This window comes from Tetrao urogallus (genome assembly GCF_951394365.1).
Source record: "Tetrao urogallus genome assembly, chromosome: 16".
Lineage (NCBI taxonomy): Eukaryota > Metazoa > Chordata > Aves > Galliformes > Phasianidae > Tetrao > Tetrao urogallus.
This window is the reverse complement of record NC_136829.1, coordinates 6,010,536-6,149,981: the sequence shown is the minus strand read 5'-3', so window position 1 is coordinate 6,149,981 and position 139,446 is coordinate 6,010,536. Positions and strand designations below refer to the sequence as shown.

The window sequence follows — 139,446 nt, the reverse complement described above, 5'->3', positions numbered from 1 at the left end:
GATGCATGTTGCTTGTCTTGGTATCTCCAAGTGAAAAGACTTCTCAGACACTGCTTATGTTGTTTTCCCTCTCTGTCAGACACTGCTTATGTTGTTTTCCCTCTCTGTTTCTCTTGCAGGAAGGAAGATGCCTCTACGTGATCCTACTGATGGCACTGTACTGGTGCACAGAGGCGCTGCCCCTGGCTGTGACAGCTCTGCTGCCCATCGTCCTCTTTCCCTTCCTGGGCATCCTCCCATCTAACAAAGTTTGCCCACAGTATTTTTTAGACACCAATTTCCTCTTCCTCAGTGGTTTGATCATGGCATCAGCCATCGAGGAGTGGAATTTACACCGCAGGATCGCACTCAGGGTGCTGATGTGTGTGGGAGTGCAGCCAGCCAGGTGACTGCTGGGGCAGGGGGTGTGCATGGGGGGCATGGGCTGCAGGAGCCGAGATGCAGCTCTGCACACAAGCTGCTCTTTCATTTAATTTTAAAATGTCCCTGCACATGAGCTTTTCTTCCCGCAGCCAGAATGTGTTAGAATCTGTCAAACTTCAATTCAGCTTTTTCTTTTTTTCTCTCTTTCAGACTAATTTTAGGGATGATGTTGACAACGTCTTTCCTGTCTATGTGGTTAAGTAACACTGCCTCCACTGCTATGATGCTTCCAATTGCAAATGCAATTTTGAAAAGCCTCTTTGGGGAGAAAGACACATCTAAGGATATGATCAGGGAAAATGAAGAAACACAAGGTAATTGAGACAGGGCAGAAGTATGAGCCAGCTGAGGTCTGCCCTTCTGCCATCAAACTTGGTCCCAGTTTAATATGTTCTTTGTTACTGTGATGGAAGGGTATTGACATACGGCTCCCTCTCATCCTTTCCCTTCCTCATGTCACACTAACAAGTTGGAAATATGTGGAAACACCACAAAGCAGTGATCCCCACTGCTCCCTGAACCCAGCACTGGCACAAGCAGAAGGCCAGCTCTGCATGCCCACTCGGATGCAGTGTGCTGATATCTGTAGGGTGCCACGTGCTTGTGCATAGGTTCTTTCTTCTATTTCTCCCCTCATAAAACGGGGGACTGAGAGAGAAGGCACAGATGAAGGGCAAGACAGCTGGCTGAAAGCCTAGTTAAAAGTGCTTTGTGATTTCCCCTCGTCCAGCCCTGTGTTGCTGCTTGGTGTTGGCAGTAAGCAGGTAGGTGGTGGATGGGCTTTGGCAGGGTTTTGCAGTCAGAGAAGGCCTTACTCCAGCCCTGCTTTCACAGGTCATTCCCTGAGAGCTTGGGATTCTGGCAGGCAGGGGTGAAAGACAGAAGTGAAGCAGTGAAGTCCCCTTTGTAACTCCTACTGGTAACTGGAGCAACAGCTGTAGGTTCTCTTTTTAGCACTAATTAGCTGCTCTACTTTCTCTACAACTTAAACACAATAGTGTTTTGGTTTCCACTGAGTCCTAAGGCAGGTTAATGAGTTCAGAGAACTGAAGTATGCATGCTCTAATAAAGATATAACTAATAATTCATTCTTCATGTCTAGCAATCATGAGATGTTTGCACTCCGTGTTGCTCTGTCACATTTGCTTTATGAATTTTTGACCATACACATCTATTAAAATCCACCCCACTGCCCTTCTTGCTGTGATTTCTCCTTCTGCAGAAGCATTGTTTTACGTGAACCTGTTTTTAACTTTCTTGACTCCATCCTCTAACATGATTTCAGTGTGTAGCTGGGACAGTGGAATTTGAGAACATGCAAAATCCAGAGTTCTGTTGTCCTAGACGTTGGCAAGCACAAAGTTAATGACCTTGGTTCAAAATGCTTAGGACTGTGAGAGAAACCAGCAAGGGGAGGGGCTGCAAGCAGATGAATGAATAAAATGACACTTTGCAACTATCATGTAACTGTGTGATGATGTATTTTTCTTCTGAGGTAGAAACTTACAGAAATAATAAATACAAGGGAAGGAGCAGTGATCTGCAAAATGTCCAAAAGGCAGATATTCTTGTAGACTTTTTATTTGAACTGCAGTACCTCAGGGTAGGCTCATCCTTTTCTGTAATCGTTCTGAATGGATGAGAAAAACATTGCTGGGAAGATGCCCTGAGCCTGAAGGCAGTCAAAACCAATGAGTCTGCTGTATACGTTGGAGAGGGGAGGTGAAGGTGAGCTTTGTGCAAGTCTTTCCTGTCCATCAGGTGTCGCCTGCAGTTAGGACTGGCTGCACCTCTTGGATGGGTTGTTGCCCTTTGTTGTTTGTAGATCTGACCTGCTTCAATGTAAGAAGATGGTATATTTATTTAGAAATCAGCTTGATCTTTGTGATCTAAAAGAGTTGTCATCTGAGGGCTGACACAGACAAGGAAGCTTTTATTGCAGTGTAGACTGTGTGTGGAAGTGAGCTGTTATGATTATGTATGATAGCATCGATCTGCATATTGGCTTGGATATGTTTTAATAACAAAGAAGGGGTGTGCAGGGGACTAAAAAAGAAAATAAAGATATATAGGAAAGAAACATACTGAAGAATGTATCTGTTACAGTGCCCATAAAGGCATTTGGCTCTCTGAAGGAATGTCAAGTGTATGAATCAGCGTGGTTGGTGCATTGCTTTGCTGACACGTCCCACTGGTCTCCTATCAATTGACCATATTTCCGTGCTGCTGAGAACCTCGAGGTTGCAATCAGCTGTGCCCATGCTCAACCATGTGGGCAAAATTTTGAAGATAAGCAAATATTTGCATGCATGAGTTGTTGAGAGCCAAAGCTTGGAGTCTTTTCTTGTGACTTTTGCACAGCTTGATAGAAGAAATCAGTTAGATGACTTGGTGTGTCTGAAATTCTGAGTTATAAGTTCTGTACAGCTCTGTCTGACATCTCCATTCCTATTGCCAAACCATGTGCTGGTTGTGTGCCAAACTGAAAACTGCTGTCACTGTGAGCCTGATTCTCCTGCTCTCTGCCCACTAACCCATCATTGCCAATATTTCACTTCTCTAAGCAAATTAAGTATTTCCAGATGCAAATAGTGATTATTTTAATTATCTGTATATTTTTAAATAATCTTCTTCCCTGCATAGAGGAGTCTGAATCTTCTGCAGATTCAGGATGAACTGCAGTCAGTGTTTGTGATGTTTCCTGAGGTCACAGACCTGGAAACAATGTCTCTATAGGGGCAGGTGGGAAATGTGCATTGTTGGTCATTGCTGCCACGGCGGTGTGGGCAGGATGTGGCCCAGCACTGCCACCTGCACCCCTCAGAGGGTGGCAATACTCTTCCTTGGCCCTTTTCAGTCTTTTAGGAGCTGTAGAAACATCATTAAGGCCAAAGTTCTCCAGGACAAGGTATATAAGGTATTGGGGTGAATTGGCCACTCAATCTCTCACACTGCTCTGTGCAAGGTGTGTACAGCCAGCACCCAGCTCAGTGTTTTTTGACTTCCTCTGGCATATGGACCTATAGAAATGTTCAGCCCCTTTTTCCAGGCTTCACAGGAGAAGATTGCTTTGCAGCAAGTCTGCCTTGCCTTTAACAGACCTTCCTTGAGAGGTAACTTACAGGTGTTCCTGGTGAGATGGGGTGGAGGTGGGGCTTAGCAGAGAAAAAAAATGGAAAAATGTGAAGAGGTGGAATGAAATATGTATCTTTGCAGAGCTGGCACTAGGCATCAATGCTAAGAGACCAGCTAAATCCAGTGGGAGACCAACAGTCAGCCACGGGTTAATGTTCTGCTAATTACATCCCTCCATCGCAGTACCCTTGAGATGAAAGCTCAGCATGTGTGCATCCAAGCCAATTAACTCAATTTCGGTTAATTAGCCACGTGTAAAACACGAGAGTGCAAGCTGTCTGGCTCACTGAGCTGGAACAAGCGGCTTGTCATTGGTGAGCTAGTCCAGAGACTTTGACCACTGGCTCCTTCCATACACTGCTTTCGGCTTCTGGTGCACAGGCAGAGCAACGAGGGTTGAGTTGAGGCCCGAGGAAGTTTGGGGGCTGCTGGGGTGACCGTGGTGGGAGGGGGCTGTGGGCCTCAGGTCAGACACGGCAGTGCCTGAGGGAAAGTGGCAGAGGCTGTGGTGACCTGGGCTGAAAGAGGTTAAAGGTCATCGAATCATAGAATATCCTGTGTTGGAAGGAACCCATAGGGATCGTCGAGTCCAAGCCCTGGCTCCACACAGGCTCCAGTCCTGTAGAGGGCATGGAAAATAGAGTTTATCAGCACATCCCTGCTCCCATCCTCAGGAGCTCAAGCCACAGTGAATGGTACAAACCTTAGTATGAGATATGGTTTAAGAAAACCTGCATGATTGTATTTCTGGTCTGTCCTGCAATCTCTGAGACCCGGTGCATATGCCCATAGATGTACGGTAGCATGGTGTGCAGCTCCCAGTTCACTGACCAAGAGAGATGGGTCATTGCGATCCAAACAGATCCTTTCCCTGTGCCCTGCTCACCTTTAGTGGGATGGGTGAGAAGCGCACTGAGGCAAAGCCTGTGTGAAATATGCAAGCATGTCCCCCAGGTGGCCCCAAACTGGTGTTGAGGTCCAGGCTTTGAGGGGTGTGCCCTGAGGATACAGCAGGCCCAGTAATTCTTGTTCCTGAGAGTGAGCTGTGGTTTACCCCCCCCAGGGCACAAAACCATCAGCAGAGAAGGGACACCCTCAAGCTCCCATCAATCTGCAATGTTCCAGAGTCTGAAGCAGTGACAGGAGGAGTGCCTGTGGGGGCTGGAGGAGAAGCTGGGTGCTGTGTTGTCACCAGGCTTGTTCGTCCCCTCTGACCCCATCACAGTGGTGTGAGCTTTCTCTTTCTTTGCACTGTCCTTTCTCTGTAAAGGGCAATTTGCCCTTCTTTTTGTGAGCAGTTCCACTGTTTGGTTCAAGGAGAATTTTTTAGATGCTTTGAACTGTTTTAAAGTCCTAATCTTTCTTTTTCAGCACCTTTACAGCAGAATAAACTTTACACTGTACCAACTGAGATGCAGTTTCTGGCAAGTACTGAGGAGTAAGTTAACCATAAAGTTTGTATTACAGCACTGAGACACAGAATTATCCCCTGAGCCGACCGAGTTTTAGGAATTTGAAATTCAGTCACTGAACTGTTTGATTACACTACAGCTCCCAATTGCTAGCAGACTGACCATGGAGCTGAACCCCTTCTCTGTCTCGCATTATTCTGCACGTCCAAATCATTGCAGGGATCCTCCAGTCTCTCTGGAGCAGTAACCAGAGGTGTCTCCTGCTGGGAAATTGTCCCTTGGCTTTCCCAGGAGCATGGAAAGTGGTGTAAAAACCACCAGGATTTACACAGCATTGGTGGTCCTGCTTTGATAACAACAGTGGGAATTAAACAGCTTTTCAGGAATAGGGTTTTGTTTCCTCTTGGTGCTATCAATTTTTTTTTCTGCTGGTCAGTCCTATGAACTCTATGCTGATTTTTGCAAGCCACTGAAGGGCCTCAGTGCACCTCAGACCCTGTGAGGGGGCACTTGGCTGAGTCCTGCAGAGCAGCATTAGCTTGGCTTTCTAAAATCTGGGAATGTTCCTTCTGTCAAGGCTCTGAATTGCTTGCGCTGTATTTAAACCAGGGCTTTCACCGGATTCTCTTTTGGACTGTTTTAAAGCAAAGATCTGGCGGAGGAGAAGGAAATTACCAGTGACACTCTCTCAGACTTAAAGAAGGAGGAAGAGTACAAAACAAATATATGGAAAGGCTTCCTCATCTCCATCCCGTATGCAGCCAGCATTGGGGGTACAGCAACGCTGACAGGAACCGCACCAAACCTCATCCTCCTGGGACAGCTGAAGAGGTATGGGAGGCTCTCCTGGAAAGCCCTGCCTGTCTGCCAGGGTAAATCCTGCACAGCCAAGAGATATTCTCCAACCCTGTGGGAAATTCCTTTCTGTGCCAAGAGCTAACTTGGAAAATTCATGCCCTTCCAGCATCTTTTGGGAAACTTTGGGAGTGGATGAAGGCTGAGAGCAGTTGTATCCCCAGCCTGATGTTGGGGAGCAGATTCCCAGCATAGCCAGCAGGCTGCCAGCCAATCCAGTGCGTGTGTGCTTCACCCTACTTCTGCTCTTAGCCCTGCTGACTGTAATGGAACCCGGCCACGTGCTTAAAACTAGCCTTGTAACTCCTGTGATGAAACAGGCTGGGTAGTGTTCTGTGGCCAACTGTACGTAGGGCTGTATGGTAGCAAAGGAAAATAAGGAATCTGCTACTTCTGGCTTGTTTTCTTGGGCATAAAAAAATACTTCCTATGTGCATAGGACTATGGCCTTGTGCCATGCCAAGTGCCTCCAGGTATTTCTTAACACTGGCTTCCATAAGCAGCATGTTAAGCCTCTCCCAGCTGCTAGTACAGAGGGGAAATGTTCCTAAGTGCACAAGTGGTGACTTTGTGGGATATTTTGCTACTGGTTTCAGATGTTTGCTTGCCCTTAAATTGGAGGGTGGTTTTCCCTTCTTGCATTAACTTGATTTTTTCCCATTTGCTTAGTTATTTTCCAGAATGTGATGTGGTGAACTTTGGTTCTTGGTTTATGTTTGCATTTCCTTTAATGCTGATTTTTCTTCTCATGGGATGGCTATGGATCTCCATCCTGTACGGAGGAATTGATCTGAGGTATGTTTATATTCACTCTATGCTCATTATCACAGCATTGTGAATACACCTTCATACAATTCTCATACTAAATCTACACATAACACCCAGAATCTTGACAGGGAGGGTTTCATAGCTAACTTCAGAATGTTCATCCTCTATTTCTAAGCAGCTGCCCATGTGTCATCTTCAGCTCAAGGCCCCAGTCCTGTAAATGTTTTCTGAACGTTGCTCCCATGATTGTCTTTTATCTTTCCTACTAAGAGCATCTGCTTTCTGCTTCCACCCTGCTCACTGCTGATAGCTGGCTGCTGCAGGAAGGGCTTGAGCTGATGGGGGCTGTGCAGAAAGGGGCCAGGGGTGATTCAGGCTTGTAAGGGATTAAAGGATCAGAAAACACTGAAGAAGCAAAAAAACTGTAATAATAGTAATAATAATAATAATAATAATAATAATAATAATAATAATAATAATAATAATATTGATCACTAGCATATTAACATCGCATACCAAAACCCCTTTTTGGAAATGTCTGTGCCTAAAGTTCATGCCACAGGCATGGATAACCCCACAGGCACAATCCACGAGTGGGCATTGCCATGTCACACCAAAACAGCTGTGTGATACACAATGACCCAGGATCTGCCCCCAGAGATCTGGCATTCGGGCAGATGCTTGCTATTAAAAGAGGCTTCCATGGATATATCAAAGTTAAGGTTGAATATTCCCTAAAAAGTCCCCATCCTTTTCTTTCTAGTTCCAAGCAGTTTTGAGCCTTTGGCTGCATGCAGTAAGCAGTTGCAGATATGCACCCGGGGAATTTTAAAGAACTCTCAGAGTTGCATACACTTTTCCTGACTGAAATACACACATGCAGGGAATGTGTTAACATATTAATTCACTGAAACATAATTTTTGTACATTGTATTACTGCCTGAGCTGCGCTGGGAGAAGTCAGTGGCAGAACTGCATTGGTAAAAGGGAAAGCAGGGTCAGACCTTGAAGGCCAGCATGAAATCTTGGTTGCCCTGGAATTAGTAGCAGAAATCTCCTGGAACACAACTGCTGAGATTTGCTCCTAATGCTGAAACTTGGATTTGGAAGAGAGTGCTTCATAGCAGGGCTTTGTTTTACAGCAACATGTTGATCTATAATTGAGAGTAATGTGTTTTACTGGTAAACCTTTGCTGGATACATACAGCCCTCAGTGCACGCTGCTTACAACAATGGCAGCAGTGCCACACTGGTTAATTTGGAGCCTTTTCCCTCCTGTAGACTCTCATATGTGATAGAAACGAACTCACAGCCATGCTTCCCCTAGGGACAATGCAGAATTTCTAATATTTAGAAAAGCCTTTAATTGTTATTTTGAGTTTAAAAAGCAGGGAGAAAAAAAAAAAGGGAGAGAGAGAGAGAGAACAGGTGTCCAAATATTTACATTTTCTCAGCAACAGGAAAAAAAAATCAATGGGAAAGTTACAACCCAGAAAATGACAAAGGCTGCTCCTTAAATCGCAGGCATGGGCTGGGGGATGCTCTGCCCTGTAGTCATGAGCCCAGAGCTGCCCCGTGCCGTGTCCCAATTCCTGTGTCCTGTGTGTAGGGCTGGGACATGGCCCTGGTGCCTGCTCAGCAGGTGAGGCAGGAGGGAGTTCTGCTCGCCAAAGCCCCCAGCAAAATGTCACATTGATACTTGGAGGACGTGATGCTTTTTGTTTGGTTTGGCTCATCTCTGTCCGTGTGAAGCCCAGCTTTATTGGGATAGCTGCAGAGCACTATTCCCCAGTGGCAAAGTGCCTCGGAAGGGACAGTGCAGAGCTGCACAAGCACAGCCGTGTTTCTGCAGCAGTTTCCTCGGCTGCTCTGGGCAGGAAAGCACAGACAGATGGACGCCTCGCCAAAAACAGGCTGGCACTGTTCGAATCTGAAATCTGTAGGCTGATTGAGTGAAGATAAAGCTGCCATTCGTAACACCCCAGAACTCAAAGGACCAGGTACATCTCTTTGAGATGCAGGATTTTCCGAATTGCCAACCATTTGCTTGTGCAGAAGACACAGCCAGGACTTCCCTTCGAAACAGACTGAACGAAGGGATCTGGTGGATGCACCTGAGGTAGAACCTTGCGTGTTGTAGGTTTAATCAAGGTCACAGGCAGAACATGATGGCAGAGAAAGCGTGAGGTGTGAATACGTCGTTGTGTGCGCGTACTACAAAGGAGCAAACAGCATGTCTGCCCAGTGAGCGCTCAGAGTTCAGAGGCTTAGCCAGGAGCACATTAACATTCCTGGCCATGCAGAAATTCTGTGCATTTGTCGATTCTTGACAGCATCCTGAGATTTTCCAGGAAATTGCAGGTGCCTTGAGAAGGGAAGGGACAGGTTCGTTTTGCACGTCAGCCACCTCCCAGTGTTTCACCCGAGTAATTATCTGTCAGAGATGAAACCCTGCAACATTGGGGTTTTCTTTTGGCAATCACAGCCCATGCTGGAATTGGTTTAGAATATAAATGAGGGAAAACTTCTGCCCTCTGTGGGGCCTTCTTTGTGTGAGAGCAGAGAGAAAGTGGATTTAAAAAGGGGCCTTGCTACCGTTTGGGACCAGACTATAACTATGGGTGTTCCCATACGCGGGGCTTTTCCACTGGTATTCAGTGCCATGCTCCTTCCTCCTGGGTTCAGACATTTAAAAGTGTAACTGTGTTTCTTGACAGGGGCTGGAGAACAAAAAAGTCAAATGTAAGAGTGGATGCAGAAGCCCGAGCCAGAGAAGTGATAAAGGAGGACTACCAGAAACTGGGCCCAACAAAGTGAGTCGTAAAGTTGGGATTGAGATGAAAAAGAAATCAAGTGGGGTGGAAATGTACTGTCCTGAGAGTGGTGGGCTGAGTTTAATATTTTTAGAAGAAAACGGAATAATGTTTCCACTCAGTATTTGTGACCTGCTGAAGTTTGCTTTTCTGCATGCTCCAACCTCTTCATCTTCGCCTACAGGAGTAACAGCAAATAGCAGCTTGCCCTCAGCTCTTACCAAGAACAAAGTTCATATTACAGTGTGGATTCATGTTAGGCTGCTTAATTACTGTTTGTAAATTTTTTGCTCCAAGAACCAAAGCTTTACATGTGCTTTATGTAACTGACACAGGCCAGATTTTGGAGATTTCTGCAGATCTGTAGCTGTTCTGCAAAGCAGAAGTGCTCACCGAGCAGACTGATGAATCGTGTTATGAATCATATGGATGGTGGATATACATTAAGAAATCTTGAGAGGTGCTCAAAGCAAATAGATAGGAAGAAGTTAAATTCATTTTGTGGAATCAACACTTTTAGTTGAAGTTTCTCAAAGGTTTTGTCTTCTGGAAGAGGTGTGCAAATTGATAGGGATCACATGTTGGAGAAAGAAATGTGAGAAATGTATGAGAAGTTCCAAAGTAGAGAGAAAAAGGAAAAGTTGAGTATCTACAAGAATCAAACCCCAGGTATGTCCAACCCGCCCCTGGCAACCAGGGCTAGTAGAGATTTTTGAAAGTGTAGGTCTTAACCTCAAAATGTCTGTGGTTCTCTGTCTTTAAAAGAATATACTCACAGTGGTGCTGTGAAGGTTCAGTGATGTCTGTGTTGTGCTACTGACATTGTAATTATTGCTCTTGTGTGGAAAATGGAGTGGCTCTTCAAAGACTGAGCCTGTGCTGTAAATGAAAGAAATTGGTTTAGCTGTTCCATCCAGAGCATTATGAAGCAGCCTGTAAAATGTCTCTGGAAGAATCAAAGTCTCTCTTTGAGGTCTACGAGCGAGAAAGTCCATTAAGCCATGCTCAACCAATTTGATTAGCAACCCTGTAACTTAAAATCAATGCAAGTGGTTTCTTCCCAACGGCTTGCCTGCCCTTCCTTGTGCTCTGAGAGGTTTCAAACAGTGTTTTGAGGCATTGCCTTGGTTAAATCTTGACCCCACTAGAATCAAGCCTAATACTTGGTGTATGATGCTCCTGTTCAAAGAACCCCCTGCTATTTGTCATATGTTTGAGGGACCCTGCTTAGGTTTTGATTTTGAAGATCATTCCTGCTGTCTCATGTATCATTTGAATCTTAGCTCTCCTTTTATGTTGCTTAAAATGGAGCGAAACCATTCTTAACTGGTCAGTATTAGCCCGATCTGTGCCCTAAGGACATCCCAGAGGGCAGTGACGAGAGGAATGGCCATGAGCAGCTCCTAGCCTTTCTCTGCCCCATCTGGATGGTCAGTTTTGCATGCATGTGTTTTGACATCTGCCCTGGGCCTTCATGGTGCTCATCTGGCCTGTCCTTCATGTCTTGCACTAAGATCCTTGCTTAATCTTGGATCTTAAGATCTTAAGATCTTCCACTTGATCATTGCTGCCAAATATCAGTATCTGCTCATAGATGTGCATCTTATTCCAGTGATTCACTGTAGTTGATTGGAGAGAAGCTGCCTCACTTTTCACCCAGCTGCTGCAGCCAGAGCTCAGTACTGCCTGTCTCAGCTCTGGCCCTTTAGCACAACATCATTTTAACTGCATTTCCTTTCATTTCAGGTTTGCGGAACAGGCAATTTTCTTCCTCTTCTGCATGTTTGCTATCATGCTTTTCTCCAGGGATCCCAAATTCATTCCAGGCTGGGCCAGCTTGTTTGCACCAGGGTGAGATTTTATTTTCATTCCATTCTCACATTTTTCAATGGCATTTCAAAGTCTTTGGGATTCCTGGGTTTCTGACTGTGTTGCTGAACATTGTTACTCAGGTTTCCTGGAATAAATTAAGCTTGAACTCCTAGAGTCAGCTTTATTGTTTCTGTGTCCCAAAGGATGTGCATGAAGCCCAGTGGGAACTGGCACTGCAGATTCTTACGTATGCCCATCTGAGGCCATCCCTGGAGTGCTGACTGTACTTACGTAGTGCATTTACAGTGACATGCTGAATTTCAGTGGAGGTCCAGAGAGTAAAGAGAGATGGTAGGAGTTGGCTTGCTGTGCTGTTCTGCCTGTTTTGTGAGTTTATCTCCCTTATGACATCCATTCATACCTTGGGAGGACAAACAAAGCAGTTGGAGAATGCTGAATCTCAGAGAGGATATTTCTAAACAGAACTCAAATCATACTTGACTTTTGGATTGTTTTAGTAGAGCTCTAGCTTAATTAATGACTCCTTAATAGAACAAAATAGTTATGAACCTTTTCCTCATCATTTAATGTCTTCTTATAATCAAATATAAAGTCTGCGTGTCACTGTACACTCTGAGCATTTTGTAAAGATCTCATGTGGGCTCTGCTCCTCCTGTAAGAGCTGGGGAAGTCTGTCCCCACAGCCCTTGTGGGGGAGGGGACAGTGGACTGAGCACAGTTCTTCAGGCAGAACATTGGAGCATCACTGCTGAGGAGGAATTCATTCATGCTTTCTTACATTTGCAGGGCCGTGGGGCAGTTTTTTAGGGGGTTCACAGCTTGATAGGAATTAAAAAGAACTGTGAACAACCGCTGTTGTTCAAACCTAGTGGAAACTTGTAATCTTCTTTGGTAAATCCCTGTTCTCATAAACTTTGTACAGGCTCATGCTTCTTACTAGTGTTTCTGCTGCTTTTGGGCAGGTTTGTCTCCGACGCGGTTACAGGAATCACCATTGTGATCATACTGTTCTTCTTCCCCTCACAAAAGCCTTCCCTTAGGTGGTGGTTTGACTTCAAAGGTGAGTAGTTGATCCCCCAAGGCCTCTTCCTCAGTGCCCAGAATGAAGTAGAAGTCAAACTCCTAAAGCCCAGGCTCTCCAGCAAGTTTTGGTGCCAGAAAGTCTTTTGAGGTCCTGGCTTTCTCCCTTTGAGTAGCAATGAGATAAAAGCTTCAATTCCTAAACCACTTATGATGAGAGACGGCCTTCATATGGAGATGCAGCTGGTGAGGCCCCTGGGACTGGCTTGCCACATCCCTGGCAGGATGGAGAAGCACCCACTGAGCTCTGTCACACGTGTTGGTTGTGCTGTCCAGACTCCTCTGGATAAGATGTGTGCCTTGGTTCCACAGAAAATTGCAGATCCATTAGCGCATCCTTTCATATGGCAGAAATCATTTTGTCATGTTCTGAGGGATGGGTTGTAGGGGGGATGCACTTTTTTTGCTTTAAAACTTAAATGCTGTAGTGGAAAATTACTAACATCTTCACAGTTCAGATGGTAGAAAACTTCCTCCTACCATGGACTCCCATCTACTGAGAGCAATGTTCACGTCTGTTACAGAGAGGGAATTAACTTGATGTTGGAAGTCTCCTCAAGGAAGCCTCAAAAAAAGCCTTAACTAGTAGAGTTTCTTTTCTTTTCATTGTGTTAAGACTCCATTTTTTATATTAAGTGAAATGATGAATTGTCTAGCTTGAGGGAATCCATGTGTATATTTTTATCATCAGCAACTCATGGTTGATGAGCTTCAGCAGTGACGTCAGGCTGATAATGTCATTCTGTCAGATGATGATGGATGTGCTCCTCTTTGGGTGGGTGCTTGATATGGGGATTTTCTCTTTTTCTAGCACCAAACACTGAGACACAGCCCTTGCTGACGTGGAGGAAGGCCCAGGAAACGGTGCCCTGGAACATCATCCTGCTGCTCGGAGGGGGCTTTGCCATGGCAAAGGGCTGTGAGGTGCGACCCGGTACAGCCGTGCTGTTTGGGGTTCTTGTTTGGCTCTGGAAATTTGCATCTGCAGGGTCACAGCACTAACAGGACATGTTTCTCTACTGAAGACATGTTTCACAACTCTCCTGAGACAGCAACACATAGCAGATAATTAAGGAGAGGTTAATAAATCTTGTAACTCCTCTCAAACTGCTTGCTGTTAAATACCCTGATGGCACTGCACATAGGTGGTTGTGTGGGTGGCTGAAGGTCGTATGCAGTTTGCAGAGCTATGACAGGATCAGCTCTTCTGCAGATATGCAGGAGCACCGCTCTCCAGCTTGTTTGCTCTCCCTTCCGCAGGAGTCTGGTCTGTCTGTCTGGATAGGAGGCCGCCTGCACCCCCTGGAGGGCGTACCCCCACCCGTGGCTGTCATCCTCATCACGATTGTCATCGCCTTATTCACAGAGTTTGCCAGCAATACGGCCACTATTATCATCTTCCTGCCTGTCCTGGCAGAGCTGGTAAGCAGCCAGTGCTCAGAGTTGCTCTGTGCAGGCAGGTGTGTGGTGCTAGGTCTGGAGCTGGCACCATTCAGTTCTCCTGCTCCTGGATCAGGGCTGTAGGCACTTTGAAATCCTTGGGAGCCATAAAGCAAGTGCCTGTAGCATAAATGAGCACTGATGAATAATACTCCTTCAAGCACTTGTTGGTGAGATGCGTGATTATCTGTCACAGAGTGTGGGATATGCCTCTGCGCAGTGCACTATCTGTATCCATCAATATATCTGCCTTTCCCTCCTAATCCCCAACATACAGTTTCTGTTCCTTTCTGTTTTTCAAGGCCATTCGTCTGAAAGTCAATCCACTCTATTTAATGATACCAGGAACAATAGGATGCTCCTACGCATTCATGCTGCCAGTCTCAACGCCTCCTAACTCGATTGCATTTTCTTCTGGACACTTGATGGTCAAGGATATGGTAAGTTGCTTTGGATATACAATATACTGAAAGCAATCAACTTCTGTAAGGTAGTGTTGGAAGGCACAGAGATACGGGAGAAGCCTGTATAACATCTGACCCTGTGAAATTTGGAGCTGCTGTGGCTCCAAGTGATGACAAAAGTGGTTTCAATTGTGCTCAGCATCTCTCAGATCCTGCTCCTGTTCCAGCCAGTGTCAGCTGCTCAACCTTCAGAGGTTTCTGGGTGAAGGAAATGTTCCCCAGCTCAGTGAAATACAGCTTATGAGCAAAATTAGGCTCAGTCCCAGTTTCTGCTCACATTCCTGAGGCTAAACAGGCACTAATGTTTTTGATGGATCAAAGCTTGGCAAAGCATTTGCGGAATGGTCTTTGTGGCTTAAGAAAGCCCTCTTAGAAAATTGCTGGTATTAATGGCAATTAAACCTTCCATTTTATAACATTTGTGTTCAGCTAACTTCATACTGTAGATGTCCAAGCTGAACTCAACAGTTGTCTTTGTGTTTCTTTTGTAGGTGAGAACTGGGTTGCTCATGAATCTTATGGGAGTTCTACTTCTTAGCTTGGCTATGAACACGTGGGCCAAGAGTATCTTCCAGCTGGGGACCTTCCCTGCATGGGCTAACATCCATGCAGAAAATGCCACATCGCTCTTGCCAGCTGTAGAAAATGTCACTTTAAGTGCACTAAATAAAATATGAACAAAGCTACCCCAGGGGAAGGACTCACTCACTTAGGACTCGGGCACTGGAATCGTCAGCATATGCACAGGAAGAAAGCCACATGGCTGCCCACACTATATGAGACCCTTGGGTTTAATTTTATTTTTAGAAATACTGGTCAGTGTTGCAACATCTATTGGTTATTTTCTCCGAAGGTCCTTTCCCCACCTTCCACAGGTACCTATCAGATACTCCCAGACAATTTCATCTGTCCATCATAGGTGGTTGTTACCTGGACAACCCCATAAGCATCGAGCATCTTTGGGGAGATGCCTCTCCCCCCATGAAAGCTAGCGAGCTTTGCTACTCCAGCTTCTGATACCCTTCCTCACTTTGGAGAGCAGCTCAGGATGGATTTATGTGCAACCCAATGTGAGTGAGTGTATCAGAATCTGGCCCAGGGAGAAGGCAACGTGGGCTTCTGGCAGGACCGTGGAGGCTGGAGGCTCTTTGTGGTCTCATGATTAATTCTCTCATGTAGGATGAAGACTATTTCTTCAGGCTTGTGCATGAAAGGATGATTCAGGGGATGTGTCAATAGGATTTGGTGTGTTACTCCATGCTTTGGAAACAGGAAGGCAACCGTTTGTTTCCAAACATGTCCAATGGTTTGAAAACCTGGTTTTCAGCTGCTGCCTGGTTCTCGGCACTGAGTGCACAGATGGAGGTTTGGGGCCAAATTTGTTTCTGACATAACTGTGTGGACATCAGTGGTGTTTCAACTTTGGTGAATGTGGCCAGTCTTAGGTTTGTGAGACTGACCCACTTGTGAGAGCCTGCTGAGGTCAGCGGGCAAGCTGCACTGCAGTATCATTGACATTGCTGAAAAGTAGGCGTTGATTCTTAACATCTTTGTATTTCTGATTGCTTGGATACTTTCAATGAAAGCATTGCAAATTGACTGTGATTTTAATCACCATTTTATCCTTTGTAAAAAAAAAAATTCTCTAAGAATCTAAAAGTATTTAAAGATCTGTCATTGACATAGATGGATGGAAAGATAAAGGATCTGATTCCTGATATAGGGCAGGTTGGTGACTGGATGGATACTGGGCTCTGCTGGGTCCCTTTGATGCTGTGACCTTTGGAGCTGGCACAGTGGGATCCAGCCCACCCCGCCTGCTCTTGTGCTGCTCATGAAGCCTGGGGCCAGTTGGGGTCCACCTTAAGGCTGCACTCAGGCAGGGTCTTGGGACTGAACAGAAACCACCAACACCAACTGAATGTAGAACTTTGATCAGTCATGTTCTGGAAAAAAAAAATCCTGAATGTTCAACAGAATCCTTACATCTAACAAAATCCTTAATGATCATGGAAAATGTACAATAAAGCACATTTGTTAGCACATCCCTTCGTCCTGTTTGCTCTGTAGAGCTGAGCCTCCTTCTCCCCTGCTTAACCCCACAGCTTTGGGTTTGTCCCCTGGAGGAGCAGGAGAGCTCCCTGCCAGCCCCCATGACTCAGGCACTCTGCATCGCTGGCCCATTGCTGTGCTAAAATTGACTGGAAGAAGTTTCTATTTTTACAGTAAGTCAACCTGGTTGTTGTTGAGGGTTCTGTGATACGACCAGAGATATGAAAAATCTCGGGAGAGGGCATTTCTAGTGCTGTATCAACCTTCTGTAACTTAAGCCCTGTTGTTTCAGAGGGCCTTTGCCTGCACACCATTTCTCTAAGAATGTCAACATTCAACAGCCGCCACCAAAGCCATTCACATTAGCATCCCGCCTGTGAATTTTAATTAAACAGGAAATGCCTCACTTGTGCATTGAAATTCAACATCCAGAATATCTCTGCTTCGCTCCTTTGATGTTCCCCATCCGATCTGGGATGAACATCCACATGTTCTCCTGAGACACTCGGAGGAAACTCGTTCTGGTTTATTTACAGTAGGGAAGTGTTATGTAGTGTCTTTTATCCCAGAAGCATTCGAGTGGCTTTGTGAACTGTTCACACAGAGGTCCTCCTCGGGGCCCCGCAGCGGTGAGGGGGCCATGCAGAGCCAGCTGCCCTCATAGAGTTGCAGCATCACTAAGGCTGGAAAACGCCTCTAAGACCACTTAGCCCAACCACCCACCTACCACCAATAGTGCCCACCGACTGCGTGCCTCGTGCTACACCTCCTTTTCCTTAACACCCCAGGGACGGTGACTCCCCCACTCCCCGGGCAGCCTGTGCCAATGCATCACCATTCTTTCAGAGAAGAAATTCCAACGTGAAGCACGATTTTCACGACTGACAACATCCCATTTCTCCTCCACTTCCTCTGCTTTCCATAAAAAGTCACCCATCCGCAGACATCCATCGTTTATGAGTTCGGACTCACGCAGACAGAAGCGCCGGAGCAGTGTGACCGCCAGGTGTCACAGTTGCTTCGCAAAGATGCCGGATGCTGCCTCGTCCTGCGCCCAGCCTGTGGGTAAACGCACATACTCCCTCACTTGCATACATCTTTATTTTATTTGTTTGTTCGCCTGGTTTTGAATTTTGTTTCTACACAAAGCGAGCCTGTTCACTGTGTCCTGAGAAACATCAGGCAGTGAAAATGGCTCACTGGCAAACTATCAGCACAGGCGGTGTATCCTTTTACCCCCACCCATATAGTCCAGCATATAGGGAACGCTGTGGAGCCTTGGGAAACATTCCAGCCAGGTTTGGCCGTACTTACAAGTACTCGGCGCTGCTCAGAATCACCGCTCAAATGCAGCATCCCCACAGACTCCAGCTCCCCTCTGCAGCAGACTCAGAGAACATGCTGCTCTGCTCCTTGTGTTTGTTAATCATTCGTGTATTTATTTGTTTTCTTAATGGTCTGTGATTTCTTTTTCGGTTCTTAACGGTCTATTGATAATTTCTTCCCACCTCAGAAAGCTACCTGCTCACTCTGAAAGGGGTCTCAAGTGCTATAATCAGCTAGCTCTGGGGTACAGTGAGAAAAATGAGTCTTGGGACAGCCACTATGAGCCTGATGAGTTTTGCCTTTTGGCACATTCCTTTATAAACTGCGAAGTGGTATCACCACCTAAGTAATGGCCAGGGCAAGCAAGTGCTGTTGATGCTCCAAACTAAAGCGCTTTTCCTGGTGCTTGCCTCTTGATAAGACAAGGGGAGCCGGTTTCAAACTACAGGAGGAGAGATTTAGATTGGGTATAAGAAAAAGCTCTTCACAATAAGAGCAGTGAGGCACTGGCACAGGTTGCCCAGAGAGGTGGTGGATGCCGTGAAGGCATCCAAGGTCAGGTTGGATAGGGCTCTGAACTCCTGATGGAGCTGTGAGTGTCCCTGTTTATTGCAGGGGGGATTGACCAGATGGCCTTTGAGGGTCCTTTCCAGCTCAAACCGTTCTATGCTCCTCTTGAAGGCTGCAGCCACTCAGAGTACCTCACTCAGCTCTCTGCACAGGTCCCTGGGCACTCCAAGAACACCTCAGCTGTGCCATGCAGGAGGGGATGAGGGAGCAGACAGAGATAGGCTCACGCTCAGCTTTGCTCATCCTCCAATGGCTGCACCACTGTGGGGACCGGCTACATCCCTGGGGAGGGAGCTGTGTCCCAGCTGAGCCCCAGCCCTTCGCCCTCTCTCGCTGTAGGGAGCATGGGAACTGGCTGGGAGCCCATGTTCCCACCGGCAGGAGGGCTGGAGGCAGCAGCATCACTTGGGGAGGCCCCAGCACAGGTTTGGTGATCTTCCCTGTGCTCTGTGAGTGGAGGAAGGCAGGATTTGTGCACAGTTCTTGTAGACAGTATCTTTGTTTTTCTGGCAGGAGGAGGGAGACACATCTTCCCCTCCATGCCTTGGAGCAGCCATCATGGCTGGTCCTTCCCTGAGGTTTGGAGGCTGGAACTTTAGGAATCCCAGCCTGCTGCAGGATTATTTATGGTGGATTTGTTGGCCACAGGGAAATGGGAAAGGAGTAGGTCTTCCTTTGCAAGAACCACAAGATATCCAGATCCAGTTATGCATGGCCAATGGCCGTGGCCCAAAAGATGCTCATCTACAGCTCCCACGAGGCTGCTGGTCTCAGCAAAAAGCTCGAGTCAAGCTTCCTAAATGCAAACTTCTTTGAGTTAGGTAGAATGAAGCAGCCAGATTCCACCAAGGAAGGGTACAGAAGTGAGAGTTGTTGAGGAGTCGCCCTTTAAGCACTGTGAGCCCAGCACATGAGTTCACAATTTCAGCAGAGAAATGCAGCCTGCCAGAACTGATCAACAGTGACCAGAGCATTTGTTGGAGCCTTCCATGCCCAGAAGTGCCTTTGGGCCATGACTGATGCCTGCCAGAGGAAAGCCCCTTTTCTCTAAGTGCTCAACATACTGCTGGGATGAGACAGCTGATTTCCCAATTCAGGACAGTGACACCCCATCTCCCATGTGATCCTTGTTCCCCCCAGTCTTTCCATATAGTACTGACTCATTCCATATGGAGCGGACTCATTTCTCTCAGCAGCGTGTCATCGCACCAAGCCTCTGCACTTCAGCAAGATCCAAGGGAGTCTGACAGCAGGGTTGCTCCTGGGCTCCACATACCAGCTTTGTCCACTCACAGCAGGAATATACAGCATCTGTTGACTCAAATTGCCTTATGAAGCCCATTTTTTGAGTCCTGGCTGCCTGGTGCTGACAGCTTTGGTGTCTTCCTGTGGGTGTCCCAGCAGCTGCCTCCAGCATCCACAGTGGGAGTAACAGGGCACCAGAACATGGGGAGCCTACAGACAGGACAGGGACACATCTCGTCATCCAGGTATGTAATACCTGCTTCAGTCTTTTTGTCCCAATAGCTTTGAACTGCCTATCCACTGGCAAACGTCTGGTAAATGGATTAGCCGGGCACAATTCCCACTCTGGGGTTACTGCTGCTGCTGCCAGGTTAGGACAGATGGGCTCTCCTGGCTGGTCTCGCCCTTGGGACAGGACTGAAAGCTGCAGTGGGATAATCCTTCTCCCCGCCAGGTTTTCTGCTCTCTGGAGAGTCATTCCACATCAGAGGCCTGAGAAATAGTACTTCTTCCCAAACATTTGTTTCCATTAGGCATTTAAATAGCTCCCTGGGACTTTTCATCCTGCCTGCAGTAGCCAAATTCTTAACTTTGGAGATTTCCTCTGTCACTAAGGCATCTGTGTGAAACAATGTTTTCTCTGATCAGTTCTGTATTTGTCACCCATAGATTTGCTGAGTCTCCTATTTGGATTTTCATCTCCTATTAAGAAGCAGGGAGGCAAAAGCTCCTGCTCCAGCTCCTCTGTTCCATTAAGCACCTTATTTTTGAGCTAACTAACAATTTCCAGAGCAGCTGGGAGTCCTTTTTTCCCTTCTCTCTCTTCTAAGAAGCCACCAAACCTGCTCTTAAACACAGCTAAAGAGTTCAGCCTACTCTGAATGACTTCTTTTTTATAGAGTAATATAATGTTTTTTTCTAATGATATTAGAGGAGGAGGAGTTGCTTACAACTGGTATCAGATCTTTCATAGAATCATGGAATCACTGAGGTTGGAAGAGACCTCACATCCCAAGACCAACCCCAGCCCACCCCACCATGCCCACTAGCTATGTCCTTCAGTGGCACATCTCCACATTTCTTGAACACCTCCAGGGACAGCGACCCCACCACCTCCCTGGGCAGCTGTGCCACTGCATCAGCACTCTTTCAGAGAATAAATGTTTCCTGATATTGAACCTGAACCTCCTCTCATGCAACTTAAAGCCACCGCCTCTCATCCTGTTGCTATGACTGGAGAGCAGAGGCTGACCCCCACTGGCCACAACCTCCTTTCAGGAGTTGTAGACAGCGATTTCAACAAATGCTATGAACTGTCCTGGCCTGCATGGTTGCAGGGAAGACCCCAGTGCCAGCAACTCAGGTATCAGAGAGGCAAAGAGCGAGATCAGAGAGGGATGTTACAAATTCCCCAGATTAGTGCATTTTTATATTTCCTTACTAACACCTTGGTGCTTATTCTTTGCACAGATTGCATGACAACGCCTATTGTGAAGACTCCCTGTTCCCAAAGTTGCAGAGGATCATGACAGAGCAATGGTCCATATACTCCAAACCAGTCCCAGCAGACAGCGGGGAGCTGTGGGCCCTATTTCTGCAGTGCTCCTGCATCACCGTGCTGCTTGGAGGCCTCTTCTACAACTGGCTCTTTGCATCCCTGGAGTACCCCAAGCACATCTCCATCGCGATGGCCATCACCTTCAGCCTGCTCCTCCTCCTTGCCCTGTTCTTGCTGCACCCTGTGCGCTGTGCCTTCAGCATCACCATGCCGACACTGGGCACCAAGCAGGGCCGGAAGCTCCTCTTGTCAGCCTGCATCATGATAGCAGTGGTTAACATCACCCCCAACATCATCAGCAACATCAAGACCTTACTGCAGGTCATCCTGTGCATCTCCAAGAATTCTTCTGAGAGCCTTTTGAACTCCACTGATCTGCTGGAGAACGCTTCCTGGAAGCTGGGGGATGAAATAAAAAATTACGCTATTTTGAAGCCCATGGATGGACATTTTCAGTTTTCACTGGTGAAGAACAACTCCTGGATTAACCAGGTGCACCTCGCTGGCGAGAAAGCCAGGAAGGATTTTTTGGCTGTCGAGGTGCTGGTCAAAGATTGTGTGCGAGGAGGCAACAAACTGGTCGCTGCCTTCTCCGTGCTCTACCTCTGCTTTGAGTCCATCTGGTACTTGAAGAATTACCTCACCAACCTCCGCTTCGACAACATTTACATCACCAAGAAGCTGCAGCGTTTGGCTGAGGATGGAGGAGCCTCCCACTTGCTGGTGGGCTCAGCCCAACGCCTCATCCGCCCCACGGGCCTCAGGCTGTCCCGTGAGGAGCTGATGCTGTGCCTGGCGCAGGCGCTGCGCCTCTCGGTGGCCCTGCTGCTGGTGCTGGTGGTGGTGGCCTTGGAGCACCTCGTCTTTGGCGTAGCGGACGTGGCAGTGAGGAGGATGGCTCAGCTGTCCACAGTGCCCATCACGCTCAGCATCAAATACCAGGTGAGTGCTGCTTGGGGCACACAGATGGGTTGGCTTCTCTAATGCGCTGCCCTGGGCTGTGATGCTGCTCAGTGTGCAGGAGATCCTTGGGGACAGCCCTGCCCGCTGCCTTTCTGTCACCCAGTATCCTGTTTCACAAAACTCCCCAGTTTCAATCTATTTTAATATCCTCTTAGATCCAGCTGACAACCAGTCATGAGTGGGGTTCCCCAGGGGCTGGTACTGGAGCCCTGTTTAATATCTTTATTGATAATCTGGGTGAGAGAATTGAGTGTATCTTCAGTAAAGAGGTGCTGGTGGCACCAAGGTGGGAGGAAATGGGACCTGAAGGCCCCACAGAGGGACCTGGGCAGGCTGCTCACTGGGCTGAGGCAATGGGATGAAGTTCAACGAGACCAAGCGTTGGGTTCTGCACTTTGGTCACAACAACCCCACACGTTGCTACAGGCTTGGGGCAGGGTGGCTGCAAAACCGTGTGGAAGAAATGGAGCTGGGGGTGTTGGTCGACGCTCGCTGAACGTGAGCCAGCAGTGTGCCAGGGTGGCCAAGAAGACCAACAGCATCCCGGTGTGCATCAGAAAGAGCGCAGCCAGCAGGACAGGGAGGTGATCATCGCTGTGCTCAGCTCTGGTGGGGCCGCACCTCGAGTGCTGTGCTCAGCTGTGGGCCCTCACTGCCACACAGACATCGGGGCCTGGAGCGCGTCCAGAGAGGGGCAACGGGGCTGTGAGGGGTCTGAGCACAGTGGGGACTTGTGGGGAGCAGCTGAGGGAACTGGGATGGTTCAGTCTGGAGAAAAGGAGGCTCAGGGGAGACCTTACTGCTGTCTGCAGCTCCCTGAAGGAGGTTGTGTGAGGTGGGGGTCAGCCTCTGCTCCCCAGATAGAATGGGAGGCAGTGGCTTTAAGTTGTGCAAGGAGAGGTTCAGGTTGGAAATAAGGAAGAATTGATTCTCAGAAAGAGAGGTGATGCAGTGGCACAGACTGCCCAGGAAAGTGGTGGGGTCACCACGCCTGGGCTGTTCAAAACCACAAGTATATGGCACTGATGGATGTTGTTTAGTGGGCAATTTTTATGGTAGGTGGACGGTTGAACTGGATGATCTTAGAGGCCTTTTCCAACATTGATGTTTCTATGATTCTGTGATTCTAATTCTCATTATGCTTTTTAATTCCCTATTTATCTTGCCATCCTCCTCCTGCCCCAGCCTGTGCACTTCCTAGCTCAGATAACTGCTTATAGTGAAGCAATAAGGGCTTAGAAACAAACCTTTCTGTTAAAACATGCAGCCCCTGCTGCTCTCTGTGCTCTGGCTCGGTGTGAATCCTGCAGCAGCAGATGACGATGCCAGACTGGATCCCACCACGCCAGGGTCTCAGCACCCACAACTCCTGCCTGAAGTATATTTGTGCTTCAGTACCCTCATCTCAACGCACTCAAACAAGCTATACCAGCAACCACACACCTCCAGGCTCATACCTCATTGAACCTCTTACTCTCTTTATTTCAGGCTGAAATAGACTTCTTGAAAATCTCACTTCCCGTGAAGGACGTTGATAGGAGCTACCACCACTCCCTGACCTTCAGCTCTGCCGGCTGCAGGATCAGCCCCCCGATACCTCCCAACCCCTCCGTGCTGCTGGTTGTGGGACTGCTCTTCTGCATTATCTACGCCACCGTGTTTCTGGAGACCTACGCACGCCGCCTGTGCCAGAAAATTTCTGCTTCCTTCTTTGAGAGCCGGGAGGACGAGCGGGCACGTTACCTCTATGGCAAGCTGTCCCGGCAGCACAGGAAACAACACAGCTGAGAAATGAAGGACAATTTTGGACATGCAGGGAATGACAGAGAGCTTGTGGCAATAACTGGATACGCAAAGGGATCACAGAATTCACTCTCTAGAGTCAGAGAAGTGGTTGGAGTCTGGGAGCAATATTTGCCAATTTAAGAGAGAAAAAGGCCAGAAGTGATATTTTGATTAATCTGAGAAAAAATGAGCTGCATTCACTTTCTTCTCTTAATTCAATCTAGAACTCATCCAGAAATGTTGGAAAAAGGAACCCAAGATAATTCCTATGACTGTGAGGGTGTTGGCAGCATTATGCAAGGCTAAGTGTGCGTGGGAGGTGGGTGGAGGAAGTGCTCCTTCACCTTCCCATGTCACTGCTGGAGGAAGTGCACCCTTCATTGATTCATACAATCTTTAGGTTGGAAAGACCTATGAGATCATCTCACCCAACCACTTCCTTTCTCCCTGAAGTGATCCCTACAGGAAGCAAGCAAAAAAACCCAAAACATTAGAGTTGATTAAAAATCAATTGTAGAATCACAGACTCATTAAGGTTGGAAAAGACCACAACAACCATGCAGTCCAACCATCAGCCCATGCCTCTGACTGCCCTAGACCATGTCACTCAGTGAGACATCTACACTTCTCTTGAAAATCTCCAGGAGCATTAATTAATTTATTATTATTTACTTATTATTTAGAATGCATATCATTTATGATATAAAGTGTTGTTTTAACCTGCTGAAAGAAATTGAAGACTGTGTGACACCGAGAAGCACCTCTTGGGCATGGGAGAGAGTAGGAATCAGTGCGTGAGGACTTGCTGAAATCTCTTCACCGGGGCTCTCCAGAGTAACAGATAGAGCAGCTGGAGGACTACAGAAGAGGAGGAAAGCAGCCAAAAAAAGGTCAGCTCAGGCCAATATCCAGGAGAATATAGAAGTGGTGGAGTGAAACCTGACATTGGAGCCAGAGCTCTGCAGGGAGCAGGATGGGGCAGGACGTGGAAGGCTGGGCTTTGCTAAAGCAATAGCTAGTTTTACGTGTTGGGTTGCTTCAAACTCAGAAATGGTGATATTGTAACTAATATGTAAAAATCCATCATTGAAGCATATCTTTTGAAAGAGGCACATCAGAACCTGGATAAGGACAAGAGCCAGGAGGAGAGGGAGCTAAACCAGTGCCAGCTTCAAAACAAAGCAACTTTGCAGCTTCATTTCTTCAAAGCACATCTATTATTTCCCTCTCTTTTCCCATTAGAGTCTTCATTAAGATAATTATTTGGTATAATGCACCTCAAAGAGATTAAATTACAGAAGTGAAGTGGCAGCTGCAGATGCACAAAGATCTATCAGCTTCTGAGAAGCTTGAAACAAAGTAGATCTGGATTATTTTTTGAGCATCAATCTAACAAAACCCCGGTATATTTATCTCCACAGGTTTCTTAATTCCCTGCTGTTAAGGTGATTAATACAAGTATCTTTCCCCCTCTGCGGCAGCTAGGCTGCTTTGCCAGAGAATTATAGAATTGTTGAGGTTGGAAAGACCTCTAAGGTCACCAAGTCCAACTCCAACCCATCCCGCCATGTCCACTGAGCACAGTGCCACATCCCCACAGTTCTTGAACACCTCCAGGGATGGTGACCTCACCACCTCCCTGGGCAGTTGTGCCATATGTGGTTTCTGCAGCTAATACTCTGTGATGTTCTGTTTGGGGAAAGCAAAAAGATTCCCATTTGCCAATTGAGTAGCCAAAATTACCTGGGGACAGGAGTTAAGGAGCTGTAAGGAGAGCAAGGAAACCTACAGCCACAAACCATTCCAGAAGCACAGTGCCATCCAGTGAGCACATCAAAAACAGCTTTCCTTGGAAAGACTCATCTGTTTGGCAAGAGATGTGTAGCAATCTTTTAATGCCCTGTAAGAAATTGTTAAAGTGTTGGCCAGTAGCATTTTGGGAATCTGGTGTCCAGGGCCTGTCCCAGCTGTCAGCCCATGGAGCAGCGAGGAGCCCTGCTGGGGCATGCAGAAGGAGATACGGGGAGATATGGGGTACGGGGGCAGATGAGGCTGGAAAAGTCAGGGCAGTGTTGGGTCGTCCCAATGGCTTTGCTCAGAGATGGGTCCCCCAGGTTCAGAGGAATTGGAGCAGAGAAGACCACAGATCTGGACTAAGAGGACTGAGTCCCACCCACAGGTTCCCGCTGCATCCTTCACACTGGCAGTGCCCCACTCCCAGGGCATTTGAGCAGCATGGGAGGAGCTTCTGAAATATCCATTTTCAACCCGAAAATTCCTCTTTGCTAGGACAAGCTAACCTCAGCCCAGAGTGGCTCTCTTTTCCAGTTTCCTTCAGCTCCTCCTAAATTTTAACTACTAAAGATTGATTATGGAAAGTTTGTACTTTTAAACACCAAAGTTCAGCATCGAAGAAACCTTGATTAGGGTAATTGCATCAGCTTGAAAGGATAATGATCAGTGTCAGGTACTGCCACTCTGCTTATGCCTCCAGCATCACAGCTGTCATAAACCTGTGCCTGAAGCATTGTGCTGCCATTGCCATTTTGCAGGTTGGTCTTCAGGGATGAAAAAGAGATTTGTATGAATTTTTTGCACACACGACACCAGTTTCTGTGGTTTCAGTGATGAGAGAAAGGGAAGAGTTTGGGCTTTGTAGAAACATTGGAGCGTAGGAGATCAGCGAGTTCTGTCGTGGCAATGCTGGGGTTGGTTCATGACGGAGGAAGCAATAAAGTTGACATGTTACACCATGGAGAATCATGAATTGTCATCGCATTGGTGCCAAAAGGGTTTTTATTGAATGTAGGAAGGAAAGTCATGATGATACCTGTCACCTATCATTCACTGCTGCAGGTGGAGGGTAGCCTTAACTACCTTGAAGAAGGGTCAGGCATTTTCAACTCCCCCATCACTCATTAACACCAACACCAACTCAAATCCTTGCTGATGCCAGACTAGGACATGTTTGTTTGTTTTCTCCCTTGCACTTGTGGAGGTTTGGAATTTCTTTCTAACCTAAATAAAAGTGTTAATTACACATAGAAAGGCCCATCGATTGCTCTTTCCTTCACCAGCTCAGTTGCAGCAGGGGGTGGGAGGTCCTCGGCCATGGGACAGGGAGTGCCCTGAAGCCCCTGGTTACCCTTGGGTTTTTGTGGTGAATTTTTGTGGATTTTTCACCCTGTACAAGGCAATTGTAAGTAAAATACATGCTAAATTTCTGCTTATGGCTGGCTGTCCAGGGGATGAATGGCCTTAATATGCTGAGGAGGAAATGTAAAAACTGTCCAGCCGAGGCAGTACACTGGGAAAGATTTCACTCAGAGCCACCAATCTACATCCACCAGAGCAGAGAATCACTCAACCACCTCTCCAGAAATACTTCCTGATTTTTAATCAAGCTCCGTTTTTATGTTACATTTTTATGTTATCCTATCTACAGCATTTGCAAAGTAAATGAAATGGAAAAGTAATGGCTATATACCCCAAGATTTAGAAAAGGGAATATGAATAAACATAAATGAAATCTATTCCATGCTATGGTACATGGCTGGACAGCCATGGAAAGCCTTGTGTTCTGGCTCTGCTCCCTTTCCCACCCTGCACAGGATGGTCCTCGACTACCAGGACCAGTAGCCAACGACCAGGCACAGCATCTGTTGCTCCTGCAGTGATCCCAGCTGCTGTCTATGAGTAACAGTCAGATGCACAGTGAATTGGGAACTGTCAGAAAACCATTCTTTTGGGCAAGAGCCTTTAGAGATTCCTCTCCTCCCCCCCCAGGAGGAACCAAAATGTACTGTAATGAGCTGAAGACATGAGACAGCTGCAGAGATTCCACAAGTGATTTGCAGTGCACCACGGTTTTCCTCATTTTGGTTCTTTCTAACTGAAGATTGTGTGACGTTTCACTCTGACTCAATGGAGAAAGCAGTGGCAGTCACTCCAGACAAATGCTCACAGCCAGGATGGCCCAGGGCTCACACTCTTTGTAGGTTTCTTTGCAGATAATCAACAGAGGAAATGAAGTCACTGCCAGAGATTATTTCAGTGTGCAAATGGAGTGTGGAAAAAGTATCACATCTGCATATGTTAACTAGTTATAGGTTGCTCCAATCTTCAGTTACTCCCCGCAGTTGGAATGGGTGGCAAGGTGCATTTCTGTGTCCACAAAATGGGGCTGGGAGTAAAACTAACTTCCCTGTTGTCATCTAGGGAAACACTGCTGCCATGTGACCACAATGCCACAGAGTTGGGGTCAGGGTTGTGCTTGGTGACACTACTGCAATGGTTTGGTTTTATGGCCACTAATTGGGTTCTGGCCATTGGTTGGGTTAGGGGCCATGGGTTGGGCTTTGAAGACCTCTGCAGTCTAAAATTCCATAGTCCAGCCCCAAACCCTCCCATTTGTGACCTTTTTATGCTGCATCTTTTCTACTTTCACCATCACTGAGTGCTGGTACAGCCTCAGTGGTGCAGTTTTATGGGTGTAATATGTACAGATTGTGAAGCACCAGAGAATGGAGAGGTATTTTCCACAAAGGTGGGTGAGAGGATCATTTTTTTCCCAGCAGTGTCTACAAAATATGTTAAATCTCAAAGGTCTCTCTGTGTGTTGGACCAGATGAGCCCACAGCAGCCAAAGGAAATTGTAGAAAGGCCAAGGTAGGTGAAAGCCACAGTGGGGTCAGGGAGCAACTTCAGAGAGAGATAATGTATGGCAGCTCTGCTAAAAGCAGCACGCAGAGCAGCCAGGATGCTGCAGTCAGAGCAGCCAGGCAGTGTTCCTGACAGAGGACAGCAATGTTGACTGATGAGCATGGCAGTACCTTCTGTCTGTCAGCTCCCCGGCATCACAGGAAGGTGTGTAATGGACACCATCAGATTGGCTGCAGCAGCGAGTGCTATCTGTGGGTGAAGAGCAGCTGCATGAGCTGCATCCTGCCTTTCTGTACATATCATACCAGCTCAGTAGGGGAATGCAGCATAAACACTGTCATGAAACAGTACCATGAAATATGAATCTATTAAAAAAGTGAGGAAAGGTAGCACAAAGTGCATCCTGAGGAGAGATGAGCATGGCAAGGATCTGCCACTGCATCCCCAGCCCAGGGCTGATCCAGAGAGCAAAGTCCTGGGGCAGGAGGCAGTGAGTCCAAAGGGAAGAAAAGGAAAGGGAAGAAGAGGGCATTTGCCCTTCACAACTGAGCCCAAGCTGAACAAAACGTCACAAAAGGGAGTGAAAAACTGCAGTGACTGCACCCTGTAAAGCCAACTGGGGGCATACCCAGAGAAAAGGGGGAAAGTCTTATTTGTCACTGCAAGGCAGAGCCTGGGGACAGAATGCTGTTTAGGCAGAAGAGCATGGGGCTGGGCAGGAGTTTTTTTTATCCACACTGGGATTGTAGCACCCACGCTTGGAAATGTGCCTTTGAAGCCCTACACTGGAATCTCTTAGCTTTGGAAATCCTTCACATTTTGGAGATGGGTGTCTGTGCCTGGGATTAATGGCATGGCTCTGCTTCTAATTGCAATGTAATCTAATTGAAAAGTGAGCTTTTCTCCTCGCCCTTTCCTCCACTCCACAGGTTGGGTATGATGAGCACTCTATCTTAGCAATCACAGTTGCTCTTTCCATCTGAAAATACATTTTCTGCAGAGACATCAGGAGCGAGCAAGAGCTGACAGCAGAGTCAGGCTGCTGCTGCATTAACCTGACTGGTGGGAAACACATCTCACAGCCTGGGATAGATACAGACAGCCCAGCCCGTCCAGCAGAGCTCCCAGCACAGGGTGGGTAAGACTTTCCCCAGTGGAGTGACACCACTGTTCCTTTGAGATGGGGTGACCATGGGACAGCTGATGGGAGGAGGTTTAAGACCCCCAGGGAAAGCACTGCTCTGCTCCAGCCCAAAGGAAATGGGGAAGGAATCACACTGGTCCCATCCTCCTGAGATGAGGAAGGAAGACAGGACCCCAGCTGGGCTCCTTCCTCTACCTCCTCCTGTGCCTCCTCCTCCTCTCCTTGGCTCAGCAGTGCACCAGGACCCAACAAGTGTAAGTGGGGAGCAGGTGCATGAGGGGGTGCGGAGGGATTCTGAGAGTCCTCAGGGGTGGGAAGGAGGTTGCAGGGGTTGGGGTTTTCTGAATGCTCCCCGCTCCTCCTAGCAGTGGTTCAGCGGGGGGGGAGGGGGTGGAGGGGGGTAGGAGGATGGAGAGGATTTGCAGGAGAGGTGGGTGGAGAAGAAAGGGAGGGGGAAATGGTTGGGAAGGAGGGGAGCTCATCAGTGCTTGCAGAATCGGTGCAGCATCCATGGAGAACGGTTCAGCCAGCCCAGGAGCCGTGCTGGGCAACCAAACCTTGGGCAGGATGCCCCGACAGCCCCTGGAGCTCCAGGTGGTCACCATCCTGCTGGTGCTGCTCGTCTGCGGGGTGGGCATAGCAGGCAATGCCATGGTGGTGCTGGTGGTGCTGCGCACCAAGCACATGGTGACCCCCACCAACTGCTACCTGGTGAGCCTGGCTGTGGCCGACCTGCTGGTACTGCTTGTGGCTGGGCTGCCCAACATCTCTGAAGTGGTGTCTTCCTGGGTGTACGGCTACGTCGGCTGCCTCTGCATCACCTACCTGCAGTACCTGGGCATCAACATCTCCGCCTGGTCCATCACCGCCTTTACAGTGGAGCGCTACATCGCAATCTGCCATGCCATCAAGGCACAGCTCCTGTGCACCGTGGCCCGCGCCAAGCGCATCATCTTCTCGCTGTGGATCTTCACCTCCCTCTATTGCCTCATGTGGTTCTTCTTAGTGGACACGTCCCAGGTCACGTTTTCAGATGGAGAACAGGTCAGCTGTGGCTACCGTGTCTCCAGAAGCCTTTACATGCCCATTTATTTCTTGGATTTTGCTGTCTTCTACGTCATACCATTGGGACTTGCAGCCGTCCTCTACGGCCTCATTGCCCGCATTCTATACATGAGCCCGCTGCCCACTGCCCCGCAGCATGCCCTGGGCTCAGCACATCGAGGTGGCTCCTTCCAGCAATCCTGCCTGGGCAGCAGGGGGATCCTGAGCTCCCGCAAGCAGGTACGGAACCCCGGTGGGCTGCAGGCTCTGTGCACAGGGGATTGGTGCTTTGGGTGGGGGGAGTGCTCCAATAGCTTGCTCCTGGAGGAGCCAGGAGGGACACTTTGCTGGAAAATGGGCTCCCTCTGCCTTGACTGAGCTCTGCAGAGCTGCCTGCGTTCACTGGGAGTGACTGAAGTGCAGGGGTTTGGGTGGATAATTAATACTCATTGCCTGCTAGGTCCTGGGATGAGTCAGTATCTGTGCATGGGTCTTTGCATGAAGGCTGTCCCATTCATATTTCAAGCTCTGAGACATGGTATGTATCAAAGTTAAGGGCTGAAGCTTGGAAACTAGCTGAAGACTCTGAAATCGCCACTCCTCTTGCCTTTGAGCAAGCAAGATTTTATTTCCAGCCAGCTTGCAGTAGGTTTCAGCCCCTCAAAGTTCTTATTTCCCCAACTTCTTGCTTGACTTGCACAGGGTCTTCTACTGACCAGGAGAAATGATTCAGAGTCACAGAAGCTGAATGAGCATCTCAGGAGTGCATATTTCTTTAAGAACTTACGGGCTGGTTGATGGCATTCCAATCCCTGGAAGCATTCTGTGCTCTTTTCTCTGGCAGTTTTCTTGAGATCTCCATTACCTTCTGCAGTATCTCAGCAGACAAAACCTCCCCTGGCTGGCTTACATCTCAGAGCTGGGGTCACAGGAGTAAAGATGCCACTGTGTTTAATGATTTCATAATCAATATTCTCACTGTATAGGGAGCTATGTGATGATTTGTACCATTACCAACAAATAGCCCAAACAAAAGCTCAGCTGAAGCCTCTGAGAAGCTGTTATGAGTCAGCTGCTCATCCAGAAGGGAAAGCTCTGTCACAGCCACACTGTAAATCTGTTTGATTCCCCAGTCCTGCCTTGCAGGCAGAGATAAGGGCTGTCCATGTGTTTCACTGTAACTATCATACTATTTGGGAGCGATTTGCTTCTGACTCGCTGGACTTTGGAAGATTTGGAGAGGTGTTGAATTCCTAATTGCAAAATGAGGACCCAGCTTGAACCAGATAATGAGCATGATAGTGATGGGCTGGAGATTGGACTAGATGACTGCAGAGCTCTTTTCCATCCTCAATGATTCTATGAGTCTATGAATTGATTCATTGCTGAGGGACTGGTTTACAAGAGAAACAAGTTATCTGTGCCCCACACAGGTACATCGATAAGGGTTTGGGGCAGGATGAGCAGCAGTGCAAAGCCGTGTCCTACAGAGCATCTTCCTTGGCTCTGCCTGAGATTGGCAGCTCACAGTGCGATGGGTGGAGGTGCAGGAGCTGCGGTGAGTCGTGATTCTGCATCTGTCTGCGGGGAGAAAAACAACGCCCTGAAGTCAGAGAGCCCCGCAGGGTCAGTGACACTTCCAAGAGAAACTGCGGTGGGAAGGCACAGGGGGCCGGAGGGGCAGAGCAGGACGGGGCAAAATTCCGATGGCGGGGATTCGGTCTGAGGCAGGAGCAGCAAACCCTGCCCGAGTGCGGCAGGGCTGTTATGATGAGCAGCTCCTAACTGGTTTTCTTGGCTCGTTAATTACCCGCGGCCGTGGTGGGAGGAAAGAGGCGGCGTGCCGGGTGATGGCACCTGTCTGTCACACTGCGGGGAAGTGCTGACAGCCCTTGAAAATGTCACCAGGAGCTGAAGGGTCCTGTCCTGAGCATCCGAAGTGAGGACACAGCGCCGGAAACGGCTCTAATAGGAAAGGCTCCAAACGCGAGGGTGTGAAGGAGGATCTGCCGGCCGGGGCGGGGGGGGAGGGTCGGTGTCCATCCTCTGCTGGAGCAAAGCATGGGCCGAGCTGCAGCCGCCTCCGTGCTCCGGTCCGCTGGAGGGATTCCTAACGACCTCTGCAGGTACTCTGCAGGTACTTAGGCACTGAGGCTGAAAAGCAGATGAATGACCGGTTCTGTACAACGCTTCACCGTGTTCGGTCTCAGAAAGGACTGCAACAAACACACCTCTCAACCCGGGGATGTGCTGTGTGCACCCTCCGGCTCTGTCACTGCTGCGCAGAGCTCAGCTCACACTTCACACTTCTCTCGTGCTCCTGAACAAGGAGAGAGACAGCAGCCAAAAAGTCAGAGCTGCATCAGCCTCAAAAGGAGCTCTGTCTCCACGGGATGGGCAAAGCGCAGAGCCTGCCGGGTCTCCCAGGAGGAGCACTGAACTGCTTGGTGCAGGGGGATTACGTCCTAAACAAATTGCTCTTAGAGTCACCTAACCAGAGGAGCTGCTTGCATTTCGCTGTAGAGTTCAGCTGTTATCGCATTTTTGTTCAAACTAACTTCACTCTCTGGATATAAACCTCAGACAGAAATATGACCAACCACCCCATAAGCTCTGAGGCCAGATTCTGGCACATCTTGTACCAACCCCTATCTTCCCCAGAGGCAGAGAGCACGCTGCAGTGTAAGCAACAGCCCAAGCACTCATGGTATTGCTGTGAGATCTCACTCTGGGAAGCATCCTCACATCCCCATTTAACCACATGCAGCAAAACACCTCTATTTTGGTCTCAGCTTGACAATTGCTCCTTTCTTGTAGGGAAAGTTCTGTTACCACCACGCACAGTTTCTACTCAAAGCATTACAGGAAGGCAACGCTGTTTGTAACTAAGTAAAAAAAACCAAACAACAGAACACTCCAACAAAAGCAGAAAGACTGAGTGTGATCCAAGTGCTCATTTCCTTATAGAGGGCTGGAGTCATTGCACAACGCCTTTCTGACATTTGAAACACCACTGCCTCAATATGCGTGCAGCATTGATGTTTACTCATACTTTCCTCCTCGGGGACGCACGTAATCTGTGACTGCTTGCTGGAGGATGATTGCCACCTACCAAAAAGAGCTGTTGAAGTTATTAAGATCATTGGAGTTTCAGTAGAGGAAAAAACAAAACATTTTCTTCAGCAATTTGAGTCAAGCTGAGGGTGATTACTGCTCCATTCTGAATTCTCAATATCTTATTGTTCCTAATATACAGATGGAGTGCTCCTCCACTGCTCTGTAAATTAAATTTACCCACACTGATGAGCTGAGCAACTCCCATATCAGCCAAGTCAGGAATTCATGCAGGACTCCAGGCAGTCTCACCTGTACCAGGAGCCCTGTCCCTGGGAGGGAGCAGCAAACCAGTATGCACCAGGCAGCTGAGATTTACCTTGGCACCCCCAAAACTCAGCATCACACTTTTGCACAGCTTCAGTTCCTCACTGATCTGTTGCTATTTTCTTTCTTTTTTTTTTTTTTTTTCCCTGCCACAGAAATTCCCATGATTATTTCTAACTCATTTCCAGACTGATGGCTGCTGGTCCTGAGGAACCACAGAACCATTAAGGTTGGAAAGACCACTAAAGTCACCAAGCCCAACCCCAGCCTACCCCACCATGCTCACTAACCAGTGTCACATCTCCACGTTTCTTGAGCATGTCCAGGGACAGCGATTCCCCCGCCTCCCTGGGCAGCTGTACCAGTGCCTTGGATGGAAGGCCGTGAGTGGTGGGTGAAAATCTATCAGTTAAAGGTTTTCCTTATGCAAGACTGCATCACGAACAAAACAGATTTAGAGAGGAGTAGAGAGTCTCATGGTTTGTGATTCTGTCTGCAACTGATAGGAGTGATATAATTACCTGTCTGCAGGAAGGCTCTGCTGGAGCTTTAGCTTCACCTGGCTCTTTCTCCTCTCCATCTCCCCACTCACCAGGTAACCAAGATGCTGGCTGTCGTGGTGGTCCTCTTTGCCCTTCTGTGGCTGCCGTACCGCACACTGGTGGTGGTGAACTCCTTTGTGGACCCCCCGTACCTCAACATCTGGTTCCTCCTCTTCTGCCGGATGTGCATCTACCTGAACAGTGCCATCAACCCCATCATCTACAGCCTGATGTCACAGAGATTCAGAGCTGCCTTCAGGAAGCTCTGCAGGTGCAGATGGAAGAGCACAGAGGTGCCCACACCACGCAGCATCCCGGTGCTCTATAGCAGAGCGAACGACGGCTCTCAGGGCAGCTTCGAGCATGGCACTCACCTGGATGACCTGAACTGTCCCCCTGCACCCGCGAGGAGAAGCAGGGCTGCCACACAGACACCAGGACCCTGACATAATGCAGGCAGCGGGAGCTGTACGACTGTGTGCATCATGCTGGGAAAGTGCCAACAGAAATTGCTTGGGCATTGCGGCAAGCTTAACTTAATAACTCTCCAGGGCATTTAACGGAACGGATTCTTAGAGACAAATTAATTTGCTTTTCCTTAATGCTAATTTATTCTTGTGCTGTTAGGCGCAGATCGATGTTCAGCATCTCCAAAGAATCTGTAGTTAAATACAGCACTGCAACACCATTCCTAGCTATGTGCAAGTGCAGCTGCTTGTTGAGTCAGGCCAGAGCATGGGAAGGAAATGCAGGAAGAGAAGGGCAGTCAAGGAAAATCCGCTGCCAGAGGGTCTAGAGGGTGAGCTTCCCCTACCCAAATGCAGGAAGCATCCAATATGAGCTGCTCCTCCAGGGGTCTATTGGAGTTAGTGGGACAATGTGGCACTTTCTCCTCTCATTCCAGGAAGAGATGAACACACTCCTCTCATGTGTTATTTCCTTCCACCAACACCAAAGGGACCAGTCTGCGTCTCGGATGGAGACTCATGCATTACACGTGGCTGAAGCTGGGTGCCATGAACCTCACCCTGTGCTGCTGGAAACATTGCTGTGCCAACCAGCCCAAGGACACTTGCCCCAGACTCACAAGCAACTCTCTGGACTGGGAGTAAAATGTAAGAGATTACACACAAGGCAGATGCCGAGGCTCCTGCCAAGTAAAACAAGAGGCAGCCACCAGTAACCCTGAAGTGACTGCACACCATTCTTCGAGCAGCCTGTTCAGCCTCAGCATCCACCATTGCTTCACAGCAAACCAGAGCATTTAATCAGATCCTTACCTCTGCTTTGCAAAAGGTCTGTGTGACATTTCGAAGAGGCCACAATTTAAAAAAAAACCTTTTTGTGTCTATGGAAAATAACTACCCTGGGCAAACAGACCTCACTTCATGCAGGGAAAGGCTCAGGGTCTATTTTGTTTCTGTGTGGGGTGGCTTTGCATGTGTGATTATTATATTGTGAATTATTAGATCATCTATTTTGGTCCAAAATAGCTGTAGGATGAGGAAAGAGAGCACTGGTTTTGCAGATATTTCGGAAACAGTGTTTACATGGAAATGGATTTTGGTTTATTTCTGAGTATTGGATCTCCCGGAGTGAAGTTCCTCACTATTCATAAGGAAGCCCAGCACAGAAATTTCAGAGCTGCTTCATGAAGAGAAGGGAAATCCCTTTGTTGTAGCGCAAGAGGAGCACGACCCTTAGCACAAGGAATGAGAAGTGAGCAATTTGCTGCTAATGGTCTTTTCTATTGCAGTGATGTCTTTTCCTTTAGTGCTGTAAATTGCTACCAGCCTGCAAGCACCATGGGGTCAGAGAGGAGAATTGAGCTGGGTTGTGTGCTCTGCGCAGAGAAGCAGGAAAGCCAGCCTTGTCCTGCAGTCACGGGGCAAGATTTCAGTGCCCGAGCTGCAGAGCCCTCCTATGAGCTGAGCCAGGCGCTGCTCGGCATGGGGTGTTGGCAGCCCGGACCTCTGCCAGCACAGCCCAGCACTGAAACATCTACACAAACTCATTTCTATCTCCCCATCACATTTCCAGGCTCTGAAATTTTTGTTCAGCAGACTTGAGTTTTAAGTAAAACCATTTCTCTTTTCCCCCTTCTGCCCTTATCTGCCCATGGACTGCATGACCCTTTGCTATTTCTTGAGAAGTAATTGGCAGATAAATTCCCCTGGCACCACGAGACATCTAGTAAATGCACCAGAGCGTTAAGCTGCAGATGAGCTAAGAGCTCCTGATCCTTCTCTTGCACATACACTGACACACTGGGACAGCTTGAGAGTGTTTTAGGTGGAACAGTGTTCAAATTTAGGTGAAAAACAGCATTTGGCTTGCCAAGAAGATGCTGCTGGAAAGGACGGGTAGCTGAACTGTGCCGGGAAATAAATCATCAGTGGGAAGGAATGACAATAAATACCTCTGATGCTGGAGGCTCCAGCTGATGGCTCCCAGGAGGGGCTTCGGCTGGATGGAGGCTGAAGCTTCATCCCGGCCCTCCTCATACAGGGCTGAAGGCCAGGAGGAGATGCTCCTGCTCCCTGCACAGACAGATGGTGGAGTACGACTGTGCTGTCCCCAGGCTGGACAGGTCACTCTCAAAGGACAGCGGGGCTCAGATTGCACCTTTCACCTCCCACCAGTGCTGCCCTTCTGTCACAGGATCAGTGCTGTCCCTGTTCTCACATGTTGGGCTCCTCTCTCCTCTCACTCAGCTGGGAGCAGTGCAGGGGACGTTACCCCAAAAGCAGCAGCCCCTGAGGCAAAGCCCCAAGCACTGTTCCCTCCATCCTGGGAAAGGGGCATGCTCATCCTTTTGCTACTACTAATATTTTTGAAGCAATACATCATCGCTCCAGCAGGAGACCCACCTCCCTGATTCCTCCACACACGGCCAAAGATCTGCTCCATTCATCAGCCTGAGATTTATGAGGTGCAAAGGGCTCTGGTTACCCTGCTGCCCCCTCCCTTCTCCCCATGGCTGGGTGAACGAGTTGCTGCTGGCTCCTCTGATATCAGAAGCAAAGAAAGCCCTGAGGAGAGCAAAGCCCTCATTCCACCAAACTCATTTCCCTAAATCCTTATCAGAGCAAAGATCCTTCATCATGAGACCCCTTGCACCACAAAGAAGCAAGAGGGAGACCCTATTGCCTGCAGAGGCTGAGCCTGCGTCTCACCAGCCCCTCTGCACAGCTTTGCTCATGTGAGACACTCCAGAAATAGAAAAGGGATTGAAGGTTTTAGCTATTCTGCATTCCTCCAGCCCCGGTGGCTCTGCCTGGCACTGGGTTCTGTTCTCCCATCCTCCCCCTAAATCACACTTCCCCTCGCTGTCCCTCATGTCTGGCTTTCCCATTTGTCCATTCACTACAAAATTTTGGGGGCAAGTGTGGATGTAGGAAGCCATGACTTCAGACTTACCAGGAGTTTTTGCGCCAGCAGGGCAGATTGCTGACAGACATTGGCATCCATCCATTCATGGGCTTATGGGGCTGATGCTGCACAGGGTCCCGGAGCCCTCCTGTGACTGCCTCCTCTCTGTGCACTCAGCCACAGTGCAACATTGCTCCTTTCCCCCATTTGTGTCCTGACCAGATCCACAAGCCTTTAAATCAGTGAAGAGGAACTGAGGGCGGCAGGTTAGCAAGAAAGAATTACCCCTCTCCAAGAACAGGCGCAGGGGGAGCAGGCAGCAATGCACGGTCTGGAAGACATTTGGCAGCAGCCCCGGGGGATGGAAGGCAGCACAGGGACCTGTAGAGGGCACACCGATGGAGCCCTGACTGCTGCATGGACACAGCCCAGGTGGCTTGGTGCTGACACATGGCTCCTAGAGCATCCTTGCGTTTGGGACGAGGCTTTAATGGCAGCACAACAGCACTGTCTGCAAACGGTTTCCTGCACAGTTCGAGAGAAGAAATGTGAGCTGACTGGCTGGGGAGGTTTGGGGGAGGAAAAGGCAGACGGGGCTGTCCTCCTCTTGGACACAATGAGACCTTGTAACAGATTGTGGCATTTCATTTGTGGGAAAAACAGGGAAGAAAGCGCCTTTAGTGCTGCAGTGTCCCACTTCAGTATTTTCTGAAGCCAGGGCCTGGAAGAAACACCGTGCAGAAGGGAGACCCCACAGCAGCACACAGACTCTGCAAACCGGGTTCCCGTTGGTGATGTTTTCTCCCCTTGCTGGTAGTCCTGGGGGGCCTCAGCACCACCAGCACTGTGTGCTTGCTGCAAAGGCCAGGGCAGCCCTGCGTTCCCAGAGAGCCCAGATCCTGCAGTCACCAACAGAGCGAGGCATCCCAGGCTGGAGCCTGGCTCACCTCCTCCTCCACGTCTGGGCTCTGATGGATCAGCCTTCCCCTCCAAGCTGAGCCATCCTCTAGAGAAAACACAGCCAACAGGTTATTTACAAGATGAGGTCTGAATCAGCATGTGCCTGTCATCCAGTGCAAGGCACTCACAAAGATAAACATCGATACAGTGAGCAGATAACTGTTTATTATTGCACATAATCCAGCAGAACAACCGACAGAAAACTCTGGACAGCAGTACACGGATTGTAGTACACAGCTTGCAAAATCTGTGATGAAGGTATTTTTGTGTGAGGAGTGAAACATATCTGCATCTTCGTAAGACCTGAAAAGTATAACACAATATCCTATTCGGTTTTGAAAGCACGCAAATTGAGGTAAATCTGTTATTTTGCATCTAAGAAAACGAAATCCCTAAGGGGCTACATATCTATGTGTATATCTATATCCATATCAGTGCAATACGGATATATCTGTACGTCACATAAAGCAAATCTACCTACTGTTCTCAGAATGTTAATAGGAGGAAAGCACATTACCGTGTGCACATCACATGCATAAAAAATTGGGGAGGGAGGGAGGGGGTAATCTTAACACTGTTGAAAAAGGACCCTTTGTGCTTAGTGATAAATAAAAGCCCCTCAGGTCTCTCAACGGAAATTGTCTTTGTAGCTAATAAAAGCAGCTGACGTATTGAGAGGATGAACAAGGAGAAAATGCCAAAGGCAGCAGAGCCTGGGGTTTGCAATACATTTATATTTCAGAAAAGAAAAAGAAAGAAAGAAAGAAGCAAATTGCTACTAAACTATGCTCTGTGGAAGTGTTGATGGTGCTGCACAGCTTTCTCAGGACTGGTACAGCCACATAGCTTTTAGGAAGGGATCACATTCACTTCTCCCACAGTGAACACCATGTACTTGCTACTGTGGCAACGTTCCTGAGCTGAATAAGGTTAAAAAATAAACTTGGTTCACAAAGAAAAGTACTGAATTATTCTCACTCTCTTATATCATAATTAGAGTACATAAATTCGGTGGGTTTTGCCCTGTGTCTCCAGTCAGTGTAAACTCCTGCCTGTCTGCCATTTGCCTCTGAAATCCTTTCAGAGTGACCTTTGGAGCAGACTGGCCATCTGTTTTTTTCCCTCAACTCTCATTTCCACGTTCTTCCCAGTCCCTCAGGTTTTCCCACCCAGTCCTGTGCTGTGAGACTTCAGAATACACAGAGGTGCACAACCGACTATAAATAACATTTCCGATTAACTTAAAAATAGATACAAAATACATATTGCTCTTAAAAGAAGGAAGAAACATGTCCAAGCACTCAGCCTCACACCAAACTGTAACTTCATCTGTGCTGACTTTCTAAGCTCGCACTGCTAAGGATCAGAGCAGATCACAGTGGCAACATCTCCTTCCAAAGGTCACTCTCTATCGCAGCTTTGGGAAGAACTGGTGCAAACTGTCTGGGCCTCTAGGCCTGGCACACAAGAACAACTGCTCTATTGCCCCTCTCTGCTCTACTATTGCTGAGAGGCTGGCTGCTGTGTAGTTTTGAGCCCAATACCCAAACACACTGGAGTCACTCGGATCTCTGCACCTTTCTCCTTTCAGGAATAACTTCACCTCTCCCATGACAGCCAACCTGCACGCTCTGCTAGGAAAGGCTGCCTGCTCTATTCCGGTCAAAAAGCAGCACTGGAGCCCCCTCACAGCTCAGCGCTACGAGGAGGAGGAATCTGTGGTTATACAGGGGTATTGTTCAGTAAGTACCTCCTTTTAATTGTAACTCGCACCATTTTCATAGGGGGAAAAAAAAAAAAGGGTAAAGGGGCAAATTCTGCACATTGATTTCCTTTCCCGTTACAGTGGGAAGTCACCCGCTGCAAGACGCTTTCACACAGAGCATTGCTGGTGGCAGGAGAGAGCTCGGATGGTGCCCAGTCCAGAAATGAGCACCGTCTGCACCCGCAGCACCTCTGGGCACACCGGCAGCCTCGCCCCAGCCAGCCCCTCACACCCCACCCCGCAGCCCCAACGCGGCTCATCGGCAGGCATGGGCAGGTCACACTTCACCAAGCCCAATGTCAACATGCTCCCCCCTCAGTCCTCCATACATGGAAAACGCCTCCAGATGATGGGGAAAGGAAAGGCTTTCTGCTTGTCCCTTTGGATGACACACAAGCATGGAGGCAGACGCTGTCCAGCCCCAGCCGTGGCACGGCTCTCAGGTGTCATTTTGGTTGTTGCACATTGTTGCATTTTCAGGCCATGGATGATATTCTCTGGGAAATCTCCAACATCAAGTCAACCGAGAGAATTACAAAACACATCACAGTGTGTGGATGAGACCTTCTCACTCATTTTCCTACAGCTAAAGATAAATTCCTCATCCCTGGCACGACAGGGCAGTAGATGGCTTTGGTGAGAATAATTTAAGGCAACTGCTACTTTATACAAAGAAGAGAAGGAGGTTAAGTTGTAGAAATTCTGACTTTTTCTTGGTAGATTGCAGAGGCCAGCCACAGCCTGGGAGCAGGGAGACTGAACGGAGGATCTTCAGGTACTTTTACTTAAGGTTCATGTTTGCAGTGCAACCTTGGGATCTCAAGTCCTCCTCATAGGTGTTTCCAGGTGACTGAGATTTAATCCCCACCAAGGTCCATGGTCTCAGTGAGCAGCAATGCCTGTCCCAGACACAGATGAATGGGAGAGTTAAGGGGGAGCAAAACATGCAATCAACACAGAACCATTGCTGTTTGCATAGCTTTCATCTCTGCAGGCTGAGTGGCAATTAGCACCAATGAAAGCAGTGCCCTGCAGTTTCAGCCCTGAAGACAAAAGCCTACACTGAAGTATGGGAGGAGCACCTTGCATTTTGTTCCTGTGAGGCCCAAGGGTCAGGCTCAGCCCTGATAGATTGATTTAGGAATAGTTAAGCCCAAGGTGACAGAAATCTTGTGCAAACTTACAATACATTCCTATGTCTAGAAACCCCACAGCCACAAGAAACCTCACAAGATTTTACTGCCCCAAAATTCAAATGCAAGCCCACATCCTAACTCAGGTGGAAGACTTGAGCAAGCTCCAGCTTAACTTTAGTCAGATACATGCTGCAGCTCACACTGATCTTTAGTGATTCAAGTATGTAACAACAGTGGTGGTACTGGTACTGGTGCAAATAGATCTGAAAACTCCAGTTTCACATTTTCTTTGTGCTTCTGCCTCTTGCTAGGCTGAGTGCATTCTCACACTGGAATTCTCATTCTTTGAACCACATCCTTCCAACAGGGAAGGCAAAACTACACTGCAGGACTGCATTCAATAAAAACAGCTCAATTTTGAGGAAATCAATAAATACCCACTGAAATTACTGCACAGATCACTTTTGGAATAAACAAGAGATAACTGAGAATCTCAACACCCATTGAATAAATGCTCATATATTTCTATCACCAGTGCACTTGTCAATGAACAGCTTGTGTTGGCAGTAAAGTTCGTCAACTATAAAATGTCCACAGCGAGGTCTACAAACTGAGGACAACATCTCACCGACTTTCTTACCTTGTCTGAAGGGGACCTCATGTCAAAAAATGTACAAATAGGATGGCTAGACCAATGTTCAGTAAGATGACCATGCAGATCACAATTGTGTTAGGTCCCTGAAAGAAAAAGTAATGACGGAGTATTATACAGCATAGTTTTAAGTGAGGAGACCTGATAGAGCTGCCTTGATTCTGCTGCTCAAATATATGAAAATCACCCATTCCCAATGAACATGCATCTGGCCTTAATGTCAAACTAACTGAATATCTACCACTGCCTATCTATCACTACTCTACTCCTATTTCTCCCCTGCAAATGTCTTAAGGGAGACCCTGGCCATGCGCAGAGAAAAAGCTAAGCCCATTTCAACTTATTCCTCTGAACTCCTTTCTCCTTACAAACACATAATCTGTGTTTGTAAAGCTGCCACTTTCAGGATGAACAAATCCATCTGTGTGCTCTTATCTCAGACTAAAATATTTCCAAGCAGTGCTTTTTCTAAAGTCACAATGGAATTGTCTGTGTCAAAAGGACTGTGAGAAGAAGCAGGCTAACAAAATGCAAGGCATTACAGCTGCATTTGCTCACAGCAAAATGAATATCAGGGAATACTCTTTAAATCCAAGAAATCAGTGATTTGATAACATGGATCAGCTCGTAAGGTGCACCTATGGAGTGGAAGTAATGGATAAAATAACACATCCTTCATGTTCCTCCAAACTTTCCAAATTCATGCAAAAGGGTGGGAAATCAGGAAGAATGTAGGGAAAAAAAACTCACAAAATGTCTGTTTCCCTCAAATTTTGAAATTCCAGGCTTACTTCACTGGACCAACCATGGAAGCCCTCCTGGCCGGGGACACGGAAAGGACAGGAGGAAATGACCTTCTGTGCCCCCACAGATCTCGAGGGGCCCTCTGGACTGAGCAGTGTGGGAAAAGTTTCCAAAGGTATTTGTGAGGTCGCCCAGGCCCAGGGCTGACCCCCAGCATTTTGGTCTGCATGAAGCTGGTCCCAAATCACGTTTAGAGCCCATACTGAGACAAATCCGGCAGGTGAAAACGGAGAGTCTCCTCCAAAAGGCTGTGGGGGCCCAAAAAGAGCCCCTAGATGCCTGTCTGTGCCGACTGCAGCCCTGAGACTCCAGGCCCTTTGGGGAGAGAATCAACAGGGGAAAAACAAGGCTGAAAAAAAAGCAGTTCCTACAACGGAAAAGGAACAGAGCTGCTGCTGCAAAGCTGTCCCAAGAGCCGCCCCTCCACGTCCCGCTGGTCCCAATGCACCACCACACCTCACCTCGTCACCCTCCTCTGCATCCTGCGCTGCTGCCACTGCTGCCACCGGGGCTGGGCTCCGCTTGGCCCCCACCTTGTGCTCCGTCCGGCCCGGCGCCCGGCCCTCAGTCTTTCTGTCGGCAGCGGGCTCGCTCCTGCTCACTGCCTTGCGCTCAGGGCTGGGCCGCCGCCTGGGCTGCTTGAGCTCCTTGGGCTGCGGCTGCTCCGCCTTGGCCTCCGCCTGGGGCGCGTGCCTCTCTGCGGGCTCCTGCGTCTGCACCGGGGTGCCCCCGCGCCTCCGAGGCTCTCCGTGGGGCTCCGGGGATGGCGGCTCACGCTCAGAGAGAGGCTCCTCCTCATAGTCCGCAGCGGGGGAGACCGGGGGTGTCCTGACGGCGTAGCTGTGGTAGCCCTTGTAGTGCTCGACGTCGGGCTCATGCGCCATGCGCTGCAGCGGCCTGATCTCCATCTGCTCCGCAGGCCGTGCTGCTGCTCCACGTGAGGCCGGACGGCCTTCGCCATCGGAGGCCCCGCCGCCGCCCGGCCCGGCCCAGCTGCCAGGCCGCGGGGCTCCGTCCTGATGTGCTTTGGCCCGCTTGGCCTCCGGAGGGGTGGCGGCGGGACTCGGAGCCGGGCTGCGGCGGCGGGGAGCCTCGTCCTGCTCGTGCAGCTGGGGGCTCTCAGGGGGCGTTGGGGGTGGCGGGGCGCCCTTGGGCTGAGGGGGTGTCGCTTCCTCCATGTTGACGGCGTGCTCTGCGTTCTCCATGATCTCCTGCAGCAGCCTCCGCTTCTGATACTCAGGGCCTGCAGAGAGAGGGGCGGTGGGAGAGGGTTGGGGGAGGCAGCAGGGCCTGGCTCCCTGCTCCACGTGCCAGCGCCCCGTCAGAGAACAAAGCACACCAGCCCAAACCCAGGGCTCGCAGCACCTTGCTGTCACCTTCCCCTGAGAAACAACCCTGGCTGTCTCAGGACATGTTTTTTTAGCTTCAAACTCACCCTGTGCTTTTCCCCTTTTGGGCTAGAACAAGCTCCCGAGAGAACGGAGTGAGGCTGCATTTTCCACTGCCTGCCCCAAAGCAGAGCCTGTTTCCAGAAGGGATTTCCTTCAGATGCAGATCCCTGCCTCGCACTGCCCTGCAGCGAGGAGCAAGCCGGGAGCTCCACATGAAACTCAGAAGAAGTAAAAATCTGCACCCCAGCTTTCTGTGGTTTGGAGTGACACAGAAGGATTATCCTGAGCCTAAAGGGATCAAGCTCTCATTCAAGCTTTTTCTTTTTATTTTTTCATTTTTTTCCTGGCTGGAAAACTCTTCACTGTGGCTTCTTTGGTGTCTAACAGAGTGGAAACAAACAATTACATGGGGAGGCGCCCTGCCTCCTCAAGAAAGGGAGGTATCCCCAGGTGATCCATCTTCTGTTGTGCTGTATGGGAAAAACATGTTTCTTATGCACAGATTGGGGCTGGCAGTGAGGGCCAGCCCTCCCCTCTGCACTGACACAGACACCAGCAAAATCAGCTGGCACCATCACACAAGGTGACTCGGGGCTTCGGGTTTCATTCTGGCCACATCTCCAATGCTGACTTGTCAGCTCTTAGCAACGTTGCTGTCACTTCAGTTATCATTAAATCTTTACTTCTTGTTAACCCTGGGCCAGGTCTGCAAAGCACATCACCGAGGAATTCAAGCACAGCCTGACACTGAGGGCAGTCCTTCATTCTGTGTGCTAGCAGAGCAAAATCTACCAGGGAATGACCAGAAAAGCCTGAAAAACAACAGTGCTCTGCATAATGGGACCTTGCAGGGGCCCTTGCATGTCCCTGCAGTGCCTGTAGCAAAGAGAACATGAGCGTGCTTCTTATAGGCATCGTGGGGTTGCAAATCAGCAAGTCCAAAAGAAAGCACCTGCTTTTGGAAATGGTGTTGGTCTCATTCTGCTGAATCCTAGTAATTTTGAGAAGTGCAGACATACAGGGCTTGGCACGCGCTCTTGAACAGCACAGACCGTGGAGCCACACTGTCCCCAGCTGCTTCATGGTTCCTCCCCTCCTCTCCTCCACCCCAAGGACTAACGCAGACTTGACCCTACTCTGGAAATTGGAGATTGGTGCTTCATTCCCTCTAATAAATCATGGGTGTGATTTGCACGCTGCTAACTCCTGCCCACTCAGGGCCATGTCTCTGCTCCGAGGGGGTGGTAGGGAGAGAGGGCACTGATTTTAGCTGCTCTGTCTTGCCTACACGCTCCTGTCAATCAGCAGGCAACCCATTCAGGGCCATTTATTTCTGGCTGCAAATGGATTATTTGGAAGCCTTTTCAACAGTTGTTCAGACTCCTCAAAATAGGCTGCCTGCAGCTCTGGGCTCCTTGCTATCTCTTGGTGCTCTCTTCTCCTCCTAAATAACACCAAAACTCCCAGCTGCCTGGAGGGGATGGCACAGCCCAATCCTCCTCCCTTCCCCAGCATCCGCCTCACTTCTTTCACTTCCCAGAACATTTTAGCAAGAACTTTGGCTTTCATCACTCCCCTCCAGGTCTTTAGGGTTAACATCCTAAAGGAAACCCAGAGCTAAATACTTATTAAAGATGTGCATGTTGGATCTCTGCGTTTTTGTTCTTGGAAGGTGCAGCCTTGAAAGAGGATACACCCCTCCTTGTTATATTCTGATCACTTAGTGAATGTAGAGGTTAAAAAGAATTGTAGCAGAAAAACACACACCAGCCTCACGCATGGCCAGGAGACCCATTGTGCAGAGACCATTTCATTTGTCTCATTCAGTCGCTACAGGTGGAAGAAGTGCTCCAGCTAGATGTCAAAAACCTTCCAGCAGGAATTTCAGTTTCTGTTACTTCTGCGCTATAAATACCCCAGTGTGCAAAGGGTGGATGTGGAGCTGTGAGTGGCAGCTGAGAGGCTTATGCCAGGATCAAGTGATGTTTAGCTATTGTTAAATGAAGTGTCACATGCTGGCTCATGCCTGTGCCCAGCCACTGTGGTGGTTCCCAGCCCAAAGGCAGCTCTGAGGCCCTGCAGTGCAGCAGGAGGAAGGGGAACCACTCCACTGCTCTGTCTCCCTAGCTAGTAGGTGCAGGACTAGTTGGACACGCAGGGAATTTCAGCAAATATGTCAATGTGTCTGTCTGGCTGAGCACCAGGTGTGTGCTGTTCCTACTGCCTGTCCTGAGCTGAGGTACTGCCACAGCATGGAGGCACTGCAATCAGAGCAGCAGGTTCTGCTGAGTAGCAGGCAGTGTTTGGCTTCTATCCCCAGTTTTGATGCTGTGACAGATGCTGGACATTTGATCCAGGTAACAAAATCACATCATAAGGAAGATAGGTTATGAAACATAGACGTTTGGATCTGTTTTTTTGCTCTGCTATTACCTCCCTTCTATGAAAATGAAAACTTCCCAAACACAGGTCTATCTAGTCTATTCTAGGGAAAGGTAATGGCATTGACAGTGCTGCTTCTAACACTACACTTCCTATCTACTAATCTCCAGCACTTGTTTTTAGAGAAGGAACCTCTCCAGTGTTTTCTCTGCCTTATAATAAATGGTGATGTGAACAAATATATAGGAGATTAAGGAAATAATATTTTGCATTATCAACTTTCGTACAGGATATTACAGCTCCTAATTAGCTGAACCTGACTGCACCCTTGGTGCAGTTTGTGTCCTCACAGGATATGAGCTATGAGTCAATGTGCAAAGCTGTTCCAAGAAAAAGCCGCTGCAGCTCAAGGAGTGCATTCACAGGAGTGCTGCAGGCGGCTCCCAGCTCTCTGCTGGCCCTGGAAGACACTGGGAGGGCCTCATAATGGGGGGAAAGAGGCAGGGAGCTTGGAGGGCTGCAGAATTCCTCCAGGCTATAGTAACACCTTGTAACAGGTAAAACAGCACTGTAAGATCAGCAAATCTCCCATGTGCAAGGGGCTGGCTGAACTTGGGCAAAAGTGGATCCGATTTAGATAGAAAGGCAGCTTCCTGAGTTATAAAGTGAGAGAAGCATTGGAACAGATTCCCCAAGGAAACTGTGAAATCCCTTAGAAGAAGCCTCTTGTCTTACCTGGCTGGTAGAAGTCTGGGGAAAGTTCCCTGGCCATCATCCTGGCTATGCCCGACTCATTGTTAGCTGCCTGAGCTGCCTGCTCAGAGCCTTCAGCCTTGGCTTTGGCATGAGTAGTCCTGCACAGAGAAGAGGGGACAAGAGTGAGTGCTATCTGAGCTGACATCGGTGCAGAATTCCAGCAAGGGGCACGAAGTGTTTAAGGCTGAGGTATGACCAGCAAATGGAGCAGATATATTTGCAAACATGAGCATGTTCACGTGTTGCAGGGAGGCAGCAGATGGTGCAAAATGGACTTGCTGCCATGCTGCAATTCATGAAGATGCCCACTCTGAGGAATGTCTGAAGTACCTTTGCAGACTTCACAGGAGCACAGAGGGACAGCAAGGTGATGGCTGGGCACCACTGCATTGTCACCACCTCTGAGTGAGCTGCTGCACCTCACCACCAGCAGCAGCATGCCTCTTGTCAGTACTGCTGACACATTTCACCCCAAATTACACTCCTGGAGCTCTTCAGCAACAAACTCTGGCTTGTCCAAGGGAATTCTCTGCTTGCAGCAGTCCAGGGGCTGCTCACAGCAGGCACAAATGCTTGGAAAGGCAGAGCCTTTGCTTCCCTCACAACCTTACTTTGTGAGCTCTCTCTGGCCTCCTGCTTGCTCTCTAGGGCCATCACAGCTATTCTGCCCGCCGGCTGTTGTATTCCTCACATACCTCACACTCAAGGGCCTATGATCTTTATGCTAAAAGTAGGGCAAGCTTTGCAGCCCAGCTGCTCACAGTCTGGGAGAGAACTGACTTCAAACAGTAGGATCACACCTTAAAAACTAGGGAGGGTGAAGCACCATATGCTCAGTTGCTCTGCTCCACCTGTGGCTCATGGAGGCTTTCCCCATGCCTTAATGCTTCCCAGGGCTCCCTCTGTCTCCCGTGCTGCATGCAGCAGAGTATGCACTGGCAGCACCAGTGCAAAACCACTTATTTTTGAGTAGATGTGCAGTTAGCAGCCCTTCAACACCACTTTATTACAAGTTTAATGAGGTCATACAATGTCTGTCGAGCTATTTAAATGATACCCAGACTTTTCAAACTCAGGTTGGAATTTCATTGGTCCTTTCCCATTAAACTCAGATGCAGCATGCAGACAAAACTAACTGTACTCTGAAAACTTGACAGCTGCAATGAAAAGGTGATAGAAATGCTGTTCTGATACCCCTGATGAGTAGAAGATTATATATACGTGCATACGCACGCAAGTTATTTTGGATAGCTGTAGGGAAAGAATTAAAGGCAGGGCACTAATCCCAACTGATACAGGCACCGGTGTGACTTGACAGGGAGCCGAAAATGCTGCTCAGTGCCCTGAGATAGAGCAGAGGATGTGGAGCTGCTGTGCCCGGGACGGCGTCTCTCTGGGACGTCATCCCACTGCTGCAGACGTGGCTCACCCCTGCCTGCACCCACACCTTATCTCCTGCTTTCTCTGCAGGCTGAGCTGCCTGGGATTGCTGTCATTCTTGGTCTTTTTATCCAAAATTCTTAAACCCAAAGAGGCTACGTGATGAGGGAGAAGACGGCAGTTTTAAGCCACTGCTCACAAGCAGGGGGTCTGAAGCAGCTCGGAACAGTGAAATCACCTCCTTTTTTGGTAGCATGTAATCAGTGTGATTAATTCCACTGAGGTCTGGCAGGGGCTGAGGGGGTGGCTCTATGTTCTCCATGCCCAGGGATCAGAGTGGGCTCAGCAAATCCCAGGAAGCACAAGCCTGCATGATACCAGCCCACAGACGAGCTCACCAAACAGGGAGATCAGCTCTTCACCCCAAAGGATGTGTTCCAGCCCCTGCCTTCGTCCTGTTGCTCTGGGATGGGATTCACCACACAAGGATAAAACCTTCCTTTTCAGCCACCTGGTGAGCAGAGGGTCTCCTGGCCACTTTTCAGACCCTGCAGGAAATGGGCAGCACCTGGAAGCAGAGGGTTCCTAGAGATAACTTCCAAAGAAGTAGCCTGGCAGTGGACTGGATGCAGAGTCTTCTCCCTCTGCTAGTAGAAGCAGAGCTGCACTTGTGCTGACGTGGAACCAAAGGGGTGCAGATGGATCCTGGCATGCCTGGTGACAACACATGGTGCTAGAGGTGACAGCACAGCTCCGCAGTACAGAGCTCTGTTGGGGCACCGTGACAATGCACAGCTTGTAGGGAATGGCCCAGCCATAACAATAACATCAAGTCTCAGAGAGTATTTCTGAATGCATTATTTATCCTGGCAGTGTCGGGGAGGGGAGGTCAATGCAGAATAAAACGTGGCCACAGTGGCAGAGCAGCAGACAAATAGCAGGCACCCAGGGAGAGCCCAGGGCACAACCAGCAGCAGCATTCATAAGCCCGTCTTCAAAGCAGTGCTGGCAAATAAGCTGTGAGCATGTACCCAACCGGGGGCCAAGAACACAAAGAGGAGCCCTCAGAAACCAGTGCTGGTGTTCCCCAGCCCAAGAAAGGATGCACGGGGTGGGGACAAGTGCTCCCTATTCCCAACCAGAGCAATCTCAGGGATTGCAGTGACTGCTGCAGGACGCTGGGAGCAGGGAGTTAAATGCTTCACTTCTCCCCTGGCACGGCTCTAATGCTCTAATCGTTTTTGTATTAGTGTGCAGACAGAGCTCCACTCCCATCCTCCCTGGCCCTATCCCAGCAGCACTGCCTGCTTCATTCCTGACTGCTGCTGAAATCCCCTGCGGACACACGAGCCGCAGCTGAGCGCTGTGCTAACAGGTGAGGCCCAGAGCCACGCCAGCAGGGACGTCTCTTCAGACAGTTTATGTGGTTTTGCACATCCACATTGGCTTAGCCTGTAAATGAAGCTGGAATTAGCAGAGAATGCTGCAAATACCAGGAGGGCTGGGGTACCTGCAGGTGCGGCAATGACCTTGCAGCCAGGAACAGGGGGAGAACTGAGCCCTCTGCCCCAGCTGCTGTACATCCATGTACTCAGAGAAACACAAACCTATCCAGCACTGTCCTTCCCTCTCCAGGGACTCCTTGTCCCATCAGTACAGCAAACTGCCCGGTGCTGGATTCAGGTCCTGCGGGGACAAGTGTGCAACTTGGGCTAAATGCCATGCTGTCAGCACGGCCGTACAGAGCATAGGGAAGTTCAGCACGCTTCCATGGTCATGCTAGTGGCATTTTGTCCTTCTGAAGAACCTTCAGATAACAGTTTGTCTTGGCAGGGATGCCAGCAGCACTCAAGAGATAGAGGGAAAGCCGCAGAAGTGCTTTTGCTGATGGCAGTGTGGTCCCTTCCATGCTTCTGTGTTCACATTGCGAGGGAAGAGGACAAACAGAGCACAGCAGGACAGATGCTTTCTGGCTTCTTCATTTTCCGCACCACCTTTGGCACTGAGGCCATCCTTTTCTTTCTGCTTACCCCCATTCCATCTCCTTTGTGTCTCTATCTCTGCCTCCACACACACACAGATGCCAACACACTTCTGTTACCCACTATTCCCACTTGCTTGTATCCAGCCCATGGGACTGGAACCCCCTTTTTGTTTCATCTCTTGTGCCACATTCCGTGTCCCAGTGTCACCCATCTGTGGACCCACCCAGGAGCATCCTGCTCCAGCAGCCAGGCATACATTTTGTTGTCCTATTGCTCTTCTTATTCTATCATTTGTGTGCACATACCTACTCAGTTTAGACTCTGACACTCCCAGACTGTGCTGGTTTATATCATGGTCTCTGTGCCTGCAGGGTGTGATCTGTGCATAAAGCAAAACGAACTGCCTCCTATGGGAAACATCCACATCACTGTAAAGGAAATCCCCAAAGAGGAACCACCCTGGCCTGCAGAACAATCCTGACAGCCAGCTCATGAGGTACCCTGGAATTCTTACTGGCTGCACCAGCACTTATACTGAAGCAGTGGCACTGTGAACTTTGCTTTGTGAACTTTTTGAACCTCTCCTCATTGCTTCCTGCATAAGGAGCACAAACAGTCCATTCTGTCTGGAGAGAAGCATCCTTCACTGTGCTTTGCTTCAGGAGCACCTGGCAGAGCTCACTGAGACTTAATGATTTCAGCAAGCTTTATGATTACATGGTAAATTTTTAAAATACCGAAATGTTATCCTTAGCTCTAAATAGCTCAAAGCTACTTGCACCTTTCACCAAGGGATACTTCCCCTCAGAACAGTTAAAGTGACATTAATCTCACAGCAGACAGACATGCAGCTGTCTGCAAGATGACGACCTACAGACCCTGGTCCTGCAGCAAGAGCACCTGCAGGGATGTCTGGGGGGGGAAAAAGCAGATTTGCTGCTGCTGACCAACCCCGCAGGTGTTTAGGGCCATTCTGCCTGGGCAGAGCAGTGCATGGATCCAGCCACATCACAGCGGGTTGGCCCAATGAAGCAGGAAGGCTGCAGCACTCACTGGTTTCAAGAAAGCCCAGCCTCAGCTCTGCCATATAGGCAGCATTGCAACCCAAGTGAGCTTTAGCTGAGTGCCAGCCCTGGATCGGGTCAGGAGGTGGGCATTCTCTCTGTGGCACTACTGGCTTCTTCAGTTGGATGTCTGAACAACTTCTAATTCAAGTTCTCTTTTCAGGTTTTAGTAATCTAAATCCAGAGAGTGAGAAAACACAGGCTACGTTTTCGTTTTGGTGTTTCTTTTTCCCAGTCAAGAAAGGAATAACAGGAATTTTTTTTTTTTTTTTTTTTTTTTTTTTTTGGTAAGGAAATGAAAGCAGGCGTATTTCTTAAAATATTGTATTTGGTCAGAAGCCCAGTGATTCATCAGTCTAAGGCAGGAGCATTTTTCTACCAGCCTCTTTGTCTCTCAAGTTGATATTCACAGGTCTGAACCCAGAGGAACAGTGAGACGAGGCTGTGAGCTAGGATAGCTCCTGCACCAGAGCTGCGGGGCACATGAGGGGATGGGGACATCTCAGCAGGTCCCAAAGGGGCAAAGCTACAAAAACTGGAACCCAGACAACCAAAGGACTCTCGCTGGGCACCAGCTTAAGCTAACCAAATGCGCCACGAGGAGAGTGGGATTCTGTATCCCAGGCTCTGTATTTGATTCAGACATTTTACTCCTATATTTTTTATTGTTCAATATCAGTCTCTAACACGTACCACAGAAGTGACGATAACCCTTGAGCAAAGCCTGGCTGCAGCCAACCATTTTCAGGCCCGGCTCCCAACCTTTTGGAGGGGACTCAGCATGAAGCTGCCATTTTCCAGCCATTTTCCAGATTGAAGTCTCACTTCATTTTTCCCTCTGAGTGTTTGCAAGCTGTTGAGATAAGGATTTCCCACTGGGTCAGACATGAATCCCACTAGCTAGGCCGTACCCACTGATGTCCAACCGTACTCTGTCATGGGATCCCAGTAAGTCCCAAAGGCCCTGGAAAACCCAAGAAAGCACTCCGCCACCAACAGCTGCGTTCTCCTTAGAGCTGTTGGAAGTGCATGGCCTCTGTTACCTTACCAGAGCATGAACGAGCCTCAGAAAATCCACGTGAGGTGGAGGGGAGCAAGACAAAGCCACACACACCCTGCGCTGAAGTCAAAGCATATTTCAGCCCAATAGCCAGTCCTGGCCAAAAATGTGTCTGTCAGAGCTCATGGCTGCAGCCAGGCTGGCTGGAGGGGAGGCCGCTGCAGGGAGGGATGAAGGAAGGGTGAAGGTGCAGCAATTTGGGATGCTCTGCTGCTCTCCCACACAAGCAGTGCCCGGCAGAGCACCTCACGGTGCAACATGCGGCCGAGCTGGGGCTGCTGCTGGCCATGGCTCCCAGCTGTCGCGCCCGGCAGCGCTGATAAACCTCTGCTATGCACTCCCTTATTTAGTCAGGACGCTGTGCTGACTGCAGCGATTCCCGGACGTCATTTGCACCTTCCACGAGCCCGAGTGCTGAGGCTTGGGAAGGCTGGGAGCAGTGGGACGGCTGGCAGGGCAGCTTTGGGAAGAGATACGGGGCCATGGATGTGAGTTGAGGGCTTATATATCCAAGTGGCAGGATTGCAGGGCAGCTGTACATTCAAAAAATTTTCAGAATGTGATAATTCCTAGTTATATCCTCCAGTCACAGAACATCCAGCTGCTCAGACTTCAGGCCCAGCATTTATAGATAACAGATGAAGCACACCAGCATCCTTTGTCCCTTATGCCTCACTTTCCCATTGGCCCTACAACTTCCGACAGACATATTTTAGTGCTGTTAGCAGGACACGTACCCGTCAAAGAAGCTAGAGCCTGGCCAGGCCCACGCCATGCAGGACGCATGGCAAAGTCCCTTTGTTGAATTTAGTCCAAGTCAGTGGGAAGCACAATGGCATGCAGAGGAGATCACAGCAGGCACTGCTACGCTGGGACAGAGTCACTGATTTTGTCCCTCAGAAGCCCCACCAAGAAGGAAATACATGCTCCTGTGAGCTGTGCAGCTACTGAGTGCACAGCTTCAGCAATCAAACTTCAAAATGCAGCCAGCCCTGCCCTTCCTCTTGCATTCTATTCTACCCTATCCCATTCCATTACAGCCATCAAATCAATGCCATTTCCATCCTCAGCTCCTCGCACAGTTGGAAAGCAGATGGATTTCCAACCAGAGGGTTCAGGAGGGACCCAGGCAGGGTAAGACAGCACTGGAGTGGGCAGGAGCCACCCAGAGTGCTCGAGCCCAGTAGGCACTGGGACCAGAGCTGCCTGGAGCCCTCCCGCTGCACTCACACACCAGCACAGCTCGTTCCCTGGCTCTGCTCAGCACAAGTACTGCCTGCCTGTGCATCCCAGCATGGCCACGTGCCTGAGATTCCTACGGCACAACCAACAGAGGCAGTCTCAGCACTTGGGCTTGTTTTCCTCTGAATTTCTAAGTCTTAAAGAGCCTTTTATGGTGTAAAAGAGTGAATTCTCCTCTACACTCCCCAGCAGCTGGATTGCATGTTAGCTCAGCTCCGTGAGGGGCTCCCTCAAGTGCCAGAAGCAAATGGAACCCAAATACCGCACACAATGACAGGGGCACATGGAGGCAGCCAGGTATGGTACAGCCCAGCTGCCCAGTCCCAGCAATTAGTTCCTAGCAGTAATTGCATGGAGACATCGTGTCCTCCCCAAACAGCAATTCATGTGGCTTCAGAGACATTTCTCATGTAAGGCACATGGTGCCCCGCAAGGAGTAGTATAAATACTCAATCTAGGGAACTCCACTTTGTAGTTATGGGCTGGGGAGACATTAACAATAGCACAGCCCTTTATAAGCTGCAATAATTTATTTTCACAGCCCGCATGCAAATATTCTCTGCTGTGGGTGTAGAAACTGAGGCAAAGTTCAAAGCCAAAAGAAAGTTGGTGACAGAGCTGGGATTTCTTCCTAGGACCATTTCTAGGCAAAATTATTTATATTTATACTTGATCCCAGGGCTGAGTGGAACAGGAGGGAGAAGGAGCACAGCGTGAGGCGGCTGTTTACAAGACAGCAGCAGAGCCAGAGCAGCACACCCCAGGAGTGAAGGCGGATAGAAAGGGTGAGCTGCAGCCCGCAGCCAGGAGAAGACAAGTGTTGGCTTTGAGGTGGGTTGAAGACCACTGGGACTGCAAGGGAAAGCAGCCCTGCACAGCACTGCGCTTCCACGAGCCCTAAGAAGGGAGGATGTCCCAACAGTGCAGTGCAGTGCAGTGCAACCTCTGATTTCCTCCAGCTCTGAGGTTTCCTTAATAGGAAATTATCTCCCAGCCATGCCGGGAGGGATGCAGTCCCCTGCGAGGGCAGCAGCTGCATTCCAGCCCCTGATGGAAAGTGCTGCACAGCCACTTTTGATCCAATGTGTAAATAGTGTATAATAAAAAGAGGCTTATATAAACTGACTGACTTCTCACGGAGCGGCTTTTGCAGCTCCAGCCTCCTTATTTCAGGGTACAAGTGCTGCTGCCTTGCTCTGCTGCTGGGCACGGTGGGGTCAGCGTTGGTGGAGCCTCCCCGGCAGGACAGGGTCTGTGACACTGCTGTCCCTGCATGACTTCTAAAATCTGGATGGTTTCTCTCTGCTGGTTGTTCAGGCAACGGGGCTTGGAGAAAAAACAATCATATTCCCTGCAAAACTTTGGAGCCAGGAACACAGAGGCGTCTCCGGGCTGTGAAGGCGGGCAGAGACAGGGTTTGAAAATTAAGAGCCTTCCCCAGGGCAATTATTTCCTATGACTGCGTGGTAATAAAGCAAATTTGATAACTAAACCCTAAAAAGGCACAAAGCAGCACAGCACTGCAGCAACAGTCGTCTCCCCGCAGCCACAGTGTGCCCCCCAGAATCATGGTGGCAGAGAAGGAGGGGGTCACCATCTGTGTGCCATGAGCCCCAGGGGTCCTTGTCACTGGGCAATGACAATCCCAACCACAGAGACACAGTGCCACCGATCAGACACATGCAGGGATGGGGCACACAAACAGGACTTTCCCCTGCCACCCCCAGAGCTGCTCTGTCTCATCCTGGCATGGACACAAGGGGCTATCAGCACTTTCCTCTGCAGCTAGTTGTTAACACAGCTAATCCTGAGCACTGCCCACCTGTCTGGTCTCAAAGCATCTCTGCTGGTGCTGTGAAAACTGAAGGGTGGCCATGAACTGTAGCACACACCATGCATGCTGCTCCTGCCCATCGGACCTGCCCTGGCTCCACTGCCCCAGTTCAGAGACCAAGAGGCTGAAATGCCACGCCAGCTTGGAGGCAGCCTGGAAACTGCCCATCCTGCCATACCATGGGCTCCAGGGCAGAGCCACGCTTTGCTGCAGTGTTCCTTTGGGACGCTTGCTGCTTATGAGCCTCTTGGAGTTACCACATTCAGCAACCCCATTAACATCACCATGGCCACTCTGGTAGCTTGGTGAGGCACCAGACGATCCCATCTCACCAGATTCCCACCATTTTACCACGTATCCCCATCTCACCAGCTCCTTGTCCCCACCAGTCCCCACTGGTCATCAGCTCCCCCAGCCAAGGGGAGTAGGGGACAGGACTGGGAAGGGTGAGAAAAAGGAAAGAGTTTGGTTGGAGCCTGATTTCACTGTGTGGGTGTTTGCTACAAGGACTCTTCAGAGGCTGAAAAAGGGGATGGAGACAGCAGAAAGGTAGAAGCTCTTCCCCATCCCAGCAGGTCCTGAACTCCCATCACTGGGCTGCCATAAGGGCAGTAAAACAAACAGAAATTGCAGAGAGCCATGACTGACCCCATTGCTACTGTCCAGAGGGACGCATGGGACAGTGACCACCACCCCCAGGACTCCACGCACCCACCTGGATGCCGCGATCTCTGACTTCTGCCGGGCGATGGCTGCTGCCCTCTGGGCCCCCTCCACACTCCGATCCACCTTCTGCCGGATCTTGGCGCTCTTCAGAGGTATGACACGTTTCTTCATGCCCTTGACGAGGACGTTGTGGCGGTATTTGCCCTCCTCCTTCTTGCCGTCGGGCAGCGTGGTGCAGCCGTAGCCGTGCCGCAGGTTGTCCAGCCACTCACCCTCATACTTCAGCCCGCTGGACCGCTCGCTGACTCCGTAACCCGAGCGCTTGTCGTTCTTCCACTCGCCCATGTAGGTCTCGGTGGTGGTGGCATCGATGTCGGACTCAAAGGGGGGATACTCCTCTCCCTCCGCCCCCTCGCCCAGGCTGGCGGTGGAGGTGGCATCGCTGGCGGCCGAGCTGATCCCGCTCTCGCTCTTGAGGAAGCTGACGCGGCTCTTCTGGCTGGCCAACGACGACTTGGACTCGGACTTCTTCAGCTTCCCCAGCAAGGAGCCCCTGCGGAACAGCCCCCCCTTCTTCACCTTGCCGGCCTCGGCGTCGGCATAGAGGCTGAGGGCGAAGCCACCGCGGGTGATGGTGGGCGAGGCGGGCAGGCTCTCGGGGTGGGCGGCGGGGGAGTCCTGCTGCGGCAGCGTGCCGTTGCTGTGCTCGCTGCGCAGGGAGGACAGGGAGGTGCGCAGCGGGGAGCGCACCACCGAAGCCATGCCGTAGGGCACGCTCTGCCGCACGCCGTAGCCGTGCCGCATGCCATTGGTGAACTGGCCCTGGTAGGTTCCTGTGGGAGAGAAGAGGCAGATGGTGAAGCAGCTGCATGAGGGCAAAGCACTGCGGTTTGGTGGCTGCCGTGGGACAGGAGCGCTCGCTCTGCCCTCCTCGAGTCCAGTATCCAGCAGCATTCACCAACCTGCAAAAGCAGCCACAAGGGAGCAGGGATAGAAGACACGAGGTGGTGCTGGCAGGGGACAGAACTCCCTCAGCATCTGCTTTGCCCCGGTACAGCTTGCCTGTGATCCTGTGACCAGACTCACACAAACAGCAAAGCAGGGAGTACCGTATCTCTGTGAAGGGCTCCTCCAGCTCTGCTCTCCTCTCTGGACCCGGCTCAGGAGAGCACATGTCATATAGTGAGGAACATAGAGGAGATTGTGATTGCCTCAGCTGGGGCTACACCTCAGGTTTGGGACTCTACTGAGACCTAGCGGGACCGGAACACCTCAGGGGAATGGGAGAAGTACAGTTCTCTGCCAACCTGGTCTTTTCCCTCTCTGCATCTTTGCAGGCCCCAGAATGGTAAATTGGAGACAGCAGCTCTGATTTTCTCACCAGGATGCCAAGAGACTTAAATTAGCAGAACAGCTCTTGGGAAGAGCAGGAGAACCAGCACCAACACAGCCACCCTGCCAAGCACGCTGCGAGCCCCACGGCACCATTCAGGATGGGACATGAGAAGGCTCCCCAGCCCTAAGCCCTCCCAGCCCCATTGCTCTCCTCACTCCGTAGATACAGTTGCCTCAGAAACCAGCAAAACCACCCAAAACAAAAGCAGTATTCAGCTCTGCTCTCATCCATCAGCCGACATCTGGAAGGGGCCATCTGGCCCCAAAACACTGTGGGTGAAGGGCTCTGGGGAGGGCACAAACACCCTTGGAAAAGGCCCCCCCTGCTCTTTGCCCTCCCAGGCCTGGTTCCATGCATGGACAGGGAACACGTTCACTGTTTGTATCCAAAAAGTCTGCTTTTCATTAAGCAGCAACAGAGAGCTGCCAGGAGGCACCACCATTTGGGGAGCGAGGCCTTTCTGCCAGCTCAGAAGGAGGGGTGACTTGGCTTGCAGGCATTCATTCCCACATTCAGATGCTGTTACTGAGACCAGGGATGACCCTGGTCCCCAGGGAGCAATTGCAGCTCCTTCTTTGGTGATGGTGGGAGTGCATATTTTACGCTCTCCCAGGCCACTTCTGCAGCATAATCTCTACTCCGAAGCTTCAGGTTTCGTTGAAATCCTCTCTGGACCCGCCTGTGGGGTGTTAACTTACAGTTTCGGGGGCCAGGAAAGGCAAGCAGTGCCCAGGCAGGCAGCAGCTGCTGCCCCCGGCTGCCACCCTCACTCCCTGCCTGGGGTATGGAGGATTTCTGGCTGCTGCAGCGCTGCATCTCCCCACATACCAAAGTGAGGGCTCACACACTCCAGAGCACCTGCACCAGCCACAGAAGCAGCCTTTCAGAGCAAGGTGCCTTTGCCAAGAGAATCTGTGGGTGCCCCATCCCTGGAGGTGCTCAAGGCCACGTTCAATGGAGCCACGGGCAACCTGATCTGGTGGGTGGCAACCAGCCTACAGCAGGGGGTTGGAAATAGTTGGACTCTAAGGTCCCTTCCAACCCCACATTTTGCTCTGTAAAATGGTAATGAATCTTCCTAACACGGAGGTGCCACGTGCTGCCCTGCTCTTGTCCCCATGAGGAGCCCCTGAACTCAGCACCCCATCCCTGCCTGCATGGCAGCGAGAGGGGCTGACACTCGATAGTGTTGACACTGGAGACCTCCTTGGAGGACAGGCCAACCTTGCACATAGCAGGCTGCATCTGATATCGCTGCTGAATTAACCACCTGGAAGAGGAATTCTAGAGAAGTCTCATGGGCTTAGGAGGCTCAGCCCTCCAACAATCCCAGCTCCATCCTTTCTCCTGAGCAGCACCTCCTGGCTGGGTGGGAGCTGGAGCTCACTGGCACGTCCATGTTGCACTGTGATTTATGGTGGCTGACTGAGGCTTCGTGCCTGGGCACAGCCATCAGCCTGGAGCACAGCCAGGAGGTCTGGGAGCAGCTCGATGTGCTGGGACAGGTCACAGCCTCCTTGTGTGGGTACCGTGGCCAATGGGGACATGGTTGGGATGGGCATGGGGAGGTACTGGGCACCACCATCCCTCCCTATGCCCATACCAATGACATCTGAACCCAGACTCACAGTCAATGGAGCGTCAGCAACATGAAGTTGGCAGCACAGAGGAAAAGCACTGCCCTGGAGAGTTCATATTCCTGGGTTCCCCCTCCACTGTTGCCATCAAGCCACAAGCAGCCTTGGCCAATACATTTCATGTTTTCCTGACTCAGTTTCCCTCTGTGGGAAGAAACACCCTCTTTTCCCACCAGCAGCACAGACATGGGGCTACTGCAGCAGAGGAAACATCATCACCAGGATTTCTTTATAGCATAAAGCATCCTGAGGGCAGACTGCCTTGAAATCACAAAACGGCTATCAAAGTGGTATGGCCACAGCATACCATGTGTGCCATGGGGGACATGCAGGCACCACCATGCTGCTTACAAGGAGCTGAGATTCTGTAAAATAATAATTAAAAAAAGAGCCGTGAATGGGAATAGAAACTGTTTCAGGTATAAATGGAACAGAGCTGTAATTCTCTGCTGCAGGGACCTGCCCGATCAGTTCAGTGTGCGCTGGCTCTGGAGAGGGGGGCAGGCAGTGGGCTGCTGGGGGATGCTCATGGGGTGGGGATGCAATAACTGCATGTGTGAAAGAAAGCAGAACAGGGACAGCACTCCAATTATGCCTTGTTGCGTGAATTTTCTCTTGCTGGAATGATAAAATGCTGCTTCCTCTGCGACGCCCAGGTATAAGGAGCACTGCCTTCATCTGAGTGAAGCAGAGAGCAGCCGTGCCTGCATTCACAGGGTGGGAAGGACTGAGCTGCGGCACTGACAGGGACTTCACCCCAAGCACACCCATTCCCTATGGATGCCTAGAACACATGGCAGCAGGATTGGTCCAGCTGAAAGCTTCAGCTTCTGCTGCCATCAGCACTGCATCTCGCCTGCCCAGCCTGCCTGAGGTGCTGGGATAACCAGCAGTGAATGTAAGTAACACACACAGGCAGGTAAATAATGCAGACAGCTCCAATGGTGTTGCTGCCTTCCAATCATGTGCTGTTACCCAGGTACAGTGATGACAGACATGTTAGACGTGGTGCAAAAGGCCAGGAGCATCGTGGGGCCACGTACAAGACAGAGCAGCAAAAACTGAGTGCTTCCTTGGGTGCCAGCATCAGCAGGGGAAGGGCTCTGACAGTGCTACCTCATGGCTTTGGTTGGAAAGCAAAAGTAGAGAGAAACGGAGAGGAATGGAAAGACACAGCATTAACTCGTGGGTCACACTGAGCTCTGTAGCAAAGTATTCAGATGAATACTGAAAGCTGAATTATTTTGCAACAGAAGCAGTGAACAGGAATCAGGGTGCTGGACCTGGAAACAGGGACTTGAGTCCCCACTCCCTTTCTGATGCCCCATGACCTTTGACGAGCTACTTTATCAGCCCTGGCCACACGGAGGGAATGCAGCGTTGTGTTCGCAGACCTGCAGTGAAGAGGCGCTGCTGCCATGGGGCACGTGGGCCATCTGCGAATAGATCCACATTGAAACAGTTATTTGTACAGCAAAGCAGAGCTCTGAGCAGGACTCCCCTGTATTAGCAGTAAGACTCTGCATTAGCAGCGACGCTACTTCCTGCAGCAAGTTTTGACAGAGTTGAGCAGTCAGAGCCAAAGCATGTACCCCGAAATGAGGGCTTCCTTACAGGGGGAATAAAACTTCAAGGCAGAAATCAAACAGCCAAGTGTTTGCACATAACTTGTGTTACAAAACCATAGAACCACAGAATCGTTAAGGTTGGAAAGATCACTAAGTCTTAGCTGGACCACTAAGTCCAACCATCAGCCCATCAAAATGACGAGTTCCTTCGTGCTCTGCCTTGCACAGCCCAATTCACTGCCAGCTTATCTGTCCTGCCCTGTCCCTGCAAAGGACTCCAAGCTCTTTTCTGCTAACAGAAGCAAGCACACACATGCTTTGAGCTGGGACACTCAAGGAAATGTCCCATAGAGATCCTCTGTCTGACCACGCACACTAGCAGCTCTGAACCACATGGCTGACTTCAATCAGAATTACAGAAGGGCCCTTGTCATCAGCCTCCCACAGGTGTTTGGTAGAGAAGAAGAAAGCAGCCTGGCCAGCTCTGAGCTCAGTTACATCGGGAGCTCGTTTCTTACCAAAAATCAATATGGGATTTCAATAAGCTTTGCTCCAGATTTGGGCTTAATGCAGCCATCAGCCTCAGGCAGCCACAGGATACAAATCACAAACAAGCCTGTAAGTGCACTTTAAAGCATAAAGGTTGTAATTTTATAAATGAATATATTTGAGGTTTACGTTACATGTAATCTAAAGCACCAGCATCAGCTGCACCACCCTGCAGCCCTCACGCAGCTGTGAAGCTCCCAAGGAGCTGCCAAGCTCTGCATGTGCACAAGCACTCCCAGGGCCCTGCTGTCCTTCCATGGCTGCACCTAGGGCTCACAAAGCTCAGCTGCAGGGCTGGCAGTTACCAGAGGTGTCCAGATGTTGGCCATGGCAATCTCAGCTCAGACATGAGTGACTCCCATCAGCAGCATGGCCTCAGCTGGGCCATGCAGATAGCTGCTATGTGCACAGGTGAGGAGACCACACAGGAGCAGCTCTTGCAGGTCATGGAGTCATAGAATGCCCTGTGCTGGAAGTGACTCCAACCCCTGGTCACATCCATCCACCTCTGTGCAGCAGATTTGCTGGCTGGCAACAACAGGTTGGCTTCGCCTGCAGCCTCGTATTCACCTTCCTTCTGCCCCAAGCTTTCAGAACAAGACCTAATTCAGACTCCTACAGAAAGCTTGAATTCCATTCAAACTCCTCCGGCACCTCTTTACATTGCCCTCCGTGACATGAACTCAAAATTCAGCAGCTCTGCACCCCCGGGGAAGGATGTGTTTCTAGTGAGCAGTGAGGAATCTGTGATACTTCGAGATCTTCGTGCAGTTGCTGAGACAGGATGTTCCATGCTGCTTACAGCTACCTGATGGCTGTACCACGCCATAGTGACCGGTGCTAACAGTAACCCGCAGCAATCTGCACCACCACGGCCATGCCCTCAATTGGTCTCTTTTCCTAAGGGCTATAAATCCAATGCTCTTCATTCTGAAGACCTGCACCATTATTGTTATTTTTCTTTACAAAGTAGCTCCATCGCACGTCCTGGATAAATATAGTTGTAATTCTGATACATATTTTGCAGCGTATTTCTTCCAAATCACCCTCTCTATTTAGCTATCCTAAATATGGCAGCGTGGAACACTATAGTACTGAAGAGCTACAGAATTACTTGCACAGAGATTCTTGCGATGTTTCTAACCCCAAAATTACTACTAAAGCAAAATCACAATTAGACTGAGCCCATACAGAGCACAGCACACATCCGCACCATGGGAGAATGAGAGTTCCAAAGGAACCAAAAGGGTTTATTTTAGGGAAAGACATGCAGCTAAGTATTTTAAATGGCTTTGATAACCACGTTTCAGCAAAACAGATGTCCAGGCATCCAGCCGGAGGCATGCGAGGAGCACTTAATACATAGGCAAAGTGCACTACGATGCTGGAGGTGGCTTCTATCCAATGCACAAACATTCCCAGCTCGCCACCCAATGAGGAGGGGACAGGCCGGCCGCAGGCGCGAACCTGTGGAGCTGGGGCCGGGGTTCAGCTGTGAACGGCAACGATCAGTCAGTGGGAAAAGGAGCCAAAGGCCATGCAATGCAAGGTCTGCTGCTGGGATGCCAGAGGCAGCCGATGCCCGGCCCTCACCCATGGGGACAGCAGAGCTCACCCCAGAGCCACAGCCGCCCGCTCGCCCCACACAGCCCCTCACCTCCATCCGCATACGTCTCGGTGCCGTAGCCATCCTGCAGGCCGTTGTTCCAGGTACCCTCATACTTGGCTCCGCTGTTCATGCTTTGCCGCGCGCCGTACCGTCCCTTAAAGCCGTGGGTCCACTCACCCCTGTACACCCACCGTCCTTTGGTCTCGATCCCCAGGCCGTGCCGCTTGCCCTGGGACCAGTAGCCCTCGTAGGTGTTGCCGCTGGGCCATGTGTAGATGCCCACCACCTCGAAGCCGTAGTTCCAGGAGCCCGAGTACTCGCCCTGCCCCTTGGGGCCGGTGCAGATGCCGTGCCCATGGGCTTTGCCCCCTTCCCATCCGCCGCAGTAGGCACCTCCATCATCGAAATCGAACCTGCCCCCGCTCATGGTTCCCCCGCTCCCGAGCTGCTCCCTTCAGCCGGGCAGCAGCAGCAGGTGGGGGCACGGCTGCCCCATGGCAGAAGGCTCTGGGTGCTCCTCACCCGCCCGAGGGGACTGCGATGGGATGAAGGAGAAACTGGAAGGAGGGGAGAGGAGAAGGGAGGGCAGGGGGTGGTGGAGGGCCCCGGGGAGCCGAGCGTGGCCAGAGGAAGGGGAGGGATGGGGGGGGGGGGGGGGTCCCGAGACAGCCCCCGCCCCGCTGCTCTCCTCCCCGCCTGCAGAGAGGTCAGCGCTGCCCTAACAAGGCCATCGGATCCCAGGAGCTGCTCCCAAAAATAACCCCGTGGCCCGGCCCCCGCTTCGGGGCCCTTTTATGAAGGAGGAGGGAGATTCAGCCCCCCCGCTCCAGCCTCCCCACCTCCGGGCAGGCGGCCAGCAGAGGCTGGGAAAGTAAATGCCTGCCGAAAATAGCGGCTGGGAAGGGGCGCCTGGTTCCTCACGTCATCATCCCATGAAGATGGCAGAGGGAGGACAAGGAACAAAAGCCCAGGGGCTTCCAGTCACACCTGTCCTACCTGGGAGACAGCGTCCAAGCAAGACCACGGGCAGACGGCGTTCCCCTTACAGCCCACAAAGCCCCAAGCAGCTGCAGCACAGGATGGCAGCGTGCTGCCGCAGGTTCTGCACACCTCTGTGGGATGGGCTGCCTCTGGGCAAAGCTGTCCCAGCCCTCAGCAGGCTGCATGTTTGCATCTCAGAAGATGCATTAAAAAACAAACAAACAAACACATGGCTTTTCTTGCACTTACACACGTACAAACAGCATGTAAGCTGCAAAATATATGTCCACATTTTTGCTTTATGGCTCCTGGGTAGACCAAAACAACTCGTAGTAACAGCACTGGAAGTGTTAAGGCAGCAGTTGCAGCTGCCCACAGCCTTCTATTTTGTAGTATTCTGGGATTTGCCAGCCTAACTATGTTGTAACTGCCATAAGAAGATGCCAAGTTCAGGAGCGTGTAATTATTTACTTAGCAACTCTTCCTAATTGCATAGCACACTTGTGAACCGATGGCCCACTGTATAAATAACTTACACACACGTTGGCATTTAGAGCCTACACTGAGCGCTAAATCAGCCATACAATCCAACTTCAGACAACGCTCAAACCTTGTGTGTGATCAGGCACCACCCAGATCTTGCCTGATTTCTTCATCTTGGCAGAAAAATCAGCGTTCTCCTGCAAAGGCTGGTGAGGATTCAGCTGCATCCAGCCTGGAGGAACGGAGGACCTCTAGCGGCACAGCTGCGCTCGCTTCCTGTCCCAGTGAGCACAGGTTCAAGTTTTATTCTTTACATCTCCTCCTGGGTTTCAATCCACTTTGTACAGTGATATTGAGCACCTGATATTGTAATCCTAAACCCTGCAAGTGCAAGTCTGCAGTGATTGTCTAAGAAATGGGAAACAGCAATACTGGACTGGAAATACCTTTCATCTTTTGCCTTGAATTCAAAATCCCAGTGGCAGAAATACAGCTGAGCACGGGGGAATTGAAGGGAAATGCAAACAACATATAAGGGACAGATGTCAGAACTTCTGATGACAACAAACAACCCAAAAGTACACCCAACAAATGTTTGTTGGTTTCCTCTCCAGATCTCACAGGCAGCAAACAAAGACAAACAATGCAGCTCATCTCTCCTCCACCAAACAGTATCTGATAGGACACTCCTCTGCCATACACACACTGACGTATCAGACTGTACTGACTCATTAAGCACAGCAAGCTGTTATTTCTGAAGTACCTTTCAGGAAGAACGCAGGGCTCCACCAGGACTTTGGACTTGGACAGGGCATCTGTTGGAGGAGGAAGAAAATACAGCTCTCAAGTCTTCCCCAACTGTGCAGCTGGCAACTGTTTGCTCCATGGGTCTTTATGCTTGGGTAGTTACATCTGGTGCTGTACAGCAGTTGTACAAAGCTAAAAAACACTGTGTAAGTGAGGACCACTGAAGCCAACAAGCACTGTTTTGGCCTTCCTGAAAACGCACTGACCAGTGTCCTCCAGTTTAACAGAGTAACAATAAAGTGAAGCAACACCCCTGAAGAAAGTAGGTGCTTCTGGTGCTGCAGATAAACCTCCAAGGCCTGCAGGACATTCAATAAAGAGCTACACTTGCTTTACATTTTCCACTAAAATACGCTCCATAGATCAGGATAAACTTGGTCAGTCTTCCCTGGCTAACCTAGGGACTAACTCAGTATCAGACAGGTGAAGGAGAATGCCTGTTTAGGTGATCAGAAGTAAAGCCTCTCTTCAGGCACAAAGAACTAAGAATTCCTTCTCCCATGAAAAGCAGATTCTGCCTCGTGGATTTGCCAAGAGTACAAACTATATCAAGGAGATGACAGGAGATGGTCACGATCCTTTATGGAATAAAACCAGGGGCAGAAACGTCCAGAAATACAAACCTAGATATTACAATCTGGGGTCAAAGCAATTTCAAAGAAGCTGAATTACACCAAGTTCTCCAACAGCTCTAACCACTAAGAACCTAGACACTTCCCTTCCAACAAACAGAAGGATTTTGAAAACTAAGTTGAATTTCCCATGTTAGCACTCAAGCATAGACAGATAGGTACTCTCTAAACACACTGTCTATATTTACTTCATTATCTATTCCAAGTTTAAACTATCATGCTGAAGCTAGCATTTGTCCAGCTGAAATAATGAACATCAGCTAAGATGCGAAGAAAGGATTTTATTGCAAGCACAGTGAGCAACGATCAGGTTCCATCTCACATGACTGTGACTAAGGACATGTACAAACCACCCACCCTTCTGTTTTTAGCAGTCCTTGTTTTCAGGTGTACATCATTTCTGCCATGTGAGACATTTTCTTTGGAATATACAAGTAATATTCCATGTATCCTGAAAGGTCTTCGATAGTCACATCATCCACAAAGGCTCTGGCTTGCTCAGAGCAAGAGCGTGGGGAACTCGATGGAGTTCTCGATGGCAAAGACTGGGAGTGATCCTCAGCAACTGTTTTTCTATCAGATGCCAACGTGAAAGTGTTCTGCAAGCCAGAGAATTTATACACCTCCATTTCTTGCCATCGTTTACACTGACAGGCTTTATCTACGCAGGCACATGGCTTATGCTTGTTCAGCTTGGACACAGATCGGAAGTCAGAGAGCTCTGCAGTCTTTAGGCTTGCTTCAGATACTAAAGAAATGGCAGTGGGAGAATTTTCTTGTGTGTTCACTGACGTGGACTGTGCAACAGAGGCTCCGGAACAACCGACGCCATCTCTTTTCTGGCCAATGTCTGAGGCAATACTGCATCGTTCGTGTGCACAAGCTTCCTTTGGGACTAATATTCCAAACGCACTGCCATCAGCTGGGGCATCAATCTGGCCTTTGTGCATCAGTTGGTTGCACGTGGATTGTGATTTTGTGCTGCAGTGAATAAATTTTGGAGGATGAAGAATTGGGGACTTGGAACGCCTGCGACGCTGAGTTCTCACAGCTCCTCTGGAAGGTTTCTTCACAGACCTAACAGAGAAAGATACAAAAAGTGAGTGAAGTTTCACTGAACGACTCACTGTTGGACTAAGGATAACACCAGCAAAGTATCTAGTGTTGTATGCAGGAGCTTTAAGCTCAGAGTATTTGCTCAGGGTATTCTACTATCTTGGAATTTGACACTGTTCTAGTCAAGCACCTGTAAAATGTACAAAAGGAACACCTGAGAAATGAATCCTGAAGTGTGTGCTTTTAGGGTTAAAAAAGATGAGTACAGCATGTAAGATAACCTCTGAGAGAAGGACAGAGCACAAGAAGATAGCACAAATCAACAAGAACATCTTTGTTACAATCAAAGATGCATGAAGTTCTGCATACACAATCAAGAATTGTTTTTAATTTAGCATCTGTAGCACACTGACATCTTCCACAAAGTTTAACAGCTAGTGAAAGAGATGCATTCAGGACCATGTAGTTGAAAAACAGTAGTCCACAGTTACATTAAAATCATCTACAACGTTTAGCTGACCAGCATTTCCTTTCACTTCATGTAATTGTAAATAAGAACAGCCGTCATATGACAAGGAAAAAAAAAGTACTGCAGAGTATTTTAAACAAGCTCTTTAATAAAAATAAATGTAAAGCTCTTACTTAGAGGCCAGGTTACCGGAAGAACTGGCTATTTAAAATTCATTTTCATCATAATCACATTTGAAGTAGCCTGACAATCCCAGACTTCTCTTACCCATGCCAGGTATCCTTAGAAGTACAAGCATTCTTAGGTTTGGTTTCATCTGCTGCTGCTCTAACTAGTGCTCGTGTCCCTTCACCAATAGAAAGAGAAGCAGTAGAGCTGTGAAAAACGAACAATTAATAGCAAAGATTAGCTAGCAAGCATGGAAATGCTTGTGACCTTTCTTCCCAGAAAAACTACCCGAATCATTTCTGACATGGCTCAAAAGAGCTGCCCACAAAGACAATACAGATCTTCAGGCAGCGTTACGCAGTTCTATGCCAGAAAATTGTATAACAAACTGCCCCCAAAGTTGATGTCATACAGCAGTGAGATTGCACATCCAAAATCCACACCTCAGTGTGGAAGCACACAGAACAGCTAAACCTCAGTTCCCCCAGGAGAGGGGAAAAAACATCACTGAAGAGATGTGCCTCTTTTTCAGAGACAAATAAACCATTCTTTCCTAAAAATAAATGTTCTTCGGACATAAATAGACTCTGTTTATCTGAAGAACACTTATGCCTTTGTCTAGGACAATGTAAGCTGAAACTCTTCATATTACCAAAAGTTCACCCACTTGAACAACAGAACTGTGACAAATTTTCAACTTTTATTCAAGTCAGACAAAACAGAAAACGTACTCCTTTCTCTAGTGCTATAAATCCACCCCAAAATGAGATTTCCAACAATTTGTGACAATAGCACAAGCCATTTTTCAAGCTGCAACTTCAGATATTGATCTGGAATTAATAAGGATCAAGTAATCTTACATTAAATTGTTTTTTAAGCAGGACTGACTTCCCAAGAAATGGAAATAAGTCCTCACGTGCCACTGAAGGACAGCATTAACTGGTATTTAGGAGACTAACCTATTCTTCAAGCACTTGCTGTTTTCCATTTTACAACTATGAACACAGTAGTAAATTGAAGGTCAAGAGCAAAAACCACCACTATTAAAATATGCCTGACCTGGCTTCTGGACTAGAGATACTGAAGTAATGAAAGGCACTTGGGTGGTGACAGATTTCTAACAAGCTTAATTACTTAAATGAAAGATAATATTAGAAGCCTCTCTTCTTGCCACCTAGCTTCTAAGGGAATTCCAACTACCAACTTGATATTTACATTCTGCCTTACAGCCGTACTTCAGTCAGCAGCATAACTGCATTACAGCCTGCAGCCCACTGAAATTAGTGCCCCATATGTAACAATACACATTCACCAGCAGCAAAAGAACTACGTAGAAACTATCTGCTTATTCTTGATAAAAAAAAAAAAAGTTTTGCTAACAGAAGACACAAACTGCTTGTCTTCTGCCCAGGACAGCAAGGGTTAAGTGCCGCACATCGGATCTCCCATGAAGCAAGACAAAAAAAGCATTCTTTTCCAGTTAGCATTTTTAGCTATAAACAGAAAGCCTGAAAGTGACATCAACGATAACAGTTTGTGTGGGAATCATGCATTGCATCTAATGCTCTCCTTCACTGATATGGAAGGAATATTTCTCTTTTGGGGAAAACAGTTCATCTCAAGGCAGCCTGTACAGCAGTGATCATACGCTGACTTCCAGAGCCACAGGCACAACCTGGGACAGCCAGAATCCTGCCAAAATTCAGATCAAGCAAGCTGTCAACTGCTGCTTATCATTAGGTCTGCTGCTGAGAGCTAAGGATGATTCAACAAATCATGACTTCTTGAGAAACACAGCCTACAGTTGGCGAATTTATTTCAACCGAACTACAATGAAGGCTTTCAGAGCCTGACCTTCTGAAATTACTTCACTTGTTCAGATGTAACAGTAGGGGTGTTCCCCTCCCAGTCCCTCTGTAAGGTTAACTCTGTACCTCCCCATGCTGTTACTTACCCAGCTGCATCAACTCTCAGCTTTTTGAATGCTGTTTGCAGGCTTTCCTCCTCTCCATCCTTAGCTTCTGTTTTCATCATTAAGGTGGTCAGAACTGCTGGTTACCATATACTGCTAAAAACAGAAAAGAAACATGAAAATGAGAACAAATGCCATGTTAAAAAGATTAGTTGCCCAGCAGCACCATGATACATGAAAATAAACTCAAAATAGCAAACTGAGTGCACACAGCTGAGGTCATTCTAGTAGAATGTTTTTCAAAGTCAATTCAGAACAAGCTTTATGATACCCAGGAACGGAACAGTCTCTTCTTGTACACTTGCATTGGTGAAATAGCAATTTAAAGTAAAATCTGGTCAACAGCACCTCGCACATCTATTAAAGCTTAGGCAGACTCTTCCATTTGTCTCAGAGATGCTACCAGAATACCTCCAGAAATGGTGAGAAGAAAACAACCTCATTAGAAACACACAGCTTTCTACAGCTATTTCCAGCAGTGAGGCTTGATATTATACATACATAGAGTAATACTTAAAAAACCCACAAAAATAGACTTCTCTGAAGACTGCTAAGTAAGCATTTGGTAGGTGTTTGGTTAAATTCTCCTCCTCCATTACAAGTGGGGGAAGCAGTGCAGTGCCTCATGTTAGACCCGCAGGTTTTGGATGTGCCCTATGACCTGCTGCAGCTACTGCCACCGTGGAGGACTAAAGGAAAAGAACAAAAGAACAGACTGCTTTCAAAAGGCATTAGCTTTTTATTTAAGCTGTTCAGATTTAGACAATCTATACTTCACTTTAATTACATTCATACTATCCCAGAACACTCTAAGAGAGTTAAACTGCAGCTGTTTTTGATTATACACCCTGAACTGCTGGAAGAAGAAACAGGAAAGCAAGACTCAGAAGTGATTGCTCTGCATGCTGCACTCAGTCTATACAGGATCTTTTTTTTTTTAACTTAAGTACTTGAAATAAAAACAAAACAAAACCCCAACAAAGCTAACAAACTAACAAACCCAACCAACCCACTCAACACATTTTCTGGTTCACCCTGCCTTTGCTTTCCGTTTACAAGATGTAGATGCACAGTTTTGAGTTAAGTAAATCAGAGGCAGTAAACTCGCAACAGAAACAGGTCAAAATTGAGAAAGGATCTCAACTGCCAACCCCAACTTTGCTTAAGCCATCCAAAAAAACTTTCATAACCACCCTGGTAGCCAAGACTGCTGTTTCATTTCATGCTTGAAACAAAAAAACCTTTTCATCAACGCAGCCTCCATTGCCACACGTTAAATTCTTTGCACACAGGTGTTTTGCTACCCTGGTCTCTGCAAAGCTACCTTATAGCAGGATACAAGTCCCAGTGATTGACTTGAGTACTTTTGGAAATAAGGGCTGTTTGGTGGTTGCCACACTGCACAGGTTTGTGTGAATTGTGACCAGATCATAATCTCAGGCCTTTTGGTTTATTTATTTATTTTAAACTTGCAAGAGGAAATCATACTTGACCAATTTCTTCTATAAAAACATAGCTGGCTTGGCAGACAAGAGGAAAGCAGTAGACATTTTAACTCTGACTTCAGCAAGGCTTATAAGCACCACCTCCAATTAAGACCCTGACAGAGAAATTGATGAGGCGTGGGCTGGATGAGCCAAGCAGTAAGAGGCAAACAGCTGTGCAGGGTCAGGCTGGAGGCCAGTAATGTAATGTACCCTGGAGTCAACAGTGGGTCCACTCCTGCTTAACATCGTCATTATGGATCCATGGCTTATACTGCACCCTCAGTTTGCTGATCTTATGGACAGGAGGGGTAGATGCACCCAAGGGTTTTGCTGAGAGAGACCCTGACAGGCTGGAAAAAAAATGGTCTGACAGCAACCTCAGTGCAGCTCAGCCATGGGAGCTGTGAAGTCCTGTCCCTGGAGAGCACTTCCAGGCACCTGGCTGTAAAGCAGCTTGACAGAAAAGGCCCAAGGACTCCTGGTGAATACCAAAGGAAAAATGAGCCCACAGTATGCCCTCGCTGTGAAGAAGGCTCATGATATTCTGGGCTACATTAGGCAAAGTGTTGGCAGCAGATGGAGGGAGGTGATTGTTCCCCTCTGCTCAGCACTGACCAGCTCACACTGAGCCCTATTCTGGGCTTCCCAGTATAAGAGAAACATGGAGCTACTGGAAAGAGTCCAATGTAGGGCAACCAAGTTTGGTCAGTGAAGTACTCCTCATGTGAAAAAAGGCAGGGAGCTGGGGCTGCTCAGCCTGGAAGAGGCTCAGGGAGATTCTCATCAATGCCTTCAAGTACCTCAACAGAGGGTACAAACATCACAGTCAGGCTCTGCTCAGCAGCACCGAGTGCCCGACCAGAAGTGATGGGGACCAACAGGAACACCAAGGCCCTGCCTGAAAAATCAGGAAATACTCTACTTTTTCTGGAGCACAGAAAATAAGAAGTGCAGGTAAGGACAGAGGAGCAATCAGCACCTCGATGGTTTAGTTGCTTAAGCAAGTATGAGTTGGCAACTTCTGCTCCTGCACATTCTCACTCCATTTGGAGACAGCTCCCCATGCTGCCGTTCCAGCTGCCTGCTCTGCTCACATTCCAGCTGGACAGGCCTTACTGCAGGCAGCCATTATGACACATGCAGAAGGATGACGTACCACAAAAACACTGAGGCACACGCTGTCCTGTGAGTCACACAGCAAACAAACACCGGAGAAAGAGGCTGGAACAGAGCCTGACTGTGTGCTGCTCATCCAAGCACGGTGTTATTCAGACACTCACTGTGGTAAGAGCCCCGACACTGGTAACACATGCAGCTCCAGCTCCACAAAGCATTTTCCTCGGCTAAGAAGCAGCTTCTACACAAATACAACATTAATCTGTAATCTCTACCTTTGAAACACACAAACGCTGTATTACATAGAGCAGAGAATAAGAATGGGACAAATAAGGCCCGTCGAGTCCGACTCCAGGCTGCACACAGAACGCCCCAGTTCAGACCCCCGTCTGACATCCTCGTCCCGATGCCCCTCCAACTCCGGCAGCTCAGCGCCGCCACCGCCGCCCGGGCAGTCCGGCCCACGCCCGCCGCCCCGCAGCGAAGAACCCCTTGCCGATACCCAGCCGGACCTCTCCTTCGCTCCGTAAGAGAACGGCGGCAGGAGCGCTTCTCAGCCCGCAGCACGTTTAGCAAAGCGCGCCGCAAGGCTCGCCTTACGGAGCGGCGCCCCCAGCACCGGGCCGCGCCTCGAGGCGCAGCGCCGTCCCGCCCGACCCCTCGCGGACCTCCGCGCGCCCCGCAACGAACCCGCAGCGCCCAGCAACGCCGACGCGAACGGAGCCCAACGGACGCTCACGGCTCTCCGGATCTCACCGCCTCTCCGCGGCCCGGCGCCGCCCGGATGCGGGCCCTCAGCCGGAAGCGGCCCCGGCCCGGCCCCGCGCACGCGCGCTCCTCCGGCGCGGCGCTGGCCCCGCTTCCCGCCGTGCGCGGCGGCCATTGGCTGCGGGCGGCTCCTCCCCGCGCCTCGGGCGGCGCGGCCGGCGGGGCGACGCGGGGCTCGGGGCCGTGCGGGGCCGGCCGTGCGGGGCCGGAAAGCCCCGGGCCCTGGGCTGAAGGCAACTGTTGTTGTGCGGACTACGTGACTGGCCTGAAAGGGTCAGTAACGTGTTACAGTGTTTCATCCTGAAACGGATGGATACTTCTACCAAAAACAACAGTGACCCTGAAAGGGATGGATACTTTTAGCAAAAACAGCAGTGACTGATTAGCAAAAGAAGAAAGAACTTACACTTCGGTAAGCAGAACACAAGAAACTAAGATAAGGAAGTACAAGAACAGCTTGCTTGCACACAAGCCTCTGCTTTGTGCTTTGTTTCACACTAGCTAATTATTTACAATCTTGTAGTGTATCCAGTCTATAAAAAGAATGAGCCTTCAATAAACATTGCTTTTGCGCCACCAGAGCCTAAGCCCATCTGTCCCAGGCGTCTTGAGCTGGTCTCCGTCATTTGGTGCCGAAACCTGGGAATCTCGGACTCCAAACGACAAAAGGCATCGCTTCCTCCTATGAGCCGCGGTTGGTAAGTTGATTTTGGGAGGCAAGGACTAGGGAATTGGACAGATCATTCAAGAAATAGAAATGGGTCACGCTGCAAGTACGGAAAGAGGTGTTTTTGCAGCAATGTTAAAATCTTTGTTAGTTGCTCGAGGAATAAAGGTAACTCAGGCGCAGATTAGTCACTTTTCAGATTTTATAGAGGAAGTTTGTCCTTGGTTTCCCAGGGATGGGACAATTAATATTGAAACATGGAATAAAGTAGGTGACCGTCTTCAAGGCTACTATGCCGTGTGTGGTCCTGAGAAAGTCCCCATCGATACCTTTACGCTTTGGACCTTAACAAAAGAATGTCTCAGAGGAGACACAGGGGATGAGAAATGGCAGCAGATTACTCGTTCTCCTGATAAGCTATATCCTACCCTGCCACGTTCAAAATCTTTAGATCATATCCCTTCATCTGTGCCTTCGGCACCCCCTTCATCCCCTCCGAGGTATGAACAACCGATAGTAAATCAGCAGGTGAACTGCCACCTTGTCGACCTCCTGATGATAATGCAGATCCTGACACATTAGGTCCTGATGACTGGGGAGAATTAGAAAGAGAAGCCGTTGAAATACATGAGGAATTAACAGCTGCTTTCCCAGCACTGCAAATTGCTGATGCTGCAGTTCAGACGCTAACAGCGACTAATAATGTGTCCAATCTTCCGGTCATTCTGCCTGCCTTTCGACCAGGTCGAATGCCCCCCCCGCCAGGAGTAGATACATTACTCATGCAACAGTCTCCCATGCAATTAGCATTGAGAGATGCTAGACGAGCAGGCGAAACAATGAATTCATTTCGTGATCAGTGTCTCCCATCCCAGGCATACCCGGTGACACAGTGCCAGCTTGCAAATGGGGGTATTTTGAACGATTATGAACCGATTCCTTTTAAACAGTTAAAAGAACTTAAAGCTGCTAGTTCACAATACAGACCAACAGCTCCGTTCACTGTTGCAATACTAGAGACAGTAGCCTCTAACGTACTTCCCCCTGCAGATTGGCGTAGTATAGCAAAAGCAGTACTTACAGGAGGAGAGTATCTTTTATGGACGGCTGAATATTCTGATCAATGTGCACAATATGCACAGACTCAACAATGCATACAACTTGGCATAACTTATGATCAATTAGTGGGAGCTGGAAATTTTGCAAGAGTATTCCATCAGCTAAATTTTCGACAGGAGGTTTATGATATCATACGACAGATTGGCCTTTTCTCCTGGAAAAAACTACCAAAATCAGGGGTCAAAGAGGAAGAGCTGACAAAAATTCAACAGGGACCTGATGAACCTTATGAGGATTTTGTAGCCAGACTGCTTCAAGTGTCAGCCAGGCTTATAGAAGACTCTGATGCTGCTCTTATATTAGTAAAGGAGTTAGCTTTTGAAAATGCCAATTCTACTTGTCAAGCTGCACTGCGCCCATGGAAAGGAAAAGCGACACTTAATGATTATGTAAGATTGTGCACAGAAATAGGACCTGGATATGTACAGGGGGTTACTCTAGCAGCTGCCCTTAAAGGACAAGCGATTGAGCAGGCAATGGCTATTTTACGATCGGGTAAAAAACAACGCGTGCCTGGTCCCCCAGGCAGCTGTTACATGTGTGGAAAAATGGGGCATGTAGCAAAAGATTGTAAAGAGAAAAATGCTCCTTTTAAACAACCTGGCAGTAAAGACCCTGGTTGAATTTACTCTAGCTCTTGCAGGATATACAGGAGAAATTTCTAATGATTATCCAAAGGACAAAATACTTAGTTTTGCCGCTTACCATTTAATTACTTTCCCGGCTGTTGTTAAATGCCAACCAATTTCGGCAGCATTAACTGTTTTTACTGATGGTTCCTCTAATGGTCAAGCTGTGTTAGTTACATCTGATGAAACTTTCACTTGGAATTATCAGAAGTGTCAGCGCAAATGGCTGAACTTTGTGCAGTATATCAGGCTCTTCTTAAATTTCAACAGAAACTTAATATTATTACTGATAGCGTTTACATTGCAAATGCACTAAAAATGCTAGAAACTGTTCCACGAATCAACTCCAAGGTCACCTTAATTCAACAATACCTTAGTTTAATTCAATCCCTTCTTTTAATGCGAAACCATCCTGTGTATATTGGTCATATACGCAGTCACACGAATCTTCCCGGACCCTTAGCTGACGGCAATAGGAAGGCCGATCACTATACTAGAATTTACGTTGCCAATATTCAAAAGGCTGAACAATTACATAAATTACATCATGTTTCCGCTCGCACCCTCAGAAAACTTTGCCACCTTACCAGAGACCAAGCCCGACAGATAGTCAAAAATTGCTCTGCTTGTGCGCCCCTATTACCTGTTCCACACTTGGGTGTAAATCCATGCGGCCTACAACCTAATGATTTATGGCAAATGGACATAACACACATGCCCTCGTTTGGTAGACTTTCTTATGTTCACATAACAATAGATACATTTTCACATTTTGCAGTAGCGACTCCACTAGCAGGAGAACGCGCATTCCATGTTTGCACACATCTGCTACATTGTTTTTCAGTACTTGGCATTCCAAAAACCATTAAAACTGATAATGGCCCTGCATACATTAGTACAACATTTCGGCGTTTCTGTACACAATTCTCTATACATCACAAAACTGGTATCCCTTATAACCCACAAGGTCAGGGAATCATTGAAAAATACAATCATTTAATTAAACAACAATTAGAAAAATTAGAACGGGGAATATGGGGTTTTAAGGATACACCTGCTTCCTTGATAAATCACGCCTTATTCATTCTTAATTTTTTGCAAGTTGATAATGATGGATTAACAGCTGCAGACAGACATTGGAATCCAACAAATAAACCTAAACCATTAGTATACCGGCGAGACCCTTTAAATGGGCAATTACGTGGGCCAGATCCGATATTAATGTGGGGACGAGGGTATGCTTGTGTATTTCCTACAGACGAACCATCACCTCGGTGGATCCCAGAGCGACTTATACGACATGCCCAAAACCCGGATGGGAAAGCTTCGGAGGAAGATGCAACGCCTCTTGATTTCTTGCAACCGTGAGGCCATTTGGCAGCATCGGTTTCAACTGCCCGCTCTTCTGATAAGTACATTATGGTTGTTACGTCATGTGGGATCTGCAGAAACATACTGGGCATTTGTACCAAACCCACCATTGATCCACACGGTGACTTGGGAAGAAGCAACAGACATTCCTGTGTATAATAATCAAACCTTGTTCATGGGACAATATTCTGATGATCACATACAGGAGTTCTCGGCAAAAATCAATTATACAGGACAATTACATAGTTTGCCTATATGTTTTCAAGTGAATCAGACAAATCCACTGTGTGAGCAAATTATTTTGCAAGAAAATTGGGACACAAATGTTACAAGGGGAATTCATTGGGCAATGGATTTTTATTATCCAAATTTCACAAAACATACTAAAGGTTCAGGAAGAATGCCCCCTCATATTTGTTCACGTAGAACAATAAAATCCATAACTCCCAATGGAAATTTTGCGCCAGGATGGCGACTTTGCCATGCAAACGAAACTACCTGCTCAAGTACTTCTTTATGTGATTGGAGTGTCATAAATGAAAACGGACACCCGATTAACTTAGTTTCTGCCATTTGGACCAAAAATAATTGAACATATTATACCAATTTGTGGAAAGCAGTAGCAGCATTGGGACCAATTAACACAAAAAAGGTTAATGTGACATGGGAACAGATAGACAAAATATGGGCAATGCATGCATCACAAAATACTACTGTGTTCTATAGGTGAGCATGTCTTCCTGAACCCTATGCATTCCTGACAGGAAATTTTTCTGTAAATAGCACAAATGTAACATGTACAGAGAGTAATATAATGAATTGCATAAACAGTTCTAGTGATTCCTTTTTGCTAGTTAAGCAACCCTCCTATGTGTATATTCCAGTAAATCTTACTCATGATTGGTATGCAGATAGGGGAACAGAGGTGTTAGAGATAGTTATGCAGCAACTATTGAGTAGACAAAAGCGGGTATAGGACTTATAATTGCAGGGATTGCCGCACTGATCACTGCTATCACAATAACTACAGTTGCCTCAGTATCTTTGTCACAAAGTATTCAAACCGCTAATTATGTAAATGATCTCACTGTCAATATTAGTAAAGCCTTAAAGAATCAGGAGCGCATGGATAAAAAAACGGAAATGAAGCTAAATTCATTGAAAGATACAGTTGACATATTGGGACGTCAACTGGAAACTATGCAAATTAAGGAATCTCTAACTTGTCATGCAGAATACACATCCATATGTGTCACACCAGTAGAGTACAATAGCTCTCAGTTTCCCTGGTACAAGATTCAAAGTCATTTACAAGGAATTTGGGATAATGCAAACACCTCTCTCGATTTAAAGGAATTTCAGCAACATATACAAGACATAATGAACGCCCACAAACTTGATACAACCCTAGCGACCCGAGCACAAGATTTCGTACAAACACTGAAGGCTACATTTCCCTCTTTCTCGTCTTTTCAAAAAGGATTTTATGGTGTATGCTTTATGATCGTGCTTTTGCTAGTAGGACTTGTCCTAGTTCCCTGTGTTTTGCGAATACTAATTCATCAAATACAGGCAATAGAAATAGAAATTAAAAAGGTCAACCTAGAACAAATGAAACACAAGCCACCACCACCCTTAACTTAAAAAGATAAGAAAGGGTGGAATGAAGGGAACTGTTGTTGTGCGGACTATGTGACTGGCCTGAAAGGGTCAGTAACGTGTTACAGTGTTTCATCCTGAAACGGATGGATACTTCTACCAAAAACAACAGTGACCCTGAAAGGGATGGATACTTTTAGCAAAAACAGCAGTGACTGATTAGCAAAAGAAGAAAGAACTTACACTTCGGTAAGCAGAACACAAGAAACTAAGATAAGGAAGTACAAGAACAACTTGCTTGCACACAAGCCTCTGCTTTGTGCTTTGTTTCACACTAGCTAATTATTTACGATCTTGTAGTGTATCCAGTCTATAAAGAGAATGAGCCTTCAATAAACATTGCTTTTGCGCCACCAGAGCCTAAGCCCGTCTGTCCCAGGCGTCTTGAGCTGGTCTCCGTCACTGGGCCGCCCGGGTGCGGGCCACGCGATCACCGCTAATGGCCGGCCCCGCTCGCCGCGTCGCGGAGGAGAGGTGGCACGAGGAGGAGGAGCGGGACGACGACGATGACGACGACGATGACGAGGCCGAATGGAGCCTGCGGACGGCCTTCAAGAAGCTGCGGCTGGACGACGACGACAACGACGAGGCCGAGCGGAGCCTGCGGACGGCCTTCAAGAAGCTGCGGCTGGACGACGACGACGACGACGAGGCCGAGCGGAGCCTGCGGACGGCCTTCAAGAAGCTGCGGCTGGACGAGGCGCGGTGAGCGGCGCGGGGCGGTGCGCGGCTGCCGGTACCGCGGTCAGCAGAGACAGAGCGCTCTGACAGAGCTCTGCCCGGTCCCGTCCCTCACCGCTGACTGCAGAGGAGCTCGGGGCCGCACACGGAAGCGTCGCAGCCCGGCACCTGAAGCCGTGGGGCCGAATCGCGATGCTGACACCGCGCGCTCAGGCTCGGCTGTAACGCGGCGCTCTCTCTTTTAGCAGATGGATCGCGGCGCAGCCTGCGGGCGACGGGACGGTTCTCACGGCGCCGAGGAGAAGAGATGCAGACGGAGCCCCGCAACCGTCCGTCTGCCAGGAAGCACGGAATGGGTAAAGCACACCGTCAGCTGCACCCCACGTTTATTCTGCTTTCGGTCACTTAAAACTTGCTCGCTGTTGCCAGTGAGAGTTCTCACACAAGTGGTTCAGAGTACGTTTTCCTCGCCCCTCTACCGCAAACCTTCTCCCTTCAAGCCTCACACCTTTGCACCCTCCCCTTCCCACCTTCTCGCGTGCTGCAGAGTACCTGGATGTTCAGTGCTGTGCTGCCACCAGCTCTGATATCCACGCTGTGCGCTGCAGTTCAGTATGGAATGACGGTGGCCAAGACAAAGCACCTTCAGTAAAGGACGGTTTATTAATCACCAAAGATCCGGGGGGAAGTGCTTTTAAAACAGGAGTGCTCGCACGTATCTCTCCTTTGGGAGAGCCCCGTTTTTCTTCAGGCTCTTGCACCGTTCCTGGCACAGCCTGTACACCAGCAGTCGTCTCGTTTCTCTAAGCAAAGAAAAACAAACCAAAAGCCACATGAGATGTCCCTGGCTGTGCTACAGAGCTTTGTGAGCAATGGCACAGATTCCATATTTACCTACCAGTTCACCTCTTCTGACCCTGCAGGTGTGAGAGGACCTCCGGAGGATCGGCCGGTCTCTCACGGCAGAGACGTTCCAGGTCTCCTGTCCTGTATCCTCCCATGCTTATACACTGCAGCACAAAACACAAAACCCACTCAGACACAGCAAAGACTCCCATCTGTTCCAGTGTTTGTGCTACAGCAGAACACGGCACAGAGCACAGATAGAATTCTCACTTTGAGGCCAGCCGTGACAGAAGAGCCGCAACTGAACCTCTGCAAGCTTCCACCGCTGAAGGGCCGTTGGGGAAGTCACGGGAGAACTGCCTCGCTCTGCCCTCATCACTTCACTCTAACACACACCAGCCAAACCTCGGATTTCCTTTCCTTATCCATGCCTAACAGATCCGTGTGTGGAACAGCCTCCTCCAGTTCACCTGCGTTCTACTCTGAGGAGGCCCACACTTACGTAGATGACACAAGTGTGGAAGACCTAACAGGATACCTGGAGCACTATTTATTTACTCCAAAGAAAACGTCTCCCATGGCTGAAATGATGTATTCCTAAATGAAAGCCACATAGTCATACAGTTTAGTTTTTTAATAAAAAGAAAACCTGTATATAGTTTCATACAATCACACAATGGTTTGCTTTGTTTTGGGAGGGACCTCTGAGATCATCTCTTTCCAACCCCCTGCAGCACAAAGGGACACCTCACACTGCTCCGTGCTGCTGCCCGGTCCCTATGGAGAGCAGCTGACCCGGCATATGTTGGCAGCACGCTGTCCCCAGCAGGGGATGTAGGCTGACATGGCGGCAGGGAACAGCTCTGAGCACGCTGGGCATTTATGGCTGTAGAAGGAGACACTGCGCTCTGTCACAGGAGACCTGCCTCGCTCTGCCCTCATCACTTCATGCTAATGCACGCTCGCCTGTATTCTACTCTCTCTTTTTCTAATAAAAAGAAAAACTGTATACAGTTTCATACAGTCACACAATGGTTTGCTTTGTTTTGGGAGGGACCTCTGAGATCCTCTCATTCCCAGCCCCTGCGGCACGAAGGGACACCTCCCTCTACACCAGGCTGCTCACAGCCCCATCCAGCCTGGCCCTGAAGGCCTCCCACGTGGGGGCATTCACAGCCTCACTGGGCAACCTGTCCCAGTGCCTCACCAGCCTCACAGCAGGGAATTTCTTCCTAATAGCTGGTCTAAGCCTACACTCTTCCAGTTCAAAGCCATTTCCCCTTGGCGCTACCTGCCTTTACAACAAGAACCCTGCAGCTTTCCTGTAGACCCCCTTCAGTCAAGGAATGCTGCTAGAAGGTCACCTCAGGGCCTTCTCTTCCCCAGGCTGAAGAGCCCCAGCTCTCTCACCCCGTTGTCCTAGGGGAGCTGTTCCAGCCCTCTGATCATCTCTGTGGCCCACCTCTGGACCTGCTCCAACAGCTCCATGTCCTGCTTGAGCTCAGGGCTCCACAACCACACAGTACTCCAAGTGGGGTCTCATGAGAGCAGAGGGGCACAATCGCCTCGACCTGCTGGCCACGCTTCTCTTGATGCAACCCAGGCCTCCGTCGGCCTTCTGGGCAGCAAGCACACCTTGCCAGCTCACGCTGAATCTCTCCTCAGTCCATGCTAGCAAATCCTTCTCCACGAGGCCGCTCTCAAGCCATTCTCCGCCCACCCCGTAGCCCTGCTTGACATTGCCCCGACCCAAAGGCAGGACTTTGCTCTTGGCCTCGGTGAACTTCCTGACGATGCCATGGGCCCACCTCTAACTGTGTCCACGTTCCTCTGGATAGCATCCCTTCTCTCTAACGTGTCCCCTGCACCACTCAGCTTGTATCGCCTGCAAACTTGATGAGGATGCACACGATCCCACTGTCCACGCCGCCCACAAAGACGTTCGATGGCACCGGCCCCATCACCAGTCCCAGCACCCATCCCTGAGGAATGCCACTCCTCACGGCGCTCCATGGACACTGAGCCGCTGACTGCAGCTCGGAGTGCCACCATCATCCAGCCACTTCCTCATCCAGCCCGTGCTCCATCCATCACACCCACACTCACTTGCTATCAAACGACCGCCATGCCATCTTTCAGGCTCTGCTGTGGCCATTCAATTCCTCCATGCCGCTGTCACTGCGATCTGGTGCTTTCAACACCTTGCAGGCTTTGTTCTGAAGCTTGGCAGCGTTTGGAAAGCTCGTTGTTAACGTGTCCCACTATTCTGAGAAATCTTCCTACATAAAGCTGTCCTCCTCATCCTGCCCTAGGGAGAAGAACGAGAAGGCATTCAGGATTTAGCATGGGAGGTGCGTCTCCTTTTCTCGAGCGCTGCCTGCCTCATTTGCGGCCGGCTCCATTGGGAACGATTCCCCTGCTCAGATGTGGACGGAGGGCCAGAGAGCGTGGCTGTGCGCTTCGAGCCTCTCGTCGCCTAACAAGCTCGCACTTAAGCAGTTCTGTTTTTCTGCAGGGAATCACACATCATAACATCCTTAGACGTTAGAGTTGAGGGGACCTTTGGAGCTCATTGCGTCCAGCCGCCCCGCAACAAAGAGGGACGCCACAGCTCCATCAGGTCGCTCAGGGCCCGGGCCAGCCTGGCCTGGAAACACTCCAGGTGCCCCAATCCCTCCTTCCCCCCACATTGCCGGCCAAGTCCTGCTGTCAGGAGCTCCTGGCACCTACGGAACACTCCCAGAATCACGCCCACGCCGCACGTATCCCGCTGGACAAGAGCCTCTCTGCAGCAGCAGTGCCATACCTCCCCAGCCCGGCTGCCCAACCACACCAGGACCGCGCTCTGCGCTAAAAGGAACCCTCCTCCTTCCCCGCTCCCCCACGCTTCCCCGTACGGTCCCTCCACATAAGGCCCGTCGAGTCCGACTCCAGGCTGCACACAGAACGCCCCAGTTCAGACCCCCGTCTGACATCCTCGTCCAGATGCCCCTCCAACTCTGGCTGCCCGCTGGGCACAGGGAGTGCCTTCTAGCTGCCGTCCCGTGCCCTGTCCTCCAGCCCCCTCCTCATGCAAAAGGGGGAAAAGGGAAAAGGCAGAAAAGGAGAAGAAGACAAGTTGCGTGCCGCCGGCGCCACCCGAGGGGAATCCGGCAGCGGACCCCCCCAGCTGCCTCTCCCCCTCCTCCAGGCCCCGGGCCGCCCCCAGGCCGCCCTCAGCAACGTGACGCCGCAGGCGGTTGGTAGGGCCGGGGCAGGAAGTGCTTCCTGCCGGCGGAGAGCACTTCCGGGGCAGCGCGGCATGGCGGCGCCGGGCCGGTGAGCGGGGCCGGGAGGAGCGGGCTGTGTGCTGGGAACGGGGTCGGGCCTCGGTGCGGGGGCATGGAGGGGCGCTCGGGGGAGGAGCTGGCGGTGCTGCCGGCACGCAGAGGCGATGCGCGCGGCGCCGGCGAGTGCTGCGGGGCCGGGGGGCAGCTTCCTCTCAGGGAAGGCCGTGCGAGTGCGGAGCTTTGTTGGTGTTTGGGGTGTGTGAAGGAGGAGGCCCCGTAGGGCCTGGTTGTCGCCAGCAAAGCCCGGGCGGGCAGTGGAGCAAGGCGCGTGGGTGCTGCGTTGGCCGGAGGGTGCGGAGCTGGAAGAAGGTTTGTGAAGATGTGCTTCGTCTGGACGTCCCTTGTCGGGACGAGCCGGGGCTGCAGTTGTGTGTGATTGTGTTTGTTGCTTGGGAGAACTGCTGCCTTAGTAGGCTGGGGGGCAGGGAGAGGGAGATTTTAAGACTGCCATCAGTCAGGAGCACGGCACGTTTCTGCCTGCTTGGCTCATGGTGTTGTGTGGGTCCCCGCGAAGCCTCGGTGAGCCAGGGTGGCCCCGTGTGTGTGTGCCAGCATTGTGCGCGGATGTGGAATGGAGTCAGAGTGATTGTAATGAAAATGCAGCTGGCGGTATTTCTGGTAGGGGATGGTTGAATCCCCAGCCGTGAGGCGCAAGAAGAGGCGCTGGATGCTAAGGTGGAAAGCGGAGCTTGTGTGTGCCGGGAGGCAGGCGTGGTGAGGTGCGCTTTGGAGCCTGCTGTTGTTGGCGCTGGGCTCGGGAGGCCCCTGAACATGGCGCTGTGTGCTGCGTGTGCCAGCCCCAACAGATTCCCGTGTGGAAGCAGGGAGAGGATGAAGGAGGCCGAGGGCCCTTTTCTCGGGGCCGGCTCCTCTGTGGCCTCTTGCTTGCCGGAGAGAAGGGCTGCCCGCTGGGCACAGGGAGTGCCTTCTAGCTGCCGTCCCGTGCCCTGTCCTCCAGCCCCCTCCTCATGCTATGTGGAACGCCATTGCCAGCAGTGCGGCTGCCATTTTAGAACCTTCGCCGCATCACAGCCGTCCCCTTGGTCACCGCTGCCCCGGCCAACGCACTCGCTCTGAGAGCTCTGGCAGCCATGCCAGGAGCGAAGAGAGCGAGGGGCGATGCTTGCCCTATTTTAAATGGGAAGAGGGAGCTTGGCTTCCCAGAAGCGAAGAGGAGGAGGGGGGCCGCCCTTAAGATCAAGCGGAGGAGGGGGCAGAGAGTGCGTTTCCATCGCGCCTGGGCCAGCGCTGTGGCCACCTCCGTGGAGCCCATGGAGGTGGATCCACCTCTGGATGAGCCCATGGAGGTGGATCCACCTCCGGATGAGCCCATGGAGGTGGATCCGCCTGCGGCACAGCTGGCCTGGCACCACACCACCGTGCCAGGCCCCGCGTCGGCGCCGTCCCAGCTCCACCGTCGCTGGTCCAGGCGCTCGGCTCCCTACCCGCTGCGCGGCCCCCGCCCCCAGCATTAGCTGGGTGGCATTAGTTTCCATCAGCTCCTCCTCCGAGCCTCCTGTGGAGCCAAGTTCTCCTCTTCCCATTTAAATGCTGCGGGAGTTATAGTTTAGTTCTTGTTGTTGTTGTTGATTTTAGTGTTAGTGTTAGGAGTAGATTATTGTTCGTATTTTATTGTTAGGCATAGGTTACTTGTAGTCTTTTAGTGTTAGGCATAGGTTCCTGTTCTTATGTTAGAGTTAGGCATAGGTTACTGGTAGTCTCTTAGTGTTAGGCATAGGTTCCTGTTCATACTTGACAGTTAGGGGTAGATTGCTGGTGTCAAGTGGCAGTGAGCAGCGCTCGCTCGGTAAGCACACGCCTGATTGCTCATGCGAAGACATGAGTGCGAGTGCCGTGAGCACGGAGGCCCGATGGCATCTTGGATGGATTGAATTTCCAGCTTGTGACTTTTGTGTTGCAGACCGTCGAGGAGCAGAGTGTGAGTGGCTGCGACGTTCCGTTGGGCCTCAGGAGAACAGTGTGGGACTGTGTGTCGAGCATCCTGCGTGGCCGTTGCCAGGTGGGTGTGCCTTACTTTGCAGTAAGCAGTGCTTAGGCGTGAGCCCAGCTCATCCCCCTGTCCTCAGCAGATGGGCTTTCTGCGTGCTTTATTGCTGTGCTTGGTGCCGTAAAGGCCGTGAACACGTACGTACCCAGGTAGATGCAAATGTGCAACTGCTGGTATGAATACTGTTGTTGTTAGTGTTGGTGAGACAGTGGTCGTGCGTGTGTGATCAAGCGCAGGGAGAAGTTGATTCTTGCCTGTTCAGCTCTTGCTGAAATGCAAGTTTGGCGTCCCTCCTTGTGGTTGGGTGGGAAGAGCAAGGATATCTTGAGAGCACGTCTCTGAGTCAGGCTGGGAGTTTTTGCTAGCAGGAAGTCGCACCGTCGGAGCGCACGAATGGAATGATGGCTCTCGTTTCCCCCTTGTAGAAAGCAGCCTCCTGGAGAGCAGCAGAGCAGCAGGCTGTGTGCGCTATGGCCGCTGAGCTGCATTTCTCGCCCCCTGAGATCCCTGAGCCCACGCTGATGGAGAACGTGCTGCGCTACGGCCTCTTCTTTGGAGCCGTTTTCCAGCTTGTGTGCGTGTTGGCCATAATCCTGCCAGTTCCCAAGTGCCCAGAGACGGTAAGTAGCGCTCTGTTTGATAGAGGTTGATAGCAATGCTGAGGAAATGGGCTGGGAGGGAACCAGCTGGAGCCGTTGGCTACGGTAGCGCGCCCCGGCATTGCTGAGAGTGCGGCAGTTTGTTCTGCCCTTCCTTGGGCGTGCGTGCTGTTCCTGGTGGCACGCAAGGAGCCTGGAGGTGCAAGCTCATCTGATCGTCGTGCTGCTGCTGCTGCTGCTGCTGCTTCTGTGGCCTGTGAGTGGCAGGCAGGGCGTCCCCCTGTGCAGGGACTGCCTTGCAGGCAAGGCCTGTAGACTGTAGCTTCCGTGGGATTTTTGGGAACAAGAGAGAGGTGGAGTTTCTGTTGTGCCCTGATGTCAGGAAGGCAATGTGCAGCACTGGCGCCCAACGCTGCCCAGTCAGGTGACTTGAGCTCCCAAAGCGAGCTGTCAGGCAATTGTCAGAAAGTTCCCTGACTGTTTGTGAATTGATTCCTGCAGGACTCGGACGGCTTGGAGTCTAAGACTTGGGAGACGGTGAAGAAACCAAAGGCAAGTGCTGCACAGCTAAGCAAGAAAGGCAAGAAGGAAAGCAAAAAGAAACGGTGAGGGCTTGAGCGATAAGCCTCAAAGGCCAAAGGAAGCAGCGGGAATGCTTGCTGAGAGGTGCTCCAAAGGCAGCGCACTGTACGTCTGGTTTTGTGGCGTGGCCGTGCTTTCCCTTGCACGGACATTGGAGAGGAACTGAGGAAGCTGGAAGGGCTTCTGATGCGTGACAGACAAATCGGACTTTGCCTGTGCGGGACTTCATGTCTGGCAAGAGCTGGGGACGCTGCATTCCTTGAGGGTCCTTCAGCTCGATAGCTGTTTCAGAATGTTGATGATGAGGTGAACTTACCGCATGTCGTTGGTCATGAGCGGTATCCAGGCTATTTTATTGTCTGTTGACATATCTACAACATGCAACCCAAATCCCATGGTTTAAAATAAAAGGGAAAGAAACCTTTTACACCTGGTGCTGCCTCTTTCAGTAGCTGGTCCAAACATGCCTGGCTTGGGCTGGCAGCGGCAGGGCGATGAACCGGCCGGCTTCACGTCCCTCCCTGGAGATGGAGCTGCTTTTCCCGCGTTTCCATGCTGGTCTTGCCAAGCGGTGGCCTTTCAGCCCAAGCGTAACTGCTAGCGAAGCGTGTGAGCATCAGCTTGCTCTGTGAGGACTGAGAGAAACAAAAGGAGAGGAAGCAGCGCGCGAGGAAGAAAGGTGTCCCTGCCCTCAGCCCCTTGAGCTCGTCTCTCCAGCTTCCCTGGTGGCTTTTTCAGCCTTGTGTAGCACTGACTGTTCCTGCTTGCCCTGGGAAGGCCAGCTGCACCTGCGGGCAGCCGTGGCCTGCACGTCAGCCTCCCGTTGAGCCGCGAGGAGTTCAAGTGCGGGTGGGCTGGTGTGCAGAGCAGCGCTGGGAGTGGGGCAGGAGGAGAGGGCAGCGGGAGGGCTGCAGGTGAGCGCGCCTCGGGCCCAGAGCTCAGGCGTAAGCCGGGAGGGCAGCGAGCCGTGCTGCGCTGCTTCAGCTGCAATGGCTTCGAGCGCGTCATGGGCAGCGCCGCGTGTGGAGCGTCTGGGTGCTGCGAGGGCACCTTGCTGAGCCGGAGCCCGAGAGAGGAGAGGAGAGCAGAGGCTGCACGTCAAGAGGGTCTGCCTGCCATTTTGGATTGGCGCGTCGGCGTCTTCCTCCTTCCACGAAGGAGCCTGCACGGTGCACTGGGTCCAGCGTGCTACACGGCACTGCCTTCTGCTGCCTGCCTGCCTGCCCGCCTGCGTGCTGCACTGCTGGAGAGGAAAGAGCGGATTGTCGGGCTGCGTGCAGCCAAGGAGCTGGCTGCAAAGGAGGGAAACGGAGTATTGAGGAGCGGTTAGTGCGTGTTAGGTTTGGGTGTGGATGCAGCGGGGGCTGAGTCACCTCCATCAGCTCCTCGGGGCTGGGGCCGAGCCCGGTGCGTGGGGCTGCGCTGCGGGCAGGAGGGCTGCGGGGCTGGGGCAGTGGTGTGGGTGCAGCACATGGGGCCGTGAGAGGGCGTGCAGCAGGGAGGGCGTTGGGCCCGAGCCGCGCTCGTGTTTGTCGCAGCACAGGGGCTGCAGGGGATGGCAGGAGCGCAGAGCAGAGCGGGGAGAGCCGGGCTGTATGAAGGCCAGGGCATGAAATCTTCCCTTGGCAGCTACGGAGCTGCTGAGCTTTTCCCCCAAGTCTTCAGACTGTGGGGTGATAAGGCTCCGCAGCAAAGCCAGCCGGGCCCTCCTGATACTTGGGGGTTAAGAAAGGGCAAAACAAATCAGTGTCTTTCAAGAGCACAAAGCAGTGAAGCACAGCACAAGCCATTTATTGCCTGCGTAGGTGATCTTCTCCAGGCATGTCCATTGGAGATGTGCAGACTGAGTGTGGACAGAAAGCAAACGGAGGGGAGGGCAGGGGAAAGGAGGGGAGGGGAGGGGAAGAAAGTAAGAAATGAAAGAAAAAGGGAAATGTGAAGGGGAAGAGAGAAAGAGAAAAGGAAAGGAAGAGAAAAGAGAAGCAAGGAAAAGAAAAGAAAGGCAAAGGAAAGCAAAAGGGGGAAAAGGGAAAAGGCAGAAAAGGAGAAGAAGACAAGTTGCGTGCCGCCGGCGCCACCCGAGGGGAATCCGGCAGCGGACCCCCCCAGCTGCCTCTCCCCCTCCTCCAGGCCCCGGGCCGCCCCCAGGCCGCCCTCAGCAACGTGACGCCGCAGGCGGTTGGTAGGGCCGGGGCAGGAAGTGCTTCCTGCCGGCGGAGAGCACTTCCGGGGCAGCGCGGCATGGCGGCGCCGGGCCGGTGAGCGGGGCCGGGAGGAGCGGGCTGTGTGCTGGGAACGGGGTCGGGCCTCGGTGCGGGGGCATGGAGGGGCGCTCGGGGGAGGAGCTGGCGGTGCTGCCGGCACGCAGAGGCGATGCGCGCGGCGCCGGCGAGTGCTGCGGGGCCGGGGGGCAGCTTCCTCTCAGGGAAGGCCGTGCGAGTGCGGAGCTTTGTTGGTGTTTGGGGTGTGTGAAGGAGGAGGCCCCGTAGGGCCTGGTTGTCGCCAGCAAAGCCCGGGCGGGCAGTGGAGCAAGGCGCGTGGGTGCTGCGTTGGCCGGAGGGTGCGGAGCTGGAAGAAGGTTTGTGAAGATGTGCTTCGTCTGGACGTCCCTTGTCGGGACGAGCCGGGGCTGCAGTTGTGTGTGATTGTGTTTGTTGCTTGGGAGAACTGCTGCCTTAGTAGGCTGGGGGGCAGGGAGAGGGAGATTTTAAGACTGCCATCAGTCAGGAGCACGGCACGTTTCTGCCTGCTTGGCTCATGGTGTTGTGTGGGTCCCCGCGAAGCCTCGGTGAGCCAGGGTGGCCCCGTGTGTGTGTGCCAGCATTGTGCGCGGATGTGGAATGGAGTCAGAGTGATTGTAATGAAAATGCAGCTGGCGGTATTTCTGGTAGGGGATGGTTGAATCCCCAGCCGTGAGGCGCAAGAAGAGGCGCTGGATGCTAAGGTGGAAAGCGGAGCTTGTGTGTGCCAGGAGGCAGGCGTGGTGAGGTGCGCTTTGGAGCCTGCTGTTGTTGGCGCTGGGCTCGGGAGGCCCCTGAACATGGCGCTGTGTGCTGCGTGTGCCAGCCCCAACAGATTCCCGTGTGGAAGCAGGGAGAGGATGAAGGAGGCCGAGGGCCCTTTTCTCGGGGCCGGCTCCTCTGTGGCCTCTTGCTTGCCGGAGAGAAGGGCTGCCCGCTGGGCACAGGGAGTGCCTTCTAGCTGCCGTCCCGTGCCCTGTCCTCCAGCCCCCTCCTCATGCTATGTGGAACGCCATTGCCAGCAGTGCGGCTGCCATTTTAGAACCTTCGCCGCATCACAGCCGTCCCCTTGGTCACCGCTGCCCCGGCCAACGCACTCGCTCTGAGAGCTCTGGCAGCCATGCCAGGAGCGAAGAGAGTGAGGGGCGATGCTTGCCCTATTTTAAATGGGAAGAGGGAGCTTGGCTTCCCAGAAGCGAAGAGGAGGAGGGGGGCCGCCCTTAAGATCAAGCGGAGGAGGGGGCAGAGAGTGCGTTTCCATCGCGCCTGGGCCAGCGCTGTGGCCACCTCCGTGGAGCCCATGGAGGTGGATCCACCTCTGGATGAGCCCATGGAGGTGGATCCACCTCCGGATGAGCCCATGGAGGTGGATCCGCCTGCGGCACAGCTGGCCTGGCACCACACCACCGTGCCAGGCCCCGCGTCGGCGCCGTCCCAGCTCCACCGTCGCTGGTCCAGGCGCTCGGCTCCCTACCCGCTGCGCGGCCCCCGCCCCCAGCATTAGCTGGGTGGCATTAGTTTCCATCAGCTCCTCCTCCGAGCCTCCTGTGGAGCCAAGTTCTCCTCTTCCCATTTAAATGCTGCGGGAGTTATAGTTTAGTTCTTGTTGTTGTTGTTGATTTTAGTGTTAGTGTTAGGAGTAGATTATTGTTCGTATTTTATTGTTAGGCATAGGTTACTTGTAGTCTTTTAGTGTTAGGCATAGGTTCCTGTTCTTATGTTAGAGTTAGGCATAGGTTACTGGTAGTCTCTTAGTGTTAGGCATAGGTTCCTGTTCATACTTGACAGTTAGGGGTAGATTGCTGGTGTCAAGTGGCAGTGAGCAGCGCTCGCTCGGTAAGCACACGCCTGATTGCTCATGCGAAGACATGAGTGCGAGTGCCGTGAGCACGGAGGCCCGATGGCATCTTGGATGGATTGAATTTCCAGCTTGTGACTTTTGTGTTGCAGACCGTCGAGGAGCAGAGTGTGAGTGGCTGCGACGTTCCGTTGGGCCTCAGGAGAACAGTGTGGGACTGTGTGTCGAGCATCCTGCGTGGCCGTTGCCAGGTGGGTGTGCCTTACTTTGCAGTAAGCAGTGCTTAGGCGTGAGCCCAGCTCATCCCCCTGTCCTCAGCAGATGGGCTTTCTGCGTGCTTTATTGCTGTGCTTGGTGCCGTAAAGGCCGTGAACACGTACGTACCCAGGTAGATGCAAATGTGCAACTGCTGGTATGAATACTGTTGTTGTTAGTGTTGGTGAGACAGTGGTCGTGCGTGTGTGATCAAGCGCAGGGAGAAGTTGATTCTTGCCTGTTCAGCTCTTGCTGAAATGCAAGTTTGGCGTCCCTCCTTGTGGTTGGGTGGGAAGAGCAAGGATATCTTGAGAGCACGTCTCTGAGTCAGGCTGGGAGTTTTTGCTAGCAGGAAGTCGCACCGTCGGAGCGCACGAATGGAATGATGGCTCTCGTTTCCCCCTTGTAGAAAGCAGCCTCCTGGAGAGCAGCAGAGCAGCAGGCTGTGTGCGCTATGGCCGCTGAGCTGCATTTCTCGCCCCCTGAGATCCCTGAGCCCACGCTGATGGAGAACGTGCTGCGCTACGGCCTCTTCTTTGGAGCCGTTTTCCAGCTTGTGTGCGTGTTGGCCATAATCCTGCCAGTTCCCAAGTGCCCAGAGACGGTAAGTAGCGCTCTGTTTGATAGAGGTTGATAGCAATGCTGAGGAAATGGGCTGGGAGGGAACCAGCTGGAGCCGTTGGCTACGGTAGCGCGCCCCGGCATTGCTGAGAGTGCGGCAGTTTGTTCTGCCCTTCCTTGGGCGTGCGTGCTGTTCCTGGTGGCACGCAAGGAGCCTGGAGGTGCAAGCTCATCTGATCGTCGTGCTGCTGCTGCTGCTGCTGCTGCTTCTGTGGCCTGTGAGTGGCAGGCAGGGCGTCCCCCTGTGCAGGGACTGCCTTGCAGGCAAGGCCTGTAGACTGTAGCTTCCGTGGGATTTTTGGGAACAAGAGAGAGGTGGAGTTTCTGTTGTGCCCTGATGTCAGGAAGGCAATGTGCAGCACTGGCGCCCAACGCTGCCCAGTCAGGTGACTTGAGCTCCCAAAGCGAGCTGTGGGGCAATTGTCAGAAAGTTCCCTGACTGTTTGTGAATTGATTCCTGCAGGACTCGGACGGCTTGGAGTCTAAGACTTGGGAGACGGTGAAGAAACCAAAGGCAAGTGCTGCACAGCTAAGCAAGAAAGGCAAGAAGGAAAGCAAAAAGAAACGGTGAGGGCTTGAGCGATAAGCCTCAAAGGCCAAAGGAAGCAGCGGGAATGCTTGCTGAGAGGTGCTCCAAAGGCAGCGCACTGTACGTCTGGTTTTGTGGCGTGGCCGTGCTTTCCCTTGCACGGACATTGGAGAGGAACTGAGGAAGCTGGAAGGACTTCTGATGCGTGACAGACAAATCGGACTTTGCCTGTGCGGGACTTCATGTCTGGCAAGAGCTGGGGACGCTGCATTCCTTGAGGGTCCTTCAGCTCGATAGCTGTTTCAGAATGTTGATGATGAGGTGAACTTACCGCATGTCGTTGGTCATGAGCGGTATCCAGGCTATTTTATTGTCTGTTGACATATCTACAACATGCAACCCAAATCCCATGGTTTAAAATAAAAGGGAAAGAAACCTTTTACACCTGGTGCTGCCTCTTTCAGTAGCTGGTCCAAACATGCCTGGCTTGGGCTGGCAGCGGCAGGGCGATGAACCGGCCGGCTTCACGTCCCTCCCTGGAGATGGAGCTGCTTTTCCCGCGTTTCCATGCTGGTCTTGCCAAGCGGTGGCCTTTCAGCCCAAGCGTAACTGCTAGCGAAGCGTGTGAGCATCAGCTTGCTCTGTGAGGACTGAGAGAAACAAAAGGAGAGGAAGCAGCGCGCGAGGAAGAAAGGTGTCCCTGCCCTCAGCCCCTTGAGCTCGTCTCTCCAGCTTCCCTGGTGGCTTTTTCAGCCTTGTGTAGCACTGACTGTTCCTGCTTGCCCTGGGAAGGCCAGCTGCACCTGCGGGCAGCCGTGGCCTGCACGTCAGCCTCCCGTTGAGCCGCGAGGAGTTCAAGTGCGGGTGGGCTGGTGTGAAGAGCAGCGCTGGGAGTGGGGCAGGAGGAGAGGGCAGCGGGAGGGCTGCAGGTGAGCGCGCCTCGGGCCCAGAGCTCAGGCGTGAGCCGGGAGGGCAGCGAGCCGTGCTGCGCTGCTTCAGCTGCAATGGCTTCGAGCGCGTCATGGGCAGCGCCGCGTGTTGAGCGTCTGGGTGCTGCGAGGGCACCTTGCTGAGCCGGAGCCCGAGAGAGGAGAGGAGAGGAGAGCAGAGGCTGCACGTCAAGAGGGTCTGCCTGCCATTTTGGATTGGCGCGTCGGCGTCTTCCTCCTTCCACGAAGGAGCCTGCACGGTGCACTGGGTCCAGCGTGCTACACGGCACTGCCTTCTGCTGCCTGCCTGCCTGCCCGCCTGCGTGCTGCACTGCTGGAGAGGAAAGAGCGGATTGTCGGGCTGCGTGCAGCCAAGGAGCTGGCTGCAAAGGAGGGAAACGGAGTATTGAGGAGCGGTTAGTGCGTGTTAGGTTTGGGTGTGGATGCAGCGGGGGCTGAGTCACCTCCATCAGCTCCTCGGGGCTGGGGCCGAGCCCGGTGCGTGGGGCTGCGCTGCGGGCAGGAGGGCTGCGGGGCTGGGGCAGTGGTGTGGGTGCAGCACATGGGGCCGTGAGAGGGCGTGCAGCAGGGAGGGCGTTGGGCCCGAGCCGCGCTCGTGTTTGTCGCAGCACAGGGGCTGCAGGGGATGGCAGGAGCGCAGAGCAGAGCGGGGAGAGCCGGGCTGTATGAAGGCCAGGGCATGAAATCTTCCCTTGGCAGCTACGGAGCTGCTGAGCTTTTCCCCCAAGTCTTCAGACTGTGGGGTGATAAGGCTCCGCAGCAAAGCCAGCCGGGCCCTCCTGATACTTGGGGGTTAAGAAAGGGCAAAACAAATCAGTGTCTTTCAAGAGCACAAAGCAGTGAAGCACAGCACAAGCCATTTATTGCCTGCGTAGGTGATCTTCTCCAGGCATGTCCATTGGAGATGTGCAGACTGAGTGTGGACAGAAAGCAAACGGAGGGGAGGGCAGGGGAAAGGAGGGGAGGGGAGGGGAAGAAAGTAAGAAATGAAAGAAAAAGGGAAATGTGAAGGGGAAGAGAGAAAGAGAAAAGGAAAGGAAGAGAAAAGAGAAGCAAGGAAAAGAAAAGAAAGGCAAAGGAAAGCAAAAGGGGGAAAAGGGAAAAGGCAGAAAAGGAGAAGAAGACAAGTTGCGTGCCGCCGGCGCCACCCGAGGGGAATCCGGCAGCGGACCCCCCCAGCTGCCTCTCCCCCTCCTCCAGGCCCCGGGCCGCCCCCAGGCCGCCCTCAGCAACGTGACGCCGCAGGCGGTTGGTAGGGCCGGGGCAGGAAGTGCTTCCTGCCGGCGGAGAGCACTTCCGGGGCAGCGCGGCATGGCGGCGCCGGGCCGGTGAGCGGGGCCGGGAGGAGCGGGCTGTGTGCTGGGAACGGGGTCGGGCCTCGGTGCGGGGGCATGGAGGGGCGCTCGGGGGAGGAGCTGGCGGTGCTGCCGGCACGCAGAGGCGATGCGCGCGGCGCCGGCGAGTGCTGCGGGGCCGGGGGGCAGCTTCCTCTCAGGGAAGGCCGTGCGAGTGCGGAGCTTTGTTGGTGTTTGGGGTGTGTGAAGGAGGAGGCCCCGTAGGGCCTGGTTGTCGCCAGCAAAGCCCGGGCGGGCAGTGGAGCAAGGCGCGTGGGTGCTGCGTTGGCCGGAGGGTGCGGAGCTGGAAGAAGGTTTGTGAAGATGTGCTTCGTCTGGACGTCCCTTGTCGGGACGAGCCGGGGCTGCAGTTGTGTGTGATTGTGTTTGTTGCTTGGGAGAACTGCTGCCTTAGTAGGCTGGGGGGCAGGGAGAGGGAGATTTTAAGACTGCCATCAGTCAGGAGCACGGCACGTTTCTGCCTGCTTGGCTCATGGTGTTGTGTGGGTCCCCGCGAAGCCTCGGTGAGCCAGGGTGGCCCCGTGTGTGTGTGCCAGCATTGTGCGCGGATGTGGAATGGAGTCAGAGTGATTGTAATGAAAATGCAGCTGGCGGTATTTCTGGTAGGGGATGGTTGAATCCCCAGCCGTGAGGCGCAAGAAGAGGCGCTGGATGCTAAGGTGGAAAGCGGAGCTTGTGTGTGCCAGGAGGCAGGCGTGGTGAGGTGCGCTTTGGAGCCTGCTGTTGTTGGCGCTGGGCTCGGGAGGCCCCTGAACATGGCGCTGTGTGCTGCGTGTGCCAGCCCCAACAGATTCCCGTGTGGAAGCAGGGAGAGGATGAAGGAGGCCGAGGGCCCTTTTCTCGGGGCCGGCTCCTCTGTGGCCTCTTGCTTGCCGGAGAGAAGGGCTGCCCGCTGGGCACAGGGAGTGCCTTCTAGCTGCCGTCCCGTGCCCTGTCCTCCAGCCCCCTCCTCATGCTATGTGGAACGCCATTGCCAGCAGTGCGGCTGCCATTTTAGAACCTTCGCCGCATCACAGCCGTCCCCTTGGTCACCGCTGCCCCGGCCAACGCACTCGCTCTGAGAGCTCTGGCAGCCATGCCAGGAGCGAAGAGAGCGAGGGGCGATGCTTGCCCTATTTTAAATGGGAAGAGGGAGCTTGGCTTCCCAGAAGCGAAGAGGAGGAGGGGGGCCGCCCTTAAGATCAAGCGGAGGAGGGGGCAGAGAGTGCGTTTCCATCGCGCCTGGGCCAGCGCTGTGGCCACCTCCGTGGAGCCCATGGAGGTGGATCCACCTCTGGATGAGCCCATGGAGGTGGATCCACCTCCGGATGAGCCCATGGAGGTGGATCCGCCTGCGGCACAGCTGGCCTGGCACCACACCACCGTGCCAGGCCCCGCGTCGGCGCCGTCCCAGCTCCACCGTCGCTGGTCCAGGCGCTCGGCTCCCTACCCGCTGCGCGGCCCCCGCCCCCAGCATTAGCTGGGTGGCATTAGTTTCCATCAGCTCCTCCTCCGAGCCTCCTGTGGAGCCAAGTTCTCCTCTTCCCATTTAAATGCTGCGGGAGTTATAGTTTAGTTCTTGTTGTTGTTGTTGATTTTAGTGTTAGTGTTAGGAGTAGATTATTGTTCGTATTTTATTGTTAGGCATAGGTTACTTGTAGTCTTTTAGTGTTAGGCATAGGTTCCTGTTCTTATGTTAGAGTTAGGCATAGGTTACTGGTAGTCTCTTAGTGTTAGGCATAGGTTCCTGTTCATACTTGACAGTTAGGGGTAGATTGCTGGTGTCAAGTGGCAGTGAGCAGCGCTCGCTCGGTAAGCACACGCCTGATTGCTCATGCGAAGACATGAGTGCGAGTGCCGTGAGCACGGAGGCCCGATGGCATCTTGGATGGATTGAATTTCCAGCTTGTGACTTTTGTGTTGCAGACCGTCGAGGAGCAGAGTGTGAGTGGCTGCGACGTTCCGTTGGGCCTCAGGAGAACAGTGTGGGACTGTGTGTCGAGCATCCTGCGTGGCCGTTGCCAGGTGGGTGTGCCTTACTTTGCAGTAAGCAGTGCTTAGGCGTGAGCCCAGCTCATCCCCCTGTCCTCAGCAGATGGGCTTTCTGCGTGCTTTATTGCTGTGCTTGGTGCCGTAAAGGCCGTGAACACGTACGTACCCAGGTAGATGCAAATGTGCAACTGCTGGTATGAATACTGTTGTTGTTAGTGTTGGTGAGACAGTGGTCGTGCGTGTGTGATCAAGCGCAGGGAGAAGTTGATTCTTGCCTGTTCAGCTCTTGCTGAAATGCAAGTTTGGCGTCCCTCCTTGTGGTTGGGTGGGAAGAGCAAGGATATCTTGAGAGCACGTCTCTGAGTCAGGCTGGGAGTTTTTGCTAGCAGGAAGTCGCACCGTCGGAGCGCACGAATGGAATGATGGCTCTCGTTTCCCCCTTGTAGAAAGCAGCCTCCTGGAGAGCAGCAGAGCAGCAGGCTGTGTGCGCTATGGCCGCTGAGCTGCATTTCTCGCCCCCTGAGATCCCTGAGCCCACGCTGATGGAGAACGTGCTGCGCTACGGCCTCTTCTTTGGAGCCGTTTTCCAGCTTGTGTGCGTGTTGGCCATAATCCTGCCAGTTCCCAAGTGCCCAGAGACGGTAAGTAGCGCTCTGTTTGATAGAGGTTGATAGCAATGCTGAGGAAATGGGCTGGGAGGGAACCAGCTGGAGCCGTTGGCTACGGTAGCGCGCCCCGGCATTGCTGAGAGTGCGGCAGTTTGTTCTGCCCTTCCTTGGGCGTGCGTGCTGTTCCTGGTGGCACGCAAGGAGCCTGGAGGTGCAAGCTCATCTGATCGTCGTGCTGCTGCTGCTGCTGCTTCTGTGGCCTGTGAGTGGCAGGCAGGGCGTCCCCCTGTGCAGGGACTGCCTTGCAGGCAAGGCCTGTAGACTGTAGCTTCCGTGGGATTTTTGGGAACAAGAGAGAGGTGGAGTTTCTGTTGTGCCCTGATGTCAGGAAGGCAATGTGCAGCACTGGCGCCCAACGCTGCCCAGTCAGGTGACTTGAGCTCCCAAAGCGAGCTGTGGGGCAATTGTCAGAAAGTTCCCTGACTGTTTGTGAATTGATTCCTGCAGGACTCGGACGGCTTGGAGTCTAAGACTTGGGAGACGGTGAAGAAACCAAAGGCAAGTGCTGCACAGCTAAGCAAGAAAGGCAAGAAGGAAAGCAAAAAGAAACGGTGAGGGCTTGAGCGATAAGCCTCAAAGGCCAAAGGAAGCAGCGGGAATGCTTGCTGAGAGGTGCTCCAAAGGCAGCGCACTGTACGTCTGGTTTTGTGGCGTGGCCGTGCTTTCCCTTGCACGGACATTGGAGAGGAACTGAGGAAGCTGGAAGGACTTCTGATGCGTGACAGACAAATCGGACTTTGCCTGTGCGGGACTTCATGTCTGGCAAGAGCTGGGGACGCTGCATTCCTTGAGGGTCCTTCAGCTCGATAGCTGTTTCAGAATGTTGATGATGAGGTGAACTTACCGCATGTCGTTGGTCATGAGCGGTATCCAGGCTATTTTATTGTCTGTTGACATATCTACAACATGCAACCCAAATCCCATGGTTTAAAATAAAAGGGAAAGAAACCTTTTACACCTGGTGCTGCCTCTTTCAGTAGCTGGTCCAAACATGCCTGGCTTGGGCTGGCAGCGGCAGGGCGATGAACCGGCCGGCTTCACGTCCCTCCCTGGAGATGGAGCTGCTTTTCCCGCGTTTCCATGCTGGTCTTGCCAAGCGGTGGCCTTTCAGCCCAAGCGTAACTGCTAGCGAAGCGTGTGAGCATCAGCTTGCTCTGTGAGGACTGAGAGAAACAAAAGGAGAGGAAGCAGCGCGCGAGGAAGAAAGGTGTCCCTGCCCTCAGCCCCTTGAGCTCGTCTCTCCAGCTTCCCTGGTGGCTTTTTCAGCCTTGTGTAGCACTGACTGTTCCTGCTTGCCCTGGGAAGGCCAGCTGCACCTGCGGGCAGCCGTGGCCTGCACGTCAGCCTCCCGTTGAGCCGCGAGGAGTTCAAGTGCGGGTGGGCTGGTGTGAAGAGCAGCGCTGGGAGTGGGGCAGGAGGAGAGGGCAGCGGGAGGGCTGCAGGTGAGCGCGCCTCGGGCCCAGAGCTCAGGCGTGAGCCGGGAGGGCAGCGAGCCGTGCTGCGCTGCTTCAGCTGCAATGGCTTCGAGCGCGTCATGGGCAGCGCCGCGTGTTGAGCGTCTGGGTGCTGCGAGGGCACCTTGCTGAGCCGGAGCCCGAGAGAGGAGAGGAGAGGAGAGCAGAGGCTGCACGTCAAGAGGGTCTGCCTGCCATTTTGGATTGGCGCGTCGGCGTCTTCCTCCTTCCACGAAGGAGCCTGCACGGTGCACTGGGTCCAGCGTGCTACACGGCACTGCCTTCTGCTGCCTGCCTGCCTGCCCGCCTGCGTGCTGCACTGCTGGAGAGGAAAGAGCGGATTGTCGGGCTGCGTGCAGCCAAGGAGCTGGCTGCAAAGGAGGGAAACGGAGTATTGAGGAGCGGTTAGTGCGTGTTAGGTTTGGGTGTGGATGCAGCGGGGGCTGAGTCACCTCCATCAGCTCCTCGGGGCTGGGGCCGAGCCCGGTGCGTGGGGCTGCGCTGCGGGCAGGAGGGCTGCGGGGCTGGGGCAGTGGTGTGGGTGCAGCACATGGGGCCGTGAGAGGGCGTGCAGCAGGGAGGGCGTTGGGCCCGAGCCGCGCTCGTGTTTGTCGCAGCACAGGGGCTGCAGGGGATGGCAGGAGCGCAGAGCAGAGCGGGGAGAGCCGGGCTGTATGAAGGCCAGGGCATGAAATCTTCCCTTGGCAGCTACGGAGCTGCTGAGCTTTTCCCCCAAGTCTTCAGACTGTGGGGTGATAAGGCTCCGCAGCAAAGCCAGCCGGGCCCTCCTGATACTTGGGGGTTAAGAAAGGGCAAAACAAATCAGTGTCTTTCAAGAGCACAAAGCAGTGAAGCACAGCACAAGCCATTTATTGCCTGCGTAGGTGATCTTCTCCAGGCATGTCCATTGGAGATGTGCAGACTGAGTGTGGACAGAAAGCAAACGGAGGGGAGGGCAGGGGAAAGGAGGGGAGGGGAGGGGAAGAAAGTAAGAAATGAAAGAAAAAGGGAAATGTGAAGGGGAAGAGAGAAAGAGAAAAGGAAAGGAAGAGAAAAGAGAAGCAAGGAAAAGAAAAGAAAGGCAAAGGAAAGCAAAAGGGGGAAAAGGGAAAAGGCAGAAAAGGAGAAGAAGACAAGTTGCGTGCCGCCGGCGCCACCCGAGGGGAATCCGGCAGCGGACCCCCCCAGCTGCCTCTCCCCCTCCTCCAGGCCCCGGGCCGCCCCCAGGCCGCCCTCAGCAACGTGACGCCGCAGGCGGTTGGTAGGGCCGGGGCAGGAAGTGCTTCCTGCCGGCGGAGAGCACTTCCGGGGCAGCGCGGCATGGCGGCGCCGGGCCGGTGAGCGGGGCCGGGAGGAGCGGGCTGTGTGCTGGGAACGGGGTCGGGCCTCGGTGCGGGGGCATGGAGGGGCGCTCGGGGGAGGAGCTGGCGGTGCTGCCGGCACGCAGAGGCGATGCGCGCGGCGCCGGCGAGTGCTGCGGGGCCGGGGGGCAGCTTCCTCTCAGGGAAGGCCGTGCGAGTGCGGAGCTTTGTTGGTGTTTGGGGTGTGTGAAGGAGGAGGCCCCGTAGGGCCTGGTTGTCGCCAGCAAAGCCCGGGCGGGCAGTGGAGCAAGGCGCGTGGGTGCTGCGTTGGCCGGAGGGTGCGGAGCTGGAAGAAGGTTTGTGAAGATGTGCTTCGTCTGGACGTCCCTTGTCGGGACGAGCCGGGGCTGCAGTTGTGTGTGATTGTGTTTGTTGCTTGGGAGAACTGCTGCCTTAGTAGGCTGGGGGGCAGGGAGAGGGAGATTTTAAGACTGCCATCAGTCAGGAGCACGGCACGTTTCTGCCTGCTTGGCTCATGGTGTTGTGTGGGTCCCCGCGAAGCCTCGGTGAGCCAGGGTGGCCCCGTGTGTGTGTGCCAGCATTGTGCGCGGATGTGGAATGGAGTCAGAGTGATTGTAATGAAAATGCAGCTGGCGGTATTTCTGGTAGGGGATGGTTGAATCCCCAGCCGTGAGGCGCAAGAAGAGGCGCTGGATGCTAAGGTGGAAAGCGGAGCTTGTGTGTGCCGGGAGGCAGGCGTGGTGAGGTGCGCTTTGGAGCCTGCTGTTGTTGGCGCTGGGCTCGGGAGGCCCCTGAACATGGCGCTGTGTGCTGCGTGTGCCAGCCCCAACAGATTCCCGTGTGGAAGCAGGGAGAGGATGAAGGAGGCCGAGGGCCCTTTTCTCGGGGCCGGCTCCTCTGTGGCCTCTTGCTTGCCGGAGAGAAGGGCTGCCCGCTGGGCACAGGGAGTGCCTTCTAGCTGCCGTCCCGTGCCCTGTCCTCCAGCCCCCTCCTCATGCTATGTGGAACGCCATTGCCAGCAGTGCGGCTGCCATTTTAGAACCTTCGCCGCATCACAGCCGTCCCCTTGGTCACCGCTGCCCCGGCCAACGCACTCGCTCTGAGAGCTCTGGCAGCCATGCCAGGAGCGAAGAGAGCGAGGGGCGATGCTTGCCCTATTTTAAATGGGAAGAGGGAGCTTGGCTTCCCAGAAGCGAAGAGGAGGAGGGGGGCCGCCCTTAAGATCAAGCGGAGGAGGGGGCAGAGAGTGCGTTTCCATCGCGCCTGGGCCAGCGCTGTGGCCACCTCCGTGGAGCCCATGGAGGTGGATCCACCTCTGGATGAGCCCATGGAGGTGGATCCACCTCCGGATGAGCCCATGGAGGTGGATCCGCCTGCGGCACAGCTGGCCTGGCACCACACCACCGTGCCAGGCCCCGCGTCGGCGCCGTCCCAGCTCCACCGTCGCTGGTCCAGGCGCTCGGCTCCCTACCCGCTGCGCGGCCCCCGCCCCCAGCATTAGCTGGGTGGCATTAGTTTCCATCAGCTCCTCCTCCGAGCCTCCTGTGGAGCCAAGTTCTCCTCTTCCCATTTAAATGCTGCGGGAGTTATAGTTTAGTTCTTGTTGTTGTTGTTGATTTTAGTGTTAGTGTTAGGAGTAGATTATTGTTCGTATTTTATTGTTAGGCATAGGTTACTTGTAGTCTTTTAGTGTTAGGCATAGGTTCCTGTTCTTATGTTAGAGTTAGGCATAGGTTACTGGTAGTCTCTTAGTGTTAGGCATAGGTTCCTGTTCATACTTGACAGTTAGGGGTAGATTGCTGGTGTCAAGTGGCAGTGAGCAGCGCTCGCTCGGTAAGCACACGCCTGATTGCTCATGCGAAGACATGAGTGCGAGTGCCGTGAGCACGGAGGCCCGATGGCATCTTGGATGGATTGAATTTCCAGCTTGTGACTTTTGTGTTGCAGACCGTCGAGGAGCAGAGTGTGAGTGGCTGCGACGTTCCGTTGGGCCTCAGGAGAACAGTGTGGGACTGTGTGTCGAGCATCCTGCGTGGCCGTTGCCAGGTGGGTGTGCCTTACTTTGCAGTAAGCAGTGCTTAGGCGTGAGCCCAGCTCATCCCCCTGTCCTCAGCAGATGGGCTTTCTGCGTGCTTTATTGCTGTGCTTGGTGCCGTAAAGGCCGTGAACACGTACGTACCCAGGTAGATGCAAATGTGCAACTGCTGGTATGAATACTGTTGTTGTTAGTGTTGGTGAGACAGTGGTCGTGCGTGTGTGATCAAGCGCAGGGAGAAGTTGATTCTTGCCTGTTCAGCTCTTGCTGAAATGCAAGTTTGGCGTCCCTCCTTGTGGTTGGGTGGGAAGAGCAAGGATATCTTGAGAGCACGTCTCTGAGTCAGGCTGGGAGTTTTTGCTAGCAGGAAGTCGCACCGTCGGAGCGCACGAATGGAATGATGGCTCTCGTTTCCCCCTTGTAGAAAGCAGCCTCCTGGAGAGCAGCAGAGCAGCAGGCTGTGTGCGCTATGGCCGCTGAGCTGCATTTCTCGCCCCCTGAGATCCCTGAGCCCACGCTGATGGAGAACGTGCTGCGCTACGGCCTCTTCTTTGGAGCCGTTTTCCAGCTTGTGTGCGTGTTGGCCATAATCCTGCCAGTTCCCAAGTGCCCAGAGACGGTAAGTAGCGCTCTGTTTGATAGAGGTTGATAGCAATGCTGAGGAAATGGGCTGGGAGGGAACCAGCTGGAGCCGTTGGCTACGGTAGCGCGCCCCGGCATTGCTGAGAGTGCGGCAGTTTGTTCTGCCCTTCCTTGGGCGTGCGTGCTGTTCCTGGTGGCACGCAAGGAGCCTGGAGGTGCAAGCTCATCTGATCGTCGTGCTGCTGCTGCTGCTGCTGCTGCTTCTGTGGCCTGTGAGTGGCAGGCAGGGCGTCCCCCTGTGCAGGGACTGCCTTGCAGGCAAGGCCTGTAGACTGTGGCTTCCGTGGGATTTTTGGGAACAAGAGAGAGGTGGAGTTTCTGTTGTGCCCTGATGTCAGGAAGGCAATGTGCAGCACTGGCATCCAAAGCTGTACATTTGGGTTGTAGTGCTGAATTTTTAAATGAAATGTTGATGTGAAATGGGGGACTACGATGCCATCTTCCCTTCAGTTAAAATGGACCTCGGTAATCTGACCTGCAGTCAGACAGAGCCAGCAATTGCCAGTACTGATTCTGTAGCATTGCTCTGTTCCTTTGCAGCCCTCAATGCCCTTTATTTCCCTTAGTAAATTTATGAGAAATACTGAATGTCTTGTTGATGTTTTTTAGAATTATGATAGCTTAGTTAACCTGTTAGAACTGTCGTGCTTGTTACTGTTTATGTTTTTTGTGTGCTCTATTTTTTGTTTTCTCCATATATTCACTGTCCCCTTGATTTGCTGTCTGTGTGATTAATGCACATGATAATAAACAAGAGATGCTCTCGCGCCATATCTTAGGAATGATGGTTGGGTTCTGGTAGAATGCAGAGTAGCTTCTTTGTTCTGGAGGCTTCAGGCTTTGGAGACTACCTTGGTTTGAACAGTAGAAGGCATCAGTGTTCATTTCTCAGCAGCACCACTCTGCAAACCTGAGTAATAGCTGCTTGTTGCTCTGTTTCTCCAGAGCCTCCCCAGCTCCCCATGCACTGATTACAGCCTTTGGAAAGCCAGCCAACTCTTTTTCCTTGGAAAGCCACACAGATGTGAACCGTAATAGCCCAGTGACTTTAGAGATGATTGAACAGGGCTCTGATGAAAAGGATCTGTCAGATGCGTGCCTCCCCCTCCATTATCTGGTGCTCTGTGTTGGAAGCTTGAAGCTAGCACATCTTGCTCTGCCATTTTCTGTGTCCTTTTCCAGTTGGCAAGCTCTGGCTGCTAGAACCCAAGATGCTAAAACAATATTTATACTCAAATGCATTTAATGAAAGGAGGCAATCTGTGTGTGTGTGCTTTCTCAAATGAGACTGGCGCTGTTCCCTCATGTCTTTACCAGATAACTAGACTCTATTTCCCATGGCTGAAATATTATCTGTCATCTCCCCTGAAGGAAACAAGCTCTATACCTTAGGATTCCTTGTTAGTCCAGGTGAAGAGAGCTTTGCCTTTGGTGCCCTCCGTGGGTTTTGGTCTTGGTGTAAAGGCTCTGAGCGTGGCATTCTGACTGCTGTTTTGAGGATTATCTTTTGTCTTGCACATGATAAGGATGAACATTTTGCATACACCTAAATACCTATACCTAAATACCCTTTGAATGTTACTGCATATACTGGTGTTTCTGTGATATCTTTTACTTTTTCTTGTTTGAATAATTGTTGTTTAGTGTTGGTTTTCATCCTGCTGTTAAAATTGGGGTATTTTCTTCTCCAAAGCCTGATTCAGGCATTTAAGTTTATAACAGCCTCTGTGGTAACAAGCTGTGCGTGAACTCACACTCATCCAGAAACACACACAGAAGAAGCAGGGATGGTGCTGCTCATGTCTCATTAAATGTGGACTCAGTCTGCTAGAAATGCATTCCAGCAGAGATACCCAGTACTTACGTAGTTCTGCTTTCACATAAATGCCCAAAGCGAGCTGTCAGGCAATTGTCAGAAAGTTCCCTGACTTTTTTGTGAATTGATTCCTGCAGGACTCGGACGGCTTGGAGTCTAAGACTTGGGAGACGGTGAAGAAACCAAAGGCAAGTGCTGCACAGCTAAGCAAGAAAGGCAAGAAGGAAAGCAAAAAGAAACGGTGAGGGCTTGAGCGATAAGCCTCAAAGGCCAAAGGAAGCAGCGGGAATGCTTGCTGAGAGGTGCTCCAAAGGCAGCGCACTGTACGTCTGGTTTTGTGGCGTGGCCGTGCTTTCCCTTGCACGGACATTGGAGAGGAACTGAGGAAGCTGGAAGGGCTTCTGATGCGTGACAGACAAATCGGACTTTGCCTGTGCGGGACTTCATGTCTGGCAAGAGCTGGGGACGCTGCATTCCTTCAGGGTCTGTCTCTTCAGGACCAGGGACAATCTAGTGTTAGCTTGAAATATGGCTAGGCAGGACTGGAGAGAGAGGTGGTGACATAGCCACGGAGTCTCTGTAAGGCATCTGGAGCTTCCTGATGCCAGCTCACATCTTGGTTTGTTTGATCACGAATGAGTCAATGGGAGGAGAACCTGCTGTGTTAGGTGCCCCAGGGCTCAGAGTGGCTTTGAAAAAAAGGGTTCTGTGGCGGGGCTGCAAGTCTGCCATCCTTTTGCATTCACAGACTGCCGTCCTCAATTGAGCAATGCACTGTGAGCCCAGGCGCAGTAGCAGTGCTGTGCTGAGTCTCTTCTCTACCAGAAGCCTAGCAGCATTTGCTGGAACCATCGGTTTGAGAAGGACCATGTTTGCTGCTCTCCCTTGCTGTTGGTGGATGAGTTGGTGGGCAGCATGAGGAGAACAGAACAAAGCATGTGAGACAAAAGCACTCCAAAGTTGCTTGGAGATCTCAGGACAAAGAAACATGATGAAATTTTCTCACACCAACAATAAAGACTAATATTGATCTGTGAGCTTCCATGAATGAGGATGGTAGTTGTTTTTTTTAATCTTGTCCTTCTGCGGGTTCCCTGAAGATGGGTTCTGTTGCTTTCTTCTAACAGAAGTACAAATACTGAAAGAGTAATGCACACGTTACCCAAAACACAGGAGTGCTTCCACAAGCAAGAACCGGTCAGCAATGAGCCCTGTGTGGTTTCTCATTCTGTCTGAGTTGAGGCTGAATGACTCATTTCTAAGTGGAATTCCTGGATATTGGGGTTTCGTTTTGACGGGAGGGGAGGTGGGATTATGCTGTCTTTGCAGTTGGTTCCTAACAGCTTGATACTCGTTTCAAAATGTTATTAGCTGAGCTAATAGCATGTCTTTAGTAATTACCAGTATCTTACATATTTTATTTTATTCTATTTTCTGTTGAAATATATGTATATATAATCACTGTTTCAAATAAAAACAAAAGTAACTTTTTAAAAATCATGCTGTCTCTTTCTGTGTGTTTATTTACTATGAAAGTTGCCATAGCTCTGTAGAAACAGGGACATCAGTTCATGAAAGCAACCCATTGAGGGGAAACCTTTCAGCTCCTTTGATCTGTGTGAAGTTGGTTAGTTCATACTTTCAGGCATGCATGTACCTGTGTTTGACTTGGAAGCAACAAACTGTCTGCCAGAACACCTTCCTGGAAAGAGGAAACAGTGCAATGTCTTCATTAATTTGCCTCTCACGAGAGATATTGGCTCCAAAAGCCCCCTGTGGAAGTAGCAAAATAAAGGCAGTGTTTGTTGGTAGGAGCAGGGGATTAGGTGGGGATTCAGTCGATTGATGATGGGATTTCTGCAGGCTCCTTGGTGAGCATAGCTGTAGCTGTGAGCTGCCTGGTGGCCACTTGGGCTGCAGAAGGAGCGGTGTGCTGGGCGAGCTCTGGCCGGTATCACCAGGTTCCCTCCCCAGAAGAGGAAAGGAAAGAAAGGCTATGCACTAAGTCCTCAAATTCCCAAGTATCTCAAGCAATTTTGTTGCTCCATTTTTGACAGTGTCCAAGCAGATCTCCCTTTCTGGCCACACTCATCTCGAGTGCCATGGCCATCACTGCCCTGCGAGCCGTCCCACTCACAGTGCATCCTTCTGCTCCTCCAGTGCAAGCAGCACGATCCATTGAGGCAGGCTAATAAGCAGCTCGTGACCTGAGTTCCAGTTCACTAGTTCATAGTGTTCAATTAAATCCCTATTAATCCTGCTCAGACCTAATTTGCTTTCATTCTCATACATGTGCTTCTCTACATCAGAGATGCTCTGGTGCTGTTCCCCACTGGCAGCAGCAGAAGAGCCAAGGCCAGCTGTGAAGAGAACTGTGCTTGCCTCTCACTCCCCTGAAAGAGCCTTGAAGCCAAGATTATTTCCCAGCCTGTTGTAAAGAATGTGAAAAGAGCCCTTTTGTGCCCGGATGCCAGGGAGGGTCAAGGGTCCTGTGGTGATACTTGAGAAAGCAAGTAGGAGGGGAGGAGCTGGTGGCTGCCTCAGTTCATGGAGGTAGTTCTTCCAGGAAGACACTGTGCTGCTCACATCACGTTGCCTGCAGGGATCAAGATGACTGTACTGACTTTGTTGTTTGCTTCCGAATCTCACAAGGCATCAGACTGACTGCAGCAAGGAAGTGGGATGATGAATGGAGAGTGCTGGCGTTTGGATCCTGGCCACTTGTTTGGTGATGAGGTTGGCTGCCAGGTTTGGCACTTGAAAGGATCTTACCCTCCTCATCCTCCTCAAACCAGAAGAGGTGATTTGGCTGGGCTGTCCCACAAGAGATATGGACACAAACCAGTGTTGGCTTTGGTGCTTCTGAAACTGCCAGTGACTGCAGGGCAAAGGTCCTGCTCTTCTCTGGTAACTGGTAGCTTGTGGCTTTGAGCAGTTTTTCTAAGTTTATGGAGTGTTTTGTGGCTTTTGTTAAGTGGATCAGAGCAGTCGCTGGTCAAAACATCCCTTGCTTGGCAGTGGCAGGGTAATGATCTTGTTGGCTTCACATCTCTTCCCTTACATTCAGCTGCTTTTCCCATCTTTCACTGTTGATCTTCCCAACTTCGCCGCCCATCCCGATTGATCACCACACATCAGTGCTGTGCAGTCCCACCTCTGGTGATGTTTGCTTCCTTCCCCTCAGCTTGCCTGGTTTCTCTCAGAGCCTGAAGGCCCCTGAGTGGCTCTGGAGCTCTCTGCACCCTGTGTGAACAGCAGCTGGCTGCAGCCAAAGGTGCTCAGCAGGCAGCTGGAGCAGAGCCCAGATGATTCCTGCATGGCCTGGGTCCAGCCCACCTGCCACCCACAGAACCACGCTGCTGTGCGAGGTGCCTCCAGCCCGGATTGAAGGATCCCAGCTTTAGTTCCTCCTTCACAAACCTAAACCAGCCCTAAGCTCGTAACAGTTCCTGACGCTGGCCATGCTGATCACTTGCTGTCACACCCACAGTCTTTGCAAGTCTGCAAAGTTTAGTGATTGTAAAATGATTGAAACATGGAATTCCTGAGCTGGAGAGTCCCTGCGAGTATCACTGGGTCCATCCAGCTCCTGGCTGCGTGCTTCACTGGCTCCAGGTGGGGCTGCTGAAAAGCTGCTTGAGTTCCTGAAAAGATCAGAGCAAAAGGGCTCTGCTGCGTCTGTCTGCAACTCAAACACAACCATTGTGCTATTCATAGTAATAATTCCTACAAATATATTTGGAATTTGCAGTGAGCAAAGCACAGCTTGCCTCAGGAATGGAATCTGTGAAACAAGACTTACGCACGCTCGCCAAAGGGATGCTTAAAAATAAAGCTGGCCAGAGATGAATGGCTGTTTTGTTATAAATCCACAGCTGGACTGAAGAGGTCAGGATTGACTGAGCATCGGACCTCAAAAGGCCCCTCTCACTTTGCAGAAAGATTTTAGGGGCCCATGGAGCAGTTGGATGGGGCTCATGAGCAGGTCTGAACGGTTTGTCCAGAGAAGTCATGGATGTCCGTTCCAGGGATGTGGCCAAGGCTGGGCTGGGTGGGCCCTGGGCAGCCTGATCCAGCGGGGGGCAGCGCGTCCAGGGCAGGGGTGAGAGCTCAATCATTTTTCTCTTCCAACCCAACCACTCTGAGTTTCATGGGGCACTGCAACTGCAGGGCTTGGGGCTCCCCAGCACTACACAGCCGTGGGACTGAGCCTTGGGGCTCCATGGGGAGAAACGTAGCAGCACCAGTGTCACCAGGCATTGCAACACGCTGTCTGTGTGCAGCATGCCTGAAGGCAGAAAGCCACGGGCAGTTATTCTGATTTTTCCTAGTGAAACTTGCCTAAAGTTCAACCAAAAAAAAGCACAAAAATACCTATGCGTTTGTAACAAGAAATCAAGCTGTGCCGACATGAGTGAGCCAGGAGAAGTACTCAGTGAGAGTGACTTGGAACTGGAAAGCACCTGCCTTTCACTTCCAGTTTCAGCCTCTGCACCCCTCCCTGCCCTGCCTCCCCAGTGTGCATTTTTGGTGTTACTGAAAGGTGAAGAGAAAGAAGAAAGGTTTCAGGGAAGAGACTGGAATCCTTCACTGGGGGAAAAACAAAGAGTTGGGTGGGCTGGTGTGAAGAGCAGCGCTGGGAGTGGGGCAGGAGGAGAGGGCAGCGGGAGGGCTGCAGGTGAGCGCGCCTCGGGCCCAGAGCTCAGGCGTGAGCCGGGAGGGCAGCGAGCCGTGCTGCGCTGCTTCAGCTGCAATGGCTTCGAGCGCGTCATGGGCAGCGCCGCGTGTGGAGCGTCTGGGTGCTGCGAGGGCACCTTGCTGAGCCGGAGCCCGAGGGAGGGGAGAGGAGGGGAGGGGAGGGGAGGGGAGGGGAGGGGAGGGGAGGGGAGGGGAGGGGAGGGGAGGAGAGGAGAGGAGAGGAGAGGAGAGGAGAGGAGAGGAGAGGAGAGGAGAGGAGAGGAGAGGAGAGGAGAGGAGAGGAGAGGAGAGGAGAGGAGAGGAGAGGAGAGGAGAGGAGAGGAGAGGAGAGGAGAGGAGAGGAGAGGAGAGGAGAGGAGAGGAGAGGAGAGGAGAGGCTGCACGTCAAGAGGGTCTGCCTGCCATTTTGGATTGGCGCGTCGGCGTCTACCTCCTTCCACGAAGGAGCCTGCACGGTGCACTGGGTCCAGCGTGCTACACGGCACTGCCTTCTGCTGCCTGCCTGCCTGCCCGCCTGCGTGCTGCACTGCTGGAGAGGAAAGCGTGCAGCCAAGGAGCTGGCTGCAAAGGAGGGAAACCAAATTCAAATATTTATGGGTCATAATTGCATCTTAAGTTTGGGTCTGGATGCAGCGGGGGCTGATTCACCTCCATCAGTTCCTCGGGGCTGGGGCCGAGCCCGGTGCCTGGGGCTGCACTGCCTGCAGGAGGGCTGCGGGGCTGGGGCAGCTGGTGTGGATGCGGCATCCATGCCCTGCTATGCCCTGTAGAACTAACAACACAAAAAAGACTCTCCATGGGCACCAGGCTGCAGTCTGGGGCTGCTGCCTCCAAATCAGCCAGGGAGTATCAGGCTGCTCCTGGCAGGAAGGCCCCTCCGTGTGATGTGCTGGCCGGTGGGGACAGATCGGTGTGTGCATGACTCTCGGTGACTCATGGATTTGTTGGCCCTCGGCAGTGTCACGGGAAATATTTTTTTAATAACTCAAATGAGCCGGGGGAGGGGTGTGGACTGCAAACAGAAGGGAAAGCTCTGCCGTGTAGTTCCCTGAAACTCGTTCACTTCCCACACTGATTCTGAAGTGCTGGAGTTTCCAGAAGCCCCCGCTCCGGTTGCTGTAACGGGCAGCAGGGGCGGAGGGCATGGCGGCCACGGGGACGCCCGCGGCACAGTCCTCTTTCCTTGTTTATTCCGTACACTGAAGTTATGCCTCCTCCCGGAGATCGGGGGGATCGCGGACTGCAGCCTCCCAAACCGGCCGGGTGTCCCTGCTGGGGACGAAGACGCACGATGGCGCAGGATCCATCACAAAGCAGTTATTCGCTGCGTGCCCGAGTCGCTAAATAAAAACGAACCGCAAAGCAGCCCGGTTCGAACCTCACTGAAAATCACTGCTCTCCCCTGGACGAGCCCCGCCAGACAGTTCAACCCACTGCCCCGCGCCAGAGAGCTCGAAGCCGAGCGGAGAACCGCGGCGCGCTCCCACGCGTGGCCCCGCCGCGACCGGGCGGCTCCGGGACGGGGTGCGTCGGCAGAGCCGCGGGCGGAGGCGGTTCCGGTCGCGTTCCGCACCCCGCGAAGCCCGGCAGCCCGGAGCCTTCTTCCTTAAAAAAAAAAAAAAAAAAAGAAAAAAAAAACCAAGAGGGGAGGGGCTCCTCTTTTTTTTTTTTTTTTTTTTTTTTTTTTCCTATAAGCCGTTTCCGGTTTACTGCTGCCATATTCCTATTTTTTTTTCTCCCTGTGGGTTGTGCCCCCCCCTTACACACACACACACCCCGGAGAAGGGGGAGCGGGGGCGGGGGAGCGGCGCGCCGGATCCGCGGTGCTGCGCGATGCTGCCGGCGGCGCAGCCCTGAGCGCCCGGCACGGCCCGGCCCGCGGCTGCGGGCACCCAGCGCGGCGGCGGCGGCGGCGGCGGCGGCGGCGGCGGCTGCTGCGGGGGGCGGCGGCCGCGCCCCCGGCGCGGAGACAAAGCCACGGCCGAGCCCTGGAGAGGAGCGGCGGGGTCCGGCCCCGCGGTGCGCACACGCGGGAGGTGAGCGGGGACTGCGCGGGGTCCGTCTGCGGGGATGTCTCCGTGGGGTCCGGCTGCGGGACCGGCGGGAGATTCCCGCCTTTCGGTGGAGGATGCTCGGGTGGCGGCGGGGCGGCTCCGGGGATGCCCGCAGTAGCCGGGCGGCGATGCCGGCGGTCCGGCTCCGGGCTCTGCGGGGCGGCGGAAGGTGCGCGGGGTCCCGGTGTCGGCTACGGGGCTGCCGGGGGATGGCGGCGGGTCCGCCGGGGGGGCGGAGAGGGGAGCTGCGGGGTCCGGCCCCGCCTGCCCGCACTCCCCTTTGTTGTGATCGGGGGCTGCGGGAGACCCCCGGGAGCGCGGGGCGGGGAGAGCCGGGCTGTATGTAGGCCAGGGCATGAAATATTCATCGCCCCCCTGCTTTGATGTCTCCTGCTCCGTTTCCCTCTCGACGTTCGCTCGTCGGCGATTCGGGGTTCGTGGCCGCGCTCGGCCGGGCTTTTACTGTGCCCTCGCCTGGGGAGGCTGCAGAGCCCCGCGCTGCCGGCGAAGGGCTGTAAGCTGCCGGGAGGCTTCCCCGGAGCAGCCTGGCTGCTGTGCGTGTCCCTGCCGCTGGAAAGCATCGTGGGATTTGTGTGAGCCAAGCCGGGGCCTGGGTGGACTTTCCCCCCCGGACCATGACCCCGTGCAGTGTGCTTCGTCTCCGGCTCAGCCCCACGGCAGCTGTTGTTTCCTCCTGACTGTCCCTTCTCTCTGCTGCCCGGGAGGTCTGAGGGTATGGGAAGCAGCTCTCGCGAGTGATGTTTCCCCACTCAGTGGTGTTCAGAGCCCATAAGGTGCCTGGGTGCTGGGAATGGGACAGCACCGATCCAACAGCATCGGATGCAAACGGAGCTGTGGGAGTGTGGCAACAAAAGACTCAGTTTGGTATTTTTCCTCTTTCTGTGCTGGTGCTCACCCCTGTCCCCAGGGGATGTGATGGGGATGCTGGTGACCTCATGCTTGGGAGCAGTGCGATGCTGTTGTTCCCCTGCACTCTTCTGCAGGCTGATCCCCTGCTGCTGCTTGTTTGTGCCGCTTTGTGCTGGCTCAATGGTTGGCCCATGGACAAACCTCTGCTGCTCAGTGTCTGTGCTGAGGCTCCCTGGGGAGCGGTGTGCCACTGTGAGCCAGCCTGTGCTCCCACTGCACCTCTGCTTAGCAGACTGTGGGCTGCGCCCATTCCCAAGCTTGGACCCAGGGCTAGATCTTGTCTGAGCATCTCGTGCTCAGGAGCTTCCCCAAAATTCAGCCCTGTGATTTTGGAGCTGGGGTTCCTAATGGGCTGGCACAGCAAAAGGAAGTGTGATGCTCGCTGTTTAGACTGTCAGTGGCCTTGCAATGATGCCTGTGTGGTGGAGATGCGCTAACAATACCTCTGCTTTTGAATGACATTGTCCTGGAGTGACAGAAAATCACCCAGGTGCGTCTGTCCCAGCTCAGCAAGAGAAGGGGCTGTGATTTACAGTGACTGATGTGCAAAGGCGTGCTGCATGCACAGGGAACAAACTGGTGGCACAGAGGGGACCTGGGCTCCGGGCTTGGCTCACAATGACATGTTTTAATGACCAGTGAGCACGTGCCACGTCTGGATGGAGAAGGGGTTGCAGTAAGCCTTGGGCTGGAGCACGCAGCCCACGTGCCTCAGGGGAAACACAGCCACACATCGCTCCTGCCCTGTGCTGCTCCAGGCATGGCAGGGGAAGCACCAAGGGCTATCTGCAGCACTACTGCTTCCTGTGCCGTCCATTCTGCAGCATGGTTTCTAACTTGGCCCTTTATCTCTGGGAACCATTTCCCAGCTGACCTCACTTCCTCAGAGCTTCTCAGCTTAGAGCCCTCTCGGAAGCGGGGCCATGGGGTGAGCAGTGTGGGTCAGCTCCCTCGAGTGTGATGCTGTGTGATAGTCTGCTCTGTAGCCCTCTTGGCAAGGAGAAAAAGGATCTGGTTGGTGTGCTCTGTGCCCAGTGCACCCCTGCTGTGGTGCCGTGACCTTGGTGTGAGGGAAGTGGCACTGCTTTGCTCGTGCCTCTGCACATGTACGGGCTGAAAAGAAAGCCTTGAAACAGATTTCATGTGGTTTGAACATGGGCCAGGAACCAGGACCTGTAAATCTGCGTCTTGCTCTGACTTCCCTCCAGGCTATGGATCTCCTCACTGTCCTCCTGGGCTCAGAGCTGAGAATGCTTGGGATGTGCTGGGGGATGCAGGTGGCAAAGCAGTGCTGGAGATGTGGAGGGGACAAAAGCAATGGTGGGGAAACAGGGAGGAAAAGCCCTGGGAAAGGCGGGGTCTGGTTGGTGGCTTTGCTTCAGAACCTACGGAGGGCTGCCCCCAGCCCCAGGCTGGCTGTGCTGTGCAGATGTGTGGTGGAGGAGCTGGAATATCCATGGTGTAACATGAGGGGTCCTGTCTCAATGTCTGGCTGCGTGGGTGAAGGGATTGGAAAGGAAAATGGGGAACTGCAGCACCCAGAGATAACACAGTCTCACCCCTCTGCCTTTCCCCATTCCAAAGCCCAGTGTCATTGGGCACAGCAGGCTCACAGCACTAGGCTGTACCCACTGCCACATGCCATCCTTGCACACGGGATCCCTGCTCCCACACTGTGCCCGGTCCTTGCTGCAGTTTCCCCGTTCCAAGTGGAACCATGGTGCTGCAGCACCTCATGGGTCTGGATGTTCCCAGGGCGGAACCGTGTGCTGGAGAACTTCTGCAATACGGAAAAAAAGAACGGTGGCAGCAGCTTTTGCAGTCCCTCCCTGCTCAGCTGAGCCCTTTCCTTCCTTTGGCAGCACCACTGAGAGATAAGGGAGCACTGTAGCCCTGGGGAGCTGCACTGCCACCCCCCCATGGGGCGTGAGGTTGTGTCCTCATGGGTGGGGATGCTGAGCCAGTGTCTGTGGGATGGGGTGAGTGCAGGCTGTGCTGTGCTGTGCTGGGGGGTAGATTGGATGAGGATGGCCTGTATCCCACTGATGCTGGTGGTGATCAGCGCATGGAGCAGGGCAGGGAGCTGCATTGGAAGCTCCCAGGGTAGACAGGCTCAGAGCACTGGGACCAGTTGTGGGGCCATCGCTGAGAGCTGGAGGGACTGTGTACCTGTGTACCTGCGTGTACCTGCAGCTCGTCCCGTGTCAGTGACTCCTATTACCCAGGTGGGTTCTGGGCACCTGAGTGAGCAGTGCAGGGCTGGGCTGTGTGCAAAGTCTGGTTCTCACCTCCAGGAGCGGCGGGGCTGAAAGCCACCAGCTCAGCGTTTTCCTTTGTTTTGCATCTGCTGGGGCTGTTTGTAGCAAGCAGTGTGTGCTGCACCTCGGCTGGCTCTGAGCATCCTGCACAGTCTGCATCTGTCAGGGCGCAGCCAGGAGATCCAGCGTGTCTGTATGGGCATGGGGACACGGAATGGACTCAGTGTGATCTCAGCTCGTCCCTCCAGACCCCTCCTTTTGCTGAGCTGAGCTTCTGCTGTATCCTGAGCTTTGTTTTGGTGACAAGTTGTGCTGAAGAGGCTGTGGGACCGGCTGAGAACAGAGCTGTGCCCGTGGGCCCCCATCCAGCAGTGGGGCAGGGAGGAAGCCGATTCCTGGCCCCGCTCTGAACACAGCTTTTGCAGCTCCGGTTGTGTGTTAGAGGGCTCTGAGCAGCAGGGATCCTGCGGGGCCCCTTGGGGGTCTCTGCCCCGGGGCTGCAGCTGGGAAAGCCGGGCAGCTCCCGGCCGGACTGGCTGGGCTGGTTCTGAGTGGGGAAATGTTTCAGCAGTGACGCCAGCATGGCCGGGGTGACTGCGACTTGCTCATATCTGGAGCTTTTCTGTCTGCCACGTGTTCCTCACCCCTTCCTGCCGCTGCCCATGGAGCTGCTATCCTTGCTCCAGGCTGTGAAATCGCTGCGAGTGGCACATGGGTGGGTGGCACCACTTGGGTTGCATCCATTGCTCGTGTCAGCCCTTTGCTGCCAGCCCGGAGGGGCTGGGCACTGTGACCATCCCCAGCAGTGCCCTGGGCAGATCTCTCTGTGCAGAAAGCAGAAGCGAGCTTCGTTTTCTGCAGCTGCCCTGGAAGTGGGAGAGTTTGCTGCAGGAATGGAGAACTGAAATGCACGGCTTCGTGCTCCTCTTCTGAGGTCTCTCAGAACATGAGAATCAGCAGAGATCCCACAGGTGGTCAGTGTGTCCTGGGCTGGTATTGAGGTGTCTTTTGGGGAGCAGGATGCTGCGTTGCCCTGTGGTTAGGTCCGGTGCTGGCCCTGCTCCACATCAGTGCTTCCTGGCTCCAAAGCACCAGGGCACGGGGCAGCATTCCCTCTTTGCCTCTCCTGGGCTGGGCAGGAGGAGAGCTGTGCTCTCATCACCTGTCTGGGAGAGGCACGCTCTGGGTTAATGCACACCAAGGGCTTTGTGCTTGTTTGGGTAGTGCTGACTGGGACTGGGCTGGCATTCCGTGTGTGCAGACAGCAAGCTCAGGATGGGTTTGCAGGACCTGTGCGCTTGTTCCATGTGCAGTTGGAGGAGCACCGGTTTAGGAGCCCTGGAAGTGGTTCAGTGGTTCTGCATTTGTTGACCAGATGAACATCCATAACCCGTGTCTGTGCTGCTCGGGGTTTGTTTTGTTCTTTCCAACTCCTGTTTCAACACGTCTTTTTGAAGGCGTTCTGCATTGCTACCAAATGTGACTCCCCTGTGCTCGGGGGGGTGAATTTGGATGCTTCATTTAATTATCCTTTGCCTTTTCGTGACCCACCAGCCTCTGCCAGGTTGGGCTGTGAGGCTTTTATTAAGATGTCTTTAAATGTAACAGGAGTTGACGGAGTGGGATGGGAGCGGCCGCGCATTGCTTCTGCTGGGAGCACACAGCTGCACCATGCCTTCGCCATGGCCCTGCATGGATTTGTCCTGGGGGGGAAGGAGGGATGGGCAGGGATGTGCTGGCTCAGGTGCCTTTGGGATGCCATCCCTGGGTGAAGTGGGGGTCCCAGGGGCAGCTGCTCCCCTGCTTTATGAGTTGGTGGTGAAGTGTGGTTTGGTGCTGCTGCGGTGCCCTGCAAGGTGCTCCTGTTGCAGGATCCATCCTGGCAGCCCCAAAATGAGCAAAAATCTCAGCAGCATCCCTAGCACTGCCTGTCCATGCAGGGGCACACACTGATGTTCAGAGCAGGGCTGTGCCATGCCAAGCCCGGCTGGCAGCCACCATCACCCCGTGCTGCTGCATGACCCTCACATGTGCTCTGTGCCTCACACCAGCCCATCCCCACTCCCATCCACAGGGATGCCTGCTATGCACAAGGGGCTTGGGGCTGCATTCCCACCCTGTTCTGCTGTCCCTGGTTCCATGGGCTCAGCTCTGTGCTGCACCATGGCTTTGTCTGCCCGGCGCGCTGCCCGCTCCATTTGTCAGTCTGGCAGCAGACAGGTGCAGTCATTCATCGTGCTGTGCTGTGTGAGCTGATGGAGCATGGGGGGAAACCTCGGGCTGTGCCGGTCCCTCGTCCCACTCCTTATATCCAAAAGGATGCTCTCAGTTTTCTATGCTGCAAACCAGGCTGGGGTTAACGCACGACTCTTCCAGGCAGGGCTGGCACAGGTCTCCCTGCAGCACGGCTGCAGGGAAGGGATGAAACACAGAGTTGAGGGGGAATTTAAACCTGGTGGTGAGGCACTGCGTGGTGTCCCTGTAACAATCTTCCTGCTGACTGCAGTGTCTTGGAGCACTGTCCCATCCCGCCTGCTCGGCGCCCACCCCCGGCAGCCCAAGGTCGTGGCATGTCGGCAGATATATCCCCCCCAAGGCTCACTGTCTGGCTGGGCCCCAGCGTGTCGCAGATTCTCTCAAGGTCTCTGCTTCTGCCGCACAGAAGGCAGCAAATATGGAATTTCTGTGTTTCGTCTGCTCCCAATCAGCGTCTTTTGTTGGTGTCTTTGAGAGGGGGGAAAAAACAAAAGAAATAAGATAAGCTCATGCCTCCCCCCCCCCCCCCTTACTGCCAGCCCTGCTGTCGGCGTGGCTCTCACAACTCCCATTGTATCCTTGAGCCGCCCGGCGCAGCGCACAGCCTGTCTGCAGGAGACGGATGACCCTGAGCAGCCGCTTCCCCCGGTGCTGCTTTCCCACAGCATCCCTGCAAGGTAGGGCACAGGTGCCATCTCTTCCCACCTCCCGCCTTGCTGGCTGTAATTCTGGGGGGTGGGCAGAAACCCCGGGGCCATTGGTGCTGATGGGCAGCGCTCCCACCCTGATGTGCAGCAGTGATGTGATGGGAGCTGAGCTGTGCAGCTGAGTGTGCCTCGGTTTTAATTGCTTTGGGAGCAGGGAGGGCCGGGTGCCCTCTGGCTGGGGTTCTTCTGCCTGCTGTGCCCTGGGCAGGGATGTGCAGCTCTGTGTTTGCAGGGGGGGAATAGGGGACCAGGCTGAGCCTGTGTGCAAAGCTCAGTACTGAGTGTCCTCTCGGGGACGGAGTGCTTTGACACTCCAGGGATGCTCCCGCGGGGCCACTGTGAGAGTGCCAGGGACGTGGGGAGCACGTGCAGCCGCGTTGCAGCTATATTTGTGTGTGCTGCAGCCCAGGGTTGGGTCTGCAGCTTCCCCCACCTTCCCTCCCGCTGTGCAATTATTGCCGGCGAATATTAGGCAAGTACAAATTACAAACCATTCAAGTCGTAAAGAGCTGTCAATCAGCCACTGCTCGTTATCAAACGCACTAAAAATAGCCACCAAACTTATTGGCAGGGGGGCCAAAGGGGGAAGGAAGGATGTCAAAACAAACCCGCGGCGTGGCGTGTCCTCGGCACAGTGCCCAGCTGGAGGTGCTGGACATGTGCTGCAGCCCCTGTGGCTCTGTGCTGTGCTGTGTGCCCCGTGCAGCCCACTGGGCATGGAGGGAGCCTGGAGCATCGCTGCACGAGGCTCCTCGGGTTGGCGCTGGAGCAGCATGAAGTGCACCAGGGCGTTGTGTGCGCTTTATGCCATGGCACATCGGTGCTCTTGGGGGTGGAGAGGGCGACTCATAGCCCCGGTGACAAGGTCCCTGTGTCCCTGCAGCCATCTGATGTGAAGCAGTGGGGCTGGAAACACCCTGTGGCATGCCAAGGGAGCTGTTTTGCTTCTCCACCGTTGGGAAAGAATTGAAAACCCCACAGGAGGTTGGGGAGTCCCAGCAGAAATGTGTCTCCCCACCCTCCCAGCACTGTGCACTGCCCAGGGCTGCCCTCCGCCATCCCCTCGCACAGCGCTGGGTGGGAGTGATGAAGTGGAGCAGAGAATTGTCCCCTTCACACATGAGAGATCAGAGCCGTCGGCCGCCAGCCCCACACTGTGGGATTGCTGGGTGGGCGAACAGGAGGAGGAGGAGGGTGGGCACAGCAGCCTGCGGTGGCTGAGGGCAGTGGGAACCACTGACACCCATCTGTCTCTTTGTCTGTCTGTGCTGCAGGAGCTGAGCTGACTCTGCTGGTGGCCTCACACACCACTGTGGCCAGGCAGTAGCTGGGACGTACAGGTAAGGCATGGCCGGGGGGTCCCCTCCTGCTGGTGCTGGGTGGGCAAGATGTGCAAACAGTGGGTATCAGCTGTGCTGTGTGTGAGCTGAGTGTGCAGCTCCAGGCACGCCCATGGCACATTGCACACAAATCCTGTCGCTGCTGCCCACGGCTGTTTTTGCAGTCTGGTTGTTTTGTTGTGCTCTGGGCTGGGGTTGGGAGGGTGCTGCTGGGTGCACCTCAGGGCTGCAGCTCAGCCCCCACTGCCCGCCCTGGTGCTCGCTGCTTGGGGAAGTGCCATGCTGGGGGAAGCTGCTCGTTGCTCACAGCCGCGTGGGCTGTCACGAGCCCCTGGCCACATCCCTGCGGCCCCGGCAGCACAGCGGGTGCTGAACCCTGCGGAGGTGAGCAGGGGATGAGGAGATGGGGGAGGCTCATGTTACAGGAGGGGGCTTTCCTTGTTCGCAAGAACCTGCTTTCCCTGCTGTTCTCCTGCCTCCACTCCTGCCTGCCTGGATTTTCTTACTAGAGAGATTCTCCACCTCCCTTCTCCATCCTGCCACGCGTGATCTAGCCTAAATATTCCCTTCCGTAGCTTCAGGACACTGCTGTATCCAGCCATCTTTGGAGACTGCGAATAATTCCCTTCCTTCATTTATATCATTACCTTGGAGGTATTTATAGACCATGATCTTGAGTGGAAGGGAAAGCAGGACTATATATAAAGCAGTGATCCCTTGGTCTTTAGCTGCTAACTGCCTTAAACTGCTCCTGATTGAAGCTTTTCCCGCTCGGTTTTTCTGAGGGTTTGCTTTGCTGCGAGCTTTGGGCTTCACTTGAGCATCCTCAGCATTTAAATGCAGCTGTGGGTTCTGTGAGTTTGGAGGAATCCCAGCTTGTGAATATTTGTCTGGGTCTTACCTATGAGTGTTTGTCTGTGTCCCATCCGTGACCTGACAGAGATCCTTTTGTGCACTGAAGCATGGCCATGCAGATGCTGTAGTGCTGACGGCGTGCAGGAAAGGTTCTGGGGCACCGGGAACAACGTGCCATGCGGTGACTGCGTGTGGCAGCAGCTCTGCCTTCCAGCTCTTCTTTTTGGGCTGTTATTATTATTATTAAACACCTTCTGCACACACATCTCTGTCTCTCCCAGCCCACCGCCATGGGGAGCAGCAAGAGCAAACCCAAGGACCCTAGCCAGCGCCGGCGCAGCCTGGAGCCGCCCGACAGCGCCCACCACGGGGGGTTCCCAGCCTCGCAGACCCCCAACAAGACAGCAGCCCCCGACACGCACCGCACCCCCAGCCGCTCCTTCGGGACCGTGGCCACCGAGCCCAAACTCTTTGGGGGCTTCAACACTTCTGACACCGTCACGTCACCGCAGCGTGCTGGGGCGCTGGCTGGTCAGTGCGGCATGGAGTGTCTGTGAGCTGTGGGGTGGGATTGGGTTCCAGCTTCCTGTGGTGGTGATGGGTTCTCCTGCCACTGGGGGGCTTTGTCTGGGATCTGGAGGGCGGGCGGTGGGACGTGGGACGTCAGAGCCCTGAGCGATCCGTGTTGCAGGCGGTGTCACCACCTTCGTGGCTCTCTATGACTACGAGTCCCGGACTGAGACAGACTTGTCCTTCAAGAAAGGAGAACGCCTGCAGATTGTCAACAACACGTGAGTGTCCCTGCAACGCACCCTGCATCAGCTTCACCCCTTCTGGGAGCTCTGGGGATCCCTAAGCCAAGCCTTGCGGAGGGCCACCTCTCCCAGTGACATGTCCAAAGACATCGGGCTGCCCTGCTCCCCTGTCCTCCTTGCACCTGCCTCCAAGTCCTTTCCTTGTCCTGTGGCCAGCTCAGGTCCCCTGGCCCAGGTCCCCTGGCCCCATCAGCACTCAGCTGCTTCTCATTGGCCCAGATGCATCTTCTCTGCCTCAGGTGCTTCTCTCCATGCTGCCGCGGTGCCTCTGATCTCAGCTTCTGTCCTGACTGTGTTTTTTCTCTCTGCATGCCATGCTTTCATGTAGGAGAAAAGTGGATGTCAGGTGTGTATTGGGGGGTATGATTACTGTTAATGACCTTCCTGGTAAAAGCCTGCCTGCTGCCCACTCAGAGCTGCACCCCACCTGTCTGTTTTGCCCCTCTGCAGTCCTGGTTCATTTGGGTTTCTGCTCCTTCCTGGTCTTTTTGGTTTTCCATTTATTTTTGTTTTTCCTTTTTCATTTCCTCTTTTTTTTTAATGAGTCACTCTGGGGATTGGGATACTTCCATAAGGTCTGGTTCTTTGCTCTATGTCCCACTCATAAGAGCACATCCATCTGTTGCCGGATGCACAGCATGGGGCAGAGGCCAGGCTGGTGAGTGATGCAATGCTGGTGTGCTCTGTCCAGATGCACAGCACGTGCCCAGCACAGCCCTGCAGCTCTGCAACAAGCAGAGGGGTGTGGGGCTGTCTACAGTAAGCACTGCTGCAGTGACCCAGCAATGTGTTTTTGCTTGGGTCCTTGTTGTCCTCGTTCCAACACTCACTGTTTGTTAATGGCTTTACTCCGTGAAGTTTGGGATGTGCTGCTTGCAGGGCTTTGGCCGTGCACAGAAAGCCTTCATGTGGGGTGTTTGCTGCATCCCAGCTGCTGTACTAGGCTGGGCGTGCAGCTCTCTGCTCTGCATACTATCAGAGGCCAGCAGTGACCTTCCCCCTCCCTGATGGCCAAACACACACACCCAGTGCAGGAAGGATCTCAGTACTGCTCCCAGCAGAGCAGGTCCCTTCCCAGTCAGGCAGCAGGGATGTAACAGGGTGTTCCGGGTAGAGTTGTGCAGGGAATTGTTGAAATGCTTTGTTTTGATCCCGATGATGATTTTTCTCCTCCTGCTGCGATGTTTTTGGAATAGTTTGTTTTGCCAAATTCCCAGATGACAGCCATTCAGCCCGTGCTGGAACAGAGCCGCCAGTCAGGATTTGGCCATTTCCTAGCAGACGTTCACTTTGGCCCCGTGGGAACAGAAACAAGGCAGCTCCTGCCCCTGTCCCGGGCACACAGTGAGGTGCTGGGCTGCAGCCCTCTGGTCCTTGCTGCACTGTTCACACGGAGCTGCAGTTTCCCTGCAGCCCCATCTTCCTGGCGGTCAGAATAAATGAAACGGCAGTCTTTGATGGCTGAGGACACAGCGGTGGTGGAGGAACCCCCTGCTGCCTGCCTGGAAGGGGAAGCTGCCTCCTGGGGTCCATTCATTGTCCTTTCCTGCCCAGCAGCCTGTGGGGTGTGATGGGGATGGCATGGAACGCAGTGGACAAAGGCTCCTGCACCCTGCCAGCACCTGCGACCACCTCTTGGCAGCCCCAGAGCTTGGGGATAGCACTGGTATTCATCTGTGCCACAAAGGGGTTGAACCCACTGCACCACAGCCAGGCTTTGCCCATAGGGCAGCTCTCATCCCCGCTCCCTGTGGCATCAGCACGGCTGCCCTGTGCCCGCTGGATCGGTTTTCCACCCCTCTCTGTCACTCATTTATTTTCTCCCTTTTGTTGCTTTTGTGCAGCCTGTGTTTAACAAATTCTGCCTTCTTTTGTTTCTCCTGGTGCCTTTTTTAATCACTGCCATCATTCTGTTGCTTTTCTCCCATTTCCTCTCCCTCCCCCTTTGCCTGTTGCTTATCTGCTCACTGGGATTTCCATTGCCTCTCAATCTCCAGCCAGACTCAGCTCAAATTCAGGTGGCTCCAAAGGTGTTTGCCTTGCTTTCTCTCCAGCAAGGACACCCTCCTTTATGGACGACCAGCACCGTGGAGGTGCTGCTCATCCTGGAGCCCCTAAAGGATTTGGGGCCGATGGGGCTCACCGCTGCCCTCCTTGGGGTCTCTGTGGGGAGTGGGTCCTGCTGCAGGCTGGATGTGGGTGCTGCTCACTGCTGTCCCCTCGGACTGGGCTCTGCTGGCTCTTCCCCATCCCACATTTCAGTGGGACAGTGCCCAGAGGTGGGACAGGGCCCAACCCGGGGTGCTGTGGGCTCTTTGGCTTCACACTGAGTGTGTTTTGGTTCTCTTGCAGGGAAGGTGACTGGTGGCTGGCTCATTCCCTCACTACAGGACAGACGGGCTACATCCCCAGTAACTATGTCGCGCCCTCAGACTCCATCCAGGCTGAAGAGTAATTGCCATTTTTAGACAGTTTTGAAACAAACAATGACAAAAGAATTCACTGAGCACCTTTTCCCTCTCTGCTGTCCCTCTCCCCCCCGTGCAAAACCTGAAGGACATCTGTCTGGTTTTATTTTTTGCTTATTTTTTTCCATTTTGTTTTGTTTCTAAACCCGCTAAGCGTTTTTTGCCTCTCCTCGAGGCACACGGAGCTCTGTGTGTTTGCGTGGTTGTGTGGCCTCGCCTCCAGGCACAGGGAAACTGCAAACTCTGCATTTGCAGATTAGGACCCCGGTGACACAGAGTGACCATTGCGTATGGAAAGCAGAAGTCACACAGCTGCCCACAGTGACAAAAGCACGGGAGCTGAGCGACCTCGAGCCACCCATGTTTTGGGAGGCTTTTGGAGTGAGGGTGCTGAGCGGAGCTCTGCTCGGTGATTGTGAGCCTGCTGCTTGTTCCCACAGGTGGTACTTTGGGAAGATCACTCGTCGGGAGTCCGAGCGGCTGCTGCTCAACCCTGAAAACCCCCGGGGAACTTTCCTGGTCCGGGAGAGCGAGACGACAAAAGGTGACCCCTGATATTCCCCCTTCCCTGATATTCCTTCCTTCCTCTGCCAGAGCCACGGAGCAGCCCTGGAGGGGTCCTCCAGCACTTGGCCACCGCGTGGTCCCAATCCCCCTGACATAGTTGTACCAAAGGAGATGAGCCTCCTGCGCTGCATTCACCAGCAGTTTCACTCGTTTTTATAGATGTCCCCTTCACACTCTGTTCTTGTCCCATTATCCAAGCTGGAGACAGAGGTGTCCCGTGCATGACATCCTGGTTTTACCCACTAATGGTTTTCCCACTGATGTGCCCACATAACTCTAAAATGTTGGGAACAACACTATATCCTCTCCTGGGCTTTTTTGTGTGTTGTTTTTGTCCCTGGGCAAATAAGTTTTGTTTTCTTCAGCCTCTGTGTAATGGCAAAATCTCAGTTGTGAAGAACTAGGTGGAGGCGATGATGGATTTTAGGCCCTTTCAAGTCTAATGATTCTTTATCCCTGTTTTTTTCCTCCCAAATGTGCAAGTTTGATCTCAAGAACTTGGCTTTCTGAGGGTACATTTTCTTACCTGAAAGCATGCTTTAGTCTAGCTCCCAATGCCCCTTTGGGAAAAATTCCTTGATATTTTTTTCTGTTTCGATGCTTTGAGCTTGGCATCATTTACTTTATTCCATTGGAAGCAGTTCATTCAGCAGCCTTCCCTCTTCCTGTTTGTGGCCCCAGACTTGTGCTATCACAGCTGTGTGGGCACAGGAGAGGCAGGCTCTGGAAGCGATGCGCATAGCAGGATGTAGGAGCGTATAACTGGGTCTGCAGCCCCCCACCCCTCCCTACACCCCCAGTTGCTGCCACCTTGCTCCCTATGCCTTACAGTGCTACTTGGCTGTGGCAGTGGTTGTAAGTGATAGATAAGAGGTGGTTTTTGGAGGTAAAACCCGCAGCCTGCTCCTGCTGCACCAACCCCAGTGGGGTTCCTGTGCAGTCCCCGAACCACTCGGTTGTGCCCTCAGGTGCCTATTGCCTCTCTGTTTCCGACTTCGACAACGCCAAGGGGCTCAATGTGAAGCACTACAAGATCCGCAAGCTGGACAGCGGTGGCTTCTACATCACCTCACGCACACAGTTCGGCAGCCTGCAGCAGCTGGTGGCCTACTACTCCAGTGCGTATGGCCAGAGCACCTGCCCACATCCTTTGGGGTCTGGGTGATGCCAGGAAGGTTTGGGTTGGGTATTGGGAAGAGTTTGTTCATGGAAAGGTGGTAGTGGTGGAGACCTCATCCGTGGAGGTGTTTGAGTTATGTAGATGTGGAGCTAAGGGATGTGTCTTAGTGATGGGGTGGTTGGACTTGGTGATCTTGAAGGTCTTTTCCAACCTAGATGGTTTTATGAAGGGAATGCCAGTGCTGGCGCTGAAGCAGGTGGGCAGACCCTGGTGAAACGCCGCTTGGGTTTGAGAAAGAGAAGGGGTCTGAGTGTGGGTGCCCAAGGTGTTGTGCAAGGAAGACGTCATGCATCCAAATGCCATGCATCATGTTGTCCCTGCTGTGCTAGAACATGCTGATGGCTTGTGCCACCGCCTGACCAACGTCTGCCCCACATCCAAGCCCCAGACCCAAGGACTCGCCAAAGATGCATGGGAAATCCCCCGGGAGTCGCTGCGGCTGGAGGTGAAGCTGGGGCAGGGCTGCTTTGGAGAGGTCTGGATGGGTAAGGACAGCTCTGGCCCTGGTGCCACGGCCACACGCAGTGTCATCATCTGCAGCAGTGTGGCAGCCCTGTAAATGTGTCCTGTGCTGCAGGGACCTGGAATGGCACCACCAGAGTGGCCATAAAGACCCTGAAGCCCGGCACCATGTCCCCGGAGGCCTTCCTACAGGAAGCCCAGGTGATGAAGAAGCTCCGGCACGAGAAGCTGGTTCAGCTGTATGCGGTGGTGTCAGAGGAGCCCATCTACATCGTCACTGAGTACATGAGCAAGGGTGAGCACAGGAGGGCTGCTGGGTGACCAGAGAAATGGCTCTGCTTGTTGGTGACCGTTGTCTTCCTCACAGGGAGCCTCCTGGACTTCCTGAAGGGAGAGATGGGCAAGTACCTGCGGCTGCCACAGCTCGTCGATATGGCTGCTCAGGTGGGTTCCTGTTTCCTTTTCCTCCTGCACCCTGGCTCCCATTGGCTGGATCGGGTCTGGCTGTGGAGCCATCCCTGCCATGGTGGGGTCCTCTTGTCCCCTGCAAAGCTCGGTCCCCACACTCTGCCCTGCAGATTGCATCTGGCATGGCCTATGTGGAGAGGATGAACTACGTGCACCGAGACCTGCGGGCAGCCAACATCCTGGTGGGGGAGAACCTGGTGTGCAAGGTGGCTGACTTCGGGCTGGCACGCCTCATCGAGGACAACGAGTACACAGCACGGCAAGGTGTGAGCGGGGTCTGGGAACATCTGGTGATGTTGGTGGCTCGGTGCCCCAGGCCCTGAGGTTGGGGGTCTGTGGGCTGCAGAGGGGAGCAGCCCCTCACTCTGCCTCCCGGTCCAGGCGCCAAGTTCCCCATCAAGTGGACGGCCCCTGAGGCGGCCCTGTACGGCCGGTTCACCATCAAGTCGGATGTCTGGTCCTTCGGCATCCTGCTGACTGAGCTGACCACCAAGGGCCGGGTGCCGTACCCAGGTGAGAGCTGGCACCAACCCCACGCTCCACGGGCTGGGCACAGTGTGTGACCCGGCCCTGCTGCCCTTCTTTCCATAGGGATGGTCAACAGGGAGGTGCTGGACCAGGTGGAGCGAGGCTACCGCATGCCCTGCCCGCCCGAGTGCCCCGAGTCGCTGCACGACCTCATGTGCCAGTGCTGGCGGAAGGACCCTGAGGAGCGGCCCACCTTTGAGTACTTGCAGGCCTTCCTGGAGGACTACTTCACCTCGACAGAGCCCCAGTACCAGCCTGGAGAGAACCTATAGACCTGGAGCTCCTCCTGGCACCAGAGGCCTCACTGTGGGGCACAGAGGGCCGGCTCCATGCAGAGGGGCCACGTTCTGGGGAGCAGCCCCAGAGCAGGATGTGGCATGGTGAGGTGCCGGCTGCCCCATTGCTCGTTAAAACTGCTGGGCCACACTTAACGAGGTGGCGAGAGGAGCCCTGGGCACTGCCACCAGTGGAGCTGGGGCTCAGGATGGTGAGCGGAGCAGCGGGATGGCTCCTGGCACAGCCACGGCTTTCAGGACCCTCTTCTCACAGCAGCCAGAGAAATTGGGGGATAGCCTCTCCCACCTCAGACACACTGCCCCACACCTCCTGCACCCCCTTTTTAAAATCAGCACAAATTTCTTCACCCATTCAACCACCCACTTCACTCTGATCTGCCCGAGGCTGTTTGCAGAGACGTTTGGTGATGGGGAAGGCACTGCTTTGAATCGGATGCAGCTGAAGTGCAGACCTTGGGATGCCCCATGGAGGCTGGCCATCTCCCTTCCTCCAGCACCCACCTGTTCTCGGGCACAGGACTCAGTGTTTTGGGAAATTACTTGTCTTTTAGCACTGCTTTTGTCCACTGGTTTGTTCCTAGCTGCCATCCCCCCTGCTTCTGCCATCCCCATATCAGGGAGCACGGAGCTACCGGGAGCCATTCGCAGGCCCAGCTGCTCCCTGCTCGCTGTCAGTACCGTGTGTTGGAGGTCAGAATAATCCATGAACAGCCCAGTGTCTGCAGCAGCACCCATTGAGCACCCACCCTGTACATAGCCCTCCAGCACCTCCCACTACTTGACCAAGCTGCATGTGCTGTCGTGTTCCTCCTGTGGTACCGCCAACATCTGTCCTCGTCTGTCCCCAGCTGGAGCCCCTCATCACACCATCGCCACCTGCGTCCTGGACCTCTTATCCATCACTCACACCCAGTGCCAAAAATGCCTCCGGAGCACCAAGCTGAGCTGCTGCTGCCTCCCACTCACTCCCCGGCATCTTATTTATTACCCGAGTTCTCAGTCGGTGGCTCTGTTTTAATAGTGAACTCAGTACGGAGGGGCTCTTAGCAGTATGGAGGGACCCCACCTTGGCCTGGAGGACTGTTTCCATGGATTTCCGTACTCACAATGGGACTCAGAGCCCTTCGTCCCCCAGCACATTTCCTGTGTCCACCTTGGTGCAGGCTCTGCTGCACCCCAACCTTTTAACCTCCGCATCCCATGACGTTTGTGTGCCATCACCACACAGTGTGCACAGCTGTGCCTGCAGCCGTAGGGAAAAGCTCTGAGAGCAGCACGTGGGAGTGGGCAGTGGCCAGCTGCGAGCCAAGAGCTGGGGAGGGGGAAAAAAGGCAAACACACGCATGGACACACAACCTTTGGTTTCCTGTAGCATGGAGCAGCGCTGGGGGCTGCTAGCCCACCCATGCCCTCCCCTCCACTGCTGGTCTGTTGCTGAAGCCAGTGAAGAGCAGGGGGTTACTTCCCCCCCACCCCCACAGTGATGTTGTTTGGCACAAAGCAGCTCTGTGTGAGACATTCTCTTCTGCTGGTACCATTTTTTAAAGCATTTTGTAACATCTCCCATCAACTGTGCAGAGGACGTGTGGATCTGTTTTTCTCCCGGCCCACTCCTCCTCTGCCTCTTTCAGTGTCAAAGTAAGAATTTTTTTTTTTTTTTTTTTTTTTTTTTTTTTTTTTTTTTTTGTGATAATAATAAAACTTTGGAAAAATCTGACCATGTCTGGTGTGGTGGGGGGGTTGGGGAGGGTGGAGATGCTTTGAAACTGATGATGGTGTTGTAAATACTTTGCAATTTGATAATTAAAGACAAACAGACCTCACCAAACAGATGGCTGTGGGTTGTGTATGGTGAAGGAGGACCTCTTGGCATCCCTAAAGGGTCCCACGTGGCTCTCAGGGTTGTCTTGGGGGGGAGCATCAGTCGGGTGAGGGAACTATGGGGCACACACAGCTTTTGTCCTGTATCCGTCTGCCCTGGGACACCCCTGTCTGTGCTGATTGCAGCCTCCTTCAGCTGCTGCTCAGTGAGCTGGCTGGGAGCAGGTTTGCTTCATTAGGGTAATTAGTGGATGCTGATTGGAATCCCTCAGTTGGTGATGAAGTAATTGATTTGTGGGAATAGGCCTTCAGAGAGTGGGGCTGTGGCTGAGCCTCAGTGACCTGTGGTGGTTCTGGTGCCCTGCGTGCTGCTCTGCCTCTGAGGGCTGGTGAGTTGATTTCATCATCTTAAGTGTTTAATGCTTTATGATTTACTTGCTAAAGTAATTAAGTGATGGAGAGGGTATCTTTGGTGGTGAATGTCTCAGTCTATGTGTGATGGGTGGGAAAGGGTGGTTGGTACTCTGCTAGGGCTGCTGCAGCCCTGGGCTTTGTCCTTGCAGTGGGGCAGGGGTTCTGTAGAGCTGGGGTTGGGATGTGGGAAGCCCCGCTGTGTATTTTCTGCGTTTGTGGCTGTGCAGGGAGCAGCCCCAACTCACTGTGTGGGCTGCAGTGCCCTGGAGTGAGTCTTGGTCTGGCTCTGGGGTTTCTCCTATCATCCAAACCCAGCAGAAGGGCCCCTGGTGCAGAGCAGGGTGTGCTTGTGGCAGGGCTGACGTTGTTTTCCTCTCCTGACCCCACCATGCTGCTTCTCTGTTGGGTGACCTAGAAAATGACCTCGTTATGATGGAAAGGCAAAGGGATGGCTTAAGGCTCCTGCAACCAGGGAACACGAGGCAGATGGGCACCTTATTATAAAACAAGGTGATGAGATGTTCTGTGCCAGATCCCTTCTGGGCAGTGCCTGGGCTCCGTAGGACCTGGCACCGCTCTGCTCTGAGCCCCATTGCTTTCCTCATCACTGCACGGTCCCGAGGGCAGGCAGGGACCGCAGTGCTGGAGCTGTGCTGCCCTCCTGGTGGGGTGGCTCTCGGGGAGCACTGCGATGCTGCTGTGTAGCTGGAGCAGGCACTGCACTCGTGTGGGCTCTGTGCAATTCGCAGCACACGAGCACAAGCCGTGATGATGCTCTTGGTACGCGGTCGGGTTTGACCTGTTCTGCAGTTGCAGGCTGGTTTTTCGCGGTCTCTTTATAGAGGATGAGCTGGGGATCAGGGCATTAGCATGGGATCCCGGCTGGGTTCCTGCTCTACCTCGGGCTGTCTGTCTGACCGAGATGAAGTTGCTTTAATTTTCTATCTTCAAAATGAAGATGGTATCTCAGCGCTGTGAAGCGTCGGATAGCACTCCGTGAGGGCTCTGTGCGTATCAAAGGGCTCGTCACTACATCTGGGGAGGGAGCACCACGAAAAGCACGCTGCTTAAGCATCGGTCGAGATCTCTGCCGCCGCCTCTGTCCCTCTTTTGAAGTGCCGCGCTCCCCACGCCAGGCCTCGCACTGGGGAAGCCGCAGCCGCGTCCTGGGTCGGGCTGATGGGCGAAGGCAGGGCTTGCTCTCACCCAAACCGTCTGGCTTTGTGGCTAGGATTTATTTAAATTGCAGTGAAGTGCAGCTTGGTTAGTTAGCAACCCAAATGGACTCTTAAAAGAGATGACTGCATTAGTTTAAATAAAACAATCCTCATAGCTTAAATAAACAAAACTTGAAAGCTGCTCAGAGCGCTCCAACTGCACGGCCGTGCCTTGCAAACGAGCTGTACCTTTCCCTTCTGTTTATTTACGCTGTAACTACTGGCAGCTACAGGGATTCCCTGTAGCTCAGTGACAGAGCTGTCACGTCTCCCCTCGGTGATGTGGCACGCACTTTAAAACGTACAAACAGATACACGCTGGATGCTTTCCAACTTGGACTCAGTGGCCAGGAGTGAGGGCAGAGGTTGGTTTTGGTTCCAGCAGTGCATTTTGGCTCCCACGTGTGCTGATAACTGGTTGTAGCCGGGCACAGCGCTTCCACAAGCCCATCTCACCCAGCGCTGGGCAGAGCTGCGGGCAGGGGCTGACATGAGGCACAGCACTGGGCAGCGTGGGATGGGCTCACAGTGCCTCTGCAGAGAACGGCTCCCTGCTGGGGATTAGGCTGTCAGTTCTGTGCCTTCCTTAAGCTGCAAGGAAAGGAGAGGAATCTGTCGTGGAAGTGCGGAGATGCAGCCAGAAGCACCTGCTGTGTTGCGTGCAAAGTGAGCTTGTTCTGGGAACTGCCAGTACGCTCCCTGGCTCGCCCAGGGTTAGGTGAAACACTTAAAGAGGAGTCAGCACTGCGAGTTACAGGGCCAACAGGCTCTGTCTCTTACTAGAGATTGCATTACTGTGCTTGGAACAAAACAACACTGAGCTGCGTGACTGCTGGGCTAAGGCAGCTGTGACGAACAGTAGTCAGGGCAATAGTCCACAGACCAAAGTCTATAAAGCTTTATTAAACATTTTGAACAGCTGTGCAATGAACAAACAATATTCTGGAAGTTTCACAATTTCATAGCCTGAACTTCCTTGGGACAGCAGCAGCCACTTCTGCTGCGTTCCCCTTTGAGATTGAAGATGAGCAGATGGCAATTGAGAGAACTCTCAGACAGTGCAGTCAATACTTGGTGTTGACTTCAGTTTCTCATAAGCAAGCTGCTGCCCCAGGGAAGGCTCCCCAAGAGCCACTTCTATGGAGAGAACTGCGCAGGGCAAAGCTCTGCACAACAGTGCCTGTGTGCAAGCAACCCACCATCACCCAGGGGAGCCAGGGAGAGGACACAGGAGTACCCAGTGCCTCCATCACCAAGCCACAGCATCAGCACCTTCTGTCACCATCAGCCTGAGAACAGTCATTGAAAGTCATCTGTCCACTGATGGCATCGCTGGCTTCAGGCCGTGCCTACACCTCAGGATCTTCTCTTGCTCTGCACGCACCCAGACTTTTGAGCCACTGTTTGGTTTTCTCAGGTGATGTTCATAGAGTTTCTGAAAAATCCCACATCTTGTTGCAGTCAATTTGGTAAACCCTGGAAATCTAGCAGGGGAAGAGGCAGTCTGCTGCCTGTGAGGCTTTATAAAAGCAGCAGCGTAACTGAGGCTTTCAGGCTATGATCTTGGAGCATTAGTAGTTCAGAAAGCACTTGGGCAGTGCACACATCTCTTTGGCAGGCTGAGCAGCAGGAGATGACTCAACTGCCTCTGGCTCCAGCAGCTTTTGGCCAAGTGCATCTGTGAGCTGTTGAGCTGTCCTTTGATCAGCAAGGTGAGAAGGCTGGCTCCCCACAAAGTGAAGGATGGAGAGGATCCTGGAGCTACTTGAGCAGAATCAGTGTTAGATCACCGTGGCCAACAAGAGAGTGACACACAACTCCACCACCGTGCAACAGTCAGAGGCCAACAGCTCTTTCCTCCACCAGTTCTCAGATAGGAGGGCTGGTGTCCATTCCCAGTGATATGGGAAGGAAAAAAAAACTTCTGCTTCTAAAAAAGCAGGGGGCGCTGCAAGAGTTCACACAGTAAACAAGTCAAATTTCACAGGCTGGTCAGGAATTTACCACTCTAGTCCACACATACATTACAGGAAATAGGCTGTTTTTACTTCAATCACGTGCCTAACACAACCCAACCCTGTTCCCTAGACCCTCCCCCCCCCAATTAAAAGCAAAACCAGAGCTGTCAGCAAACTGGAAGATAATAGTTTTCTAGGTGCCCACTATACTGGGATCGTGAGCTGATTCTGGCAACTGGGATCCTGTGCAGTGATACAAGAAGCAGTTCCCCCAGCAGCTGTAGCAGATGAGGAACAGAGCTGCCAGGAAGACCAAGGCACAGATTGTGCAAGGTTTCCGTTCCAGGAGGAAACTGAGCAGGTAGAAGCCCATGAACATTGAGTGACTGAACCACAAGGCTGGGTTGAGGGGCTTGGGGATGAGCAGGACAGGCAGCAACCACTGGAGGCAGTACATCGTGTCTGGCTGGCGGGGCCTTGTGGCAGCAGCAGTCGGTGCTCCAGTCTCCAGCAGCTCCTCAGGTGGGCTGTCCTGTAGGGGGGAGGTGAGAAAGACAGGCAGACAATCAGCAAACGGGCCAACAGCAGCTCTTCTACGGCTCACTCGAGCACTGCATGCTGCTGATGTTTCAGCTCCTAGTACTAAACTCTGGTGTGTCTCAGCATTGGTAGAAACTCTGCTTTCTGAAGCCCACAGCTGGGGATGAGATTCTCTATTGCTGATATAGAAATGTATCCCTTCTGTGCTCTCTCTGTTTCTTAGGCTTTTACCCTGAGTAGTGATTGACACTTTTCTTTAGTGCAGTGCAGACACAAAAAGGTGGAAGAGGAAACAACAGAAAGAAAAACAAGCAACTGCAGCCCTTCTTACACATGTATTTATCCGAGGCTGCCCGAAGCCTAAAAGTGATGGGAAAAACATGCAGTTGAGTGGTAACACTCATAGGTGGTACAAAGGAAGGGAAAAATGGCAGGTCTGGTGCTTAGCCATGCTTATAGGAAGTGTTAAGGACACAAACTGCTTCCTCCCCACGCGCAGACCCACTCTGATGTCTTAAACAGCAAAAGAAAAAAGCAATCTAGACATGCAGCTGCCCAGGAAAGCCCTGTGCTGTAAAACAAAGGGGAGGACAGTCCCTGCTTAAGGGATTTATAATCCTTGCCAATCAGCTCAAGTCAGATAAGACAAAGTATGCAAATGAATCAAAGAGAGGACCATCTCAAAATGGCAATTTTCATAAGTGCAGTAAACACAGGATTTCCTCCCTTGGATTATCATAAAACCTTGTGGACACAGTGAGCTTCAAGGGCTGCTAACCAGGGATGGCAGCACACCAGAGGTCCAGAAAATACACTTCTATCTTTAGCAACTAGATCAACTGTGCTGTTTTGATTTTTATTTCTAAGCAATTCAAACATACTCATTCAAGAATTCTGGAGGGCTTTAAAATATTAAAATGCCCCAGATATATTTTCACCAAGACAGAATTATTAAAAGAGGGCAAAAGAACAGAGTTCAGCCATCTAATAAAGCAGCATTAGAAGATAAAGATATTCTTGGGGAAAATAACAGACAAGATTTCCTTCAGTTTATGAAGCAGGGAAAGAATGAGATGGGGCACATGGAGCTTACTACCCTAGAAAGGAATAATTATACAAGGGGAGTGCTGAAAGAGAGCAGAGCTTGGGAAGTGGGCTCTTCCCTGTTATCCTATGGTACGTCATGGTGACATGCAGCCAACTGAGTGAGGCAGCTGCCAGTCAAGGCAGAGAAATAAAGGCAAGAGCACAGCCCAGCCCTGCTCCAGCTATGCAGATCCTGGTCAGAATAAGCTTTTTTCTTGCAATCCTTTTTCTGAAAATATTCAGCTGAGCAGTACTGTCAGAGGGATGAAGGGCTGAGCTGAGCCTGTTAGGCTTAGAGCTGGGGGTGTGGGAAGGTTAGAAGGATGAAAGAGTGAGAAAGTAAACAAACAGCACATTCCTCTGGGTCCTGTTGGCAGAAGAAGGGATTTCCTGGCACTGCGAGAGCGAATGAGGGAGCGCACAGAAGAGCCAAGAGAAAACCACACGATTCTCTTCCAAACCCCCACTGAGGTCAGGCCTGTGTCTCACAGCTCCTTGGTACCAAGCAGCCCTGGTGTCAGGAGCAGGAAGCACGCTGCCATCCACTGTGCACCCAGCAGCAGGATCTCTTCTAATGTTAGTGGAAAACAGCACAGGCCAAAATCTCCAGAGCAAACAGATTCAGAGAATTCGGGGGAAGCATGTTGTGCTGCCTGTCCTGCTAGAGAGTGCTCTCCTGCAGAGGGCAGCTGGGGTTCAGTTAGGCAGCCAGAGGAATAGGGAAGAAGTTATTTTACACTGCAGTGTAGCTACAGTAAAACTGAAGGAATACAATCTCAGTGCTGGTCCTGTCTTATGCAGCTCATATCTTCACGGGCAAGTCCAGTCCCACGCCAGTTTTCCTCATCCGTGAACTGGGAATAACAATTACTCATTCCACAGCAAAAAATGCTGTCTGCTGGCCTCTGTGAATCAGTTAGCTGCTTCTGGAGAGAAAAGCACTGCTGAATCATTAGGTAACTTCTTAACTGGGAATTGTTCTGAGAAAAGATTCAACAGAGATTTGAACAGATGATAAATGAACCCCACTACCCCAACTTCTATTTCCTGTCCTGCTGAGGCAGAGACCACATTGCCTCCAGTAAGTCAAGTTGTGCTGCATCAACCATCTCCAGCCACCCTCCAGAGTGCTCTCTCCTTGAAGTTTCCTGCAGTCTCTTTCCCACCACAGACACAGGCCTCACACCAAGTTAATCACTGTTAAATATGGGTACTTCCTGAAGAGCCAGCTGCTTGCAGCAATCAGAAAAACCACTCTGCAGAACAAAGAAACACTTCACAGTGTCTTTCTTTACTATGAAGTTTTACGTCAGTGCCCTCACATCTCCAGAACTCTTACACTTCAAACAAATGCAGATGTTTGAACAGTTAGTCTTGTATCTGTAGTCAGTTTGCTCTTATTTTCCATGCCTCTTAACTCTACACTAGTTAAGGGCTGAAAAAAACATTGTCTATGTGATCCCACAGCTGATCCTGGATAAGGTAACTGCTACTTGAAACTTTCACACCCCTGTATTCCTCGTGGGATTTTCCACAATTAAGACTCGTGCTCTTCCCCACTCTTCAGCGCAGTCCTTTATACTGCTGGCAGAGGGATAAAGTTCTCTTTCCAAACGATCAATTCTCCTTCTGCTGAGGGTTTCCTGCAGAGAAATGGTGCCTCCCATTGTCAGCTCTTCACCGAACAGGGAAGAATCACTCCCTCAGCATCCAGGATAGAGAGTCCCTTCTCAAAGCCATAACAGCACGCAGGTTATGCAGATCTGCCTGGATTCTCAAGCAACAGTCTGCTGGTGAAACTTGCAAATGAGACATTCCTCCCTTGCTTTCTTTGTCCCCTCCTTATGATCCAAGCAAAAGATTACCGTGTCCCAGAACAAATAATTACCTGTCGGCCAACAGCGCTTCTACCAGCACCCTGTTTCACAACGCGCCCTGCTTTCCCTCAACCAGTTGCTCTCGTTCTCCCCTGCCCGTGTGACTCATCTCATTCTTTAGCAGCCCGCTGTCCTGCTATCCTCAGGAGTGCTCAAGTCATCTGACTTGGCTGCTGCTGAGTTTACCATCAGTTCCTCTTCATGCAGCACCTCGGGCTCCTCCACAGCAATCAGAGCCACACCAACTTGCTCCAGCCCCCTCGGCAGCACAGCTCGTGATGCTCCTGCTGCTCTCCCTGCTGCCAGCACTCTGGGCTCCCCTCAGATCTCCAGGCGCTGCTGCAGCCTCCTCCCTAACGCTTCCTGCAGTGTGGGGAGGTTCCCTGCACACTTCGTTAGTAAGCAAACACCGACGCTTTTCCACATGCCTATTAATCAGTTTCCACAGCGTGCAGAGTCCTTCCTTCTCTCATCTTCCCTCCCTCCCAAGACCATTCAAATCCAGCAGTTCTTATTGGCATGTTTGTGGGGAAGACTTTCAGATTCCTATGCAGGCAGACAGGCACACCTTTCCCACCCAGAAAGAAAAACAAAGCATTAATTAGGACAAGTCACAGGATCACAGAACGGCCAGGGTTGGCAGGGACCTCAAGGATCACGAATCTCCAACCCCGGTGCCACACTCAGGGCCACCAACCTCCCCATTTCATAGCAGCCCAGGCTGCCCAGGGCCCCATCCAACCTGGCCTTGAACACCTCCAGGGATGGACGGGGCATCCACAGCCTTTCTGGGCAGCTGTTCCAGCACCTCACCGCTCTCATAGTAAAGAAATTCCCCCTGACATCCAACCTCAATCTTCCCTCCCTCAACTTCAAACCATTTCCCCTTGTCCTGCAGTTATCAACTCTTTCAAAGAGTTGATTCCCCTCCTGTTTGTAGGCTCCCTTTAGGTACTGAAGGCTGCAGTGAAGTCACCCCCAGCCTTCTTTTCTCCAGGCTGAACAAGCCCAGCTCCCTCAGCCTGTCTTCATAGGGAAGGTGCTGCAGCCCCCTGATCATCTCTGTGGCCCTTCACAAGTCTAGTATTTTGCAGTATTAAATCCACGTGAGGAGCTAGCAAGGTGTTCCTTGGTATTCCACAAGCTAATCCAGAAACTGTGAGGCTGACAAGTGCTCATACCCAGCAAGTTTCCTGTATCAGTATGTCACAACTGAGTTAATATCTTTCTTGAGAAAGTCTTAACTCCTTAAGCAGTCCATTTACCCCTCTCCCAGGAGCTCAAATTCCTGCTTGGGAACCAAAAGCCACATATCTAGATAAAAATCTCCCAAGTTAAAGTGTGTATACACTTAAAGTGTGCCTCAGGGATGTGCACTGAGTTTGCTGTGCATAAGGCTCACCTATAGCACAGTTTGCTTAAAACAGTTCAGATCCAGAACCTCATTGCAGCCATGCAGCTTTAAGTTATGTGTGTGGGCAGAGCTTCCTGCTGCCAGCATGTGTTTAAAACCAACTTGCAAATACTGTCCAGTGTCCAAAACAGCTGCTAAATACAATATCCAAAGCACTGGGGAGAAAGAGGTGGAGGAGCTATTAAGTGACAATTTTTTTTATTATTATTTTCAGCTAAGAAAAACAACAGCCCAGCATTCTACATGTCAGTGCTATCTCTTAAAAACAGACATACAAAATAACCAAGAACCACAACTGTTCAAACTTTTAAGACCTATCTGTAATATCAGAGATTTAATGTCAGCTTTTATTCTGGTAATTCCGGCTGTTTTTCTGTGTTTTTTGTTTGTTTTTTCTTTTTTTTTTTTTAGTTTAAGTTTATCTGCCAGTATGACTCAGCTGGAAAAAGTGAGCCTTCCATTTCTGGCAAAAGCCTTATGCCATTCTTTGATAAGTTCATGCCTTGGAACACTTGGTGGAGACTCAGAAATGGTGCAATAGAATTGCAAACGCTTTTCCAAAAGAGCAGCAAATCCTTGATTAATCAAGCCTCAGGGGTTACAAAGTGTTCTGGTTTCTCAAGCTAGAGACAATCCACAGCAACACTCCTTTCATGGAAAGTGTAGACATCTGCTGAGACACTTGTTACCATTTCCAGGGCTGCTCTCACAGCTTCGTTACTTCACTGGGGAATTGATCAGACAGTGTCCAGTTACCGTGCAGACCTGCCTGCTCGGACCGCAGCACAGTTAAAGCCAATATAGAGCCGATGAACCTCTGGACAGGAGAGAGAGGATGGCAGGGCTGTTTTTCAGAGCGGGAAATCACAGAAGCAGAACCTTAACTCAGTTAGCTCTATGGTAGAGCTAACATCAACAATTGTCAAGTGCTGCTATTCTCCTTTGTACTAATTTAATTATCACTGGATCTTATTCTCCACCCCCTTGGCCTTAACTTGCCAATAACCATAAAATTCCTGGCCTATTCTACATTCCCTAAAGAACACCACTATTTTTCTTTCGGATCCCCTCAGGAAACCCTCTTTGTGCCTCTGACACCACGACGTGTGAGCGTGAGTACAGGACTCAGATTTCTGCCTCGCAAATCGAGGCAAATCCACAGCGCGTTCTGGGGAGCCGTGACACACAGGCTGGAAAGGCAGAAGCCGTTCCACGTTTGTAAGATGGGTTGTTCTGGCAGCGGGCTCCTTCAGAGTTCAGTGCCGGGAGGGCCGCCCGGCACAGCTACAGGGAAAGGGGAGCAGAGAGCGGCGGGGAAGCAAAGTGCAACGCCGACGGCGGCCCGATCCCGCCGGTGTCGCGGCGCTCCTCCGCCTGCCCTCCCGCCCTCTGTCGCCCAGCTCCGGCCCGGCCGGCGGCGCCTGCCCTCCCCCGCGCGGGGCCCGGCCCGTACTCACGGCGCGGTGCCGCCGCCTCACACCGCCATCCCTGGGCCGTCTCCACGCGCCGCGCCCTGCGGAGGGAGAGGAGAGGCCGATTCGGAGCCGCGTGCCGACGCCCGCCCGGGGACCTCTCCACCCTCCCTCCCCGCCTCCCCCGGCCCGGCCCCGCCGCCCCGCACTGGCTCCGCCGCGGGCCGCGCTCAGGCGGCGGCGGGGGCAGCGCGGCCGCTCCGTCAGGCGGCGCCGCGGGCAGCCGCGCGGGGTGGGAACTGCGCATGCGTGGCAGGTAGCCGAGTGGACTGAGAATACTGCGCACGCGCGGCTGATGGCGGACGAGTTGAGAGCACTGCGCATGCGCTGCAGATGGACGAGGGGACTGAAAGCACTGCACATGCGCGATGTTGTCATGCGCGCGGCTCCGTTGTTTGACCTGCGCTTCTGTGCGCTGCTGGTGCGGATGGCCGAGGGGCTGCGGAGGAGTGAGAGTCGCTGGTATGGAGGGGTGAACGGGAGTTATGCTGAAGTTCTTGTGATTTGATAGCGGCACCGTCCCAGGCCACGCTACGGCACTTGTCCTCCCGCTGCAGGTTGCTAACGGCAGCAAAGCTGAAGTGTGTGCTGTGCAGAATGGTGCCCTGCTGTGTGCACAGTGCTGCTGGGCACTGCTGGGCCAGTGCTGGCACTGCAGTGCAGACGCAGAGATGCACGGATTCAGTATGAATGGTGCCTGGGGGCAGCAGAGAGGTATCCTGTGCTGCTGTAGGAGGGCAGTGGTTCAAAATCTGCCAAGTGAGGCTCTGTGTGCTCATGGCTGCTCTGAGCTGGCAAGCGAACCCTGGGGGTGAAAGAGGGGACAAGCAGGCAATTTAGTGCCCACAACTGATGGTTCGTTTGTAAAGTGGCTCAGCTGTGGTACAGGCTGGAAGGAGAGCACTGGAATGTGGCACTGTGGCAGAGCAGGTGGCACCACCTCTGATCCCTGTGCTGCCCTACAGCTCTCTGCATCT

The 139,446-nt window shown here is 52.0% G+C and overlaps 11 protein-coding genes and 1 long non-coding RNA gene across 12 annotated transcripts in view; 9 read left to right on the top strand and 3 right to left on the bottom strand.

The window, feature by feature from the left end:
- Positions 1-14,900, top strand: part of SLC13A3 (solute carrier family 13 member 3) — a gene marked incomplete at both ends in the record, with an annotated part of 22,568 nt that extends 7,668 nt beyond the window's left edge. Inside the window, 12 exons of the mRNA XM_079543439.1 lie at positions 120-385; positions 574-737; positions 4,930-4,996; positions 5,616-5,801; positions 6,495-6,620; positions 9,311-9,406; positions 11,153-11,257; positions 12,202-12,299; positions 13,131-13,243; positions 13,580-13,741; positions 14,062-14,199; positions 14,715-14,900. Coding sequence (XP_079399565.1) covers positions 120-385; positions 574-737; positions 4,930-4,996; positions 5,616-5,801; positions 6,495-6,620; positions 9,311-9,406; positions 11,153-11,257; positions 12,202-12,299; positions 13,131-13,243; positions 13,580-13,741; positions 14,062-14,199; positions 14,715-14,900 — 1,707 coding nt within the window. The remainder of the gene's footprint in view (positions 1-119; positions 386-573; positions 738-4,929; positions 4,997-5,615; positions 5,802-6,494; positions 6,621-9,310; positions 9,407-11,152; positions 11,258-12,201; positions 12,300-13,130; positions 13,244-13,579; positions 13,742-14,061; positions 14,200-14,714) is intronic.
- Positions 14,901-19,617: 4,717 nt separating this feature from the next.
- OCSTAMP (osteoclast stimulatory transmembrane protein) lies at positions 19,618-23,725 on the top strand (the record flags this gene model as incomplete). The annotated part of the gene is made up of 3 exons (XM_079543171.1): positions 19,618-19,661; positions 20,887-21,916; positions 23,426-23,725. 3 exons carry the CDS (start codon positions 19,618-19,620, stop codon positions 23,723-23,725), a joined length of 1,374 nt encoding a protein of 457 aa, XP_079399297.1.
- A 6,313-nt stretch (positions 23,726-30,038) lies between these two features.
- LOC306952644 (thyrotropin-releasing hormone receptor-like) lies at positions 30,039-34,941 on the top strand (the record flags this gene model as incomplete). The annotated part of the gene is made up of 2 exons (XM_079543371.1): positions 30,039-30,812; positions 34,549-34,941. The coding sequence occupies 2 exons, from the start codon at positions 30,039-30,041 to the stop codon at positions 34,939-34,941; spliced, it is 1,167 nt and encodes a 388-aa protein (XP_079399497.1).
- Positions 34,942-42,385: 7,444 nt separating this feature from the next.
- On the bottom strand, positions 42,386-64,130 carry JPH2 (junctophilin 2; the record flags this gene model as incomplete). The annotated part of the gene is made up of 5 exons (XM_079543543.1): positions 42,386-42,466; positions 43,646-44,427; positions 47,693-47,811; positions 56,994-57,777; positions 63,752-64,130. 5 exons carry the CDS (start codon positions 64,128-64,130, stop codon positions 42,386-42,388), a joined length of 2,145 nt encoding a protein of 714 aa, XP_079399669.1.
- Positions 64,131-66,879: 2,749 nt separating this feature from the next.
- Positions 66,880-70,333, bottom strand: OSER1 (oxidative stress responsive serine rich 1; the record flags this gene model as incomplete). Its single annotated transcript, XM_079543565.1, has 3 exons — positions 66,880-67,683; positions 68,399-68,506; positions 70,254-70,333. The coding sequence occupies 3 exons, from the start codon at positions 70,331-70,333 to the stop codon at positions 66,990-66,992; spliced, it is 882 nt and encodes a 293-aa protein (XP_079399691.1). The 3' UTR covers positions 66,880-66,989.
- Positions 70,334-79,681: 9,348 nt separating this feature from the next.
- On the top strand, positions 79,682-80,729 carry LOC306952660. The gene is made up of 3 exons (XR_013792596.1): positions 79,682-79,792; positions 80,014-80,124; positions 80,692-80,729. It is a non-coding gene; the product is annotated as an uncharacterized lncRNA (long non-coding RNA).
- Positions 80,730-86,418: 5,689 nt separating this feature from the next.
- On the top strand, positions 86,419-87,159 carry LOC306952481 (protein MANBAL-like; the record flags this gene model as incomplete). Its single annotated transcript, XM_079543192.1, has 2 exons — positions 86,419-86,571; positions 87,052-87,159. The coding sequence occupies exons 1-2, from the start codon at positions 86,422-86,424 to the stop codon at positions 87,157-87,159; spliced, it is 258 nt and encodes an 85-aa protein (XP_079399318.1). The 5' UTR covers positions 86,419-86,421.
- Positions 87,160-91,876: 4,717 nt separating this feature from the next.
- On the top strand, positions 91,877-92,617 carry LOC306952591 (protein MANBAL-like; the record flags this gene model as incomplete). The annotated part of the gene is made up of 2 exons (XM_079543312.1): positions 91,877-92,029; positions 92,510-92,617. The coding sequence occupies exons 1-2, from the start codon at positions 91,880-91,882 to the stop codon at positions 92,615-92,617; spliced, it is 258 nt and encodes an 85-aa protein (XP_079399438.1). The 5' UTR covers positions 91,877-91,879.
- Positions 92,618-97,339: 4,722 nt separating this feature from the next.
- Positions 97,340-98,074, top strand: LOC306952620 (protein MANBAL-like; the record flags this gene model as incomplete). Its single annotated transcript, XM_079543346.1, has 2 exons — positions 97,340-97,492; positions 97,967-98,074. The coding sequence occupies exons 1-2, from the start codon at positions 97,343-97,345 to the stop codon at positions 98,072-98,074; spliced, it is 258 nt and encodes an 85-aa protein (XP_079399472.1). The 5' UTR covers positions 97,340-97,342.
- Positions 98,075-102,796: 4,722 nt separating this feature from the next.
- LOC306952561 (protein MANBAL-like) lies at positions 102,797-105,033 on the top strand (the record flags this gene model as incomplete). Its single annotated transcript, XM_079543276.1, has 2 exons — positions 102,797-102,949; positions 104,926-105,033. Exons 1-2 carry the CDS (start codon positions 102,800-102,802, stop codon positions 105,031-105,033), a joined length of 258 nt encoding a protein of 85 aa, XP_079399402.1. The 5' UTR covers positions 102,797-102,799.
- Positions 105,034-120,176: 15,143 nt separating this feature from the next.
- On the top strand, positions 120,177-126,646 carry SRC (SRC proto-oncogene, non-receptor tyrosine kinase; the record flags this gene model as incomplete). Its single annotated transcript, XM_079543284.1, has 11 exons — positions 120,177-120,417; positions 120,578-120,677; positions 123,054-123,152; positions 123,610-123,713; positions 124,705-124,854; positions 125,246-125,401; positions 125,494-125,673; positions 125,746-125,822; positions 125,957-126,110; positions 126,228-126,359; positions 126,438-126,646. The coding sequence occupies 11 exons, from the start codon at positions 120,177-120,179 to the stop codon at positions 126,644-126,646; spliced, it is 1,602 nt and encodes a 533-aa protein (XP_079399410.1).
- Positions 126,647-132,273: 5,627 nt separating this feature from the next.
- On the bottom strand, positions 132,274-134,553 carry BLCAP (BLCAP apoptosis inducing factor; the record flags this gene model as incomplete). Its single annotated transcript, XM_079543380.1, is given in 3 exon segments — positions 132,274-132,575; positions 132,578-132,612; positions 134,513-134,553. Coding segments are annotated over 3 exon segments (378 nt in total).
- Between the last annotated feature and the right edge of the window lie 4,893 nt (positions 134,554-139,446).